This window comes from Prinia subflava, chromosome 3 (genome assembly GCF_021018805.1).
Source record: "Prinia subflava isolate CZ2003 ecotype Zambia chromosome 3, Cam_Psub_1.2, whole genome shotgun sequence".
In the NCBI taxonomy this organism is placed as follows: domain Eukaryota; kingdom Metazoa; phylum Chordata; class Aves; order Passeriformes; family Cisticolidae; genus Prinia; species Prinia subflava.
The window spans coordinates 28,495,307-28,605,090 of record NC_086249.1 but is presented as its reverse complement, the minus strand read 5'-3'; the positions used below and the strand labels follow the sequence as shown (position 1 = coordinate 28,605,090).

General features: G+C 42.5%; 5 protein-coding genes across 10 annotated transcripts; 2 read left to right on the top strand and 3 right to left on the bottom strand.

Moving 5' to 3' along the window:
• Nucleotides 1-470: 470 nt before the first annotated feature.
• Nucleotides 471-2,715, bottom strand: ANKRD49 (ankyrin repeat domain 49). 2 transcript variants are annotated; one of them, XM_063394504.1, is made up of 3 exons: nucleotides 2,635-2,715; nucleotides 1,876-2,146; nucleotides 471-1,427 (listed from the first exon to the last, which is right to left on the bottom strand). In XM_063394504.1, exons 2-3 carry the CDS (start codon nucleotides 2,131-2,133, stop codon nucleotides 969-971), a joined length of 717 nt encoding a protein of 238 aa, XP_063250574.1. In that variant the 5' UTR covers nucleotides 2,134-2,146; nucleotides 2,635-2,715; the 3' UTR covers nucleotides 471-968. The 2 variants fall into 2 exon arrangements, with proteins under 2 accessions (XP_063250574.1, XP_063250575.1); XM_063394505.1 differs by lacking the exon at nucleotides 2,635-2,715 and adding an exon at nucleotides 2,329-2,612.
• A 7-nt stretch (nucleotides 2,716-2,722) lies between these two features.
• Nucleotides 2,723-22,056, top strand: MRE11 (MRE11 homolog, double strand break repair nuclease). Of its 2 annotated transcripts, XM_063394501.1 has the most exons (19): nucleotides 2,723-2,963; nucleotides 3,497-3,629; nucleotides 6,034-6,194; nucleotides 6,799-6,886; nucleotides 7,818-7,959; nucleotides 9,391-9,505; nucleotides 10,536-10,721; nucleotides 11,182-11,353; nucleotides 12,066-12,146; nucleotides 12,696-12,822; nucleotides 14,559-14,659; nucleotides 15,006-15,179; nucleotides 16,322-16,384; nucleotides 17,368-17,578; nucleotides 18,490-18,573; nucleotides 19,539-19,594; nucleotides 20,066-20,136; nucleotides 20,504-20,582; nucleotides 21,700-22,056. In XM_063394501.1, the coding sequence occupies exons 1-19, from the start codon at nucleotides 2,944-2,946 to the stop codon at nucleotides 21,742-21,744; spliced, it is 2,109 nt and encodes a 702-aa protein (XP_063250571.1). In that variant the 5' UTR covers nucleotides 2,723-2,943; the 3' UTR covers nucleotides 21,745-22,056. The 2 variants fall into 2 exon arrangements, with proteins under 2 accessions (XP_063250571.1, XP_063250572.1); XM_063394502.1 differs by lacking the exon at nucleotides 2,723-2,963 and having other exon boundaries at nucleotides 3,496-3,629; nucleotides 6,053-6,194.
• Nucleotides 22,057-24,915: 2,859 nt separating this feature from the next.
• On the top strand, nucleotides 24,916-30,913 carry GPR83 (G protein-coupled receptor 83). Its single transcript, XM_063393506.1, has 4 exons — nucleotides 24,916-25,757; nucleotides 26,557-26,682; nucleotides 27,707-27,840; nucleotides 28,658-30,913. Exons 1-4 carry the CDS (start codon nucleotides 25,371-25,373, stop codon nucleotides 29,280-29,282), a joined length of 1,272 nt encoding a protein of 423 aa, XP_063249576.1. The 5' UTR covers nucleotides 24,916-25,370; the 3' UTR covers nucleotides 29,283-30,913.
• A 6,454-nt stretch (nucleotides 30,914-37,367) lies between these two features.
• Nucleotides 37,368-62,543, bottom strand: PANX1 (pannexin 1). Its single transcript, XM_063394489.1, has 5 exons — nucleotides 61,889-62,543; nucleotides 52,799-52,938; nucleotides 43,469-43,692; nucleotides 41,345-42,015; nucleotides 37,368-39,698 (listed from the first exon to the last, which is right to left on the bottom strand). Exons 1-5 carry the CDS (start codon nucleotides 62,067-62,069, stop codon nucleotides 39,613-39,615), a joined length of 1,302 nt encoding a protein of 433 aa, XP_063250559.1. The 5' UTR covers nucleotides 62,070-62,543; the 3' UTR covers nucleotides 37,368-39,612.
• A 3,890-nt stretch (nucleotides 62,544-66,433) lies between these two features.
• On the bottom strand, nucleotides 66,434-107,908 carry HEPHL1 (hephaestin like 1). 4 transcript variants are annotated; one of them, XM_063394486.1, is made up of 21 exons: nucleotides 107,867-107,908; nucleotides 106,435-106,468; nucleotides 91,987-92,231; nucleotides 90,996-91,208; nucleotides 88,999-89,178; nucleotides 87,743-87,997; nucleotides 86,543-86,711; nucleotides 85,730-85,866; nucleotides 85,443-85,574; nucleotides 82,790-83,001; nucleotides 82,228-82,378; nucleotides 80,849-81,061; nucleotides 78,123-78,336; nucleotides 76,404-76,543; nucleotides 75,235-75,375; nucleotides 72,087-72,193; nucleotides 71,339-71,561; nucleotides 70,466-70,605; nucleotides 69,695-69,854; nucleotides 68,309-68,401; nucleotides 66,434-68,220 (listed from the first exon to the last, which is right to left on the bottom strand). In XM_063394486.1, the coding sequence occupies exons 5-21, from the start codon at nucleotides 89,120-89,122 to the stop codon at nucleotides 68,018-68,020; spliced, it is 2,814 nt and encodes a 937-aa protein (XP_063250556.1). In that variant the 5' UTR covers nucleotides 89,123-89,178; nucleotides 90,996-91,208; nucleotides 91,987-92,231; nucleotides 106,435-106,468; nucleotides 107,867-107,908; the 3' UTR covers nucleotides 66,434-68,017. The 4 variants fall into 4 exon arrangements, with proteins under 4 accessions (XP_063250556.1, XP_063250555.1, XP_063250553.1 ...); XM_063394485.1 differs by lacking the exons at nucleotides 91,987-92,231; nucleotides 106,435-106,468; nucleotides 107,867-107,908 and adding an exon at nucleotides 90,834-90,920 and having other exon boundaries at nucleotides 90,996-91,126; XM_063394483.1 differs by lacking the exons at nucleotides 91,987-92,231; nucleotides 106,435-106,468; nucleotides 107,867-107,908 and having other exon boundaries at nucleotides 91,123-91,208.
• Nucleotides 107,909-109,784: the final 1,876 nt, after the last annotated feature.

Sequence of the window (109,784 nt, the reverse complement as noted above, 5' to 3'; positions counted from 1 at the left end):
TGAAGTGGTTACTACAGCTCTCACAGTGACAGTACCTCAGCACTTACATTCAATTTTCATTTAACAGAGAAGTGACTTTCTCCACTTCTAAATTACAGCTAGTAAAGTTGAAGCTGAAAATCATACTGCATGCCCTTATCGTGGGAAATTTTAGTGTATTAACTCAAAAGTGCAAGAAAAATACTAAACTACCTGCAACTAAATCAGACACATCAGTATGCTGGCTGTTTATCCTCACATGGTTGTGGCTCATTTTTTCCAACTAATGCCACATTCTTGACATTAAGTCTTTGTGCAACTTAATTGCAAGGGAAAAGTAAACAGGATCTTGATAGAAAGTCACTTCCTTGAAAAGCACCGGGAAAAAAATAAACTAAAACTACTTTCTTATCCTATGAATACTGTGTTTGATTTATGAACAGTTAATTGCATTGATAAATGGGCTTTCAATTCAAAATATGACAAAATACTTTGGGTTAGATATTTTATTTTATAATAAGCCTTACATTAGGTTCATTAAACATTTTGTGTATCACCCAAATAAGTTACATTCATTCTGAGCTTTCATGCAGTTTTAAAAAAGTTAAAATTTCTCAAAAAATAATTTTCAAGTGAGCTATAATAAACTCTGCATAACCAAGCCAGAATTTTTTCACATCAAGTAAATATTCCAGTTTTCCCTCCTGCTTTGACACTACAGACAACTTACAAAGGCCTCTCCAAATCTGCACTAATTAAACAGAAACTCACAGAAATTACTGAGACTTTCTGACTACCTTGACTAACAGCAGTAGCGCTTCAAAGAACAAGCGTGACCACCGAGTTGCACTGCAGGAAGTGACATTTTTGCCTGAGGAGAATACTGAAGTATCTTATATTAAAACCTCATTGCAAAGACACAGACCACCACCGATGGGCATGCAGAACATGAACAAGAAAGAGGCAGAAAACCTCACATTCACAAGCTCTTATGGGGACACAGCATTTATGCAGTCTTCTACTATCTCAAAAAGGTAGTGATATATATCAGTCCTCCTTGCAATGTCAAGGGCAGTTTCATCCAAGTTGTTCTTCAAGTCTGCCTTCACGTAGCGATTCATCAGCAGGAGCTCAAGGGTTTCCCTGCTGTTTTTGTTCCCTGCAGCGATGTGCAGGGGTGTCAGCAGGCCATTGGTCTGCGCGTTGATGTCAGCGCCCTGCTGAAGCAGGAACGCAGCCACCTGGGTGTTGTTCCACTTGCAGGCGCTGTGCAGGGGTGTCCAGCCGTCCACGGTCTGCGCGTGAACGTCGGCGCCTTGGGCCACCAGCTCGTGTGCAACATCCAAGTGCCCGCTGTAGGCGGCTCGGTGGAGAGGAGTGTACTGATCTTCATCCCGAGCGTTCACTGGAGCCAGCTTTTCCGTCAGGAGCCTCCTCACGGTACTCAGCTGTTTAAAGAAAATGGAACTGCACGTGATTCTATGAAACAAGATGTATGGCTCTGATGGTCCTGAAGTTCAATGGAAAAGCAAGTTCTGTCAGTGTCAAAAGCACTTATAAAATCTCAGATACATCCTCTCCAGCCTAGTTAAAAGGCTTATTTGCCATGAAAAGCCTACCATGCTTTCAGTTTACAGAAGTTAAAGAAAAGCGCCGTTACTTGAACTTTGAACTGGAATGAAAATTTTGGCTTCTAAAAGCCAAGGGATCCAGAGATGTTTTAGTGTGTACGGGCTACAAAGGGGGATGTTTTACTGTGGCATGCAAAACCACATCAAAGCAGCACAGAGAAAGAAAGACAAGTATGGGTAAATTTTTGTTTGTGGATGAGACTACAGATGAGCTCAAAATTAACATTCTTGTAAACTATAAATATGAACAGAGCAAGTGCCTTACCCGATTGTTTTCAGCTGCCCAGAGCAGCAATTTCTCTGGATGTTTTTCCATTTTCTTTTCTTGCATTTCGTACCATTCCTCCGTTCTTTCTTGCTCATCATCGTCATCATCAGACTGTCCTGACCAACAGCTCTGAGTTCCTACAGGAATCAAATGCCTGTGCGTCTCTAGCAGTTCAAGTTGGTTAAAATGCTCTGTGAAGTCTTCGAACAGCTCGTTGTCATCATCATCTTCATCAGCTTGCTTGTCTTTACTCATTTTCAGTCAGCATCTGTGAGCAGCAGATGTACAACAATATTTATACTGACTGTAACTGTTATCAGTGCACCGTCAATAGAACTCTCTGACGGATGATGCGGATGTCTACAAACAGCAAAGCTCAAGGGAAAACTCGGTGACCCTCCGCTAACCCGGGCTTTGCCAGCTCTGCCAGAACTCACAGATAATACTCACGCTAGAAAAGCTCCGCGTCACCCCGATCCCCGACCGGCACCACCTTCACACTGCAGCAGGACACTGCGCGGGGCTTTGCCGAGTGCACTCGAAACGCTGCTCACTTCACTAACAAAGGGTCTGGAGAGCAACCCCGACTTTGGGGCAGAGTCTCTGCTCCGCCCCACCGGCCCGGCCCGGCCCGCAGCACCGGCCCCGCTCCCCTCGGCGGGGCGCACATCACCCCGGGCAGGCCCCACCGCCCCGCAAGACACCGACCGATCCCCGCCCCGCGGGTCTCCCATCCGCCCCGCCTGGCCCCGGTACCTGCGGCCGCAGCGCCGCCGGCGGCTCCGGGCGGGGCCCGGCGAGCGCTTCCGGGCCGCGCGGCGCGGACGTGACGGAGCGGGCCGGGCCGGGCCGGGGGCGGTGCTCGGCCCGAGCAGCGGCGGGAGCGGGAGATGGAGCGGGTCAGCGATCGCTCGGCGTGATCGCCCCTCGCTGTGCCCCCGGCCCTGGCCCAGCGCCTGGCTCGGTCTCTTGCGCTTCGCGCACGCTCTGTGAAGAGAGAAGCTGACACTCCCTGAGCTGGCTGCGCTGTGCCAGAGCCTTCCCGTGAGGAACCTCGGCACAAGGATGAGCGCCATCAACTCACAGTAAGCTCCGGGTGTCTGCAGCTCCCCGCAGTCCTGACACATCGGGCAGCGAGTGTTTTGTATGTCTGGGACGAGTTAAGAAGAGCTGGGATCATCAGTTGTGCTTTCCCTCTGGTCCTTATGATCACCATGCTTGCCTTCATTCACGGGTAGATTACCAGTGTAAAAAAGGAGAATTAGGCTGTTTAACAAGTATTTTTAACAACAAAAAACATACAAAGGGTTCTTTAGTTTTTAATTAGATACTTCAGAGGGGTTCTTGCAGCCCTTTACTGGATGAGAATGACTGGGATAAACAAATCTGCCAACTGGATGGTTTGGGGATGTGCTGTTTGCAATACAAGCAGTGAAGTATTTTGATACTTCAATCAATTTTGATACTATATCAGTCTTACAGGACCGATATTTGGCAGAGTTCTATGGCAAATCTCTGTGTTTCGTGACTTTGGACAGATCACCTTACCTTAGTAAAGACTCTGTAGAAATTCCCTATGTGTATTGCTCTCTGACACAAATTTTCCTGTCTTATCCAGGGATGGTGAGGATACCTTTAAAATACTCGTTGCTACTGATATTCATCTTGGCTATTTGGAGAAGGATCCAGTGCGTGGAAATGATACATTTGTAACTTTTAATGAAATTCTGGACCATGCTCAAAAAAATGAAGTAAGTGCTGCTTTTTTGGAGAGGGAAGGACTAAGACTGTTGAAAATATGGTTCAGTCTGCCAGAAGCTGTAAATCTTAGTCCTGGTACAGTCTCTAGTAATACCAAACCAAGTGGCTGAACTGTTTGTTGCATTCAGTTTCATTTCTGATTTAGTGAAGAGAATGCCTGTCTCTTTCTGAGAGCGTTCTTCCTGAGTCATGACTTTGGTTGCATTAGCAGTGTTTTTGGATTGCCTGCACCAGTTTCGGCGGTATCCTGAGAGGGTTTGTCACTGAAAGGAGGAGAAACAGTTGAGGAGAGTGAGAGTAGTGATATACGGTCATCTGACAAATCAGTAGAGATGTGTTAGAAGCTTTTGGGGTGCTGTGCAGTGCTGAGTTGCTGAAGTGAGCAGTTCTGGTGCCGAGCAGCTCCGGTGCCTGCACAACCGGCAGCAGAATGTGGCATGGACAGAGGGGCTTCCTCAGCTGGGGCAACATCGGGGCAGCCGAGAGCTGCCATGAGCCCACAGTGGCTGATGAGACCTGGGTGGGGTCAGGAGCAGTGACAGCCAAGAACCCTCCCACACCTGTAAAAGAAGCTCACGGAGAGTGGCAGCAAGCAGGAGCACCTCCAACACAGCAAACAGACGTGCCATGGCATGGCTTTTTGTGCAGGAACAGCACTTGAGCCCTGCCGGCCCCACCAGGGAGCGGTGGTATCTATCTGGCAGAAAGCCATGGCCTTTCTCTGCATCCACCACGGCTGACAAAGCTGCCCAGACAGAACTCCCTGTCCAGACACAGTGTGTATGAGAGACTACTGGAATCATACCCTACTTTCCTTGGGGCAAGCCTGACAGGCATACAGAGCACATGATCCAGGGGATTCCCTATGCACACTCCCTCTGGATGAACTCACGGAATTAAGGGACAGGAGGCAATGACAACAAGTTCCTGCCTAGAACAACAGGTTCATCTCCTCCGTGACTGCCCCACATCCCCACGTGCCCTGGCAGAGCAGGTGTGAGGCTCTGCAAGTGGAACTGAACAAGGACAGTGGTTCATCTAGCACAGAGGTGTTGCTGAGGTTGTTGCCTGTGCCCAGTATCAAAACTCCTTCCATGAAGAAAAAAAGATGGATTGTTATAGGAGATCCCCTTCTGATGGGAACAGAAGGCCCAATATGCAGACTGGCTCCACTTCTTAGGAAAGCCTGCTGCATCCCCAGAGCCTGGGTTGGTTTGACAGCAGCTGAACATGATCCATGCTGTGCCCAGGTGGCCAAGAAGGCCAATGGCATCCTGGCCTGGCTCAGCCATGGTGTGGCCAGCAGGAGCAGGGCAGTGACCGCCCCCTGTGCTGGGCACTGCTGAGGCCACTCCTCCAATGCTGTGCTCAGTTCTGGCCCTCACTGCAAGAAAGACCTTGAGGGGCTGGAGCGTGTCCAGAGAAGGGCAGCGGGGCTGGGGAAGGGTCTGGAGCACAAGGGCTGTGAGGAGCAGCTGAGGGAGCTGGGGGGGTTTAGCCTGGAGAAAAGAAGGATCAGGGAAGACCTTATTGATCTCTACAACTGCCTGAGAGTGAAGCCAGGTGGGAGTTGATCTCTTCTCTCAAGCAATGAGCAATTGGACTAGAGCAAATGGCCTGAGGTTGCATCTTAGAAGAGATTTGGGCTGGATATTAGGAAGGATTTTTCCCTGAAAAGGTTGTCAAACACTGGAACAGGCTGCCCAGAAGAGTGGTGGAGTCACCATCCCTGGAGGTATTTAAAAGATGTATGGATGTGGCACTTAGGGGCATGGTTTCATGTTGGACTCGGCAGTGCTGGCTTAATGCCTGGGCTTGATGATCTTAGAGCTCCAACCTAAACAATTCTGTGATTCCATGTTTAAGGACTGGATGTTCATCAGTCAGATTCTTTGTTATTTTGATGAGGTTTTTTCCTAATGTTTTACCAAAAGCTAAATATATGCAATGTATGCAGAAACTGCAGCTAGTACCTTCTCAAAGTAATGTGGTGATAGCTACTGATTTCTTTGCAGTAGGTAGCGCAGCAGTGAGAAAACTGTAGCTTTTCATGCCTGTCAAAACATGTTCAGTAGCCAATTTGGAGACTCTTATTACAATAGTACACTAAGCCTTTTTTTACCACTGTCAGTTGTTGCCTCCTATGACTCTTCATAAATGGGTCTTTTTGAGTTTGATTTTGTTTTAATTAATAATTTAATTACTTTTTTTAAATGAAGAAGTTAAATATTGTTTCTGTTACTACTAACTTCTTTTACCTGGAAGTATACTTTCTCATATTTGAGGAAGTATGCGGAAGTCCCTAGAAGAAATAACTTAAACAATTTGCTTAGAAGTCTTTCAAGGTAATATGAAGTGTTGTATTAAAATAATAAAGCTTTTTGTTACATACAGGTGGACTTTGTTTTATTAGGTGGAGACCTTTTTCACGACAACAAACCCTCCAGAAAAACAATACACTCTTGTTTGGAGTCACTGAGAAAATACTGCATGGGTGATCGTCCTGTTCAGTTTGAAATTTTGAGTGATCAGGCGGTTAATTTTCATTACAGCAAGTAAGTATGTTACTATAAATTATCATGTAAGGCTTGGTTTGTGTATTGGGTGAGTGTGTTGTGATTTTTATTTTATATCCTCCTTGACTGGAACCTAGAATTTTTAGGCCTATCTGTGTGGGGCAGATTACAGGATAAGTTCACCTGTCATCTAAGTCTAAAGGAATGCATACAATATTTTGAGAAGCTTCTGAATGTGCTGTGACTCTTGATATATTTATATAATGTATAGTTTCCATTTTGCAGGTACAATTCAAGTAAACCAATTCACGTGAGTCATTTTGGTTAAACCAGCAGAGTTCCTTGTGTGTAAGCAAAGGTTGCACAGCCTAATTCACTACCACTACCCTTTTTTTTTTTGGTACAGTTCTTTTCACCTCTTGTTCTAAAAAAATATGTTTCTTCTGCTACCCTATTCCCCATGGAAAGTGCCATTCCAGACCATGAGTAAGAGTCTTCTTATGCTTAAGCTTAGGCTTATTCATAATCACTTCATTCTGATTTGTACCACATCTATTTGTGATGTAGTTAATTTGAAGAGAATATTGAAAATCATACACAAATTTGCAGATATTGTTTAATTTCTTTTCCCTTTTTTGTTCAGGTTTCCTTGGGTGAATTATCAGGATGAAAATCTCAACATTTCTATCCCAGTTTTTAGCATTCATGGCAATCATGATGATCCCACAGGGGTAATTACTATCATAATTGTACTGTTGCATGACAAAGATATAGAAATAGAACCTTGTATAAAAATACAGTTCTGGGAGATCACACTAGTTTTAGTCAGTTGCTCCACTCTCTTTGTAAATATTTTCTGTATCTTTAGAAATTCTCTTAATAAGTGACAACAAGTTAGCTGTGTGACATTAAAAAGTACATGGAAATGAGTCGAGTTCCATATGAACTGTGTTTAATTTCTTAATTTATGTAGGTTTTTGTCATTGAGAATAGAATCACTTCTCATGCCATGAAGTGGCAGTCTTTCAGAAAGTTTCTAAAACATTTCATCTGCAGAGAATGAAAGCTTTTTTCTTAAAGAAGCAGAATTTTGATATTTTGATTTGTGCTTATGTAATTGATATGCATCATGCATTTCCAGCAAGGATAATCTAATAGTAGTGAAAGGGTAACTTATAAACAAGGTACTAAAAGTAAGCAGGAAAAAGATGTTTAGAAACCATTTAAATGTATGTGTTGAATTAATATTTTTGCATTTTATATCAAATAGCAGTGTATCAGGGAGATGAGTGTTTTAGCAGCAGTTTAACTTTGAACTTACTATAAGGTAGTTACCTTAACCAGAGAATTTTCGTAGTAGTTTAGAGACTGACTGGTTTTTGTGGTTTTTTGGGGTTTTGTTTTTCCGAATGATTTAAAATTTAGTTTCATATTGTTCAAATGAAGAACTTGTTCAAATGAAGAAATGACTTCTAAGGAAAAGGGATTTGCTTCTGTACTCTAGAGTACTAGAAAAACCCCTAATATATATTATGGGGCTTTTCCACTGCAGAAGTTACTTAAGGAGAGATATTCTTTCTTACTTTTGAGACTTTCATTTACACATGAAACACTTAATGTTCTATTCAAAGTTTTGTATTTGTTTCTTAATATTTGTTGCAGGCAGATTCACTGTGTGCATTGGATATTTTAAGCTGTGCAGGACTGCTGAATCACTTTGGACGTTCAACTTCCGTGGAGAAAATAGATATTAGTCCCGTTTTATTGCGTAAAGGCAGAACAAAAATTGCTCTGTATGGCTTGGGTAAGTATTTGTCTGCCAGACTGTGACTAGACTGTTCATGCATTACTGAAGTTTAATAGGTCTAAATAAAATTGGAACAAACATATAAGGCTGCAACAAACATGAAAGTCTACGTGATTCTAAATTAAAGCATATCAATTCTGTGACAGTGTCAGATTTTTCCTCCTGCTTTGTGTCCCTGGCTGACGGGTTTTTTTGCTCATTTAGATGAATCTTGCTAAATTTGTTTTTTGTACATTTATTGATGTTAAATGAACCCTGCTTAAGTCAACCATCATGCCAGTGTATCAAGTCAGAGCAATCACACTCATAAATTCTCTCTGTTGTGTATTAAGCTTATTTCATCCTACTTAGGCAAAACACCCTATGTTCATGTGCCATTTTGGTTATATTTAAAAACATAAGCTGTCTGAGCAGAAGTGTAATGTCTTATGTGTCTGTCTGAAGTGGTTCATAAGTAACATTGGCCATAGGTAATCTCAGCTTCTTTAAAGAAACTTAAGAGTTTCATATTTTAAATTGGTTCTGTGATAAGTTTTCAGATTCAGGTTTGTTCCTTTCTATTTTCTCCCTTGAATTCCCTTCTACCCTCGCTTCTTACTTAAAATGGCTATTTTTGACTGCTTTCTATCTAGAAAAGCTAACTATTAAGATCTTATTTTTTCACCCTTATTTTTTTTGTCCAGTCATGAGACAAAAACACTTAAACACTTGAACACTTAATTCCAAGCAACTTTTATGGCTCTAAATTAAGTCCTAGTTGGCCATGATTTTGTGTTTTCAATGAGATACTTTGAAAGCTTGCTAGATGTTTGAAAGGTTAGTAGTAGATGGAATGTTCTAATATCAAAATATAAAAGTTTTCATGCCAAAGGTGTTACTGGGGAATGCAACAACTTTCTAAACTACCAGTGTTGCTGCATGAAGATGTTCATGACCTGTTTCTTTGTGTTTATACGAGAATGATATCTTCTGACTTTCTCTGATTCAGAGAGCATTTGTTTTTATACAAAATATGGGCACTCCATATGGGATTTGTTGATATCTCTCATGAGCCTGGCTAAGTATAGTTTGGGTTTGGTTTTTTTCATAGTTAAAAACATCAAGGGAATAATCAATGACTTCTAGGGATGGGATGTGCACAATTTTCTTGGGCAAGCTGTTCCAGTACCCTTACAGTAAAGAACTTCATTGTAATATCCAACCTAAATCTCTCCTGTTTCAGTTTAAAGCTATTCCCCTGTCCTGTCACTGCTTTCCCTTCTGAAAAGTTCTTCTCCAGCTTTCTTGTAAGCCCACTTTGGATACTGGAAGGCTGCTATGTTTTTGTTCCTCATGCTTCTTTTTTTAGTAGAGTTGCTAGTAAAAAATGCTATGAAATACAGACTTATTTACCACACTTGTTCTTTTTTTTTCATTTCTCCACTTCAGGAGCTATTCCAGATGAGAGGTTGTATCGTATGTTTGTCAATAAGCAAGTAACCATGCTGAGACCAAAGGAAGATGAAGATAGTTGGTTTAACTTGTTTGTGATTCATCAAAATAGGTAATAGTGCTGAATGAATTACAGCAAATTACTGTGTTACTTCATTAAACTGCTTGGAAAAGGATAGGTGAACAAGCCAGCTGTTTTAGTTCATGCTTATTGTGAGTGGCTGGTTTCTTAAGATTTTTACAAGTGAAAACATTGTTTTACAGCTCTTTTTTGAGAGGAATTGTAAAGAAAAAGGTTTGAAATAAATGAGTTAGGGGAGTTGGGAGATCTCTTCCCAAACTTTTATAGTCAGAGGCAGTGGAGGGTTTGTAGTGTAATATGCATATAATTAAGTCATTTCTGCTTGTTAGAGCTGGGAGAACACCAACCTTCTTATTGTATTTTCTATCCTTGTTTGAACCATAGTTCAACAAGTACCCTGTGTTCCCTTGCACTGCTGTGCTTTACAGACAGGTAACATGTTCGGTCTGCCTACAGACTTCTCCCAGCAGTGGTAGGAGGAACAGGCAGAGTTCTTTTCCAAATACTTTCTTCTGATTTTTCCTGAAGAAAAGGGCACTCCTCATACTCAAATGATGGTGAGGCAGATGTAAATAAATATAGCTCATATTACCCTATATACTGATTTCTGTCCTGTAGACTGAAGGAACTCACTCCCCCATCTCCCTTGTCTTCAGAAAGGGATTGGGGTGGTGTGTCCCATGTCTGTTTAATTCAGTGGGTTTTACCTCACCATTTAAAAACAAAAAACAACCAAACTGATTGCCATGAGATGCTATAATTTTTTCTATATTCATATAAAAAAAAACCAGAAGTCTTACAAGCTAAGTAAGAATAAAAGGGAGATCCAAATAAAAGGGGGGGAGCAGGAAACAGTGAGCTGTGTAAAGTGAGCTATGTAAGGTTCCCTTTTGTTTAAGCAAACACTAAACAACTGTTTAAGGAATAAATGTGAGGAAGACCTGACATGTATGTCTGACATTATTGCTGGAGTTCCTGTATCATTTTAAATCACACTGACATTTTTCTCCTTCTTCACTCTCCCCTTGCCTATCCATTATTCTTCTCTTCTCTTGAACAGGAGCAAACATGGAGCTACCAACTACATCCCAGAGCAGTTTTTAGATGACTTTATTAATCTTGTTGTGTGGGGTCATGAACATGAGTGCAAAATAGCTCCATTCCAAAATGAACAGCAACGTTTCTACATTTCTCAGCCAGGAAGTTCAGTGGTGACATCTCTGTCCCCTGGAGAAGCTGTGAAGAAGTGCGTGAGCTTTTCTTTTGGTTCTTGTTTGTCCCTTGTCTACCATGTCTCAGGTGTTCTGTTGAGAACAGAGAAATACTTGTATCCAGTATGAAAAGACTTGTATTACTGTGTGGATTAGCTTCAGAGTGTGACACAATAAACAAAGTAGATAGAATGAGTGCCTGGTATAACTTTTGCTTTGCTTACAATGTAATCTAACACTTGAAACAAATGGAATTTAGTTAGGAGGAGTTACATCCTGATGAAGTGGAATACAAGGAACTGAGTGCAGGTGCTTGTATATGGAACAAGCACAATCTAAATAGAATAAAATGGATGATTTGCAGGGCCAACTCTGAAGTACAGCTCTTCCTATACATTTTGAAATTTTGTCCCTGAAAAGTAAACATGAATTTGAAAACAAATCTTGATACCATAGTTCTCTTTATCTTCTAGTAAGTTACCTTTCTTGTTCTAGACACATTGGTTTGCTGCATGTTAAAGGGAAAAAAATGAAAATGGAGAAGATTGCCCTAGAGACAGTGCGAACTTTCCATATAGAGGATATTGTTCTAGCTGATCATCCAGATCTTTTTAATCCTGACAATCCTAATGTTACTCAGGCAATACAGGCATTCTGCATGGAAAAGGTAACTTGTGATGCTAACAGTGTATGGATAACAGTGTGTGGACAGGGGATGGGATCTGTGACTGGTTTTGAGACTGGAAGATGAGAAATCTTGTGTCTTGCCCCATATTAAGACAGACAGTGTTTCCATAGGAAGCTAATTCCATGACATTCACTCTGCAGCCTTGGCTCCCAGATTCCTTGATTGAGATGACCTATTAAAGTAGGCTGGAACTGCTTGTTGGGTGTCCATGTCATCCTTGTACAAAAGCTTGCACCTAAGAGTGGGGCAGTGTTGGATGTGCACTCTGGAACCAGTATAGATACATTGACCTAAACACTGAGAGCTCAGCCATGCAGTTTGAAGTGCCAGAAGTAACTAAGCAAGCTTGTTAATTGCTTAGTTCTTAGGTTTATATGGCTCTTTCTGCTTTTCCCTGGAACTAGAAATTTAACAAAGCATAGTGGCTATAAAATATGAGATCAGTGGTGTAGATACTGCTGGACTACTCTGTATCTGAAGGATAAGCCTTTCATTGTCTTGTTTTTCTCAGTCATTCTTAATGGCTTTTGGCTGCATACTGGTACACATGTGTTCAGGAATGAGAGCACATTCTATAATGATTTATTTTGATAGCTCCCTTTGCAACTGGATGTATTTTAAGATACATTTCAAATGTTGAGGCATCTGTAAGAGAACAAAGTGGAACCGGATTTATAATTCTCCTTCACAGGTGGAATTGATGCTGGACACTGCAGAAAGAGAACGCTTGGGAAATCCCCGCCAGCCAGAGAAGCCTATCATAAGATTAAGAGTAAGAAATGGTTCAGCTTGGATTGCTTTGTTTTTAAAGGTCACTGTGAAAAGTTTCAAAGCAAAGTCATGCTTTTTGTGTAAACACATAATGTATACGCTTTTTTGCTGTGTACAGGCCAATATAAATCCCCTACCATATTTCTGTTTACCTGTGTAGCCAGTACTCTAAGGCAAAGGATGAGATTGGTCAAAAATGTACTTCACTGCAGTTCTGAATAAGGGCATCAAAAGTGGCTACTTACTGTGAAGTTTTTTAAAGTCATATTATCCTGTGTGCATTCCTAACCCAATTGGAAACTGTTGTGAAGGCTAGTAAATGAAACAAATTAAGAACAAGTTAGATATATGAGCTATTATTAGCTATTCTGTTAATGTTATTATTAGCTGTTATTATCCATTAAGTATTCTGTATAGTAAGGCATTAATTCTGGGTTGACTTATTTCTTACTAATAATTTTTTCCTTTGAACCATAACAAATTTGTTCTGAATTGTGTGACTTCCCCATTTCTTGTGTTTCATATTTAAATTTGTCCTTTCCTCACTTAGGTTGATTATGCAGGTGGCTTTGAACCGTTCAGCGTTCATCGTTTCAGCCAGAAGTACATGCACAGGGTGGCTAACCCAAAAGACATCATACACTTCTTCAGACATCGTGAACAAAAAGAGAAAAAAGGTGATTGTGAAAGAAGGAATCATTGGCTTGCCTTTGTTTTCCTTCATCTGTCTGTATTTTGTTGCCCAGCACTTGCAAAGCCTTGGTGTCTACCATCTGTTGTGTTACAGGAGGAGTAAAGATGTGTTGTCTTAAATAAGTGTATCTATTGCACAACTATTTCTTTTCTGTTTCTGGGATTGTCCAAAATTCTGATACTCAGTACAGCATCTTCTGACAGTTATTCATGAACAGTTTCATTTTCCTTTGGCCTTACACCTTATGGAGTTGCTTGTAGTGATACATACAGGCCCATGCAAGACTGGATATGGTTCTGTGATAATTACCACAAAAGGCATTAAATGGCTCACTCCTGAGACTTCTTGGAATAAGACAGTTGAGTTTGAATGGTCTGAAGGAAAAGAGATGGGTATAGTGCTTTTTCCCTTTATATTTTAATTTTATTTTATACTAGTTCATTTGTTCATACCTAAAATAGTAACGAAGGGTATGGGCTTAAGAGATGTTCATATCTTTTTTAAAAAAGGTCCAAATGTAAGATAGCATTTTCTTTGCCCTAATTCATTATGTGTATGAGGTGCTCTTGCCTTGTCTCTTCCAGATATGTTTCTATTAAAATATTTGGGCAAAACCAGTAATACCTGTTACTTATGCAGCATTTATCACTGTTGCCTAAAATTTTTAATAAATGGTTATTAGATGTTTTCCAAACACTGGATTTGTAATAGTTGCTAATCAAGATTCAGCTTGTACAGGAACTTACTGTGCTAAAAAAGTCTTACTGGATTGCATTAGTGCATTGTAGGTGCATTGTCCAGTTCCAGTGACAGTTTTAAGGAACACTGTCAGTTCTATGAAGTTCAGAACATCATTTCATGAATAAAAACTGCTTTTAAAATAGGTGTTTTTAAAATTGCACTGTATTGATCTTGGCTTATTTTGCTTTGGTGTCCTTTTTTATAGTTGTGTAATCTCATTAACATTTTCAGAATACACAGTAGCTACATATCTGCCACCATGTTTCACTAATTTATTTTTCCTACTTAATGTGCATGCCAGCTTCAGGAAGGGAATATAAAAGCATGCTATGGCTTTTGCATTGCTTTATTAGACAGCCTCTAATACAAGGGAAGTGGCTAATGAAGCACTCAATGTTTTCATTCCATGTGCACATTGTGGTTCTGTACAGATGACTTCAGGAATTCAGTCTGTAGTTGAGAGCAGACTAGTCACTTTATGTTATTTGTGTGGGATATGCTAACCCAGGATGATTATCCCTCTCATCCTGCCATCCCTACCGTGCTGCCTGAGAAGGAGGAATAAGCTATGAGCATTTTCTCCCAAAAATCAGTGTGCTGTGGAGGAAAATCTCTTTTCTAGTAAATGGGTTACTTAAAAAATCTTTTGTGCTTTGATGGCTCCTATGATTTTCTTCCATTTGTGATCTTCTAGAGTTCAGTTATATTAACCTTCAGAACACAGTATTCAATTCATAATTCCAGACATATGTTAGTTAAAACACTTTTTATCTGCTAGAGGTGGAGTTGTCTGCACAATTATTATATTTCTCCATGTTTCCAATGAATAAACTCTAGAAAGAATAAAAAGCTTTACATATAAAAGGGACCACAATTCTAAGGAGGCCTACATTAACCTTTTTTCCTGCTACTGTCAGTGGGATGGTAAAAATTCAAAGCTGTAAACGTGGATGATGCCACTGTGCTTTTCTGTTCCAGGCATTGATCTTAATTTTGGAAAATTGGTTAGCAGACCTACTGAAGGAATGACACTGAGGGTGGAAGATCTTGTAAAGCAGTATTTCCAGACAGCAGAGAAGGTATTTTTCTATATTTTATAATTTCCCTTTTTAATGTCATATGATTTTTTTTTTGCTTTCTTTAATGGAAGCCCTGAAAATACTCTGACATTCACCAAAAACACTTTGACTAGATTGAAAAATACTCTGTAAAGTTGGTGTGACATGCTAATAGCAAGAGAGTTGTAACTGGTTTATGACAAGTAACATTTGCTTATTGCTGTGCTTTTCTCTGATTTAAATATCCAATGCACATTACTGTTTATGCAACCAACTTAATGTAACATTTATCTGAAACAGCTGGAATATTGCTTGCTTTCTCTAATGGCAGATGCTTCTTAACAAATTATTTTCCCCAATTCTAAAGAAAGTACAGCTTTCACTTCTAACTGAAAGAGGAATGGGAGAAGCAGTGCAAGAGTTTGTGGACAAAGAGGAAAAAGATGCCATAGAAGAGCTGGTGAAATTTCAGCTAGAAAAAACACAGAGGTTTCTCAAGGAGCGTCGCACCGATGCAGAGGAAGAAAAAATAGATGAGGAGGTAATGTTCTGTGAGAGGTCAAGACAATAGAAAAATCAGTGCTCAAACATGGTTTAATAGATTTGCCTGTGTGTGGAGCATCTGCTACACTTGCCTCTAGTTGTTTTCTGCAATTAATAAATGAATGATCAGTTTATGATGAAGTTTCAAATACAGAATTTCAAAACTTGTACTGAAAATGAGGTTTATGTTGCACACACATTCATAGAAAAAAATCTGTCTAATACATGTAGAACTACATATTTACCACTATTGTGAGAAAGATGGTAGGTATAATCTCTTCATAGCTTTTTCATATTGGCTTAGGAAAGAGTACAAGAACAGGACAAGCATAAAGGAAATTTATCCTTTAGGTGCTCTACTTCTAACTGCCTGCAGCTCAGGGTATCCCAGAGACAGCCCTGGTTTATGTATATTGAGCAACCCTTGAAAGACATTTTTGTCAACTTGTTGAGCTTCCAGATGGGCTCATGTATTCAGCTGTAATACTGAACATTGTAGAAGAAGTTGTTATGCAGCTTATCTGTGCACTGTCTAAAGGATAATTTGATGAGGAAGTAAGGCTGCATCTACCTGTTTTCTTACTGATTGCTTTAGTTCATGAGGAGTTGAAAGGCCATGAACAATTAGTGCCTGCAGGCTTTCTATGACACTTTGGGGTGGTTTTTTTTGTTGTTGTTTGTCTTTAGAACTAATATCTTCTTTCTGTCATGCCTTCTATCTTTTCCCAAATCTGTTGAGTTGAACTTCCTTTGTTGTACATGTATTGCAACGTTGTCTCTTCTCATGATAGTTATTTTCTGTCTTACTTCCTTATCTCTACCTCTTTTTCCAGTTATTCATATTTCAGTGTCCCTTATTGTCAAAATTACTATGTTCTCCTTCTCTTAAATGCAGTGTCTCTGTCATGTCCCAAGCTTTCTTTCCCAGTGATGTAGCTCCTGTTAGTAACAGAAAGTGAGAGTCTTAACTCACAGGACAGCATGAAAGGGCCCTAAACAAACTGTTCAGTTATTCCTGGACTCTTCACTTCTCACATAAGCTTGACATAATGATTCAGTGATTAAAGCTTTGCACTTTCTGTATTTTGATTATTGTGTGACATGAACTGTTATTTTGACAAGAACTGTGGTTTTGTTCAGGTGCGAAAATTCAGGGAGAGTAGAAAAAAGAATACTGAAGAAGAGGATAAGGAAGTCCGTGAGGTAATTACTCTGAATTTTGAACATAGGCTGAAAAATGGAGTTCTGATTTCTGCATATAAATGCAGTCATTTAGCAATGCTTCAGCAATACTTCAGCATTGTCCTTGCCAAAAAGTGCCTGTCAGCCTTTAAAGCTTAGTAAGTCTGTTTTCACTCTTTTTTAGCATAATATGTACCTAAGCTACTGCTCAATTTGGCTTTTGAGGTCTCTTTTCTTGTACAGATTTGTGAACCTGAATGTTCATTATTCTTGCTTTTAACTGAGGTTAGACCAGGCAGGTGACTTTCAATGATCTTTCAGCTTAAGCTTTTTGTGACCTCATCACCAGTGGACATGTGGATGGACTATATTGGGTGGTATTGCTGAAACAAATGGGGAGTATTGGTAAACCCCTAGGTACTGTGTCCTTATCAGCAATTTTAAATCTTATATCTCCCACACATTCGTATTTTGATTGCATATGTATTTCCAAAGAAAATTGCCAGCTACTGATAGCATGGGTGCTCCATTGTCTTTGCAAGTTATGTGGGACTGGAATGAAATTTTGAGATAAAAGGCACCTGGGGTGAGATTCAGTTCTCCTAATCTGGGATATCACCACCTGACATGGTTGTCTTAAGCACCCACTGTCATCAATAAAGTTCAAGTCAGTGAAGCCCATGTGGTGCTTCCTCTGAGCAGGCACGTGTAGCTGACACAGGATGACCTGAGCTGTTCACCAAACATCACTGACAGCGTGTCACACTAACGAGCTCCATTCTGCTATCAGATCTTAGCTAACTACTTTATATGTAGACATCTAATTAAATAAACCAAGTATTTTCACAGATGTCCTCACCTTCCATAACACTGGATAAGCCTCACTGGTTTAGAATGACACATTTTTATTTATAGTTGTATATTTATTGTACACAACTAGGATTTAACAAGGGTGTGTTTCTCGATTTAAGATTCTTTTTCCTGTAATTACTGTTCCACTTCAGGCAATGATCAGGGCCAGAGCCAACCGATCTGAGGGGGAAGTTGCACCCTCCAGTGACGAAGATTCCATGGATATGGAGATTTCAGGCATTAGTAACCCAAGTGATGGCCTTTCTTCAATGCTGAGCCGAGGAAGGGGTCGGGCAAGAGGTAGGGCAAGAGGTGCAAGAGGACAGAATTCAACAGCAAGAGGTTCGTCTCGAAGAGGAAGAGGTAAGAAAAACTTTGCAGTCTTCGTACTGCAGTTCCTGACTCTTTTCTTTAAAAGCCAACTCTCTTTTGATGCTTCCATCAAGTGTACATTTGCTGCTTAAGAACTCCTACTAGGGGAAAATCTCCTCTCAAATACTTGTGGTATCCTATTACATACAATTGACTGCCTTACAAGGCTGAAGTTGTGACTTTTTCCCTGTGATTAAAGAAAAATACCATGCTTCCCAGCTGTGGAAGCATAGGAGATTCCTAAAAGATGCATTATTGGGAAGGTCTGTACAGTGAAGTGCATGGATAGACCTTTGTCACTGCTAAAGGTAATGCATCTGATCATTGCAAAATGGAGATACAGATTGTCTCTCTCCTAATGTAATTTACAAAAGACTTCAATGTTTCTAGTGACTGGAAAAATGGGGAGTGTTTCTTAAGGAAAAAGAGTTAAATAGCTCCTAAACTGAGTGTGATTGTACACTTTACAGTGGTAGTGGTACTTCCATTATAGATGTACTTTCACTGTGTAGATATATATATATGAATAAATAAATCACTCCTTTGAGTTGTCTCAGTAATGTGCCCAAATGTCTGAGAGCAGGTTGAGTTGAAACAAAGGCTGTCATCTTGAGTCTGATTTGGTTAGTGCTTTTAAACTAGTTCTGTGAGCCTGTGCTCCAACACTGCTGTGATCCCATCCGAGTAGAGCCCTGTGTGTTAAGAGGTTGTGTCTGTGGACCTTTGAATACTTGACCCAGAGCAGTTCTTCTGCATGTAAGGAGGGCTTTAATTCAAGGAGAAAGTAAGGAGTAAAGAGAATTGTAGATTTTTTCAAGTGACTTCCCACACAGTAATGATAAACTAAAGAGGAAAAAAAATAACTGCTGAACAGATTTGCTTTTTGTTTGTTATCTCTACAGGAACCACTAGCCAAGAGTCAGCTTCTGGCAGCAGATCCTACAAGCCTGTATCTGTGCCTGGCAAGAATATGTCTATCATGGATGGTAGGCCTGTGATCTGTTACTCTGATCTGCTCTGCTGATAAAGTGCTTTAATTGTCTTTTATTCTATTAGTGCATTTCAGCTGTGAGAGATTCTTTCAGCCCTAATGAAATAGAATAACAGTGATGAGAGAAAGAAAAAAGAAAAGGGAAAAAATATAGTGATATTCTTCTGTCATAGGGCAAAATGGAAAATGTTAGGAACTTCTGACTAGAACTGCAAACAGGAAACATATTACATAATGCAGTTTCTTAAGGAATAAGCATAGAAAGAATGTGACTTAAGATTTTAGACAGAATGTTCCTCAGGGAGTAAAATTTGACTGATGTTTACAATTTGTAAGCTTTCATCCAAATCCATTTAGCCTTACATTGTAGCAAGTTTTGGAAATGCCAGTTTTTACTAGAGAGGAAAACCTTATCTTTAAGATGCCTACATATGTGAGAGTAGCTGTTCCTTGCTCTAGAGGAAAGGCACTGAGGAAACAGCATAGGTAATCTGAGAATTAAAGAAAAAATACTGCTCAGTAATCTACATATAAACCCCCCACACAATACCCCAAGGTAGACTGAATTTTACATCAATCAGAAAATTGCCTTAATTTTAAATTGGTCAGCAAATGACCTGAAATATTGCAAAGAAATTAATTTTAGCAGATGTGTTCATATTTAACCTGTTAGATATACAGGAATTTCAGTGACAGTTTCAGTACGTTTTGTGTCCTCATAACCAATGTTACTGATGGTTTTTCAACCAGACTGGGAAGCACCTGCAGCTGCACAGAGGGTTATATATCCCTGTGTTGACAGACTTAATATATGTTTTGAGTTGGTTGGTTTGTTTGTTTTACAGGGTATTTTGCAGTTTAAATACATGCTAGGCAGATCTTAAATAAAAATAACTATATAATGTTGTTTGCATTTAATTGTGTGCGCATTTTAAAAGTATTACATATGTTTTATTCTAGCCTTTAGGTCTTCAAAAACAGGCCAGTCTTTAAATTCGTTGCAGTCTTACTCTGAGGTAAGTCCTGACTCTTGTTGTATGAGTGAAGTTGTGCTGTCTTTAACTGTTACTTTGAAAAATAAATACACAGTCAAAACATTAGCTTAAATCAGCAGATGTTCCCAAGCTATCAGTTCCTGCATTAAATTTCTACATGTCAATCTAGACCTTTTGTATCCTTTTTTGTTATGGTGTTTGTCTGAGAAAAGCCATGTTTGATTTGTGACCATAGTCTAAGATAGGAGGTATACATACATGAGTGTTTTGGTGGGTTCTGCAGGGTCAAAGATGTGAAGAATAAACTTGTGCTTTATTTGCAAATCTGTGCAGTTCTAGCCCAGAGCCCTCTCAAGTGTATATTATTCTAACTAAATAAGTGTATAGTTGGAAAAAAACCCCAGAGGTTCTGTGCTATAGTACTGACACATTATGCACTCTCTCTGTAGGGATAAATTCTGTGGAAAAACTTTATACTTTTTTTTTTTTCAGGATATTATAGATGTTGATTCTGATGCAGAAGACACTTCTTTTGTTCCTTCTACTTCCAAAGTAAATCAAAGGTCAGTATGTTTGCTTCATGAATGCAATGTGTGCCTTATTTCTGACTGGCAGTCAGCAGAGTCCAAGGATCTGACTGACTACTAGATTTTTAGGAAAATCATAACGCTGCTTAGAGAATTTATATAAATTCTTACTTGTTAATATGGGTTATCTTTCCATAACAGAAAAAATTAGATTACTGATTGAGGTAAACTTGATCAGAACTTTAGTATTAATATATTGTTTTAAGAATTTGTATTGTTCTATTACTGTTATGTCTATTTATTTTTATTTTGTATATTGGTGGTCTAGCTTAAAGGGGAAGTTACTGGAATGTCTGGTGACTGAGAACGTGCTGGCTTTTTTTTTCTTTTTGTATGTTTCAAGGTTGCCAACTGTGTCTTCACTTAGTAAAAGAGGTTCACAAAGCCAAGCATCTAGAGGAGTTGATTTTGAGTCAGATGAGGTATGGCATATAGTACTATTTTTTAGTTTTATTTCAGCTATGTTTCTATAGCTCACTGTTTTACAGCCATTTGAGTAAAGCATTTCTGAGTGAAATTGAATTTATTATTTCTTTCACTAACAGAACTAGATTATTGCAACCACCTTTGATTAGACTACCTGCATAATTATCAAAAATAAGGCTAGAAGGCACCTCAGAAAAATAGCCAATCCTTTTTTCTTTCAATTTTTAATCAGTGAATTGTCATTATTAAAATGTGGACCTGGAATTGCCTGGGAGAAAAAAGTAATTATAATCTCTTCTAGTGCTTAGCTATATTCTTTCATTTAGTTATATATTTTATTCTTGTAAAAAGGAAGTGGTTTTTTGGGGTTTTTTTTGCGTTTCAAAACAGCTCTTTTCAGGGCATTTTATTGCTGCAAATTATCTAAGTACACTTTTTTAAAAAATTAAAACACTGTCTTCAAGTCTAACATGTCTGTTCTTGCAGTATATCTTTGAACTGCTAGGAAATGGTTTCTTCCACAATTAAACAAGTAGAACTTTTTGCACAGTTTTGGACTGTATAGAAGACACTCTATCAAGCACTGTGCAGTTTATTTTCACAGTCTGTCATGCATGCTCAGAATCCATTCCTTAACAGTGTCAGATGATGGCTACTTCAGAGAAAATACTGTGTTCTTGTCCATTCTGCCCACTGTGCTATCTCTTCTTGTACCTGAAATAAAAACCTACATTTGCTTGAATATGCAAAAAGAAACAGTATTTTCGATTCATAAAAATATCAGTAAATTGTGATGTGCAATGTATATATAGACATAATTTTGCTGAGGTGTATGCTGCAAATCTATATTTGCAACTGAAATATAGATTGTTCCTGATTTCAAAGAAGCTGTTCTAATCATACTGACATAAACTTCTGTTCTCTGCACATACGTCACGTGGACTTTTAAGTCAATAAATGACCTCTTTCATATCAAAACCAACAAAAACAGGTCTGTCAGAAACATGGAATTGTATGGCCAGGCCTTCTAGTTTAACCTAAAGGTGACTTTGCTTTTTTATGACTCGGAATGCCCGCCAGTTTTAGTAATGTGTATCTCTTTGCAAATTGCAGGATGATCCATTCATGAGCCCTGCAACGTCAAGAAGAGCTAAGTGATTCTGGCTCACTATGCAAAAGAGACTGGAAGTTTGTGAAGAAAATGGAAAGCAGTTTACAAGACTTTCTCTATGTGATATTTCTCTGTAAATGATGGCTTACCTTTCATTTTCACTTCTGTTGGTTTGGGTTTGTTGGGTTTTTTCAGCAGCACCAAATTTGGTATCGTGTCTGTTACATTGCTTGATGCACTAGGCTAGAAGATCTCGTACTCTAAAGTACTGCCTGAAAGTGCAAGTTCTTTCTAAAACTCTGAAACTGTTTTCTTTTTGGGATGATAATAAAAATGACAGTTATATCTTTTATAGAAAACTCCATCTCTTTGGTTTGAATTTTACAGAGAAGTAAATTTATAGTAGTCTGCAGGTGTGAATATGGACACAGTCTCAGTACAGTGGGACTTGTACTTACTTGCAATTTGCTGTGGATACAGTTGAAAACTGAATTCAGAGTCATAGTTATACAGAATACAGTTTTCAGTATTGAAGCTGTAAAATGTCGTAATGATTTCAACTCTATCAAGAGAACTTAAACCCAGTATTGCAGTGTTATTAAACATCACAGTATGTGGGAATGAATTCAGCTCTGTAATTCAAGATGTACGAAAGAGGACTCTGTATTTTGATGTTACACACACCTTAGGAAAAGATTTTAGCTGAGTGTATATGAATAATAGGAATCATATCAAAGGCTCTTTCTCCCTTTTCATGATTCTTTTTCAGTCAGCTGTCAAAATCACAGTGGCTTTGTGTTTTATCTATGGAAGATAAACATAGCAGCCTTCACTTGAGGGGAAAATGTGTAATTGGTGTGTGGAGAAAGAGTCTACTGCAGAGAGATGTGTGTCCTAAATGTTTATGTGATTGGTTATACGAGGGGGCAGAATGCTCCAAAAATCAACACGATTTCTCAGAGGTCATAATGGATAGTTTTTGAAAAATCACTTCTCACCCATGTAACTTGAATTCCCCTGCCCCAGAAAAGCTCAAAAATTCAGCAAAGCTCAAAAATTCATTAAAGCCATGGTAGTTGAAAGGTTGTTCCCAGGAGCAGGGAGAAAAGCACACTGTGCTGTTTCTTTAAAAAAAAAAAAAGGCATTATCCCTCTTTCTGAATGCTTTCAAACTTTTTTATATTCTTATAATCCTTTATTCCCAGAGGCCTGTTTTCTGATTTGTTATATTCTTGTTAAGAGTACTCATGCACAGGTATTTCTGATGACTTTTTTTAATTACCTGAATTCATGATCTATCCATATAGCTTTATTTCAGACATTATTTTTCACTTCAGAAACTGCATCATTTCACAGGTACCTTTTATAAAAACCACATTCAACCAAATGCCAAATCCTGACATTCCTCTGCAGCTGTTTGTTTTACTGTTGGAGTGATGGGGATTGTTGAACAAGGATGAAGTTGGCAGGAGCAGGTACCAAGCTGCCAAATCTGCTATAGCCTATTCTCTAGTAACAACTAAATGTACATGAGCTGCCTAAACAGCTGATACTGGAGCATGTTTTAAATACAAACTAAATCTGAAAGGTGTTGTGAAGCAGAGAAAGACACACCAGCAGCATGGGAGACACCTGACACTGAGCTTCCACTGGGGTCAGCCATGACCCTTTGTGGGTATTTTGGGTGTGCCTGCCCAGTGTGTGGTTGGACCACCTCCTCTGGATCACAAGACACAGAGTGCAGCTCAGAGGAGGATGGACTGGAGCTGACCAGCAGCTTGGCTTAGGAGGTGAGAAGATATCCTGCTCTCCTGGATGCACCTGGTCTTCAAAGGCAGCAGCAGCTCCAGCTACATGTGCAATGGTACTCTGCTAGAAATTTAAGGAGCATGAATAAACAAAACTGATAATACAGATTATAGTACAGGAGAACAGAATGTAATAGATGTGAAATAATAAGAGCTGGTATTTGAGTGGCAGAAGTGCTCTTATGCACTGGCCAGCAGTTCTGGAAAGGAGGGGGACTTGGGAGACGCTGGAGCAGCATTGCAAGCAGAGGACCATGCCAGTGACCCTTCTGTTCTCATCCCAAACCTATAAGAATCCTGCTCTGTCCTGCTTTCTACTATTTTCTTGGGCCTTTACTTGAGACTGGTTTCATGACAGTGCTCCTGAGTGAGACACGTTTCTTCTCTTTGAATGGTCAGGTGTGACTGCCACCTAAGCAGCTCCAGCAGGTTCACTGGGAGGTTTTCTCTGAGGTGAATTGCCTAAAGAGCTCAAATTGGACAATTTTGTGGAAGAAACACTCTGGCAGCAGTGTTTAGAGTAGCACTGTGGGCTGTCCATTCTGCGTGTCTTACTGTGTCCAACTCCTGAGGAGTGGTGAAAAGAGGCAGCCTGAGCAGCTCACTGAGGCAGTCACAAACATCTTTTGGAAGAGTTATTTTCCCCAGTGAGTGACCAGCTTACAATACAAGCTTTTCAGATAATGGTCGTTTAAGTAATGGTCAAATAAGGCCTTTTAGGTATGAAACCATCTCTGGCTGGGGTTAGTTGACACCACCCAAACAGATCTGTCCTCAGCAGAGGTGCAGCACTGCACATGTGCACTTGGGAAGTAGCACACCTTCCTGTGTAAGATTTGTGGGTCTTGGTCTCCTGGTCCTGATTTTCTCTTTCCTGCTGTGGTTTGTGAGGAAGGCAGAGGGAGCACACATGCTGCCCTCTCATCAGTGCTGGGGACCAGCAGACAGCTGCCTTTTGCTTGGGATACTGGACTCACTGGGCTGAGGCAGTTGCTGTTCTCTGTCCTGTCACAGCTTTGTAACTACCTCTATTTCTATAAACCCTAGAAAGGAGTTTCACATCAGACTTCTATTCCTTTGGCTGAGAGGAAATACCTGCTAAAGGAAAAAATGAGTATTCTGTGTCTCTCTGAGAGAAAAAAAAAGGTCTTTGGACAAATACTCCAAGTACAATAAGGCAGCTTGTTATTTACAGTTCATGTGTTCTATTCTATTCTATTCTATTCTATTCTATTCTATTCTATTCTATTCTATTCTATTCTATTCTATTCTATTCCATTCTATTCCATTCTATTCCATTCCATTCCATTCCATTCCATTCCATTCCATTCCATTCTAATTATACTAAGAAATGGGCTGAAACTTCCCTGCCAGACCTGTAAAACAGCTCGGATTTGACCTGTCCTGGGAGAGAGCAGAGCTGGCACACATGCTGCTGGTGTAAAAACAGCACAGAATTTGCTTGAGCTGGGCTGCTGGTAGACAAAACGGATTCTGACATCTGAAGAGAGTGATTTTGCCTTTCTCACAGATGTACCTACCTCGGAGTAGCTCCCGGGAGCGCAACTGCGTGGAAAAGCAGCGCGTCGGAGTACAAATTATGTCACGCAGCCCAATGACTGCAGACGATCCCGGCTCGGCGCTCGCCTGGAGATATAAAGCTGGCTGAAGGAGCAAAAGTAGCGGCGAGCTGAGCGGGAGAGAAGCACATTGCGGGAGGCAGGAGCATCCTCCCGCTCCTGCGTGTGCCGTGTTTGCAGCCGGGGCCGGGCGAGGCGAGCGCGGCTCTGCCGGCGCACGGGGCGCGCTCTGCTCCGCCAGTGAGCTGCTCCGGAACCGGAGGAGCAGAGAGCGGCGTTCCGGAGATGTTGTCCTGTTTAGTCTGGCTCGCCCTCCCCGACCTGGTTAACGCCTTTGTGACCTCAGGAAAGGTGCCCCTCAATGGGAGCCTGGAGAAGACTTTTGTAGTCCCGAACATGTCGGGTTTCTTTCCCTGGGACAATGACAGCCTGGCCGACTGGCAGCGCTTTGTGGACAGGAGGCGGTCCGGAGCGGAGTCGCAGAGCAGCACGGTGAAAGCCCTGCTCATCGCCGCGTACTCCTTCATCATCGTCTTCTCCCTCTTCGGCAATGTCCTGGTCTGCCACGTTGTCATCAAGACGAAGCGTGTGCATTCTGCCACCAGCCTGTTCATCGTGAACCTGGCCGTAGCCGATATCATGATCACGCTCCTCAACACACCTTTCACGCTGGTAAGAGGGGGCAGAGGCGCCTGGAACGCCCGGGGGAAAGGCAGCACCTCAGCCTTTCTCACACATGGTGCAGCCTGTGTGGGGGGGATGCACCACCACTGACTAAAGTCAATTTCTCTGGACTCTACAGTGCCATAAAGGTGCTTTGGTGGCTTTTCCTGCTTTAGGCAGTGTGTGGATATTCTGCAGATATCTGTCCACTCCAAATTACAGCCACTGGAGTTGCCTTTGGGAAACTCCACACGTATTTTTCTTCTCTGGTTCCTGTTATCTAGTTGAAGATTGAAAATTACCCATTTGTTAAATGTGGCCCTGATAGTACTTGAGCTGTAATCACCTTGCAGTGATTGCTTAGTATTTTGTAGCATCTGATCTTTTTTCCCCTTCCTTTTTCTAAAGTATTTTGAAAGCAATGCTATAAATCTCTTGAAAAAAAATAAAAGCTCAGCTAGTTTAACAAGCTGTTTTGAAAAGCTATAGTTTTTTTGAAGTGAGATAAGATGTACAGGTCAGCCCTATCCCATAAGGAGGGATTAAAGGAAGAGCAAATGCATTGACTCAGTGAGGCTGCAGAAGGACACACTGTAAATAAAACAGACCAAACATCTTTGGTACTGCGCTGCTGTATTGTTCTGGAGGATATTGCCAGGCCACCGAGCAGCAGTAATCTACCTTTTCAGGGTTCAGAAATCAGAAAATGACATAGTTATACAAAGAACGTGCTATCTTATATGTGTCTTTTACACAGCACAAGGAATTGTGTACTGGGGTACACAAAACTAATGGTCTTCTTTTTTAGGCTCGTTTTGTGAACAGTACCTGGATCTTTGGGAAGGGGATGTGCCATGTCAGTAGGTTTGCGCAGTACTGCTCCCTCCATGTCTCTGCCTTGACCCTTACAGCCATTGCTGTGGACAGGCACCAGGTGAGACCTCTCTGAAGCAAAGAGATGGAAAGCTTGGGAGGGCATAAATAAACTGAGAAGGGATGATCCCATGTCCTTTCCCTTTCAGCTCCCAGAGTACCTTAAGATTCATGAGGACCTGACAGAGTAGGGGGGCAGTTCTTGTTGCCAGAACAGTTTCAAACCCACAGCAAGGTAGGAGGTATCCATCCCCTTGCTATCTCTTCCAGCTGAGTAAAGGGAGCTTTAATGCAGTAGATAATCCAGTACCTCTCAAACAAGGAGAAAGATCAAGGTCCTGGTAGGAATTCATGTGGACAGCTCTCCTTTGGGGTGGCTTGTCCAGCACCAGGGTTGTAAGGGACATCTTAGTTAATGGACTTTCGCAGCTCTATCTCCTGATGATCTGGGGTGTCCCACCTCCTGTTACCCTGAACACTGGACATCTGACTGTAGCACACTGGTGTTTGTCACAAGCAGAGCTGTGGCTTGCTGTTGATAATGGGTTTAAAACTGGGGACAGTTGGGTAGTATCAGCTTGAAGTCACCCAACAGTTGGCATTTTCTGCTAGAAAGATTTTTTCCAGAAAATGCACTATCAGAAGCATTCCCATGGAGGTCTGGTTAAACCCTTTGGTTCTTTGGGTCACTGATAAGAGTTTGAGACGTCTCTCTCTCTCTCTCTCTTTCTCTCTCTCTCTCTCTCTCTCTCTCTTTTTTTTTTTTTTTTTTTTAAGCAAATTGAACCTGTAATGAACATGTGTTAACACTTCCTGATTTCCTGGTATACAGTTTTTCCCACCTAGATGGAAGTACTGAAATTTGAGGGTTGGACTAGGATCTGACTTGAACCATATTTCATGGTGTTAAAATTCAGGTTTTCATGTACAGCTTACAGTCATTGGGAGCTGGATGAAGACTGTACTGCTTACATGGTAAATTACCACATTAAGCAATAGATTTAAGGCTGGAAGATTGTATTTTAAAAAAAGTATAATTTTTTCTAGAAGTGTAATAAGCCTAGATTTTGGTTTATTTTGCACAGGTTATAATGCACCCCCTGAAACCTCGCATATCTACTGGAAAAGGAGTTATCTACATCTCTGTAATCTGGATCATGGCAACTTGTTTTTCCCTACCACATGCTATCTACCAAAAGCTCTTTATCTTTGAATACAGGTAAGGATGTGCTTTGCTGTCCTCCACAGACTCCCTGGAGGCCAAACTCTGAGCAGTCACACTTTGGTATATTCTACTGAAAACCTTGAGCATATGTCAAGGTCAGTCAAATATGGATCTAAACTACAATTTTCATCTGATTCCTTTTGCAATGTCTGATATCCTGTCCTTTTTATTTTGAAATATTTTTTCTTTATTCTGTCCCACTAATCACACAAAACAGGGTAAGAAGTTAGAGAATTTGGCTTGACCCTTTACTTCTATACACTGGCATTTTATGCCATATACCAATCTGACCTGTTTGGGCAGACCAGAAATGGGAAACAAAAAACCAACCCAACCAACCAAGCAACCAGTCAAACAAAAAAACCCACTAAAACCCAACAGGTTTTAGCCTTAGGAAAGAGATAAACCTGCCTCAGCTGTCAAGAGTCTTAGTATTTGGAAAGTGCTTTAATGAGGGAAAGGTCCCTAATATGTGCAGAGACTATGTTCGTATTTGCCAAAGGACAGAAAATAAAACCTGCTTATGTGCAGCTGGTAATTTTGTAATTGATGAAATTCATAAAATTATCATAAGGTCATGAATGCCCATAAGAAATTAAAAAGCACCACATTGCTCACTGGCTGCCGCATGGCTCAGATCCTCGAGGAGCAGAGCTCTGTTCAGCTGTGACATTTGTGAGATAAACACAGTGTTTGCTTTCAGGCCCTGTGGCAGGAGCCCTCCCCCAGCTGCCTCCTTGTTTCTGATGTACTTATCCCACCGTGCCTGGCCACATGTGCCTCTCATCCTGTCCCATCTCTCCATTTGCAGTGAGGATGTTACCCGCTGCCTGTGTCTGCCAGATTTCCCCGAGCCTGCTGACCTCTTTTGGAAGTACCTTGATTTAACAACCTTCATTTTGCTCTATGTCCTGCCCCTTCTGATCATCTCTGCTGCCTACGTGACAGTGGCAAAGAAGCTCTGGCTGCGCAATGTCATCGGGGACGTCACCACCGAGCAGTACGTCGTCCTTCGCAGAAAGAACAAGAAGACCATCAAGATGCTGATGCTCGTTGTCGTCCTCTTCGCAGTCTGCTGGTTCCCTTTGAATTGCTACGTCGTCCTCCTCTCCAGCCAGACCATCCACACCAACAATGCCCTGTACTTCGCCTTCCACTGGCTTGCAATGAGCAGCACCTGCTACAACCCCTTCATCTACTGCTGGCTCAATGACAGCTTCCGATCGGAACTAAAGGCTTTGCTCAACATGTGCAGAAAGCCCCCCAGGCCCACAGAACAGAGGCTTCCCTCCACGGTCCCATCCTACCGACTGGCTTGGCCAGAAAATGGCAACTTCAAGAGGTTGCAGGCCTCCCATGTCTTTCCACCACCCTCCACCATCCAGTCAGGAAAGACAGACATCTCTGCAGTTGAGCCAATAGTAGCTGTGAGCTAAACGGTGACCTTGGACTGCACATAGATTTGGCTAGAGCTAAAATCATGGGAAGATGTGGAGCCCTGGCCACACAACAGGTGATAAAACCACGAAGGAGGTTCTGCAGGAGGCAGTGTGAAAGAGCTGCATGTCTGATGCAGGCTGATGACAATGGTGTGGAGACCCTAGAGGGGAGAAAGTAAACTCTTCCCAGGAAAGAACTTCTGTCTTTGTCAAGGTGACTATGGACTGGCTCACAGGATGGGATTCTCTGCATGTGTGTTGCTGTTACCTGCATGACTAAGCCTTTTTAGAACTAGCACGGTGTGTGTGTTTTGCTGGTACTTAAACAACAGTCTCATCATATCAGATCTCCCTTCTCCTTTTCTGAGTCTCCTTGTAGCAGCATGGAAATGGCTGACATGTAGACCTTTAGGTCACTATATGAATAGGAAAGCATCTTTTCTGAACTGAGGTCTGAAAAGTCAAGACCTGTTCAGAAGGAATGAACAGATCTATTCCTTTTTTTCTTTTTTTTTTTTTTTTTGGTGTAAATACACTTAGAGAAGGGGAGGAGATGATAGACATTGATAAACGGGAGTCTGTTACACCACAGGCACTTTTTCTCAGCTAGATTTGAAGAAGAGTGGATGCCTGTTCTTCAAGTAAGTAGATGGCTTTTCTTCAAATAGATAACTAAACCCAAAAAACATACAAAAAGTTGGACATGTCATTCACAGTTAGCCAATGGATAACTAAGTGCTACTGTGGAATTGGACTAGAACCAATTCCATTGTCAAGTTGCAGCTAAAGGATCACACAGCTTGACTTTTAAACTTGCCTTTGGATGTTGCTCTCTTACCCTGTAAAGCACCAGTGTACTTGTCACTTCAGGCATTTGGTACATTTCATCCTAACAAAAAGTTAGTTCTCTGGAATCAGTTCATAAATGAACTGCCTTGAGAGAAGAGATGATATCTCTGATAGCAGATAATAAAAATGGAACATCTGTCTGCAACTTATCCTCTGGTGATTGTACAATTTAAGGATAGCTGAGATGTGTCCTATTTGGAGTGGCTATTTGGAGTGGCTAAGAAAATTCAGTACTGCAAGTGTGTGAAGTAGATTTTAGAACTTAATGTTTTTAGGAGAAGAAAATATGGATTTTAATAACAAAAAAAAAAATGGTGTTCCCAAACCTGCACCTTATATTGCACAGAAAATAATACCTCCTTGTGTTGTGGAAATTAGCTTGAACATCACACTTGAGTGCCCCCATTCCACATTTGACTTGTAGCATTCGGCAGTGAAGTGAGAAAAATCTTATTATAAATGAAAAAAAAAAAAAACGGTGAAGCTGTTTTTCTCAGTGTCCCGTAATAAACTTACAGTTCTGAAATAATTTTAAGCCTTGTGCAGGGTTTTCACACCTCAGTGTTTAAAGAGACTGAAATATCTACCACTCCTTGCAGGTAATCTGCCCTTGCACAAGTGGTTATCAGTCTCCCACTGTGAATCCAGTGCTGTTTTACTGCCCTTTAATTCCTCTGGAGCCAGAATATTTTGTATCACTGCTCAGCAGTCAAATCTTTCTTCCTGCCTTCTTTGACCCCCTACAGCAAATCTCATTTCCTCCCTCAACACTTGCAACAGATCAGCCCTGAACTGTTCTGGGAGTTGAGTTGAATGATCATTGTAGGTCCCTTTCGAATGAAGTCTCCTCTCCTCTCCTCTCCTCTCCTCTCCTCTCCTCTCCTCTCCTCTCCTCTCCTCTCCTCTCCTCTCCTCTCCTCTCCTCTCCTCTCCTCTCCTCTCCTCTCCTCTCCTCTCCTCTCCTCTCCTCTCCTCTCCTCTCCTCTCCTCTCCTCTCCTCTCCTCTCCTCTCCTCTCCTCTCCTCTCCTCTCCTCTCCTCTCCTCTCCTCTCCTCTCCTCTCCTCTCCTCTCCTCTCCTCTCCTCTCCTCTCCTCTCCTCTCCTCTCCTCTCCTCTCCTCTCCTCTCCTCTCCTCTCCTCTCCTCTCCTCTCCCAACTGTGTAGACTTTGTGAACCGTGCTCCCCACTCCAGCAGCAGCAGAATCCAGCACTTTACTAGCAAATAAATCTCTGAGGATGCTGAGTACTTCAGTAAGATGTTCTTTCTGAAGCTGAAGGAATCATCTTAAGAGTCACCATTTTGGGTGCAGCTATCATCTTCTCTATATGAAGAACAGACAAAGTCCTCAAATTTCCATTCAAATGGTGCTGGTGGGTCTGAGCAGGGCTCCTGTAGTTACAGCTCTGGATCCTGCACCCCTGCAGTGGGTGGCAAACCTGTTTCCTCCAGGCTCTGCTCAATCCTGAATCTGGGCACAAGGGGGGGATGCAAGAAGTTGAAGCTCTTTGGTTTAATTCAAAGAAACAGGAGGGATGGACTGGATAAAAGGAAGAGATAGACTGGACAGTGAACTTCAGGAGCCTGTCCAGGAATGAACGGGTGGCTGGTGGCCAGCAGAGGTACAAGTCTCAGAGAGACTTGGACAGCATGGAAGAGGAGGACATGGTTAAAGCCCCAGAAATGGTAGCCTTGGGAACTGTATATCATACACTGTGTGTGCTGCAATGTGCTTAACGTGGTACAGTGTAATTTCTCATCATTAGCTATTTTTCATTTTCCTCATGTCTGATTTGGGATTCTGGACAGACATTTGGCAATCACCAGTGCTGCTGAAATCAGTGCGGAGGTTGTGCTCTGCGCACACAAAGTGCAGTATGATACTAAGTACTCCAAAAATATTATGCTCTGGGCGATTTAACTTGGGCATCCAGGCTTCATGGGCATTTTTTCATTCTACCCCATCTCTCTTGCAGATCAGAGGGTTCTTTAAAAGTTCTAATACAGCCATTGGTGCATAAACTGCATTCAGATGCCATCTTGGTGGGTGAGAAGGGAGGATAATGGTAAAATGAGACACAACGTGTACAGAGTGGAGATTATATTTAATTTTCCATTTGGTGTGTGTTTGCCTGCTGTAGCTGGAGTTTTTTGATATCTTTTAAATTTGGGAGGTGTTTCTGCACAAAGCACTGAACAGCTGTTCATTGCAGGAGATCTGCATAGCCCAAGAACAGGTGTTTTATGGGAAAATGAACTGCATTTAGAGAATGCAATATCTGGCACATGAGTAAAGCAACTCTGTTAGGGTTACAAAGGTAAAGTTAATGCTGGCATCTCCAAAACTTTGAGTGGCTGGCTCTACAACATCTATGGTTTAGTGTGTTTGGGGTTTTTCTACTCAGAAGTGAATTGTTATTTGTATTAAAAATACTGCTTTCTTATTTTTCTATTTCCTAGAAAACGATTGTAACAGGCCCAAGAAAATCAACTTGCATGTTCTAGGAATTCATAAATATTAATTCTCAGTTTCTAAAAACATTCCTAGTGTTTTATTCACATTCTCTGTGTGGAATGATGCAGAGACATCGCAGGGGAGCAAAGACAGTGCTGTGATGTATTTCGCAGCTTGTGCTATTCTGAATAGCACTCAGGGGAAAACAAATGCTTGAAACCACTTCCTCCTTTTACACATAAAAGGAGGACTGTTCTTCGAAGCAGACTGAGATCATGCAAGGAAAAGATGACAAATTTCTCCTGCACAGAAGAAAGGAACCTCAGCTTTGGTCAGTGTTGTTTCTGACTGTAGGGCAGCCCACCCCTTCTCCTGTCAAGTGTGGGATGAATTTCTCTTCTCAGCTGATGGAGATAAAAAGGTAACTTCGGGAATAGTAATTCCATGGTTTCTCTGGCATTTTCAAAGGATATCAGACACCATCTCCAAGCTATCTTTATTTACTTCCACCCTTCTTATAGAAGAAGTACTGGGAGATTCCAGAAACTTCAAAATCGGAGTTTTCTGAGAAGCATAAACCTCTAATTTCTTTAATGAATGTATTAACTAGCCACCACTAGCTGTTACAAACATGGTTTTATCTCTGTCAGGCACTGATCTCATCTCTCTGGTCACCAGTGTCAGGACATGAGGGAATAGCCTGAAGCTGAGTCTGGGGTAGTTTAGGCTGGATATCAGGAAAAGGTTCTTCACCCAGAGGGTGGTTGGGCTCTGGAACAGGCTCCCCAGGGAAGTGGTCACAGCACCAGCCTGACAGAGTTCAAGGAGCATTTGGAGAATGCTCTCAGGCACAGGGTGTGATTCTTGGAGTGTCCTGTCCAGAATGATCCTGATGGGTCCCTTCCAACTCAGGATATTTTATTATGGGGAGTCTTAAATTATGCATATCGCATGTGAAATTTCAAGATGCATTTTCATGCAGTTTGGGTAGATCACAAATAAGACGGTCTCGCTATGAACTACATAGAAGTCATTAATAGATCACTCTACAAGACCATGACATCATTGCCAGCTACAGACTTGTCTGCTTGTTCCAAATTTCAGGCTACAATTGTGCACTGAAGCTACTGAGTAGGGAGCCTATGCTGGGCTTAGCAACATGTGGATGAAGCTGTACAATTGTTGGATGTGAACAGATACATCTGCACAGCACCGAACTGTGACCTGTGTGTGCACTCGGTTGTTTCAAGAGCTCCAGGGATGTCTTAGACATCTTAGACTGACCTAGAAACTGCACATGGACACACAGAGAGCGCTTTAGAATAGCAGTTTCCCAGGAGACTAACTATTATTCACATCTGCCTTATTCATAAAGCCCTTGAGTGCTGGTGGGAGCGCAGCCAGGTCCGTGCTGACGCAGTCTGCCAGCCCTGTGTCAAAACCACCGGGCTGTCAACACTCTGCAGCTGCCAAGGTTCCTGCACAAGCTCTCAGAGGCTTGGCTGGGAGTGCTGTGCCTCTCTCAGCCTCGGTGTCCAGTGCTGGTGGCTGGTGGCTTGCTCTCTTTTTCCTGACCTTCCTTGTGCCACCAAAGGGGAATGAGGATGGGCTCCTCCTCTGCTCTCCCCATCCTGCACAGCCCAACAGAAGGGCAGCCCCTGCTCCTTCCTGGGGATGGCACAGTGGCCTCAGGAGAAGGTTTGGACTGGCATTAAGGAAACAGGGAAATTCTTTGGCCTATCTTTTTTCCTTCTGGGTACAGTGCCCTCCATAGCCTGTCCTCTGGCATGTAAGTTTGAAGGGATTTCTGAGTCATGGTGCGATGAAACTTCCCACCTCTCGCCTTAGGCTCAAAGCCATTTAATGATAGAGAGGCAGAGGTGAATCCAGTCATCATCACAATGTCCTGACCAGGAAACAAATTGCCTTTATCTACAAAACAAATCAGGACCTCCTGGCCATCTGCCACAGTTTTAAACTGAGCACGGATTATCCCTTTGGCCACTTTGGGTTAGCTGCTCAGGCCATGTCTCCTGCCAGCTTCTTGTACACCTGCTTTTTGGTAGAGCTTGGGAAACTGAAAAGTCCTTGGCTGAGGGCAAGCACTGATCAGCAACAACCAAAACATCCGTGTGTTATCAATATTATTTTCATACTGAGTCCAAAACACAGCATTGTGCCAGCTACTAAGAAAAAAGTAACTGTATCCCATATGAAACCAAGACACCAATAAAATAACTGAAGGTCTAACAAATGGTTCCTGGTGGCTCTACGGTGTCAGCTCACTTATTTCCACAACATGTAGAGCTAGGTCCATCTAGAGCAGACCAGATATGTAGTGGTACACAGTGCTTGACTCTTAGCGCCTAAGGTCACAGGAATATGAGGATTTTAAGACATAATTACATTTTCTTGTAGGCTTTTTTTTTCAGTTAAAAACACTGTGATGTAACAGCTTTGTCAGAGGTCATGAAATTTTAATAATATGAAGCTAAGGGTATGTGTCAGATGTTCTAAAAGCACATCATCAGCCTCTGAAGCTACAAAATTTAGTGGCATATGTTAGAGGGACATGTAGGGTGGTGATAATCAAACTGTTATGGTCTCATCCCTAGTGATTTTTGGAAGATGCTCTAGAAATGAGCTATTTGCCCAGAATTTGTCTTGAAGAAGTCCTGAGACAGGGCTCAGGAATGATCTGACACTTGAACAAGGAGTACAACAAGAACCAAACCCTCGAGCTTCATCCCTGGCATTCCTGTTGGGCAGTGCAAGCCCTATCCAAGACAAGCAGACAGTAGCCCTAGGCTGTGTTTCTCACCTTGCAGCTCAGGTTCCCAGCAGAGAGGCCTTGTTCTGAGCTGGGCAGCAGCACATATTTCTCTCATCCCAACTGAGCTCAGATAAGAGGGAAAAAGCAAACAAAGCCCCAATTCTTTTGTTGCTGATGGAGAGGTATCACTGCTGTTGGTTTAGGTACATGAAGTTTGTAAGTGTGCAAGAGCTAAAGCAATTCAAAGTAGCACAAGGAGAGTGAGCCTAGGCTGTTTTCATCCCTGGACTGCTTACCTATTCAAATGCCTTCAAAGGCACCTAGCACTTTCCCTGGACTCTGTGGGAAGTGAGAATCTGATTTAAGGGGACTAACTCAGCAGCCTCTGGGTCGGGTGGGAATTAATTAGTAGGCCAGGAATGTTTCTTGCATGAAGGTGTTTGGTCAGTCTTAATGATTATAAAAAGTTTGAGATTACTCACATCAAAGAATGTGGAGAAACAAAAGAGAAGATGCAAATTTTACTACCTAAAAAGATTAAATAATGTTATAGTGCAAGTTCTTTGTTGCAGTCCTTCAGATAAGGGTTGATAACATGGCATGAATCAAATAGATGTTTGAATATTAATGATGTAACACCATAATATTTTCATTACATTGTGTCACTTCAGAAATATACTTTTTAAATGTTTAATAGGAGTGATTACTTTTTAGCATTACTCTAGTAATTTAGTATATCAAGTCAAATATTCCATTATGAAGAAAGCACTCTTCTGGAGCTTCTGGCCACGCAGCCTGCATGACAGAAACACACAAACTGCCCCTTACCTACAGCCAGGTTTTCATTTGTGCCATTCTCATGTGGTCTGTGCAAAGTGGTGCTCCAAAAAAAGATTCCTAGAAAAGTTTATTCCAATGACACAGCTTTGATTCTTCCCCCTTTTTGTGACAGACTCACCTGTGCCTGTACTAGGGGTTAAATCCCTCTTACAACCTCACCTTCAGAAAACCACTCATGACCCAATTTCCGTCTTTCTGTTCACAGCGTGCAGTCAGGACATCCTTGGTTAACAGGGTTCTAGGCTTAGGCACTAAACTAGTCACCAAAGCTGCTCCTAAAATATCCACTGTTCCCAGTAAGGAAAAAAAAAATGGACATAAAATATATCTTTACTCTGAAAGTGACTGGCGACATCCAGAGGCAGAAAAGCAGCGGGGTACAGCTGCTTTTAGAGGCGTACCATCTGCTAATGGAATAAACATTTTTACTTGCTCTCTGCAGTTTAAATCACAAGTTTTATATCTCACAAGAGCCTCTGTAAGGCAAAGAGTGTGCAGAGGAATAGCTGCTCTGCATTAGTAACTCTCCTGCATTTAGAGGATTATTAATACCCAAGTGGGGGAGAGGGAAGGGGCAAGAAGGAATGGCATGGACCAAGCCTGAATCTTGACATCATCATTTTACTTTCTGGATTATTCAAAAGAGGACAGATGGATGTAGCTCTTTCTAGAAAGAGTGGAGTGATGAAGAGGCTGAAGATGGACTCTTTTCCATAAGGCCTAAACTGCAATTCAGCCCATCTTCTGAAAATGGCAAAACACAGCAGGAGCAGTGCCACTAAAACACAAGTAGAACTGAGCTGGGCCATTCAGAAACACATTTTAAAACAGGAAGAGAGAGCTGAAAAGTACGTGCTGAAACTGTGACCAATTTGTAGATGGTAAATTACATAATGGATATGCTATTTGTCATGTGCTGACATTTTTTGAACAGTTTTTCAAGGTTAAACAGATTTTTGAACCAATTCATGTTGCTCTGACAATTTTGTGAGGAAAAAAATATTAAAAGAGCAGAATTATAACCACTGTCCAAAATGTTTTCTCAGCATTAGACCACATGTATTTGCACTATGGCAACGTGTGACTGTGTCTGGAACCTTCAGATGCTTATGCTGTTGTAGTTCACAAACAGTTATTTTAGTTATTGTAGTTATTTTAACAACCAAGGAGAATTGATAGGCATTTTATTAAACACTTTAGAGGACAATAACAGAATCACTGCAGCAAGTCATATTTCTAAATACAAAAGAGGAATTAGTAAAAAGTTAGGTACATATCCAACACGAAACATGAACACGTGGCTTTCAGGAGCTTTGAATTTTAAAGACTGAGAACTCTACTTACATCAAACAGTTCAAACACATCCACATCACAAAATCTCAGTATTGCACTACAGCTCCTTGTCCAAGACATACAATGCACAATGTGCATCTGCACTGCCTACGTATAAAGGACCATCAGCAACACATCAGCACAGCCAGACAGAATCTAGTAAAGGTCAAAGGGATCATAGGCTCGGTGGCAGAAGTATGGCAGTAAAATTCAGCAGTGTGGACCACCAGTGTCCAACATAAGCCCTGTTTCATGCTGGTGATGCAAGAGACATTAGGATTGCAGCTGTACTGCTGTCCTGTGCAGAGGTAGCATAAACTATGGCTTTAAAGACTTCGTTTAAAATAAGGTTTGTCTTAGTTGAAAGCCGTAAGAAAACTGAAAAGTTCTTGTAATAGTAGCCCTAAGTGTAGCACAGCACCACTTTCAGATCCACTTGTTCAACAGCGGCTGCTGGATTCAAGTATGGGCTCAGTCTCTGAAATCTGCTGCAGTACAGAGAGTTCTGTGCAAAAATGGAAACACCAATTACTCCTGTTTGTCCCTCGTCCTCAACCATATGGAGAATGCTAACAGATGAGAACACAAAAGTGAGTGACACTAAGGAACTAGAAACTGGAAGTCCTACCTAGCTATAAAAGAAGTCCTCCTTTGTTTAAAAAGACAGCTTGGAAGATGTGACAGGTAAGTCATTTCACTTACAATGACAACACAGAAAATAAGTCAATATATCACATTTGTGAAAGATACACACTGCCACTATGGTGCTTCAGCCCCCACCCACCTCACCTTGCATCTAATATTTCAAGACAAAGGTCATTTTAATACTCAGTGAAGGTTGAGGTCTTGGGCAGAGGGGCCAACATTAAAGCTGAATTCTACTCTCCCCAAACGGTCCAATAACAAACCAACTTACAAACACTTGCCCTAATTTTGTCTGTTCCAGTACACTTAAGCATCTTTAATTAAAATATAGTCACAATGTGTGTGGGGGAGAACAACCTTTCATAGTATTTACATCTACCTCACCTTGGCTGTTGGGTGCTTGGCTCTGCCGAGGCATTTGGATGCTACTTTAATACATGTTAGTTTGTCTTCTCACATGTGGTTTGGAAAACAGCACAACTAATACTGCATTTGATACTACAAATATGTTTAGAAAAATTCTACACATGAAAACACTACAAAACAACTTCAAGAAACCATTACAAAAATAGAACCTACTTCACTGATCTTCAGTCCAAAACTCCAAGGCAGATTTGTTTGATACTAAGATCAAAACAACTGAGGGATAAAAATTAAAACAACACTTAGCTTACACATCATTACATTTTGTAAAAAAAAGTGTTAAGACATTATTAATTTATTAATACATAGAAAAATCAAAATCCCTAAAATTTACAGTACCTTCTTAACACCAAAACTGTTTGTAGTTTCTTTTCCACCAGTGTCAAGTACTTAATCCCAGACATAAATGTTGGGATGACTAACTGAGACATCTCAGGCTGAACAGGGTAACCTCTGTTTTTCCCGTGAAGACACAGCCAGTATCAGAGGCAGCCACCATCCGGGACAGATTAACCAGATTCGTTACAAAGCCCCACTCCCAGCCCCCTTCTCCAGGTCAGAGAGACCAAAGTTACGTCACCTAACCCCCAGAATTGAGATGGCCACTGCTGCAGAGCAACACTTCAGAATGCAAAGTGGCCATATCTTTTTGCTACCTGCAGGGTTATGTTTCCCATCCCTATCCAGCATGGAGCAAGCTCTGCCCAGCTGCCAGCTTCAACTGCACTCAATGCACATCACTTGTTACTCATGACAGAATTGTTTTGTTCCTGTTCCTCCTTGTGTGTGGTTTGATTTTTTAATAAATAATGGAAGCGTACAGCATGCTTGTTCAGGCATGTGACTCCTGATTATTACATCACAAATAGTCTGTAAACCAGTCTGGCCTCTGGGGAGCTGTCAGGCGATTGAGAACGTTGCATCCAAGGAGCAGCACCTTGCGCTGGGCGCAGCGGAGGCACAGGAGGAGCCTTGCCACAGAAGGGGCTCCTGGCTCCTGCAGCTGGGAAGGTCAGCATGAAGAATCTACCAGTCTTTGGCGAAGTCTCTTGTCCTCTCTCGTATTCACACTGCCACCTGCATCACGGTCTGTCAGAACTGAAGAGAAGGTCAAGGTTTAGACGAGAAAGGGCCATCCAACCACTCGACACCTTCTGGTGCACAAAGGAACCGCCACCATGCCCGTGCTGACTCCACTGCCCACGCCAGCACCAGGGTGCCCTGCACATCGCTCTCCCACAGCCAGCATGCACCACTGGTTCGTCAACACAGCTCCCATTAAAACACTCTGACACCCCAAGGGACAGAGGAAAAGATGATGAGCTGTGGGTGAAGCTTTGCTGATGGGTGGCAGAGTCTGCAGCTGTCCCCAGGCAGAAGCAGAGGGGCTGCGCCAGCCCGAGCTGGTCACAAACACAGCAGCTTCTTTCTGCACTGCATTTTAACAGAGCTTCAAGCATGAGTTTGTTCTGATCTGGACAAAAATAAACCTTTGAAGTATTTTCATGAGATAAAAACAATCTCAAAAATCCTGCTTTCAGATAGAAATGAGTCAGATTTTCTATTAACTTTTTCAGCTCCTTGAGCCCAGATCTCCACCTTAGGCTCTTACATTTTACTTCCAAAGCCACCTGTCATTTCAAAAACAGGCAGATTTGAGAGGAAAACAATATGCTGTCAGAATTACTCCAAGCTGCTGCACAAGAGCTGGCTGCCAGAAGGGCTTCTTCTGGTTCAAAAATAATTCTGCTTGTGTGTTCTGAATTCTCTTGTTGTATAAGTTGGCTTCTCCAAATCTCAGCCTACCACAACTGCTTGACCCAAGTACAGAGGAACAGATAAGCCCTGGGTATCACTGCTTCTTTTTTATTAATTACAGGCCATAGCTTTCTGAAGAGAAAATAGATTTATTCCTTTCCTGCCTTTGAAACAGCTCTTTAACGTTCCCTTGGCATTGTGCTCACATACTCAGGTAAGCTTCTAAATGTTTTAAAGCATCATCACTTTTGGTTTATACCTCTCCCTGGATATTTGGCTTCTCTAATTCTGCAGTTGAGGAAGGAACTGGTTTCACAATTAAGGTATGTCACATTCTTTAGGACAGAATCCTAGACTGTATCTTACATGAGTGCCTGCTCAAAGCTGACCATGTCTGCAGACTGATGGGATACACAGAGAATTCACACCAATCCAGACTGACTGGGACCATTTTGATAAAAATCTCTTTGCAGTCAGTCTTCCTTGCTCTCTATGAAAGCAGGAACAGGAGCATGTTTAATGACCCCAGTCCCACTTCCCTTCTTTTGTCATTTTCTGTTCCTTTGCAGCATTTCTGAGTATCAGACTTATTTTTTTATTCACCCAAGACTTCTGCCAAAGCCTGAATAAAAGCAGAAGCAGCAGTTACTACAGTTTGTAGCTTATTTCTGAAAAAAAGTCCTGAAACCACCAGCTTTCTCACTGGAGCTGCTTCAAGCACAACTTAGCCTAGAGCCCTCCTACTGTGCAGAGGGTCTCAAGCAGTTGAAGTTCAAACAGCTTAGTGCCAGAGCAGAGATGTCAGCAAGGAGCACCAGGCTGACAAACACTTCAGGGTTTAGCTGTGCCATAGACCTACACCACCACAATCTTCTGAGGCTATAGCACCTACACAGCAGGCAGCAGAGCAGGGAATGAGCAGGTCCATTATTCCACAGAATACGTGAATAAGCTTTTGGTAGGAACACACATCTAGATCAGCTCACCTTGTAATTCTGTTGCCTCCTTTCCCTCCTCTTCTGAAGTTGTTTCTTCAGGCTTCTCCAACTCAGCAGTCCCCGGCTTCCCATCTATGGTATCAGTCTTAATAGTACCAAGGTTTACCAAAAGCTGCATGACATCAAACTTCTCAGAAACTGCAATGTTCTCCAGCACTTTAAGGCATTTAAATGATTTAAGTTCACTCACGTTCTCCTCAAGAAAGAGGAGGTAAAGGCTTAAGTCATCAAAATGCTTCGACTTAAGTTTCAGAACATCGAAAGTTGGCAAGATTTCATACACTTTGAGAATACCTGAATTCCACCTCCATGGAACAAACATTGCATACACCACCAGGGGCATCACCAGCAGATAGACTATCAGGTTAATATAGCTGAGCACCTTGAAGACACCAACAGCAATAAGCTTGCACTGAACCACTTCTGGAACAGTTGTGTCATTCTTCAGGATCCCAGTTTTGATAGTGCAGAGAAACTCATCACTCAGAGAGGAGAGACTAATGTAGTAGCCCAGATAGAGGCATGCAATGAAAGTAATTACTAGTGTGAGCAAACGGCATGTAATGTATTTAATTATTAAGCACTTGGAATTCTTTTTTGTCTTCAGGTACTGCTCCACAATTGGGTATTTAAAGTAGCTTTCAGATATTTCCCACAAACTGAAAAAGAGAGAAAAAGTCAAATCAAATCATATAGATCAGATGCTGCAGTACTCACCTCAAATATCAACAAAACCTAGTATTCTAAAAGAGGTAAAGAATTGGAAACTTTCTTAGAATCATAGAATCACAATAGAAGGGTTCTTGAAACATCATCTATTTCCAACTAATCCCCGTGCTCTGCCATGGACAGGGACACCTTCCAGTAGAAGACGTTGCTCAAAGCCTCGCCTAACCTGGCCCTGACACTTTGAGAGATGGGGCATCCACAACTTCCCTGGGCAACCTGTGCCAGCCTCACCATCCTCACAGGGAAGAATTTTTTTTCCCGATGCATAATCTAAATCTACTTTCTTTCAGTTTAAAGCCATTCCTCCTTATCCTGTCACTACATGCCCCTCTAAAAAAACCCTCTCCAGTACTTTTGTATATCTCTTTTAGGTACTGGAAGGTGCTTTAAGGTCTCCCTGGACCCTTCTCTTCTTCAGGCTGAACAACCCCAGCTTTCCCAGCCTGTATCTGTAGGAGAGGTGTTCCATCCCTCCAATCATCTTGATAATCTTCCTCCAGACCTACTCCAACATGTTCACATGCTCTTATTGAGGTAGATCAAGGGTAGTTTTATTGAAACCACTAGGATACCAGATAAATGAAAAATATCAACACTCTAATACAGAAAAGTCACTTAAGAAACAAAGAGTTCAAACACTGGAAAATGGAAAATAAAGGATGGCTCTCATGGCAGCAAAATATTTTTGTTCAAGCAGAGAACATGTGCAGTAAACAAGTCCACATGGAAAAGCAGACTCTGCAAGCACTTGTTCAATAATAGAACACTAGAAGGCTTTTTACTTGTCAAGACCTAACTCCACACTTCAAAGAAGAGACCCCAGTCCCCACTGCACTACTTGTGCCCCCAGAGACAAACAGGTACCCTGACCTAGAAGGAAGCAGGAACTGGATCTGGTTGGAACAGTGCACCAACCTGAGCAGAAGCAGAGGGGGTCGCTTTTGTGGGTTTTGATGTTTGGATTTTTTAATCATTTTTTTGATCAGAAGCTTTGCAGACCTCTATCTTAAAGAACAGGACATGACAAGTAACTTGACAGTGTGCAAGCAACTGTCAGGAATATTGAGAACTGAGGACTGAAGTATCTCTTTTCTTACACTGTGATGGGCAAAACTACTTAATACCTACTGCAACTAAAGAAATCAGAACATCTCAGGTAATAAGTAATCTGAAGAGCTCATTTTCTTGGAAAAAACAAATGGCAAGTTCCAGCTCCAAGTGGCAAAGTAATAATTTCAGAGATATTCTTTCTTTTTAATCAAACTTAAAATTGTGTCAGGTCACCATTCAAACCTTTGCAATAAATTTGTAAGTGACTGCAGATGTCACATCTGTTACAAACCTGAAGAAAAGGGCAGAGAAAGCCAAGCCCCAGCATCTTACCTCTGTGTCAAGTTGTCATTAGCAGCTGGAATCAAGTCAGTAGGGTCCCTGGGGTCTCCACTTCGAATGCTGTTAGCAGCTTTGATTGCCCTGTTATAGGCTTTGTCAAGTTCTTCCATGATAAATTTCAGGTCTGAGGAAAGGTGAGGTGCTGCAGTGAAGCGCCAGAACAAACATGGTAGATACAGCAGGATAGCAACAAGCAGAAGGATGTATGGGAAGAACTGCAGGGAGAAAAAAAACCAACCTGATTAGGCTTCACCTGCATAAGCAGTAATTCAGCCAATCACCATCATTCCCCACAAGCATTAGGTTTCCTAGAGGTCTACTAAATCCCTATAATTTTATTTAAATCCTTCTACTAAAACCCAATTTTGTGATTATTTGGGATATGCAGAGAAGCAAAATCTCTTTTCAGACAGCTCCAGTAACTTTGCTGCTGCGTAGAGCTTCCCCCCACCGAAGGAAAAAAAAAGTGTGCAAATAAAGATGCCATGATCCTGATGACATTTTCAATCCTCTGCATATTCAGAACTGCTGGAGCTGACATTGAGAAAGACAGCATTAACCTGGGGAAAAACAAATAGCAAAGCAAAGCAGCTATCAGAGGGGCTGAGTGAAAGAAGAAGATAATGTCATCTAACTCTCCATCCCCAACGTGTCACCACTGTTTATAGCAACTAAAACACTCCAAACACCAGCATAGTCTCTCCTGCTTTCCATTAGCTGTCAGATTAATGAATAGAGCTGCTGGAGCTCTGCCTCTGCCTGCAAACACACATCTGTTCAGAGTGCATGACATCCAGTGAATGTAAAGGATGTAAGTGTGGCTGTAATACTTCAGGGTGTTAAAATGTTTTCAGATAACACCTAAATGGAAACCAACACACAGCATCAGAATGGTCTGGTGTTAATGCAGCACTGAAAAGTCAGCCCTTACACGGTCACAACTGCTTAGGGAAAGGGCTGAAGCAGGTATAAAATACAAGTTAAGTTTTTCCATCTTTCTTCTATTCATCCACAAGTAGTTTCTCTCATGCAATTTTTATTCTCATTCCTTCCAGCTGCAGGAAAGGTGCTGTTTTCTGTGTACTCTGACATTATATTCGAAGTATAAAATCATACATAACATTACCCTTGCAGAGACATGATGTAAGCCCTCATTAGACAAGCAGTTTGTTAATGAACTGTACTGCAAATTCGGCCAACCTCCAATTCATTCCATTCAGCTTTTGACAGCAAGCACACTTAACTCAAATCCAGCATCATTTCATAAGGAACTCTGAATTAGTTGAACAAATATGAACCAGATGTAAGACATCACAAGTGTTACAGCCATGTGCCCATGCACATTCATTGGCAAAGCCAGTGGAGATTGTTAGAGGAAGCTTGAACTGAGTCATTAATCACTGCAAGTGGAAAAGCTACACGAACATTTGCAGGTATTTAACGAGATGGAAATCTGGACTAATATAACTATGTTAACTTGTGTTTGCATTAATCAAGAGAGACTAAAGTTTTGCATGCACAAAGTAAGTAATTTGATGCTATGGAACATTTTATTCAGGAAAATTACTTCTAATATCATCTACCATTAAAACAAAATCCTGTGTTACTCCTACTTGCAGCAAGAATGCATATGATGTACTAGACCTTGCATGACTGACTTCCCCTACCCATTGTGCAGAGCTCTGCCCTCACTACTGCCTCTCCTTCCTCTTTGCATACAACAGATAACATCAGATCATCTTCCTTCTCCCAGGTGCAGACTTTCCAATTGAGATATAAAGCTCTGGCATGTCCAATGTGTTTTGGACATCTCATCAACAGCACAAGAAATTGGTCTTCTTGTTTATCACTGTGGACAATGCCACCAGGTCTGAGTCCTGATGCCTTGGTTTACCCAAAACTTCATGGTTTCATGTCCAGGCTCTGAATTCTGTATTGTGTAGAAATAGAAACAATCTGTCTTAGAACCCATCTTATACTTATCTAAGCTGCTGCAACACATTTTCCATCGGTCTTAACAAAGGCTTAAGATTGCCTGTATAGCTGTAAACCCTATATGACTTCACTTACACCTGTGTCATACACCTCTGAGCCACCTTCCACTGGTGCCAGGTGGGGAAAGAAACAACAAAGACACATCTGATTTAGTAAGGAGCAACCAAAACACCTTACATTGGTTTACATTGCTTGGCTTTAGTACTCACTCATTTCAAATTTTACAGGCATAGGAAGATTTATTAATTCCCTTTCTGACCCTCAAAATTGGAAATACTATCAGCAGTATCCCATAAAATCCTAGAAATCTCCTTACCCTGAGTATTACAGGACGCGGTAAGAGGCAAGACAGTTTTCACACTGAAGTTACAGCCCCAAACCTCCATTGTTGCAGTCTCCCCTTCTTCCTTGATAACTTAAAAGAAGTTGTCCACTTGTGTAGTACACAAGCATCAGTCCTCTTGCTCTGTCCCAGATGTCCTCAAATGTCTCCCTCTAGCCTGCCCTCGATAGGCTGTTGCCTTAAAAAAAACAGCCTCTACCATCTTGCCTTGCACCTCCTCCTCTCCCCAGCTCCTTCACCACTGCCTCCTCACCTAGAAGCACCACACTGCTGGGGAAAAGGCACATTTGCTATGCATTTGCTGGGCTTCCTCTTTCCAGGCTCTCATCACTCCCAAAGCTGCAGCTTATGGCAGCGTAAGTAAACTCTATGCAACTCTTTTCTGAACAGTCTCAAAACCAGAGCAGCAACACGATTATTAGCACAGCTTCTTGTTTGCAAACAAAAGTCTGTATTTGTCATCTTTTCCACAGCACTTGATGCACAACTCCGTCATTCACAGATCCTGGCTTTTTAAAAAATGAAAGATACACTTGTTCTATTTGTTAAAAGTAGGCTTAGATAACCAGCAAACTGTTTTGAATCATTAAAATTTGAGGTCTTGAATGACAGGCAGAAATGAAAATGCAAAGTCATCTGGTATGAGTCCTAGGTTTCAGAGCAACAGACTTGGGTTGTCCAGTTCATCTGATTACATCTGACAGTCAAACATCATCATCATTCCCATTTTAAGAGGACTCTGTGGTATTTGTGCACAGACAACCACATGCCATCCACCTTTCTTTTATGGTTTATGGTTTTATGGTTTATTTGCTCCCAAGGCGCCGAACACACAAGGAGGAAATGCCACTTCAATCTTGGGTAGTTTGTAGCATTGAAGTAGAAGGAAGTGTCACCAATCCTAACAACTGTATGGTCAAAGGTACGCCAGAGAAAGATGCTGGCCCAAAAGTAAAACTCAGCTTTTCCTTTGCTGTGTAGTTATCAAGCTGCTTTTCAGCATATTCAGTATGAGACTTGAGAAAACGAGCGGTGCGTGCAGCAGGGACTCAAACTGCAGTGCCCTGTATGTTTTCTGCTATGTATTGCTGAGCTCCTGAAAGCTAAGGGTGCTGGAAGCAGGTTCTCCTGCCTTGCTTGGCCCTTAGTCTGATGGCACACTGGGGGGACAGCAGGTTCCCAAGGAAGCAGAGCACTTGGAAGCCAAGAGGCTGCCCCTGTACTGCTGCAGGTCATGACACTTGACAAGCCTGTCAGCCCTGAGCACATTCCAGGCTGTTTAAGTAAATTTGTTAGTACTCAGCTACTGTTCAGCAAGAACATGTGCACGGGTATAGAAGAAAAGGCATTTGAGCAGTCCATTTGCAGAAGCACGTAAGGTGCTGGAATCATAAAACTGTCTTTTCAAGATGCATAAGCACCACACTCTTTCAAAGGTGAAAGATAAAATCAGAATAAAGCACAAAATAGTCTGTCATCACCAGCTTCAACTGTGCTAAGATGAAGTAAATACACAGTAAGTTAAAAGGGCATTTAAAATAATTGCTTTATAACTTCAAATATGCTTTGATCATGCAAAAAAATAGAGCTGGAATTGGTGGAGTGACACAAAAGGCGTTTTCAAGGACCTAATCTACAGAAAGCTTGCCAGGGTCGGGATAAAAAAGGCTGGAAGAAGATGAAAATAACTTTAAAGGTATTTGGAAAATAACAGCTTTCTAATTTTACTGCAACTTCAGTCCCTATTTCCTCTGGGCAAACACTATATGAGTGACTGAATTCTGACTTCCACCTACCTGACCGTGATCAAAGAGTAGCTTTAAGTACAATAGCACAAAACTTCAGCTGCACAGGTCTGGGTAACAGCTTTGAGAAAATTAATTGGCAGACAATTAAAAGAATGAAGCACTGAAGTGCCTTCACTCACTTGACATTAAAAATACATGAATATGGTGAGACATCTCCCTCTTCAGTTCCAATTTTGGAAGGAGCCCAAGCAAAGGCACTAGTCCCCAGACAGGCTAATGGCAGTAATTACATGTTTCCAGAAGCAAAGGCATTGAACTCTCTCTAGATATCACCCTATTCCTGTTTGCAGCAATGAGAGGTGTCTCACTGGTGTTCAGCAGAAACAGCTATAAATGACTGACCATTCTCAATGAGATCCTAGCCTGTCTCCAAACCTACAAGTGAATCTCAAACCCTACATGACCTTTACCCCACCTGTTACATACTTTCTGTTTTGATACAGCTTCACAACTGTACTTCCCATTTCAATCAGTTCTAGTCACCACCACCAGTGGAGGCTGTGATGGCTGCATCCAGTTTATTCTGGCCTTTGGGATGGCAACGTGGTAGCCAAGGGCTGCCTGAACAGTGACCCAGAGCTCTTGCTGGTACACAAGTCAATCATCACACTCCATAAGCGGTAGGCAGCCCTTTAAACTGGGCCTGTTAAACTTTCCTGCATGGCTGCAGACTGCATGCCAGGTTGTCCCCTGAGCAGGGATACCTCTCGAGGTTACTCCTCAAGGCTGAGAAATTCCTTGCGGTAAAACACCATCTGTAGGTGATTAATAACATGCTTGAAATCCTAGCTAAGTGATATAAAGGATTGACAGTGCACATATAATCCTTTAGACCATAAAATGTTCAGAAGTCTGGGACTAAGTTTGAACCCAGCCCCAACTGAACTCCACTCTGAGAAGTTTAGAACACAAAGGAATCTTTTCTGAATCTCATGACTCAACAGGAAGGTCTCCTAACAATTCTCATTCCATCCTCCATGCATTAAATACTGAAGTGTATCCTTCCACTGAATCTCAATAAACCACTGTCACATCTACCATTGAACTATATTAACTCACTGTTTTAAATCAACATATTGTTGCTTCTCTCTTATGAGTGAAGTGGATGACTCCATCAGCAACAGACTGAAGTAGCTCTAGCACAACACTTCAAACAATTATTTATTAATGCACCTGCATATGGGTTTCCTTGCTCTGACAGTCCTTAATCTCTCTGAGAAGGATTTGCAGGTGAAACATGAGGAGCCCTCAGTCAATTAAGAAATTCTACAAACAATGAGTAACTAGAACCAGGTAAAAGTCATGATTATAACTATTCCATCAATAAAATGAATAACCCCAAGGTTTGTTTTGGTTTATTTACAGACAAGTGACTCAAAGAACAACTCAAGAGTCCATGGTAAATCTTACTTCTTTTATAAAAAATGAGGGTTTTCACATAATTTTACTTCATGCATACAAAGACTGCACACCCACTCTCTGTATGCAATGCTTTCAGCAGGTCCCAACGCACTTGTCCTGAACTTTGAAAGATCTGAGTCAGACAACTGACCTCTCCTGGCTGTGCCACATGTGCAGACCTCTTCTTTCAAGCAGATGAATTGTTTGCCTGCATTTTTTCTGAGCACAAATCCTCTTCTTCTCAACAACCCTTCATCTCTTCTTTGCTTACCTTTATCTTCTTTGCTTCTCCCCAGTTAATAGCAGACTAGAAAATACAGTAATTAAAAAAAATCCCTAGAAGACTCTTGATCATAGGCAGCTCCACCCCAGCAATCCAAATTTCAGGGCTATGAAGTGCTCATCACTCAGTGTTCAACCACCCCTCAACTTGCCCGGTTGCTATCAAGAGCCAGTAAGACAATGCTCACTGTTCTCCTGATTGAGTTTTTGTAAGTTTCTCTGTGCACTATGGATTAAAAGGGCTTCACAGTGCAATCTCCTCCCCCACACACAATGGCCAAAAGCTTCTCTTCTCCTTCCAGTTAAGGATCAAGACAAGTCTTACCAAAGTAACTTGTCAGCTGGAGCATTCATCTTTGTCTGCACAGGGCAGGCAAATACAAAACTCCTCCACCCCCCATCACCACTGACTGTCTGTCTTTACCACTCACCTCTAGAAATCGACATCTCTGCTCTGGCACTTCAGACAGACACAAGAAACCTCTTAAGGGAGTTAAACCCAAATGGAAAATCCCATAATAAAACAACAGAGGCAATAAAACAACAGAGGCAATGAAACATCTAGTTTCAGTGAAGCCTGACCAGTGAAGCCTGACCAGAGTAAGTTTCATCAATGATAAACCTGAAGAGGATTCTTGTCAGAGGACTCAACCATATAACCATTTTGACAGCTCTTTCACTGACAAAGAGGAGGAAATCTTAGCATTAAAGTAACAGTGTAGGCAGGACCAACTCAGACTCTTCTTTACATTTATCTATCTGCAGGTATTTAATCCAGTGTGAAGAGTTTCCAGTATCACTGGAAATTTCAGAACTCCCATTCTCCATAGAGAGAGGTCCTGGGCTCCCTCTAGGAGCACACTGACCACTAGAGAGTCAAGGACCAGCATGCTCCTTTTCAGTTTCCAAACTGATGAACTCAACCCCTGGGAGAGATATCCTAGAGCAGAAAGGACAACCAGTAAAGGTGTCAAGCTTTGGGGAGTGCCCAAACCTGAAACTTTACTGTTCAAAAAACCAAAAATCCCAGAGCAAACTTAAACTCTGAAATAGGAGGGAGATGGTAAGGTTTCAGTTTTCTGTAATGCAGCCTGGGTTTGACAATCCTCCAGAGCAACCAGATGCTGAGAAGAAAAGCAGTGCAGGTTACTACAAGCTGGCTTCTTCACCAGAGAGCTACCTGCTCCCACTTCCTCCCTGTACCACAGTGAGCCCTGCCCCAGGAGGCAGCACTTCTTACAGAGCACAGAGAGCATGCCAGAAGGAAACCCATCCATTTTAATCAGTAATGGGGCTTACAGTCTCATTCCCCTAAAACCTTCACATAATGCCTCCTTAACTGTTTTTTATGGAGCCTTCCAGCATGCCAATACAGTGAGATACTAAGTGAGTCAGAATTTTGGAAAGAACCTGAGATGCCCTGCAAATAAAAGCTCTGCTTCCCAGAAAGCAGGAAAAAAGTTTTAAGTGTTGTTCTAAGAAGAACTGGGCCTAATGACCCCTGCTGTCCCCCTGTGTGCATCCCTGTCCTTACACTGCAGAGTCAGGTCTCCACTAACCTGAGCATAGGAAGTCTCCCTTTTCTCCTTAACACCACTGTGCTCCCAAAAGGCTCTGCTCCAGCCATTTTTAAAATTATTATCTACTATTATTAACATACTATCTAATTATTAACATACTTTGCAGTGCAAGGTTGGGGGGAGAACCCAAGTCCTCCTGCAGAAGCGATCCCAAGCCACTCAGCAGCTGTTGGCCCTGGATGCAGAGAGCAGCCCTCAGACACCACAGTGGGAAGCAAAGTTCACTGTTAAACTGCTGTAACGCCACTCCCTCCCTGTAAACTGGTAAAGCTTGGAGGCTGATGAACAACCAGAAGTATATTAGTTAATACTGACCTCCAAAGAGTACCTGCAGCTCCCAATGTCTGGATCAAAAGGGTGGGTGGCTAATCATGGATCTAGGAAGATGAGTCACCAGCCTCTGTTACAGGCCCTGGCTCAGCTGTGCAAATGCACATCCTACAGACAGTCTGCAGGATATTTACAAGGAAACATCACACACATACATGTCATGGAGGAACTGCAGCAATTTCTGACACAGCACTAGTCAGCAAATTAACAGGGGTTGCATCATAAAAGTATATGAGTGCCTAAGCTATTCGTGGCTGGCAAACAAGCAGACCTTGTGTTATCAGCAGGTGACTATCACATGAAATTCAGCATAAAGAATTTGGGTAACAAGAGCTTATTCCCTCAAGAGAAAGAGGCAACAAAATATCCAGGTTTGCAGGTGGAGTTTGCAGTGCTGTGAGATGTTCCAGCAGCTTTGACTGGCCTCTGCAAAAGGTCTGGCTGAAGTGAAGCCCTAACTGCGCAAAGAAGAGTTCAGGCTAGAAACCAACAAGTCTGGCATTAATATTCACGAAACACATGCCTGTTGGGTCAAGGTTATCTGTGGAGCTCACTGGGGAAGCCAACAGTGAATCCTCAATTAATGATTTGAGTTAGCAAACAAATCAGAGACAGCCTTGGATAGTCTCTCAGAGATTTTACCACCAGATGACTGCATAATAAAATCTGAGGCTCAGGATATAGAAGCAAAAGCCAGAAACACAGGTGCTGCAGGTCTCATACCTGAGCTCCCTCTAGCACCAGGTTCTCCTCTGCTTCCAGGTGCCAGGAATCTATCTGCTGGGGCAAGTAATAAAAGGGCTGAGGAAGGCAGAACACAAATTTGCAGAGCCCAACAAGCATTTCTGTCTTTGGCATCAGCACTGCCCAAGCAGGCTGAAGCTGCCTCTCGAGTTGAGTCAGCTCCAGGCATTGGCATGGCATTAACTCAGTGTGTGACTCCTGCCAAACCTCAGCTGCTTTGAGCCAGCTCAAGTATCTGAAAACCCACTGCACTTTTAACCCACAAAATAAATCTCTTTCTGTGCTTTACAGGATGCTGCTTTACCTCGAGCAATGAAAGCCAGCTCATGGTTTGCCTGTGGACATGCAGAAGAGCACGCTGAAGACAGCGGTTAAACCTGTTGGTACCAGTGATTAATTTCATCTCTCCCAAAATGTCTATCTGCCACAAGTCTCTCTCCATGCACAACTGGCCAAGAGTAACACAGTAAAAATACAAAATGTTTTTATTACCCAGTTTTCCTAAAATAAGCTTTTGATACAAGCATTAAGGCATTTGTTGTGTCTTGTATTCCAGTTTTAAAACAGTTCCTGGCTAAAGCCAGGTGAAGCATTCACTCCAGGGCAACCCAGCAACATTAACACTACTCTTGTGTCAGATAACTGGTGACCCTTCATTTAAAAGCAGAAAATACCTTGTCTAGTACTACCCTCTTTGGAAGTAAGGGGAAGAAAACATTGTAAAAATAGAGAATCAAGTCAAAGGCTAGGACTACAGCAGAGCAGAGAAACAAGAAAAGTGAGGCAAAGTTATTCTACGTGGGAATAACTTTGCCAGGAGATGGAGACTTATACCTACTTTATGCAGCCACAGGGGTATGTTCTCTAAGTTGTTGTGGGATGGTTGCTTCTGCTGCACAGCTGCCCAGCAGTAGGAGTCCACATAAGCAGCTTGTCTCCAGGAGAAAGAGCTGGGTGCAAAACAGCTTATCTGAGCACCTGGGAAAACAAAGTAAAAGTTATTGCATCCTCAAAAGATTAAAAAAAAGAGAAGAAAACAAGTTTAGGAAGAAAAGCCCACATTTAAGATGTTATGGTATCCAAAGTTCTCAGGTTAAACGATCAGACAAAGCACAGCAGTTCTGCAGGGAGGAAGATCCTGAGTTCCCATTGCACCCAAAGGCTGTAACTCCCACAGAGACCCATCTAAGGATGTCTCCTTAGGGTTGAGACAGCATATTAGAACACCTATCTTTCAGGCCTATTTCTGTAACTTCTGCAGGAAATAGGGCCTTAAAGACCTTTCTCACTAGCACTTAACTCAGGTTGGCCAAAGGGGAACTAACAAAGTTTGACCAGATCAGGCCTGAGGTAACAGATGCCATTAGACACCATTGTGTCACAGCTTCCCAAAAGCACAAGCTGCAGCTCACATGTCTACTGTAACAAGCCCTCAAACACCATTCTTGCAGCCCAGCAGTCCTTGCAATGACGGAAGGGCAGGTTTTCCCAGGGTGCTGCCACTTCTGCCTCTGAGACTGCAAATTATTTGGAGGGGTCCAAGTTATATCTGTGAAAATAAGGATTTCCTCTTGTAATTTTTGGCAGAGAAACTGTGGCCCCAGACACCTGCCAAGGGTGCCAGGCCCCTCCTCATCAGTGCAGTGACGTGCTGTGTCCAAAATTATGCATAATAACACTGTCATTCCCATTTCCTCCCAGGACCTCTCCAGCTCTCAGGAGCTTCAAATGAAGATCAAGGCCCTAAGTGACAGCAAGAGCAGCTATTGCCAGCCTTAGGGTCAAATTCTGCTCAGTCACAGGCGCCAGGTGATTCCTCCCACAGCATACCTCAGCCAGGAGGAGTGGTTATGGGACATGCAGTATCAGTGGCTCCTCAGGAAACACCAGTAAAACAGGATGAAGGGGTCAACTTTCTTTCTGAAGCTTTGATAGTGAAAATAATCCCCCCAACAGACGCACATTTCCACCAGACTTTCATAAATGTGGCAACAGGACAGTCATTTCACCAAATAATTACACATGGCTCTTCCACAAACATTTCTTCTAAGAATGACACTTCCAACATTTTTGCCAATGTCAAAAGACCAACAGGGGAAAACATTGTTATTTAGTTTTCCCCTTACATAATCATCTAAGTTGTACTAATGGCATTGCTGTGTGCTTCATGGGAGTAAGTATGTAATATAAGGCTGTATCATTGGTCCTGCCTTTTTGCTAGTTTAGTTTTCAGAGAATAAAAACTTCTTTCGCAAAAGGAGCCAGCTGCACTCGCCTGGTAACTTGTACATCCTCTTTACAATGTAGCATAGTCAAGGAGCTTTATGAATAGAAGCCTTTCCATATGAGTCACTACTGCAATTATTTCTAGGGTTATAGTATCATAAGGACATGGTTTGATCATCATGGTTCGACCTGTCACAAGTCTCCCTTATGGAAAACAAGTTACTGTTTATCAGAGCAGAGCTCATGTGATTTAGCAAAGTTGGCACCAGGCAAGCCCTTGCACTCCCCCAAAGCCTTGGGAGTTTTTGTCTTCCAGATGATTTCCATCAGTTGTGCAAACATAAGAAAAATATATTGCAGGGGAAAAAAAAAAGAAAAAGAGGGGAAAGAAAGCAAAGAAAAAAAGCAGGCATTTAATGTCTGCTCTCCACTGGATGGGGACCATTCATGCCTTGCTCTCATCATTTAACCAATCTCTGTGCTGGTGGCTGTGCCCAGTGTGTCGCAGCAAACAAGTGATCCCTTCAAAAGAAGAGCAATGGAGTGTTCAGAAAGATGCTTTGTCTTATTCATGTTTGTGTATCCACATAAAGAAACACATTCCTGAATAATGTGTTCATTCTCATTAACGAGTAGAACACCACTTAAACTGATGGAGTGTTTAAAAGGCAGGAGTGAGGAAAAAGGCAGGCAGGTCCCTTCTCCAAAACTAGTGATGAAAAAGGCAGCCAGGCTCCTTCTCCAAAATGTCATGTGCACAACTTCATGCCAGAATAGCTACAGCGATGGCAGGGCTGCAGCAGAGCAGTGACCATCACTCACAATCCCCCGTGTCTCAGGAGGGACACTGAACCTGACTTGGGAGCCGAGCAGAGATCAGCCTCAAGCAGGGGGACACTCCACTTGTTGTCCTGGTTTTTAACTAACTGATTGCAGTCTTGTTCGTGAACACTCATTAATTCAAATGACAACTTTGCAGTAAGGGTAGTAATGTCAGGACTTAAGCAGGGAAGATGTTTTTGTGCATCTTCCACACTAAACACAGACCATTACATGCCTCAGAAAATGGTCACCATTTTTAATCTTCTTGTCCTTCCTTCCTTCTCTCCTCCAAAGGAGTAACAGCAGTATATATAGAGAGATAATTTACTTTATGTTGGGCTATTCTGGAGGAAGTTTAAAAGCAAATCTGTAGTTTCTATTAGAGAAATTTGGCACAGGGCTACACGCCTTCCAGAGACCCGCTGTGCACAGGGCTAGTTCAGGAGAGGCTAACAGTCCTCTGCTATCAGAGGAACAGCCTCCTGCCTTGGTGACATGAAGCCATTCCTGTCCTTTGCTCCCACAAGTAATAGCTTGGGAAACAGAAAAGCAGCAAACAAGCCCATAACAACAGGGAGATAAAATATACAGCATGAAGGATGAGGAATAACAAATAGCAGCATTTGTTAAGCGGTTGTCACAACAGTCTTTGGCCAATTTATCATTACACTTGGCAATGCTCTGTTTTTGTAATCATTTCACGATACAAAATTGTCTTTGCAGAGGGAGCAATAGGGATTTGGCTTTTACTTTTGCAAACAAATGACGATTAAAAAAAATGCTGTTTATGATGGCTGTCCTAAAGACAGACCACCCAAAAGAGCTGCAGAAAACTAAGGCATCAGCAGGTGCACAGCCACATATGATAAAATGACACTTTTCCAAGAGTGCTAAGATTACAGATGGAGCTGGTTGTTGGCAGCAGGAATTACTTTCAGGCATGGAAAGGAGTGCAGAGTACAAGCCTGAGTCACTGCAGCCAGTGCACAGCAAGGACAGGCTGTCACCCCACCCTGCTGTGGCACGTCTTCATGGGTGCTTTGCCAACAAACTCCCAGCTATTGCCTCCATGTCTGTACCAGGAATGCCCCTTTTTTTCCCGTGCAACTGGCTCTTCTGCAGCTCCTGCATAGGAAATCTGTGTATGAGAAGAAACTCCCAGAACCACAAGGAATCTCAAACTGAAAGGAGAATCCCTGTTCAATACTGGGCTGCTTTGCTGCATCCAAGGCAGAATGAGCTGAGGGATCAGCATCCTCTGGCTGCATCCTTTACAAAAGAGAGGGTAAAGCCAGCAAGCCAGACTGGTTCCCTCTTCAGTGGCTCAAAACCTCTCTGCTGACTTACACATCGAATTAAGAAACTGCAACTAGCAAACAGGACTTTCAAGAATCAATGCTAATCATAGGCTTAACTATTTTTCTTGAACCAGGATCAAATGATTGCAGTTGTCAGGATTAAACCTTCAGCAAGTAATTATTTGGATTCTAATACACTGCAGTCACTGGAAAAAAATTTGCATATGCTTGGAGGAAAACCTGGCCATTAATTATTATTAAAATTTTCCACAAGGCAAAATGAACTTGCCATGATACCCAAATATCTGATTTGATCTAGCAAGAATTATGCTCTTTAGTAGCCACTAAAGGAAAACCTAAACAAGAAAATCAAGGTACACATAGACAATGTACAGACTGCCAGGCACCATCCACCGCACATCCTCCACAACAACATTAAAAAATATTTTGAAGAATGGAAAAAGGGATCCCAATGCATACCAAAGAAGAAACAAATGTACATGTGGGTGTACAGGTGTACACACACGCATTAGGAGCCGACCCAAGGCATGACCAAAGTGGAAGGCTGAGTGAAACAGAATCTGTTGAAGAAGGAAGCATGGAGCAAATGGGTGCACTGGGGAAAAGAATCTCTTCCCAGAGGTACTTTGGCAATGAAGTACCAGCAGAATGTAAAGCTCAGCTGGTACACTGTTTAAGTGAAGTGGGTCAGAGGAATTAGCAGGTGTATTTCTCTCTCTACAGGGCTGCATGTTACCCCCCAGAGAAGACTCAAAATCATGCAGTGGGAAAAGAGCTGGGTATTTATCAAGGATAGCCTTCAGAGTGATAAGTTTTGTGATTCATGGAGAAAAAGAATTGTGAATTAAATTTCCACCAGTGAGATGTAAGGAAAACGAAGCAAAAGAAGTTTCACTTCATCTGAAGGAGGAGCATTGCAAACACAGCAGCAATGATCTCTAGCTTTGCTGCTGGCATGGGTGGCACCCCATATCTCAGGCAGCACCAGAGGTCCAGGATTCTTTTTACATTTACTCTGGCAGCTAAAGCAGCTTGCCATCATTTGCACAGGAAATGTCAAACTGGCTCTATAGGAATTAAACAGAAAAAATCTTACCAACAGATGAAAATGCTCACCCAATGACAGTTTAGAACTTGACATTAAAGCAAATGTTTTCCGAGTTTGTCCTGGCTGCCTAGGCAGGCCTGTGCCTGATGCTGGAACTTTTGCTCTTTCCTGAGCACTTCTTACATGCCAAAGAGCAGCACAGTGTATCCTGCTGGGATCTGCACCTCTGCTGTCAGAAGTTTTCAGCCTGTCTACTCTGAGTTGAGGCTACTCACACACTTGTTCTCTCAGCTCTTCATTAATGCCCTGGGTTTCACAGCATCCTGCTGAGTTAAATGTGCAAATATCAACTACCAGCATACAGCCTGCTCCAGCAGCACTGGGAGGGGTTTTTCCAGCTCTCAGCCAGCAGCTGCCAGTAATAGTCTTTGGCTTAATTACACCCAAACCAACTTTAGCCCCCAGCTCTTATGAAGTCACAAGATAGGATTGTTTCCTAAAAGCCTCCCCAAGAACTTGTGAACATGAAGGGAGAGGGACATCAGCAGGGAGGACCAGAGAGGGGTAGCAAGAGAGGAAAGGAGCCCAATTCAAGAGTTAAGACTGGTTTCTTCAGTATATTTGTTGGGATTTAGTCTCACAATTGGTTTTGTTTTCCATTTTCTATACATTTTATTCTTATGACTGCTTCAGACACATGATTAACTCATACAGAGAGACAGAGGACATGCAGTAAGGGGAATTGGTGCCATCATATCTCCCACTAAAGCTTCTGGGATGCAGCACCCAGAGTTCCTTTCACAAATACCTTTCACTCTGTGTTTTCTGCCAGCCAAAGCACCTCAAATCCCACAGGCAGCCAACTGCAAGGATGGAAACTAAAAAAAACAAACCAGGTGGGAAAAGTGCCCATAAATTAGATGGAAAATGAGCAGGGCAAGTAAGGATTGTCACCACTGGGCAAGTCCAAAGTGGTCAATGGGGACATTAACCCTGCAATGTGCAGAGCATAACGCAAGGCTCCACCTTCCCACCACTGAGCACCCTCCAGCATGGTAAGATGCAGCAGAGAGCACCAGTGGGAAATAAGGTTTTAGTGCAGCAAATCTCCATTTTGACAGATTCATGCAGATGCTGTGGGTTGGCTCACAGTCAGCTACTTCCTAGCCCAGCATCCTGCCACAGCTGATAAGCCAGCATCACTACCCAAGCCTTCATTATGATTATAACCAAGTTTCTCAGCTGTCTTTACTCAAGATGTGACAGTTTCTGTGTCCTGGAGAGGTTTACAAGTTGTTTTCTTGTATGATAAAGATAGAGATGCTAAAACATGTGGGTTTATTTTATCCCAGCTACGTGTGAGCCATGCACAACCAATACCCAAACCAAACATGTAGTAAGGGCTGCTGTAGCCAACACAAAATTCCGTTCCTCTCCACTCTCTCCCTCCTTTGTGTCCCTTCCCAGCCATCAGCTCCCACACGAGGCTGCAGTGAATGCAGCAGTGCAGGCTGCCCATTGCACAGCTGTGCCTGGAAGCTGCTGAATGCAGGAGCTCAGACATCATTTGGTGACAAGCATGGAGGAGCACTTCACTGTTGCCTTCCTACAGAAAAAGGTGAAAATGTTTGATGTTGAGTGGACAGCTCTCACATTTACATTCTTTTTCAGCTGCTGAGACAGACATTGATAGTTTTTCCAGAGCTAAGCTGAATTTTGGCAGAGGCCAAAATGAAGCAGCTTGTTTTCAATTTCCTCTCTGCTCATCTGACTGTACCTGCTTAGGGCTGCAGCATCCAGCTCCAAGCAGCACCTTGGGAATAAATATCTGTGTTTTCAGCCAAGATGTTTACAGTAAGAAAGCACATCTTGCAATACACACAATCTGAGTTCATTAACTGGAATCTCAATCCTGACTCAGAGTTGGTCTTACTAATAATGGCACAGATAAAATTCTGTGCATGTCTGGCTCATACACTGCTGAGGGTGTCCCATTTTTCAGGTGGTTTTTTTTTCCCTTTATAAGAAGAATTGGTGACTTAGCTGTATTTAGATGGTTTCTGTTACCACACTACCTGACCACCTCTAGTACAATTTACCCAAGAACTGCCAAATAATATAAGGAAAAATATCAAGCCACAATATAAGGAATATACATGTCGAACACAATCCTCACAATCCTATTGTTATTTCCATTTCCCGTTCCCAGTATATACAAAACTGCATAAAATTATGTAAAACTGTATAAAACAAGGTCTAGCTGCAAAGAGGTAACAACTGCAGGACTTCAAGCAGCAAAGATTCCCAGGGATCGCAGACAACAGCTCGATCACTGCTTAACTACTACCAGAACCAGCTTAAAATCCTCACAAAATTACAACTGACCATGGGTTTCTCAAATATAGCCAAAAGTAAACTCAGGTTAGTTCTCCTCCTGGCCCTGAAGCGTGCCAAAGTGGGGTGCAGGCACTAACCCCAGAGTTTCAGCACTGTTCACTGGCTGGGTGCTGCAGCTGGGTTTTCCACACCTCCAGCAGAGAAATCCTCTGTGACTCAGCTGGAATCTCATTTGTTTCCTGAAACTCCCATCCAAACTAAATGTTACTTGGTGGCTTCAGAAAATTTCCATAGCCTTTGTAAACATTATCATAATTTCACACAATTAAGAGCAACCACGTGTAGGAGGGAAATTGCAGGTGTCTGAGAGCACACTGCAACGAAACAGGAAAGCAGAGCAGCAAGGGGAGGTGACAGGATGAGGTGCCAAGAGAACCCAAGGTGGGAAGAGTGCAATTATCCCAATAGAAATAGGAGCTGGGCATTCATTTTTGGAAAGGGTGTTCAGTTTTGGTACTCTAAGGCAGGTATTTCCACCAAACACTTTCACATCCACCTCTGAGTTGCTCTTCTTCAGACCTAAAAACAGACCCTGACATTTTCCCTCAGTTTAGCACTCCTGACCTTTTTTAAAAGGTGATTATATCACAAAGTGTTTAAAAACAAACCTTGCTGCCTATTTTATCGCTGGCTGAACACCACAGCACAGCCCACCAGGCATTTCCAGCCCCTACAATCCTCAGTGTTCCCCGAAATGCCTGGATGGAAGCAGTTTTGGGCTGTCCCATAGGCAGCCAGCCCGTTGAGCCGCAAGGGCTGTGTGGGAAAGAGGTGACAGCTGCCACAGCAGCATGGCAGATTTACTATCACTTTCTGTACGGACAGCACGTGGTGCAGCTTCACCCATGCCCGGAAATAGCAAAAACAACTACTCCTCATACTTATTTGCCTATTTCTTTTTCAACCAAAAATGCTCAGTTTCCAACCCAATGTTTTCTTTTAACAGGTTCTCAGGATTATAAACAAAAAGAAACACTAGCAAGATGCAGCCCACGTTTTCATTCCTGCTTTATGAATCTGCTGCAATACAGCAATCTGGGGCATCTTATCTCTCAAGCAGGGTGGTATCACACTAATGCTATTCGTGATGGCTGTGCACAGATACAGCACACATTCAAAGTCCCATTCCAGTTTCCACTTTCCTGACGTTCACTTGACTCAATCCTGTAGATGATGGAGATCAGGTATACAACACTGAATGCCAAGAAACAAGTACATGAAGTGACTCGAACTATCTCTTTGAAAGGCTGGAAATCCTGTGATTCACTTAAAGATCATTTAATTCCATTCCTCACGCCAAGGGCTGCTACATGATCCCGTCTGCAACTTAGGAAGGTGGGTAAATAAAAAGATAGTAAAATAATTAGGAAACTTGGCCCTTTACCTGTAAAGTATAATTTCATCTACCGAGCAGAAATTGAAAACTGAACTGGAAGAGCTGCAGGAGGGCAGAGGAGCAGCGGAAAACTTTAGACAGCTCTCCCACTGCCCGCCCTGCGGGTGACCCCTCCGAGCCGCCTGCAGCACAAAGGCAGAGCTCTGACAGCCCCTCTCGGTGGCACCTGTCCCCGACAGCTGCGGGGCGACACCGCGATCCTACTGCCAAACACGCCGAGCGCCGGCAGCGGCAGCACCCGGGCACATCCCGGGGCACATCCCGGGGCACATCCCGGGGCACATCCCGCTGGCTGCTCCAGTCCGAACCGCGCTGGGAAACAAAGGGCGGCACGGCTTCAGCGCTCCCCCATCACCCCCGTCACGGGAGAAGATGTGCCGCCCGGGCTGACAGGGCTCCTGCTCGGGAGGCGCCGGGAGAACGGCAGCGGCCAGGGAATGCCCCGGCGAGGAGAGGGCACAGCGGGTAAGCGCGGGGAGGGCCGGCCGGGATGCCCGGCACACCTGGATGAGCCTGCTGCAGGGATGCTCCCCGGGCCGGCCGTATTCCGGGAAGGCAGCTTCCCTCCCGCGGCCCAAAGGCGCCCTCTGCCCTGCCCCGAGCGGGAGCCCTCCCGCAGCCGAGCCCCGCCGCGTTCCCGCCCGGGCTCCGCGCCGCCCCCGAGCCCTTTGTCCGCCGCGGCAGGCGCCGGGAACCGGGAAAGGGAACTGCCGGAGTTACCGATGGAGACCTCCTGGGCGAAGGCGAGGGAGATGAGGAGCAGCGGCAGCCCCACGGCGATGCAGGTGACGATCTTGTCGAGGGCCAGCTCCAGCCGCAGCCCCTTGTAGCGCGTCTCCGGCGGCTCCTTCAGCAGGAAGTCGGAGAAGACGTACTCGGTGGCGATGTGCGCGATGGCCATGGCGGGCACGGCTCGGCACGGCTGGCCCGGCCTGTGCTGGGCTCGGCTGGGCCGGGCCCTGCTCGGGACCGCCCCCGTAGCCCGGCCCGGCCCCGCCCGGCGAGGGGCGGGGGGCGCGGAGCGGCGGCGGCGGACCGGAGCGGGGCTCGGGCAGTGCCAGGCGGCCTGGGGCTCGGCTTGGAAGGCAATCTAAAGATCACCTAGTTCCAGCTCCCTGCTGAGGGCAGGAACACCTTCTGCTAAACCAGATTCAGCCTGGCCTTAAACGTCTCCAGGGATGGGGCATCCTCAGCTTCTCTGGGCAACCTGTGCCGCCTGTGTCACCATCCTCACCATAAAGAATTTCTTCATAAAATCTATTCTAACCCCACCCTCGTTCAATTTAAAGCCGTTCCCCTTTCTCCTATCACTGCATATCCTTGTAAAGCGTCATTCTCCCTCTTTTTTATAAGCCCCCTTAGACGCTAGGAGGCCACAGTGAGGTCTCTGTAGATAGAGCCGTGTCTTCTCCGGGCTGAACAATCACAATCCCTCAGTCTGTCTCCTAGGAGAGCTGCTCCAGCCCCTGCACGGAGCATCTCTGTGGCCTCCTTTGGATGTGCTGGATCAAGTCCATGTCCTTCTTGTGCTGGGGGCCCCAGGGCTGGACACAGCACTCCAGGTGGAGTGTCAATGGAGCAAAGTAGAGGGGCAGAATCACTTCCCTTGGCCTGCTGGCCACACTCTTTCTGATGCAGCCCATGATGAGTTTAGTTTTCTGCACTCTGAGCACAGTTTGTTCGTGTCCAGGTTTTCATCCACGAGAACCCCAACGAGGAGGGTTCTTAATGGTTCTCCCTGCCTGTACTCATGTCTGTGGTTGCCTCAGCCCGGGCACAGTGTTTGAATGGAGACCTGTATCAAGTTTATGCCCATCAGTTCAGATCATCTCACCAGGCACTGCCGAGAACAGCCTGACTCTGTCCATGCTGCTGTTCCATCAGCTGTTTGCACACACTATGGAGAGCCCCTGAGGCACTTTCTCCAGGCTGATGAGCCCCAGCTGTCTCAGCACTCATCTGAGTCCCACCACAGTCTGACAGATACTCCAAGCCCCTAACCTGCCTAGCATCATGTACTGTGGCATTTTCCACACCCAAAATGTTTGATCACTGCTTTTCAGGTCAGTTTTTTGGGGGAGTCAGTGGGGTGCCTCCACCTTCAATAAGCCTTAATTTATTTGCCCCTCTGTAGTTTTCCTGTTGGTTTCTGGACCTCTGTGAGCTTGGAGTATCCTCAGCCCAGGAGTCCCAGAAGAAGCCATGCTTGCCCCATGAAGAATCTATTGCATATAAAGTGGCTAAGATTCTGCAGAGTATATCTAGTTAACCTTTATTTTGAGTGGGAAAAAATCTGTGATTGATCTGTCAACATAAAGTGACTTCTGGAAAGCATGCCTCCCTTTCCTGTGGTTTTTAGAAAAGAACATGGTTGCATAAGCAGTCACTATTCACAGTAAAAAAAACATTCCCTGTAGCATTTTTGCAAAAAAAAAAAATCTTTGCCTAAAACCCTACTGCCAGAAATCACTCTTTGTTCATACTAGCTGAACACTGAAAAATGAAGCATAGTGATCTACATTGAATTTACAAGACTGATAACCATGAGGTTGGGGGGAGAGTAGCTACTGCACAACCAGTACTCTATCTAGGGAATTTAATTATAGATGGTTATACTTGACTGTAATTCATTAATGTGTGCTCCTTGAAAAGGGAGAATAATTCTCACATTGACAATTTTATATGTTTTTACCAGGATACTGTCAGAGGAGCAACAGGATGCTGTTGAATTTCATAATATATAGTCACCCAGGGGAAGAATATCAATGAAGTGGCTAGCAGGGTGGGGTTTTGACGCGGCTTGAGGGTGTGTGGCCGAAGCCCACTGACCGCCCGAGGTCAGCTCTGTGGAGTCTTCGGCGGGCCGCGTCCTTCTGTGGCAAGTTGTCTTTAAAAAGACACTCTCAGCCTCAGAGGCACAGGCTCGCTGCAGTGATTTAGCTCTTTTGTGAGAGGGTCGCCTAGGCAACCCCAGCAGCTCTGTGCCAGCAGAGGGAGAGGGAGCTGGTGAGCTGGCAAGCAGCTTCGCCCACAGATCCAGAGCCCAGGCGGCGCAGAAAGGAGAGGCGGGAGCCAGGAGATCTCCGGAGCTTCTTTATTCGGAGGCAGGAACCGGCGACATCCGAAGCCCGAAGACCCCGAGAGTCTAAAACCCTGGGTTTTTATGGGGTTGGAAAGGGGTGTGGTTTTCCCTTAGGGCCAATCACAGGGCGGATTGAGAAGTCCTCCAATCAGGGAGAGGATTGAAAAGTTCACCAATCAGGGGGTGAGGTTGGGGAACTCTCCAATCACGGAGGGGATTGTGAACGGCCCAATCAGGGGAAGGATCAAGAATGAACCAATCTCTGTCCGAGAACAGGGTGAAGAAACTTTTGAACCAATGACTGGGGGATAGAAACTTTGGACCAATGGGGGAACACTGCCTAACTTTTGGCCAATGGGAGAGGGGAGAACAACTAACTTTTGAACTAACTGGGAAAACTTGCTTTGTGGGATTATTACAACACACTCTCCCTCCAAGGGAGAGTGTCACTCTCCTGTTGGGCTTCCCCACCTCCCACAGGGTTTTTTGGTTTTTTTTGTGGTGCTGGATTCTATATGTAAGGAGACGAGGGAAAGAAATCTTCTTTATGAATTTGAATATCTAAAATACGAATGTTTTCTGTTACTGTGCAATAGTTAGGACATAATTTTTTATAAGACATGGTTGTAATATCTTGGTCTTTCAGACCATAATGACAAATATTCGTTTTAGCAGTCACCTTTTTGAGAAACGGTAATAATCAAAGTTTAGATTAATCTTCATTCAAAAATTGGGTCCTTGAAAATCACACCACCTCCTGTGCTGTGCTTTCATGTAATCATCTCCCAGCTCATTGCTTTCTACAAAAAGGACAAACTATTCCCTTCTCCACTCAAATTCCCCTTTATAAAACTGCTATCCTATTTGCTTTCAGTTGTCCTTCTTTTTTCCAAGCCATAAGCCAAAGGAATCATTCCTCATATGGAAATTGTTCTACAATGCTGATTCCCTTTCTTGTTCTTTTTGTGCTGGTCTTGTGCTGCTTTGCTGGATGAGGCCAGTAGATTTGACTCATGCTGTATACAAGATGCAGGTGCCCCAGACATTTATATAATGGGACCAAGTGGTTTTCTGTTTTGTTCTATTCTTAATTTGTACTGATATTAATTGCCTTTCTGCCCACTAAACAACACTGGAGCTAATGTTGTCATGAAAGTATTACAAATAAGATCCCATTTTGGAGACGCTTAGACAGTATGATACATATAAGGTTAGGATTTCTTTTTTCGACGTGTAGTATTCTAAACGTATCAGTACTAAATGTTGTCCTTTTCCCCCCCGATTTTTTATGCTACATTTGCTTAAGATTGTCACTCAACTTGTCTGCTCTTTCTCACACCACTTAGATAAAATAGTGAAGAGCAAGGACAAGCATGTACTACAAGTCATGTAGCACCCCATGAGTGAGTTGCAACGTGAAATCTGACCACTTTTCACTATCCTTTAACCAGTTATTTAACCTCCATGGACTCCTCATCCCATGGTGATTTCATTTCCTCAATAAGCTTTCAATGAAGACCTTCTCAAAGATCTTATGGAAATGTAAGCAGTTTATATTCATCCACAATTCTTACCTATGCACTGAGTCCTTCCTAAGGCACAATTTTCTTGGGGGAAAAAAAAAAAAAAAGGTATAAATTCTCCCATGTTCTCTTCTGTTCCTTTGGACACTTTCCTGGTTTTGTTTTTAGAACAGTTTCAGCCAGCTCCTGTTGTGTGGCTGACAGAGGTGTTTTGTCCTCTGGAAAGTTTTTAAAGGTTGACCTTGTATTTGTCACCTTTCAAGCTTTTGGATTTAGAACAGTTCCCAACTGCTACTCCAGGTTATAATCCAGATTTTTCATACTTTGAGGGCCTGTACCACTCCATGGAGAACATCCCTGCCTTGTTGACTTGATCTTCTGTTCATTTTGTTGCTTAACTCTGTTTCTGCTGGTGCTTCAGCCCAACACAGATGCTGTCCTTCAACACGGGAGTCAGGGCACAGCTGGCACAGGGCTGCCTGCACCAGGCAGGCAATGGTAAACTCATTGCTTTTTGTGACGTCTCCTGATCCCTGTGGCAGGCTGTGTCACCTGGTCCGGCAGCAGTGATGTCCTGGGGCCCTTTGGAGCCTTTGTCCTGGTTCCACAGCCACTGTCCAGCTGAGGTGCAGGATAGAGGAAATGAACTGTGCCAGAAGGTTCATACAAATAGCTGGATTTTTTTATTATCAATGTAATCACTTTGGCAAACTAGTTTCTACAGTCAAAAGATACTTATGACTCTGTTTCTAAAACATTAGGTGCATTAGCTACCCTAGAAGTGAAGTACCAAATAATTTCCTTTCTTAATAGTGCATTTTAAGTGAAAGGCTTTAATTTTATATGTACACAGAGAACAAAAGTTCTGCACAGACAGTATTTTTGCACAGAACAGGAGACCCCAATTTTAATGTTTACAGGACAGGAAGATGAAAGAGTTTAGAGTATCTGTTTTTGCCAGCTCAAATGGAAGATTTTGAGAAGGAGATTTTGTTGATATGATGTAAATTCTATAAGAGCTCAGTTCTGCATTTCTACTTCATATGTGTGCTTTCAAATGACTGAGGAAAACAAAGAAATTACTGAGAAACATCCAAGAACCCTCAACATATTGTTTGACTAGACATAAATGCAGGACACATTTAAGCTACAGTAATGTTGATGCACAGTAAAATTTCCTACCTTTGAACATACTTTAAAGTACAGAAGTGGAAAAAATAAAATTTAAAAAAACCAAAACAGCAACTTAAATTTACATTCAAAACCAAATTTGTGTAAACAGTTTTACAAAGGTCTTTGCTCTGGAATTTCTCAGCAAGAGCTATAGCAGGCATGAGCAGGCAAGAATGAACACAACCTAACGAAAAATGAGCTATAAACATTCAAGTATCACTAAACATGTCCTGATTCTGTCTGTCTGCCTCACAGAGCACAAAGATCATCCTCGTGATGGTTTCATTACAGGTAGGGAGAGAGGTGCTGCTCAGTGCAAAGAAGAGGTACAGAATCAGGACTGTAACAAGCAGCATTTACAAAGTCAATTAATCTCTTGGAGGTTGTTCAGGCCTAGATTTTTTGAGATAAATAAAAGCTGTTGGAAACTAACAACAGGGGCACTGCTGAACCCATCAGGTGCTAAAATTTATTTGTAGGTCTTTGGAAATCTGTCCCTGGTCCACAGTTTCCTCATTTAACAGGGAAAAATAAAAAAGGGACAATCACTTGAATGGTGATGAACTCATTGAGCCAGACTTTGGGAAACTGCAAGGACCTGGAGATTAGCACTTGCTCCTTCAGAAGCTGACAACTTAAGCCAGTCCCTGGTGGTGTTTATTTCCTAGGGTGAACCCCATGTTTCTGCACAGAGCACATGGATGCCATTCTGCCTGCTCCTTATTCCTGTGAAAACCCTGTGGCTTCCAAGAGGTGTGCTGCTCTGCTCAGCTGCCATATTGGATCTTGGACAATGCTCATCTGAACTCCAGAGGAGTGGTAATGGTGATGGGTGGTACATGGCTCTTGGAGCTGAGCCCTTCAGCTCATGTTCACTCTTGTGAGCACTGGCCATGGGGTAGGACTGTCAGCATATGCCCTGCTCCAGTTTTATTTTCATCATGTTGCCTGGCAGTATTAGGTTAATGGTTGGACTCAATGATCTTAGAGGTATTTTCCAACCTTATTGGTTCTATGGTTTTATGTCGTGAAATCCAGTGAGTCCCTGTGAACGATATTAAAAGTGGGGATTTACAAGGAATCTGCCAGAAATGCGCTTTTATCATGCAGAGCTGTGTAATGGATTCTATTTCCTTGGTGGGTGATGAAGCAGAAGAAGATTAATGCTGTTGACAGTAGAACAAGTCCAATGCAAAAAAAAGCTGCAAGTATCAGGCTGGCTTCTCCAGGACTTAAAGTTTTGCCGAAAAAACTGCTCACTTTGTTGTCATAATCTGGTAAAAGAGAGTCATTATTGAGAAATCTGCTACATGAATCTGAAGAGTTTTTAATGGCATTTAAATTTTTTAAAAAATTCCTTACCTTCTGTAGTGGTTCCATTTGTTGCAGAAGTTGTATTGTATGCTCCAGTTGTATGTCCTCCTTCTGAAGGAACTTCCCACTCTTGTCTCTCTTCTCAGGGAGAAAAAAAAAGCATAGTTAAGTTGAAAGCCTTAATAAATATTTCTTCTCTTTTGAAAAAGTAGAGTTGACTTTATTTCATTATTTCTACCTCGTTGATCTGAACAGAAATTGTGATTAGATCATCACAGCTGTTCCTCTGGGCAGTTCCATGGGCAACATTCCCCTTCTCTGTAGGCATCTTTGTAACTCCACTACTTACTGTAGTGATGGGACAAGGAGTAACTTTTAAACTGAAAGAAGGTAGATTTAGATGGGATATAAGGAACACATTTTTTATGATGAGGGTGGTGAGGCACTGGCACAGAGAAGCTGTGGGTGCCCCATCCCTGGCAGTGTTCAAGGCCAGGCTGGATGGGGCCTTGAACAACCTGCTCTAGTGGAAGGTGTCCCTGTCCATGGCAAGGGGGTTGGAATTAGATGGTCTTTAAGGTCCCTTCCAACCGAAACTTTCATGATTCAGTTCTGCATTTGCTTGTCCATTTGAGATCTCACAACCCACATGAATATGTGGAATCAAATAAATTCATCATATCCAAGGAAGGAGCGTTTTGGCTACATTTGGCATCTACATTTGGCATCGTGCTACTACAGGGTTATAGGTACAAGGTGTGCCTACTGGCATTGTTTCAACTCTTTTAGAGGAGTGTAGCCAGCACAGTGGAGACCTAGGTGGGAGATGCTGGATACAGATGTCAGGTGAAGTTATGTGATGTGGAGAGGCTCACAAAACACTTTTGGATTCACTCACATGTCTTGGAAGAGACAAGCACCACTCAAAAAGTTTGCCATCTTCTTTTAGTCAACAGATCACCTATTTCTTGGACAAGATGAACAACCATTTTCTGAAGCTCCTTTTATCCCAGCTGGTGTCTGCCTGTGCAGGGAGGAGCCCAAATAGCTCTGCAAGTCATCAGGGGTCACAGGAAGGAACCAGCACCATGCCAGATTGTGGGCCTTCCCTCACAGAGTGGTAATAAGGCTGAAAAACAGCTTTTTCTACACCACCTTTAAATGACAAATTGTCCCTAGGCTGCCACTGTCTCAGAAGGGCACTTGTGAATCACCAACTGTTTCCAAGTTGCAGAAAAGTGCACTAAAGATTGCTGTCTTTGCCATGTCATTAGGAATGTTTGTCCTGTCTCTTATCACTGCTAACTGTCCATGGCAGTGCAGGTGCTTCCCACCAGTGCACAGGTGGGAAGCACCTCTTCTTTTCATCCCTGCCTTCCATCCAATTGTGCTGCAATACCACCTCTGAGTCCTAGGATGTTTCTGGTACTTCACCTGATTTATTGATGGTGTAGGTTGTCTCCATGCCAGCATGGATGTGATCGGCCACGTGACAGTGCAGAAGCCACGTTCCAGGGTTTTCTGCTACGAGTTCAACTGTCTGGAAGGTCCCAGGGAAAAGGTCATATACATCTCCTCTGTGGTCCTTATCTGTCTGTGGCAAAGCAAACCAGAATTGTTAGAGTAGTGCCTCAAATACTCCCCCATGGGCGAGTCTAACTGAAAGTCTAACTGAAATATTCCAGTTAGACTTTCAGCTCCTTAAGGCAGATCAAAGGCTTCTTGTACGTTTCTAGTGAGAATCATCCAGAGAAACTGAGATCTGTGGACACCTCTTATTTAATCCATTATACAACAACAGCAGACCCCTCCTGATGACTCCAGCTGTTGGTTGAGCAAAGGTGTTTCTTTGAAAATTTCAGGTAGTCCTGCCAGTGGCAAATTGTCACAGCATAAAACCATATTCTAACCCAGCACAACTCCACAACTTCCAGCATAACATAATTTTCTCCCTGTATCTTTCCTTACTTCTATGGGTAATCACATATTTTAACCCATCTAAGCATGTCCTCTACTAGAGTAATAGAAGCTTTGCAAGGATCTCATTCATTTCATATTTCCTACAAATGCAAAACAACCTCAGCATCAGCCCAGGGCTCTGTGCTTAAGTGACAAAACCAGGCTAGAAATATGGATATTTTGTTTGTTTTTCTCATAATTTTCCCATCACACTATAAAAGTTTTACTTTGATTTATTTTACCAACCTTGAAGATGAAGGTCTGTGCATGGAAGTGAACTGTGTGAACATCCACTTCATTGCCCATTCCTATCAAATACCAGTTTGTCCTATCACCTTCATTCATTGTTAGACCCAAGAGACTGTTGTAAATCTTCCCATTGATTGCTGGAAGAAAGACAAAATAGGAATTATTAATAATTGTCCATGGTTTGGGTAATTATAACCTCCACTACAGGCACCCTTTGCATATTCAGGGGAGAAGGAATGCTCGGGCAGAGAGGAGACAGGCATGTGTTGTCAGGACAAATGCTGTCCATAGTGACCACTGGCACTGCAGGGAGACAGTCATACTTTTGTTTCAGTTTCCAAATTATTGAAGTATACATCAGCAAATATTTTTCTTACAGAGCATCAAACTGTTTCCTGGTTGAGATTGAACTCCTGAGCAAACTGGGTTTATGTTGAGAAGCTACATGGAAAAAGAGGGAATAGAAATGTTTCCTAAAATGGATACCAGCTGTAGAAAGAAGAGTTTGCTTTGCCAGGGCTGTGTGGGTCCCCATCCAGTCTATTCTGCCTGGCTCCAGGACTGGCTGCAAACACAGCCACAGTTTTAAAATATCATCCCTACGTTCCTAAAAAACAAGACTTGGAGGAACACAGCACCCAATGACAAGGGAATTCTGGCAGGGCAACCTCTTCCCAAGAGTGTAAGAGTAAACGATCTTGTTAGAAATATGTCTTGGTTGGGCCTCGTGAAATCTTTTTGTGTCCAGCATCGCACTTTATGAAGTTGTCACGTGGTTTGGTAACTGAAGGTTAAGTCCAATGTCTTCCTAAAAGGGCTGTGAAAAATAAACCTCTTTCCTCTTGGCTGCTGCTGCCAAGTCCTACATACCATGCAGGCTGTTGCCTTCCACAAAGTTCTCAGTGGAATTAAAATCATCAGGATTCTTATGAAGGTATGTTTCAATATTTTCTTTCAAATACCAGGATTCATTTTCATCGAAGACCATAAACAGAAGAGTAAATTCACGATCGATGTCTTTCCTTAGACCTCTTTCATCCAAAGTTCCTTTTCGGCAAACTACAAGAGGCCCAATCAGACCACTGTATGTGTCCTAAATAATATAAATAAATAAATGAAATAAAATAAATAAAGAAATAAAATAAATATATATGCATTACAGATTTTCAGTTCATCCAGTTATGAAATACATACAGATTAACTGAAGATTAAATTGCTTTTTCCTAGCAGATGAGAAAAAGTCAGTCTGATTAAAAACCTCTTTCTCTGGGTGCCTCTCGGGTAATTTACTGAAGCAATGACCTCTAGTGGTCCCTTTCAACCTTACTCATTCTGTGATTCTGGGATTTTGTGTAATGTGTTGTCTTTACCCCAAATCCCTTCAACTATCCTTTAAGGAGGAAATCACATTACTGTGATGTATGTCTTCGGATTTCTGTAGATTAAATTACCCAAGCATATGCAAAGGTGTTAGTAAAGAGGGCGTCTAGCTCTGTTAATGGTGTCTCTAGCCTGTGGTCCTCTCCCAGCTGAGAAGCAGGATCCTTTCAGAAACATTACTCAAGGTACGATGTGTTAGCCAAAGCAATGCAAGCTTTAATGGCCATTTCTTGGTTACCTTAACAAAATTTGCTGTTGAATAATAAACCCAAGTGATACAATTTGGATCTGTTTTGCCAGGACCGGATCGTTCTGGAACGTTCCACCTGTAGGTGTTTATTTCCCCTGAAACAGAGAGAGAACAATTTTACCTTGAGCAGCTAAGTATTAGAGGTTTGAATAGCATCTAATAGCATCCTACCATCTTCATCAAACAATTGTCTGCATCAAAACTACCTGTGGAAGCATGCAGCAATGGGATAGAGATATGATTCTTCCTTCCAGGAGGTCAGTAAGGTTCCAGTGGTGTAAATGAAGGCAGACTACTCTGGAAAATATCTGCAAATTATACTGACAAAAGTGGCATCCCACAGAAGGAAGATTACAGACAGGACTCTTCATCTTTCCCCTTGGCAAAACTTGTAGTAATTCAGTGATCTTGGCTTAAGGTCAGTTGAGCTGGGAGCCAAGCCCAGAAAAGGTTTCTTGGATCTTCTCAATTGAAAAAGACAAAAAGAAGTGGCGGTTGGTACCAGGATTTTGCAGAGGGTGCTGCAGAAAAGTGTCAGCTGGGGGCCCAGATAGGAGAGCTGAATATGTACCAACCTGCTGTCTGGGAGCAGCAGGGGGTTTCTTTCCTCTTCCAGATAAGCCCCTGCTCCACAGTAATTACTGTGTCACCATCCCAAATGTCACCATCTCTGCCACATCCTCCCTGAGCAGTAATTCCCTGACCTTTGATTTTTAAAACATGGTAACAAACGGACCAGGAAATTATCTATTTGGGTGAGGATCATTTCTCTACAGTGAACACAAATGCCTGTGTTCAGATGGACTGCCTATGCTGTGTTTCCCTGCTTTGTTTTTCTGCTGGTACTGCAAGAAAGGGTAGGAGACCAAGAGGTGGTCAACACCTTGCCCTTTTAAGTGGTGGAGAAATGTTGAACCAAGCAATCTCTGTCACAAAAGTCTTTCAGGGTGACAATAGCCAAGAGCATCATGGGACATGCTATGAGTCAGGTGAAAACCAGGAAATCACAGAACCATGGTTTTAGTACAGCTAGAACCCAAAAGCTGCCAGTAGCTGTAGGCATCTAGGCAAGGAGAGTTTTCAAGCTTAAAGGGTTGGGAAGTGACTGAGCCCAGTTTTGTGTCACTGAGCCACTACACTGTTCATACATCATGCAACAGTGGGTTTTATTGTACAGCAGTAACTACAAAAACAACAAAAAAGGGTGACTCTCAACTCTCACACAATATGAGACAGGTCTCATGTAGGCATTGCAATATCATTTACTCTTACAGGATAAGCACCATGTCATGGAGACAAGAAGTCCATGTCATGAAGACATAGGCTAGGGAAGTGTTTGTCATCCTCCTGTATCTAATTACATATCATCACCTCTTTTTAGAGAGCATGATCTGAGAAGGGAGGCTGGTCACGGTCCTCCACCCCTTCCTTGCTTTTTCTTCCTAACCTCAGGATGTTTGGAGGCTGTAGATGGAAAAAATCTCCACCCTACTTAAAAGCTGACACACTTCAGAAGGCATTGAAGACCCATCTTTGAAGTGTAAATAAGGCATAATCCCTGAAAAGAGTGGTAAACATGAGGAAAACTGATGTTTTCTCCCTTTTTCCTTCTGGGTAAATGGAAGAATGGACAGGGAGAGAACAAAGCTGAGGAAGATGAGAGCTGATTTAGCATAGGCTGCTATGGACATGCTCTCTGCATCTATTTACCATGCCCCCCACAGTTTCTTTAGGAGCTGGCAGTGCTCTCAGGAGTACAGTTTGTCAGGATGCAAATCTATCTGATGATTGATTTAAGATTTTAGTAGAATTGGACAGTCTTTGGCAAGTTTGGGGTGAGTAATCCAGCCTGGCCTAGGAAGACACACAGTGAGGATTTCTAGATGGTGGTGGGCACTGAGGTGCCCAGAAATTTTTCTTGTTCTCAGCGATTTATTTTCTATGTTAACTGCTTTTTCCAAACTCTCTAAGGAAAAGTCTGTCCTTAGGTCTTGGAGGAAATTTTGGCTTTCTCTCAAACACAGACACCTTTCCTCATCTAACTCATCCCAAGCCTGCTCCCATGTGGACATAGCAGACATGACAGCAATGTTCCCATTGTTACATCTCAACCACCAGCCTAACAGCATCAACAATGTCATGGAGCAAATAACAAGACAAGAGAATTGTATCTAAATCAGCTCCTTTTTTTTCCCCCTCCCCCATGTATTAACCTCAGGTATACATTCATCAAATTCCAGCAAGGGAGATGTTGGGTCATATCTGGACATGAATTTCTGTGTGTTTGTACTGTACTGTACTGTACAGTACTGTATTGTACTGTACAGCTGTGCAAAGGAAAGAAATTTCAGCTTGCAAAGAGCTTTATTACATCAAAATTTCTTTTCATTTAGTTTCACACTGACGTTCACAAATACCGTAAAAAAATTGCATGAGTGTTAGAAAAGCAAAGGTGTGTACACACTGGATTCCCTACAATGCCTGGGTTTGACTTCCTACTAGAACATAAATCCAACCAAAAAATTGAAGTTCAAAAAGTTTAACTCGAATTTTTCTATATGAAAAGCTATTTTCCACTGTTTTCCTCACAAGAAACTGAGGCATATTTGGTACACTTTTCCAAAGACTGTTAATTCTTGTGACAGGTACATTTTGCATTTTATGCGTGACTCAGAATGCAAATGCCAATTCTGTATAGCTTGGGAGAGGCAGAGTTAACATTAACATCTGCAATTCTTACCTCTGAATTTGAAAGTTTTTACAACATTGTTAAAGTGTTGGTCTGGAGACAAATGCAGCACTGGCTCACATTTCTCTTGCTATGATTATGGGCCTGCTTCTCTCTCTTTTGGAGGTTGTCCAGTGATATTGCATTCCTGTTTCTACCCCTGATAGGAATGAAGGCTCATTCTCTGCCCAAACATGCACACTTGGTCGAGAACCTACATGCATAAACCCTCAGAACTGTAGCTGAATAAACATTGAACATATTATGCCTGGGAGAACATATTGATATGGGCAAGTTTGGAAGAGGGATTATCATTCTTGTGCTAAAATGCTTTTATATACAGCCTTTGTAGCTCAAAGAAAAGAAGGGAAAAAAAAAAAAAAAAAAAAAAGGTGGGGGGAGCCTTACCAGGGAGGGTAATTGGTGTCTCAGGCTGTTCTTCACAACCCACTTCTTCTATCCCATGTGCACTTATCGAGTAAGGCCTGCTGGCTTTGTTCTTAAATACGATCAGTACGGAGTCACCGACCTCGGCATGGAGTAACGGCCCTAAATTCAAACAGAAGATGCCATGATGATTAATGCTGCTTTTCTGAATTCAACAAACTTTCAAACTTGGCTGAGGAGTAGAGCCAAGGTCTCTGTCAAAACCACTGGGCTTTTCTATTCTTCCAGGAAAGCCATCAAAATTGGTTTATCTCAGCTGATGGAAAGCTCAATATGTATAAATAATCTCTTTTCAGTCAATGAAGAGAACTGTTCTCTCTGAAGACAGGTCTTTGGACAGCTGTTTTTCAAGGAAAATTCCTGAGGATATTTTGAATCTTTCAGAATTTTATTTCTCAAGCTGGTAGTTGCTGTGTTTTTAACTTTTTTTTTTTACTCTTGTCCTTCAAAAAAGCAAATGATAAATATATTCCTAGAGAAGCTTATCCCGAGGGAACAGCATGAAACTGTATCAAGGGAGGTTTAGTTTTGATATTAGGAAAAGGTGGTTGGGCACTGGAACAGGCCACTCAGGGAAGTGGTCACAGCACCAAGCCTGATAGAGTTCAGGAAGTGTCTACTCTCAGGAACACGGAGTGATCTTGTGCAGGACCAGGAGCTGGACTTCAATGATCTTCCAACTCAAAATACTCTATGATTCTGTGACTCTTTCAGGACCAAGTGTTGCCCACTTTTCACCCCATGAAAATCATGGGCTGATGGTTATTTTATGATGGGTAAAATTATGTCTTCCCCAATTGCAAATACAAATCCATCTCCTTAATATCGTCTTAATCTGTTTACAAGAGTCTCCCTCTTGTTATAAGCTCTGAAGTTAAGGTGAATCCTGGAACTGCCATTATAGCACTCCTTAGGATATTCCTTATTCATGTTCAAGAATGAATTTTTAATTTGGAAAGGATCTTTACACTCAGCAATTACATAAATAGTGTGTAAAATCACTGGTAACTGGAATAGGCATCAGTGTTCCTTATTTTCCTTCTTTAAAAAGCTGTAAGACATCTGAGCTTTTGGAAAGCAATCCTCTTGCTGACCACAGGCTTGGTCTGTGAGACGTGAGAGTTACTTGCCCAGGATTTCCAAGTGTTCCTCCTCTGCTGTCCTCACTTTGCGCTGTGTGAAGCTGCCACTTGTGTACTCCCTGTAAACCACCTTCTTGTATTTTGAACCAATCAAGTCCTCTGCTTGGCTCAGAAAAACATGCCCATAGCTGCAAAATAAAAGGCAATAAAAGCACTAAAGTGTACATATCTGAAAGCTAGTAACTGTTGTATTAGTCACAATAGATTTAATGAGAATATACATCTTGATCCAATGTATTGATGGTTTTGAAGGCTCTGGGAGATGCAAGAAGTTTTAAATAGCAAATAGCAAGAGTGATAATCCTCACTGAATGCACACCCTCTTCACACAGGTAAACCTGAGGATAAGTTGCACTCTCCAAGAATTTTGGGAACACAAATCCTTCCCTAGAGCTGTCAGAGCAGAGGTAAAGTGGAGATGAGAGTGGTCTCAGCTGCCCTCTCCAGCTGCATCATTTGCTCTGATAAAAGATACTGCCTGTCTCTGGAAACCTGAATCCTCTTTTCATGATGGCTGCTTTTGCTATCTTGGCTATTAGTCAGCCACAGGAAGATGATAAACAAAGCTTGACCTTCTAAAATAAATGCCCTCATCTGAGATAAGAGGGAGCTACTTTACCCTTCCCTCTCGCTGCTGTGTACTGCACAGGAAAGCTGGATGCTTTCCCAGCATGACGATAAAGGGAGAAATCTATTTTCCCTTCTGCACCTGGAAGAGGACGCTTTCCAGGCTTACTCTCAGTTTGTTGCTGCTCCCATGGGATCTCAGAGGACTGACTTGCCGGCAGAGGACACTCACAACCCGCTGTGCGGCTGAGCATTCACCCTCTTCTGGGAGCTGCTGTCTCCTGGCAGCTCATCTCCAACGTGCCTCTGGCAGGGGAGTTGCAGGGTTGGCTCACAATATACTAAATAAAACCAAAAACTGCCCCAGGGATACTGCTTACTGTGTATTGAGCTATGTGTGCAACAGCAGCTTTTCACAGTACTGGAGTTTATGTTTTCTTTAAACTCACATCATCACCTGTGACCCTTCAGGTGTATTTTTTACAGACTCCTCTTCCTCTGTATAAGGAGCACTTTCCCAGATGCTTGTCTAAGGTTTATTTTTGACCTATGTTCCTTTTTGCTTTCACCAAAGTGTCTTCAGAGACCAGTCTATGCAATATGATCTGGAATGTGTATTTTTTTACAAGTTTTTTATTCCTTAACACAGTACAGTGATTCACTTGCAGGGTTACTTATGTTCTGATCTTTTCGGGGGATCTAGGGGCTACCATGCCGCAGGAAGGCAGGCTCAGCACCCCCTTCATGCATCTGCATTGCCTACAGGGGCTCACATCTGGAACAGGTGCTTGACTTTATCCTCTGTGAAAACCAGAACTCTGGGATGAAAAGGCTGGGGAGAGTAAGGGAGAGGAGAGAGTTGAGGGGCATCATTGTAAGGTTGAGCCAGGGCTGGAACACAAACTTGGGAGCCTTCTTGAATTCAACAGCATTACAAGACACTCTGAAATGAAGCATTTGAAACTAGTGCCTATGAATTAGTCTAGTCTGAAAGGCTGTGACTTTGTAAACACGTTTTCTCATATTTGGCAAAGAGTTCCTCCTAAAAATACAAGGCTGGCATCATTGTAAGGCTCTTCAAAGTTTCCCCTCCACTATAAGTGTGTCCTGTGCCCACAGCTGTTTTTTGGGTTGGTGTACCTTTCCTCATAGCTGCTGATGTTGTAAATCTTTGGTGCTGAGCTCTTATTTGAGGCATAGTCCCACTCAACTTCCTCTGCAGCAATGTAGAAGAGCCTCATGGCTTCGCGCTGCTGCTGCGCTTGGGTGGTGTTGCGGCAGCTGCTGACCTCGTAGAGATGTTTCATCCCACCAACAAAGTGATCAAACGTCCTGCAAACCACTTTGAATGTGCCTGGAAAGAAAAGCACATGGCATTTAAGCAATTAAAAATCCTAACAAGCAGCTTGGCAAATCAGGTTGTGTACATCTCTGATCTGTCCTCAGACAATCCTAATCTATGGTGCTGTATGGAAAGTCAAGCAAGGATGTTTAAGTAGAATGATAGAATATTCTAGGCTGGAAAAGACCTCCAAGATTATCAAGCCAGCCATTAACCCTGCACTGCCTAGGCTACCACTAAACCATGTCCCTAAATGCCGTATCTACAATCTTTTAAATACATCCAGGGATGGTGACTCCACCACTTCCTGCTCCAATGAACTAAAACTCCCTGATGCAACCTGAAGTTATTTCCTCTTTTGCTGTCACTTTTTACTACTTGGGAGAGGAGATTGACACTCTGGCAGTTATAGAGAATGTTATCCCCTCTGAGCCTCCTTTTCTCCAGGCTAAACACTCCCTCAGCTGCTCTTCACAGCACTTGTGCTCCAGACCCTTCCCCAGCTCCGCTGCCCTTCTCTGGACACGCTCCAGCCCCTCAATGTCTTTCTTGCAGTGAGGGCCCAGAACTGAACACAGCATTGGAGGAGTGGCCTCAGCAGTGCCCAGCACAGGGGCACAATCCCTGCCCTGCTCCTGCTGCCCCACACCAGTGCTGATACAGACCAGGATGCCATCGGCCTTCTTGGCTGCCTGGGCAACCATGGATCATGTTCAGCTGCTGTTGCCCAGCGCCTCCAGGTTCTCTTCTGCTGAGAAGTTTTCCAGACACTGCCCATAGCCTTTGGCATTGCATGGGGTTATTGTGAACCAAGTGCAGGACCAGAGGACTTGACCTTGTTTTGCTCCACAGGAAAAATTAGGCTGCTCCATCTTTGCTCAAAAATCACCATAAATTACTTCTAACTACTTGAGTTAGATTAGCTTGGCCAAGGAAACTCTGAAAAGCACTTAGATGTCTGGCAGCAGGAATAAGCTTGCCAGAGAGCCTTTGCTGCCAGCGAGCCCATGCTGCAGACATGCCCATGAGGAACACAAGGAGACGTAGGAGGAAGCATTCATTGCAAAACTCAGTAAAGGCACGGAGAAACAAGAGGTGTGTTTCAGAGGTGCTGGTTCCTTGTCCCTGATCACAGAGTCACTGTACCAGCCTTCAGTGCAAGAGACTCTCCACTGAGCCCCTGAAGTTTGTCTGATGTAATCAGGCTAATTATGCAGACACAGACCCACTTCAAAGGAATGCCTGCTTATAACCATTTATCTACATGCACAATTGAGGTAAACTGTAACTTTCTGACCCTTTGCCTTCCTTCCATGAAAGGCCAAGCCACCATGGATCTTTTTTTTTGGTAGCTCTGGTGGTCAAAGATGGTAGTGATTATGGGAGCACATTTTGGTATGTCCATGGGCAGATTTTAATATTTATAATCTCCTTCTCTTCTCCCCATATACTCAAGCAGAAGCTGACCATAATGTCCTGTACAGCTCCATCTGTTAGCACTGTGTGAAGGAGGAAAGCACTTTCGCAACTGCTTTGTATGTGAGTCAGTGACAGAACCAAAATTAGAAGCATAGCTCTGTCCAGATCAGATCTCAGTCCATTTCCCATGCTTCATTGGCAAAAGTGATGAAAAAGATAAAATAACATGTAATTTTAAAAAATCACATGCATTGGTGATTGTAAAGACCTGGTAATCCATTCACTCTTCCTTATTGCCATAGAAGGTTAGCCAAAAATTAATAATCTCTTAGAATAATTGTTTTGTGTGAGTCCAGCAGTGCAGTTTCATGACAGATGGTGGAAATTTTGGGGATTTGTGTAAGAAAAAATTCAGTTTTCTTACAGGTATCTGCAACAGAGGTCTAACCTGGCACATACACAACACCAATGTACATTTCTCTCAGGTGTTCTGAGCATGGATGGCCCTTGGCATAGCCTTGTACAACCCTGATGACTCTGTTAATTTAAACAGAGTTGCACCAATGCAAAGCAAAGTAACATTGTACTTTATATTATGAAGATTATTTGATGTCTCCAGCAAACAACTCATACTGTCCTAGTTTGAAGTGTGAATCACTGGATTATCCATGAAATTTAAAAGTATCTTTAATGTATAAGCTTCTGAAGAAACTCCTAAAGACAGACTATTATTGAAAAGCTTTTGTTGAAGTCCTAAAATACCTTAAGTGATGCTGACTGTCCACATGGCAGGGAATTTGCTTTTCTAAAAAAGTCTGTTTGGAGAATTATAAAATTCTGTGAGAATCCTGTTAGCTATCTCTCTGCCTGCTGCTCTGCCCATCCCCAGGTCATTAAAGCCTCTGGTCTTTGGTGCACATGCATGTTTGATTTATACACCTTCCCTGAAAAGTATTCCAGCCTGAATTCTCAGCTATGCCGGGTCCCCAGGATCTCTCTCCACGCTTTCAGCCTCCTTGTGCAGAGCAGAGCATCTCGCTGCCTGTTACTTTGGCTGACTGCTATCTGCAAGTGCCACACAACCAAAATCAGTTCATGAACGTACCCACACGGTCTGGCTGCATTAGTGCTGTCCCTGATAAATGAGGAAACAAGGCCAGCCCATCCCTTGTCGTCCCTCTCAAGTCGATGGTGTTTCCTTGAAATTGAACGCCGTGCATGTCGTAGTGACTGCCCAGCCCAATGAGGTGCCAGGAGACCTTGTCATTCTTGCACATGGTCAGGCCTGGCAGATTGCCATACAAGTAGCCGTTCACAGCTGGAGGAGAAGGAAAAATCCTGGTTAGCAGCAGTCCACAGAAATGCATCACAGAGCCTCCTACCACCTACCTGGCCAGAGACTCACAACTCAGCAAGTCACCAAAGGGGCATTTTGTGAAGCAGAGGTAGCATTGGATGACACCAAATTAACATCTAAATGCTAATCCTATAAACTCAGAACTTCTACCTCTTGGTTTTAGCCTGTCAAATCTTGTAATAGCCCTTTGCAGTGATGTAGCACTCCTCCTCCAAGCTTTTCAGTGTACCTCCCAGACACCAGCCAAGTGTACAAATTTGGGACCTCCTTTCAGCCTGGAGAATGTATAACCAGGTCATTAAGGCTATGGAGAGGGCCATAAAGAGTCTGAGTTACAAATGCAGTTCTAGTGGAACCTTTTTATGTGATTTTGACCTTTAATTTCCACCTTTACTTCCTAAATGTACATCTTTCTTTTACAAGGGTGTTTTTAGGCTAAACTCCCTAATCCTCAAATGTTCTCTGTGATTAATGTGTGAAAGATGCTATAAAATAACAAAACTTCAGTATGAGATCCACCTCACAGCAGAAGAATAAAATAGGTCCAGAAAGCCCCAGAGTTCTCTAACAATATATATCTAAGGCAAAGATAGGTTATGTGATTTGCTCAAGTCTGTCATCCCAGGGATACCTTGGAGGACATCCATGCTGAAGTCAGATACTTGCATCCAGAAATGATGCTGTAAAATATTTTTGACCATTCCCCTAGTCTTTGCATCTCCTCTTCCAGAGGTGGTCATGGCCCAAATGGGAAATGGCAGAGCAGGGCATGTGTCAGTGCCAAGGCCAGCAGTGAAATTTAAAACACTAATGAACATTGTCTTCCTCTGCAGCTGATGCCTGTCTCTGGCACTGTGCCTTTTTATAGCACTACATATTGTGTCTAAAACCAATGCTCTGTTCCCTTTTTCCAGATGTAGTTGGTAGATGGGTGCCTTCATTGCCATTGTGACTGGGGTTTCAACGTGCACTCCAAGGGCATCAGGAGCTGGCCATATGCTGACTGACAGCTTTCCAGCTCACTTTCCACTGCAGTGCAGAGAGCTATGAATGCTGATAAACCCTGCCAACTCTTCCTAATATGATTGAATTAAAGGTATCACTAACAGATATTAGGTATTTTGTACCATGCATTTTGTTGGATTCCATGAAATCAGCATCATTTTCATCCACTTTTGAAGGGTCTCCAGTAAATGCTTCAATATTCTTCTTCAGATACCAGCTGTCATTCTCATCAAAGATTGAAAAGAGGAGGTAAAATTCTCTGTCTATTCCTTTCTGTGGACAAGAAGGAAGACAAGATATTAAAAAAGTCTATTCAATAAAAATGAATAGGTTTTTATAACAAAGCATTCTTTTCCCTGAAGCCACCTTCATACTAAGTCTGCATAGAGACAGGAATTGGCACCTTTTCATAAGCCAGAAGGATAAATAGAATGTCCATTATGTGGTGTGAAAAAAGTTATTGTTTGCCTGGAAATAGAAAAGACAGAAAAGACAGAAAAAGCTAGGGAAGAGCCAGGATATTAGGGAATGACAATTTTGTCTTCTTAACCATCCCCTTAGATCAGCTTTTACCCCGAGGAGTGACATTTATTAAATCTCTGTAAACTGAGCTGGGAACTGGCAGACTGCTTGTACGGGAACCCCCAGTGCTGTTAGGGACAAGCAGATATTCCCACTGGGCACCTGTGTCCCGTCGTGATTCAAGGTGTTCTTCCGGCAGACCAGCAAAGGTCCCACGAGGCCAGAGTTGGTGTCCTTGACAGCATCGGTGGCTGAATAGTACAGGTAGGTCAGGCACGGGGGGTCACTCTCTGTTGGACCTCCGTTTTCAGGCACCCTCCATTTGTACGTGAAGCTTTCACCTGGCTTGACGTGGGCTCCTGGCTTCAGGTAGCCTGTAGGGAGAAAGTTGGGATGCACCAAGGTTACAGGAAGGCTTTGTCTTCCTGACTATGACAGTTAGATGGAAGTCAGGAATAGCTACTGATTTCTTTGGAGAAGCTCCACCTTGTCACCAGAGCTGGAGCACCATCCATAGTTTGGGCAGTTGTGCCATGGGAACACCTCACCCAAGCCCTGTGCCATGGGGACAACCAAGCCCGTTCCCCACAGAACAAGTTTAGCTGCTCCACTCAGACACCTTCTGACGCTACGCTGGATTATCTGGATTCAGTCAGACAAGCAGAGCTCATCCCGGTGCTTAAACGGCTTCCTCTAATGTTTGTATCTTACCTGTCCTATCATGGAATTTATCTGTGGCACAAACTCAGACTCTGCTTTTCATTAAGCACCAACAAATCAATTATATTTTTGAGTGTAGCTGAAGCTGTGGCTCTTTAGAAATTCAGAACAAATCTGATCCTGGTAATTGTTTCTTTTTGATTTTGTAGCAATGCACAGGAGCCTTTGTCAGCATCTCCAGAGAGTGGATGATATTGTTCTTTGTTGGAGGCTACTTTTAAAGGATTTGGGCCTTTGTCTGCTACCATGTAAAGAGTGGATTTAGATTTTCTTTGACACTTAAGCCATCCATTGTCTATATTTTCTCAGCAGTCAGTCTCTAGTACTCACATAAAATCTTAGAAACTTAGACACAAGTGAAAATAGCACTATTACATCTGAGCACAGCTGCAAACTGCAACAGAAAGCAGAGTATAGCTTCCACAGTGTCTGATACTACTGGATTCATCCTGCAACAATCCTCAATGAGACAAACATTGACTTGGAGTCCAAAGCCCTCTGAGGCTGACAAGTGTCAAATGCAACATACAAGGGCATTTCCTGAGAGCACTGAAAAAACCCTCTATATTTGCAGGCGTCTAGATGTAAGTATTTTTATTTACATGAGTAAGCTGTGCATTTAGACAATGCACAATCTCTGAAAAATTATTTACCCTCAGCATAAACCTACAGCCTCTGCATGTATACCTGCAGGACTCCTGTATGTATACCCTTGCAGATAGAGGTAATGGAAATCCACAGCACAAGAGTTAAAAGGGGAGAAGAAGGGGCAGAAAGATTATTGATGAATCTGGAGTCAGGTTTCTCTCCAAAGATCCAGAGGTGTGCCAGCTCACCCACAGCTGAACTGTAGGTTTGGGGTTGATTCTGCTACACACTGAAGTGTGCAGTGGTGAAGGGCACTATGACCAGGGGCTGTTAAATGAAAGCACAACAGCTCTGCAAGCAGAAAGCTGCACTTCCATTGGAGAACTATCTCAGATATGAGTGGCATTAGGATCTGTGCAGATAACTTCAAGGCTGAACTCAAGCCAGTTGTTTTTTTGTGTTTTGCCTCCTGGCAAATTTGTTGAGTTGTAAGGTCAGCAACAAGAGACAATAATTTAATAAAGCCTTTTTGCATTGATTTTATTGTATGATGAGTGTTACATGTTGACCTAGTTCTCTCTCAGCACAATTTTCAAAAGAGGGATTATGTCCTATGTGTTATTTTTGATGCATTGTAGTGGAAACAAAGAAATTTAGGCAACCAGAAAACTACATTTCTTTTCAGTGTTGAAAATGCAGCAACAATATTTTCAGAGACCACGGCATTATCTCTGTAGATGCTATGATTGGGATGCATCTCTCCTTAATTGGACCATCTCAAGCTTAGTCCCTAACTCAAACTCTAGACTTCTGTGGTTGGTGGAGACAGAATCACATCTCCAGAGCGTCTTCTTGTCACTGACTGTAAGAGGTGGCTACCAATTAAACATGATATTTAACATTCAATAGTTAAACTTAGACGATAAGACCTTGTTCTTGCACAAAATGAGAGGAAGAATATCATAAATGTTCCATTTCAGCATTTATGTATTTATGAGAATTAATAAGGATTATTACTGCTTCATGTTCCAGGGCAATCAGATAAAAGCTGCCTTTGAAACTGACTATCCTGAGAGTAAAGCAAGGGCAATGCTCAGCTTGGATTAGAGAATTGGGAGTGATGCAGCTTAGACCATGATCATAGCTATAGCCGAAGACTCAGCTGGGCCATCATTCCAGATCCTAAGAACCATAATTCTGGAGTGTGCCCAGAGGAGATCCACTCCTTGCAATGGAGTAATATTAAATTAGAACTAATAGAAATTGGATTGTTCAACGTAGACCTTGGCTCGTTTTAGATATCTTGTCTGGCACATATCCAAAGAACCATCACATTTGCAGACTGTGGAGTTGCCTTCATTGTAACATGAAGGGTAGAAACAAACTTATCAAATCATCCTTTCTGTCCCCTAGCATCCACAAAAGGGCAAACCTAGAGAGCTCAGCAGCAGATTTTTGGACTCAAGTATTGTGGATGTGACAATACAGTAGTGCAGCCAAAACTTACCATCTAAGTAGGGAGCACCTTCCGACAGCTTGCTGAAGCTTACACCATGGGCCATAATGCTATAGCTTCTTCTGGCTTTGTTGGCAAAAGTAACCAGCACCGTATCTCCCACTTCAGCTTTTATAACAGGACCTTAAAAAACAGAGTGAGGGAAGGTATTAGGACTGCTCTCCAGCATATTTCCACCAAATGGAGAGAGAGCTGCATACACTAAATCTCCCTCTCAGTCCAGATGATTCTACATTCAAACCTGATGTATTTACAGGAGAGGAAAATATTCACTGTACCAAGTATTCCCAGGTGCTTCATGTCCTCTGACCAAGTCTTCTTACTGAACGTTGCGTCAGTATATCCCACATAGCGAACTTTCCAGTATTGCCCTCCTATTCTGTCAGTCCCTTGTGTGAAATATGTTGCAGATTCACTGTAGAATTAGCAAATCAGACTGGTTAAACAACTGAAGGTTCAAGCAGAACCCTTCATTTCAGATAAAGTTATTAATCCAGACACAGGAGAAATGACCCCCCAAGTTACTAATCTGCATACACTTTTCTAGCACACTAAGAAAGATATTACTCATTTGAATTAGCCAACAAATGAGCATTCATTGTACATTAGACTTTTATGTTTAACCCTGATTTACTGAGAGAGGTATCTATATCAACTTACCTTAGGGCAAGAACTGTGCACAATGTGTGTCTAATCCTTGTTTGCTTTTCTGAGAAACACTATAATGCAATTTTTCTCCATCTGTAATATGAGGGGGGGAAATTCTGCCACTGTGGCACCTCTGAACTGCACTGATAGCAATTGTGACAGCTGCCTGAAGAGTCTCGAAGAAGAGTCATTAAATGTGTTGAACTTGGCGTGCCTCACTTTCCCCATGGATTTAATGGAGTAAGATAAGTGCTTCCAGAAGGCACCTTGAAGCGACGCAGTTATTCATCTAGCTTCCTGACAAGACTGTTTAAATCCATTCCTCCCCGCCCCTTTCAATTAAAATTAATTACAGTGCAGGACCTAGCCCATGTGAATCACTGGGGCAGTGTCACACAGACTCCTGAAATTAAAGCACAATGGGAGTTGACAAGAAACTTTACCTGCCAGTGGCGTTCAAACCCTGCCCGGTGAATTTATCATAACCGTCAGGTCCATAATTCCAGAGCACTTCTTCAGCAGCGATGTAATATCTTCTCTTATGACTGATTGGTGAAGAGTGAGACAGGTTTTTTTGGCAGATCTGAACATCGTATAGTGCCTCCATGCCACCTGGGAGGAGAAAGAGTCTGGAGACAGCCCCTGACCAGCTGCAGAGTCAGCAATCTCATGGATACAAATGGACATTCAAAACTCTCTGGGAGCTACATGGATGGGAAACAATTACTACAGTAAATTTCTATTTCAAAATACATTCTCTGCCTACAATGGGCCAGATACCAACACCCTTTCTTTGGAAGGTGGTACACTTTATGCAATAGGTGAAACACATGGACATCCATGACACTCTTTAGTGGACTGACTTACTCAACTTCCTAATCTGCATAAGGATGGTCGAATGATTTTGGGGGTCAGAGTACTCCAGAAATCTGCAAAATAGCATCATCTCCCCCTGACTTCCATTCAAATACAGACTGGTTATTTCTGCTGAAGGTATTTGTTGCTTGCCAGAATTGAGTCTGTTTTGCCTGATGCTAATCCCACTGGAATCAATGTGTAAAAACTCTCCCAACTCATCTCTGCTATGATAATTATACATTCATTGCCTGCTGCCATGACACTTAGTTTATGATACATGCTTTTGGGGTCTTGGACTGCACAAATATCACGTCACCATCAAATGCCTTCACATAATTGGTTTCTGAAAACACTGCCAAGTTTTGCCTGATTTCCATAAAGCAAAAAGCTATTAAGTGTTCAGCTGGCCATGATTATTTTTCTATGTGTAAGTACTTATCTACAACAACAACAAAAAAAAAGTGTTGAAAAATTGGTGTTGAAAGCTCCTCTCATTGCTCATCAAAGTCTTGGGTTCACCTAGGAAGCATGGTGATAGTGCTGGGTCTAGCAAGTCTTCCTCACATGAGTTACATGGCCAAGTCATTCATACCAGCTGAAGATTTGGCCCAACATGTATCATTTCTGGTGACTAAACTCATAATCATGATCTTTATCTGGTGAACAGCTGCAAATTGTTCCAAAGTCACAAAAACAGTGTCAAATCCCGCTTTGCCTGGAAACATCTCCCAGTTTTCTCTTCCAAACATAACAGAGGCTGATGAGGGAGATCTATAGCAGCGTACCTCGTAGGTGCTCATTGACCTGGCATGTTATCAGCCACCTCCCGGGGCTGCCAGGAGTCATCTCGGCCGTGATGAACGTCGCCGGGAAGAGGCCGACGACATCTGCCCTCTGGTCTCTGCTCGTGAATGTGTGGCCATAGAAGTAGGCAGCGTGGATGTCTATCTCGCTCCCCATGCCAAACAAGTGCCACGACATGGAAGTGTCAGCGCACATCTCCAGGCCGGGGAGATTGCCATATATGTAACCATTAATAGCTAAAAACAAAAGTATGAGACTTTATGAGAGGTGAAAGAAAAGTGCCTCTGATCCCAGTTCTAAGGAAGATCCTTTCCTGGTCCAGAAAAGCAATTACATGAATGTTCACACTGAATAAGGCCCTCACATGCTGCTTGATGAAGAGTAGCATTTTGAACATATGTCTTACTGCTCTGGATGATCAAATGCCCCAAATTGTCTGTCTGTGTCTGTGAAAAACATCCTGGGTAATATCAAGATGTTGCAAAGGCCAAGTCATCACCAAAAAGGCCTGATAATGAAGTTAACTTGTTCTGCAGCTATTTAGCATGGCTGAAATCTATTTCCTCTTGTCCTAAGTCATAAATATACCATTATATGCCAGGCTCAAGCAATTTAGATTTCAAAATTATATCAGCCAAATCAGTGAAGTCAGCTCTGTCTTCCTCAGCTTCAACATCTGATAATGTATCAGGACTCTAGGAGAATGAGACTCATATTTTGCAAAATATTTTATTTCCTAGGCTCTCTGGAACAAACAAAATATACAGAAATATCCAGAATTAACTTTCTACACCAAATGTCTAAATAACACAAAGTACTATTGGCCAATATGTCTCTGAAGGGCAGGAGTGGTTATACCAGCCAGCCCACCATCCACAAGCCTTTTGAGAATTCTTTTAACATACACATCTCAAATTGCTCTGCAGCCTTCTTTGCTCTTTTCACAGCTGGGAAAAACAAAACAAAACAAAAACAAACAAAAAACCAGCTTAAATCTGTTGCCTAAGATAAAATGCTAAACAAATGTCAGAGCTGGGCAAGAAAGCCAAATCTCCTTTCTGCAAGTGTCATGCTGTTTTTAGGGAGAGGTTTTTATCAACACAGTACTTCAGCATTCTGACCCTTTCCTTGCTGACACAGATAAAGGAGAGGCATCACAGGGGACAGAAAGTCCTACTGAATTGAAAAGAGCCTGGTCACTGCTGTAGGTCACCATTTACTCAAAAGTCCTTCTCACCATGCATTCGGTTGCTGGTCTGGAAACCTTCATCCTCTTTGTCAACTGTGTCTGGTTCTAAGCAGAAGGTGTTTATATTCTCATCGAGGTACCAGCTGAAGTTTTCATCTACAATGCTAAACATCAGGGCAAAAGCATTAGCAGCACCAGTCCCTTCTATTGTGGTCTCATCTGCAGTTCCTAAATTGCAAACAAAAAGGAAAGTGATAAAAAAAGCCTAGGATGGGATTGAATTTAAAAATGATAGTAATCTTGGTGCCCTCAAGGAAATACAGTTCTTTGACCACAGTCTGCAGGGCAGGATGAATTTCACCTAATTTTGTTCTTCTAAGGCATTTTGACATCCTTCCAACAGACTTTGAACCGATGAGTGCCTCCAGAAGGCAAGGCTAAGCTAAGTCAAGCTAATATTTCAGTATCTCTTTTGTCTGACATGCACAAAATCACTTGCCAATATCTGTTGTCCCATTTCCCCACTCTTTGTTCCATTTTCCCACTCTTTGTCCCATTGCACCCAGCCCTGTCCCTTAGTCAGTGTTAGTTAGCATCTGTGTTCCTGCACAGTGAGCCAGGTCATGAGCTGGATCTATCCAGAAACCAGTGACTCATGTTTTTTTGACAAGGAATTAAGGAGTGATGAGTGGTAGCCTGCATGTCTGTTGCACTGACGTGAAGGCTGAACCATACCCCCAGAGTGGACCTCTAAATGTGGCTCGTTCTCCACAGACTGACAAGGAATCCATAAGAGTTATCTAGGGCTAGGTACTTAAATTTAAAAAGGCTGAAGACAGGATGAACAGAATTTATTCCAGATAAGTTCAATATCTTTATCCCAGTATCTGTTCAAGGAGCAATCTGAAACTACAGGCCTGCTGATACTGAGTTGTCTGTTTTTATCCACTGGAGGGTGTAGACTTCATTCCAATCAGTCTATCTCTGATCCCATGAAAACTTTCACTTCCTCTGCCTTCTGCGGGAGGAAGCTCAGTGTCTTGCTCTCAGTCTTGTGTCCATCGCCACCGGCTGGAGGACTAGAGCAGTAATATCATGTACATATTCACCTTCATGAATTCAAGGCCAAACATGCAGACAATCTGGCCTTTCAGGCTAGGATTTTTTGGAATATGCAGTCTCCTAGCTTCATGTGTTGTCTCGTAGTTATCAGCTCAGTGTCACATATTCAGTTCTGTGGATTTCTCCACAGGAGAGACTCTTGAGGAGAATGTAAATCTGAGACATCTTAGTTGTGTGAGTTAAGCTGGAAATCAGGCCTGTCTTTTCCACATTAAAGTCTTTCTCTTTTTCATATACAGAACCTACTTCAGTTAGAAGTGCTGTATATGAAATCAGGGCTGATCTTGTACTCTGGCAGTTACTGAAAAGAGGTGGCAGAGTTACATGTGCCCAAGGGGAGAGGTGGCAATGGTTCAGCTGATGAAGAGGAGTGGGCTGGTTCTTGATGGCTCAAGCACAATATTAGCAGGCTATAAAATATGCAGGACAGGCTGTTCAGTGCACATCTCCATATGGTTGTGAGATATAACTTGTAAACAAAAATAAATACACACTCTATGTGGAAAAAAATTACAAAGACTGGGCTTTCAAATATGTAAACACTAATGTCAAATTCACCCACCCAGCTCTAATTTGATCTCCTGAGCAATAAGTCCTTTGTTCATGCTGAAACTTCCCCAGTTTGGGAACACTTATTTTTTGGTCTTGGCCATGAAGGGATGGTCACAGAGCATGCTGCAGTCCCTCCACCAGCCGAGGCAAATCTATCATGAAGCCAAAGGGGAGCAGGAAGGGGGTTGTCCCAGAGCTACAATACCTACCCTGGGATGCTCCTGGAATGGCCCATCTATTCCTTGCCCCTTTTTATGGGCTATGTAGGGATAGACTCTAGACCATCATGTTTAAACCTGTAAGCAAAAATGACTGTTAAGATGCCAAGCTAGGCAGAGGGGCTTGCTCTATCAGTGCTTCTAGCTCAGTACCTTTTTTACACACCAGCAGAGGCCCAATTAAACCAGATGCAATATCTCTTGGTGTGTCAATGTGAGAATGGTAAATCCAAGTCAAGCAGTTTGAGTCTGCCAAAGTTGGGGAATAATCTTTCCTTACTGGCCATGTGTATGTGTAATTTCCACCGGGAACAACAAAGTCGTCCTCTTTGCTTTTACCACCAGTTCCATCAGGGTAAAGAGCTCCTAATACATAAAAAGGAAAAAGGAAGACTTTAGCCATCCCTTAGTTGTTTTTGTTAAATAAATGTGCAATTTATTCTATTTTAACTTGTATTTATAAAATAATAACAGCATTCACAAATACAGAATCACTGAGAAATTACGAAAAACTCAGAATTTCTGTCAATCTCACCACAAATATATTGTGAGTTAAAATTAATTTTTTATTGGTAGATAAAGCTTTAAAATTGCATTAACAGGCTCTATTTTTTCCTAGTCCCTTCACTCTTATCAGTCATCTAGAATTTTGTCATCTAACAGTGTGTATTTTTTCACAGAAAACTGATTAGAATACTGAATGTAGGCACAGCCACACAATCCTCTAACAAAAATACACATGCATAGGTCTGGAATTCTGAAAATTAGATCATGTCTGTTATAGGCCAAAAGACAGGAAAACATTTGGTGGCAAGAACTCCATCTATTCAAATAGACTAGAGGTAGAAGGAAGGAGGGAAGATGTTTTGGTGACTTATGATTCAGAAAAATAATTCAGTCAAAAAGACCCATCTAACCTGTTTCAGTACTGGATTTATCCCAGGTGTCAAAAGTTAGTGGCAAAAAGTTTTGAGATGAGGCTGTTCCTGGTTTTAGTCATCAGCTGCAATTACTGATGAGTTTGTGAGAGGGTGACAAAGTCCTCCAATGTCAATGTCAATAACCACAAATACTTGGACAGACTTGGAGCCATGATATTAGTTACCCCAGGGAAAAAGAGAGGAAAAGGCAAGCCAAATTTTACCTTCAGAGTCCTTGTCATAGAAGACTCCATGTGGGTGCACAGAGTATGGGCGGGAAGCAAAGTTTTTCAGGTGGATGATAAAGACATCCTCTTCTTCTGCCTTCAGGACCGGACCAAGGAACCCCAGCCATGCTGCTTTGGGGATCTCCTGGGAGTAAGTGTCATCCGTGAATTGCCTAAAAATAGCCTTTTTGTACACACGTCCTATCCGGTTGGCTCCTCTTGTTGCATACACCCTTGCAAACCTAGTGTTGGGAAGGGAAAATTTGAGAGACAGTAAACCTATATCAAGAACTGATAAAATGACTGGTGCCTGCAGTGCAGATAAATAGTTCCCTGGGAAACATCTCGTGGCTGGTGGAATTAAAGTTCCCAAGTACATCAGGACCACTCAAGCATCAAGGTGCTTAATTTTAATGACTTGTCCCTCTTTTGAAGATTTGAAACCTCACCTCTGAAAGTATGACTGTTCAGAAGGAAAATAAAACCAAATAAAGATTTTTGCAAAAGTTAATAAGAGAGATTCTAATCAACCAGCTTGACTCCCTGGAAGAATAGCATTAAATGTGTTTTGCATGAAATGTATAACTTCCACATTCCAGAGTCAACTTCAAGTGATGGAAAACCCACCATATAGTCAGTGGTTAACATATTATACCTTTTAAATACCTGCTTCCTTCAAGGCCTAAATTGCATTTGCAGTCTAATATCACCCAGCTCCACACTCCAACCACTGGTTCCAGCCAAGTTCTCTCTCAGATCAAAGGAGCCACCTACCATCAGAAAATTCTTTTCTATGCAGACACTTGCGTAAGTTTTAATTAATTGACTAAATAGCCTCCTACCCTTCGTCTGGACAAACCAAGAACACAGACATTCTTTATGCCACAAATCTTACGCAAAGCTCTGTTTTGAAAGCAAATATTTCTCTATCTCTGTTGAAGTCTGAACACAAGAACTCACACAATACGTAAGTAATATTCCAGCTAGGGCCAGAGACGCTCCCAGTCAATATTTCTTACATAACTGGGAATCAGTTTTGTCCTTTTAACTGTAACATCACACTGATGACCCATGTTCATCCTATCTCTGATGATATAAAATCCGTTTTTAATTCTCTCCATGTTACCGCTGGTAAATATGATATACAATCTTCACCCCTAATTATAACACTTGAGGAAGGCAGAAATTAAACCCTTTGCTACACAGCAAGCAGGGGATTATATGACCAATTTCACCATAATTGACCATGAGCTTTTTCACCCCCTGAAGACTGTCTGAACTTTCATGCTTCCTAAAAAATTCATTAAAAAGTTGAACCAAATTTTCCTGAAGTATCACTGGCAGAAACAAAGCAATTTCATATTTATTGTGAAGTTTTTGACTGATCAGTTCACTTGCTTAACCAATTCTGTTTAGATTCTTTTGAGAAGTGCAAGCAACCAAAGTGGTAGATGTCACATAAGTTGAAAGGCGTGATTTGCTTTAAGTTCTTCACGACCACATCCACTTCTCCCTCTAGTGAAACCTTTCTGTGATTCTGTGACTTCTATGACACCATAACACACAACAACCCCCACCCGTGCTCATTGTACCTCCACAATCACTGTCTAAAACAGACCACTGAAATGATCCAGGTATAAAAGCCTCCGAAAAGTACACTTTTTCATTTGAAATGTGTGCTTTATAAGAAGCCACAGATTTTGGCAGCAATTAAAACATTGCCAAAGATATTGCTGGGGCAGAAACAGTGGGATAGGATGGGGGAGAAGGGACAGAATCATCTCATTCTGCTTCTTCACAGAATAATGTATGCTGGATAAATACACTCCAAAAACAGGGTTAAGGAGCGAATTGTCAAGAAATCTGGATTTTCAGTGAATTAGCAGGTCTGTAGTCTGTGCACATAGCAAGACCTGGCAAGTCACACCACATTCACAGGAGAAGATACCTTCTATTGCCTGGGGGAAGAGCTGCTACCAGAGTGTTTACCACAGAGTAGGAGGTGGTGTCAGTAGGAGTGCAGTGTAAATGTACATGCTTCCTTACCTCATGGCAATGTATTCACATGGCTATGCCCTAATTCAAATTATGAATTGATTTTTTAAAATGTTTTATAAGAAATTTTCTCTAGAAAAATATCAAATAGACTTTTTTTCAGAAAGTTCCTATTTTCAGGAGATATTTTTCGTCAGATTTTTTCCAATTTCACCAGCCACCAAAGATTGTAATGCAGTGGCACCATGCTTTTGCCATGATGACAATGTCTTTACATCTAGACAGCATTGCACACTCTCATAGCACCCCTGGGATACACTCTCTTCTGAAGAAGGAGAAATGTACCCTGCAAAAATGCACTTCTTAGTCAGGCTTTGTTAATGCTTCACATGAGCCTAGCTTCTTTAAATGCATAGAAGGTGATCCTAAAATCCAGTTAGTTATTGAAGTTCAAGAAATTACCATGAGAAAACCCTCTATCTAGGCTTAGGCAGTGAGCAAGTCTCAGTGCCTAAAGCTATGCTGTAATATCTGGATCTGTGCTTGCCTCCTACTTAAAGCCTCCACAAGTCAGGAAAAGAAGTCTTTTCCACTTTCCAATAGAGTGGCAGCTTTCTGAAAGGAAGACTATTCAAATGGCTGCAATGGGTATCAGCTGCAGCCAGTCACAGTGCAGTGATGCTCTGTGTGTACAGAGATATATTTTCAGCACATCCTCTCAGTTGCCCTCAGTGCCTGAAAACTCAGCACTCAGGTTCTTGTGAGTCCTATTCTAGGCGCCCAGGCTGCCCCATTTCATCCAGGAGGATTTGAGGGGCCCACCTCAGCCTTCCCAAGTAGCTGGTAGCTCCATGCCTCTTTACAAGTGTTGCTGTGCTTCACATTACAGTGCTTTAAGTCCTTTTGCAGAAGGAATATCGACACTGGACCTCATGCCAAAATGTTTCCTATCTGTCATTCCTCTCTTGTCACAAGAAGACAAAGCTTCTCCCTGCCTCTTCATACTCTCCTTCTCACTTCAAACTGCTTCATCCTCCTGCTGGCTTTGTGATGATGCTCTCTGAATCTCTTCCGTCTTTCTGATCTTCTGCAGATGTAAGAGCTGCTCCTCTAAATTTTAACTATTTCCCTCCAACTCAGTTGTCAGCCTGCACTTCATGAGCATGAAGTCATGATGCTCAGACAGACTTTCTCCTTACAGCAAAGGGGAATACTCCATCCTCTGGGGCAGTACCTGCAAATTTCCTAAATTCCTTCCTCGATCTCCTGCAGCAAGGCTAGTCTTGAAGCTACATGTAGAGATAAGCAGGTTTGCAAATCAGCATAAAAGGTCTTGTTCTGACTAAGAATACCATGCAAATCCTGCCTTCATTTCTGTGTCTAATTTCATTTTGGTGTTTGATCTCTCTCAGCACTTCCAATGCTCCAAGAGAAGTTGGAAATGCACCTGAGTGGTACAGGGAATTATTAACAAGGAATTAACTCTAGTTCTTTAAAATAAGTGTAAGCATAATTATAGGCATCCTGTTTCCTGCAATGACAAGCAATACAACTCTTCTACAGAAAGAAAGAGTAAAACAAATGCATCATGTAGATTCTACTTCAAATCAAGGCTAGACATGCAGACAATCTGCCATTTCAAGGTAAATCCATGTGTGAAGTGTAATTTCTACACCCATTTCTTTTATCATACAGAACAAATGTTTTGCCATAATTTTACTGTGTTTATGTTACCTTTGATCTCAAGGCTACAGCCAAACAGAGGTTATGTTTTCCAAGAGGTGCTTACATGAGCACTGTGTTACAGTGAACAGTAAGAAATGGGAAGACACCTTGTGCATGACCAGGAAAACAGCTACTGAAGAGCTGATCCTCACAGATAAATTTCAAAGCCTCCTGAGTTTGTTTGCTCCTGTTATCACCACTGAGTGAAAAAAACAGCACTCAGAATAACTACTAGATGTGGAGTCCCAAATTCTCTCGTGTGGTTACCATTCCCAATAGATACTGTACACTCCTGGGTGCAAATGTATACAAATGCAAAATTTCTTTCTAGTGTCATTGTCCCATTAAAGTCCCATAGACTTTAGATTCATAACCATTTAAACAACTAACTTTATAGGTTTATTCCCTAAAATCTGTAGATTCTGAAACCTTCCTTATTCTCCACCCTCTTTACGTACTCTGTTCGGGTTTATAACCATTTTATTTCCTCAAAGTTCCTGATTTTTCCTGTGGCTGAAGTAAGCCAGGACAGTGCCAGGACAGGGCTCCAGACTGCCACAATTGTTTTAACCCCTGGGACATGTAATCTGTTCAAGATAAGCCTCCAAGAAACCATGACTCCCATGCCCAGGCTGGTGCAATATCTGTGCTTGAGGGATGGCCAGGGAAGGGGGACCATGGCACCAACTCACCTTTCTAGATGGAGCCCTGACCACAAAGCATCCAACAACAAAGTCGAGTGTCCTCAAAAGACAGAGACACAAAGCCCTCAAAGGGGGTTTTTAGGCCTTTTCTGACCCACAAGAGCCACAGAGGTCAATAAAATCCATAAAATCTCAGGTGAGGCTCTGAGGTGTCACTGGTGTGGTATGACAGCTTCCCTCCTGCAATAAACTTGCCCCTGAAGTCAGTAACAAAGCTCCTCTGAGGTTTCATTAGAGCCAGGATTTCACCTCAAATACCCTTTTGATGTTGACCCTTCCCAGAATGATCATTTCTGCTGTTGCAATTGGGTTATTTGGCCTCATAATGACTCAACCATTAGTGTAGCATCTGTGACGACAGTTTCACCGTCATTTCTCTGGGTGGGATCTCCTCATAGGCAAATTGCACAAACTGTGTTTGATGCTGTGGTAACAAAAAACACCCGTTAGTGTTGGTGGGTACAAGACTTGGCCCAGATAAATGTAGGATTGGTGGCCTAAAGAGAGGGGATGAGCTGCTACATCAGCAAAGCTTACTAACATCTACCACCAGCAGAGCAAGATTTAACCACCCATCATATAAACTAGTATCAAGTTGATTTCAAGGGATTATCAACCAAACTTTAATCTTGACAGCTGAGCTACAGTGGGGAAAGAATGACTGGTGGATTTCAAGCCACAACACCTAGGTATATTTTCCTCTTGAAAGGCCATTTTCCATGTGACCATTAAAGAAAGCAGAAAACATCCAAGCTCACTCTCCTGTAGCAGCAATACCCATGCCCTAACTCACAAAAATCTTGCTGGGATCTGCAGCACATCCAGCAGCACTGACAGCATCTTGCTGCCTGTGAGTCTAGTCCATCATGGTTTAATGATGTCAGGTCTTCTGCCAATTATGTCAGGTGGGAAGGGATGCTGACCACCTTCACAGCTCACCTATGCTCAGTGGCCATAATCTGAACCTGTGATTTCCAAAGCCCTGTGTGCACCAGAAAATGTAAGTTTAATTTCTGAAGGGAGAACAGAGAGTGAAATGTCTTGGTTTTACTCACAACACTCCAAATTATGAGAATTAGTAGAACAGCTTGAGGCCTCAAGCTTAGACAAGACAAAGGGCAGAGGTGAACAGCCTCATTAGTCTTTTTACTTTAAAAGTACTGACGTCCAGCAAGATACTTATTCTGTGCAAGCAGCAGGCTGGTTCTGGAGCACTGCAGCAAGACAAGGCATAATAAAGATTATCATCCAAGCAGAATAGTTCTGCTAAGACAGAGCTCATTTGGGCTAATCAGCTCTGATGAGAGGCAGTCTTTTCAGCTCACACCCAGGCAGGTTCTGATGCAGCACTGGGATTCCTGGCTCCAGAGGCAACTCACTCAGCACCAGCACAGCGGGAACTGAGCAGCATAGTCATGTCTGGTGCCAGAATTGGCTCACCTGGTTTCTAGCCCCACACTTCAGCTACCAAAGCCTCCTTTATCCTATTTACTACTGATAACTAAAGGTTGAGGAAGATATTATTGACTTTGGCAAGTAACACTGAAAATCATCTCCTAAATCACTATCTGATCACTATCTGATCCAGGTAATGTAACACTTTCCATTGCACACTTGCTAATTCAGGATTTTCATTAACTACTGAAGAGTAAGTGGTTTTGATTATATCTCTGTGGGCTAGCTGGAATCAAAGGTAACATTCCTTTTGGTGTATGCACTAATTCTTTTAAAGATAATCAGCTTGTCTGCAACCTCTTTATCTTCACTTTGGTCTCAATAAAACTGGGATAGTGCCCCATCAGCTGGGTGCTGTGAGGATGTCTCACAAGGTGAGAAGTGCTTAGCTCAGCCAGCTGGCTCAAAAGACATTCATATCTCTGCCTGGAAACTGATCCCTAAACTTTGCTTATGGAATGACTTTTTTTATAATATCCATAGGAACCAACTGATTAGCTGAAAAGTAGCCCATTATTATACTGCTTTAAATTTACATTAGAGATTATCCTAAAGAGCTGAATAGTCAAAATACCTATTTCTGGTTCACTATTTAACCTACATGCTTATGCAGACACACTATTATTCAAGAACACAGCTCTTCATCCTGGCTCAACTCAATATGGCTTAAAAATTGAATAAAATAACAAAAATTACTTAATTATTCTGCATGTTGGAAGTTCATGGCAAACATCTCCCCAGCTTTGAATGTGTAGTCTAGATTAAAATCCTCTGTGGGTAAACCTTTTGTAATTAGCACTCTGTAATTATTACATTGCATGATGACTGAAGACATAAGGGATCTTCTGTCCCTGTGTTGCCATTTAGTAAAAAAAATTGCATTTATGTCACAGACTTAAGAGAAAATGTGCCACTTGATGTTCAGGGAGCACAAACTGCAGACAGCCTCAAAAGTACAATTTACAGAACAGATTCCAATCTCTCTATGGTATCTCTATTGAATACCTCTCCACTGAAGTGGATTTATAAGTAGCTGCTCTTCAGTTAAAGCTAAACTACTTCATATTTAGAGATCTTCTAGCTTAGTGAGTGTAGAAAGCTATCCTCTGCTAAAAAGACTAGGAAAATGAGACATTCAGGTATTTAGTATAAATGGAGAAAATTTTTGCCAGTAAAGCTTGTTTCCATGGGCTGGGAACAAACTGTTACCTTTAATTCTACCTATAAATGTAACACCTATTGACTTGCATGCTGTCTGGGATCTCTAGCTATTAAAAGCTTAAGCATAAATTTGTGTTGAAAAATAAAACTCCTTTTCATCTCCTTCTTGTGACACAATAGTTTCTTTTATGGAATTCATCTGCAAGTGATTCTGAAATTACTGACCACATGTCCAGTCTCGCTTGGGATTTCCTGAAAAGTCAGAAAGTACATTTCCATTTCTAGCTTCTGGGACACAACATCTAGCTCCCAGTGAGCCTCCGAACCTGGTAGCACCTCCTTACCTACTCACAGCTCCCACTCCAATCCCAAGCCTAGATACTGAGGAAGGATCCCCAAAATACCTCTAGTATGTCAAAAATATCAATGAAATGTTAAAAATATTCCCACACATTTGAATCCCATGATGTAAGAAGCAGTGGTTTTAAACTAAAAGAGAGCCAATTCAAATATAAAAGTTTTTAACAATGAAGGTGGTAAAACACCAGCACACATTGTCCAGAGAGGTAGTGGATGCCCCATCCTATGAAACATTCAAATTCAGCTTGGACATACCTCTGAGCAACATGATCTAGATGAAGATGACCCTGCACATGGCAGGGGAGGTGAACAAGAGGACCTTTAAAGGTCCCTTCCAACCCAAATCATTCTCTAGACAGGCACCAGGGACTGAAGCCATCTCCATCCAACATCCAGGCCAGCCCTCCTGCTGTGGGAGGAACACACAGCCAGCCCCAGCCGTGTGGACATGAGAACAGACACCTGTTTTCACCAGCCAAGGCACGACTCATCATAGTGCTCCCCTACACTCCTCAGTTTCAGACATCACCCAGAATTCTGTCTGACCATTTACTGTTGTATAGCTAAGCACTTATCTAAACACATTTCCAAAATGGAAGCCCCCACAGTTGTATAGATTGCATGGATATAGGGACTCGTATCTCAGTCGTAGGTAATATACACATCTGAATTTCAGAATACTTTACCAAGTTCCCCAAATTTTATCAGAGAAAATACTTAAAATTACATAATATGCCAGTAAACAGTTTTGTGTTTTACTGTGAAGTGTGCTTGTTTATAGCAAAGTTGCAGTTTGCTTTTTGATACCAAGTCCCAGAGATACCTGCATCTCTATGAAATACAGATGGGGAATTTTGAGCCTGTAGCTGATGATATTTTGACAAAAATTAGTTCATTAACATCCTCTTCAAATACATGCCATCACCTTGCTTAATCAACTACATTGGAAGAGGAAGCAATCAAAGTCTACTCTTTCCTTGAAGCTGAATTCCCACCTGTGACAACATCATCAGAATAAAAACAAGGACAATGTCGTCTTAAGACATTTCCAGCAAAATTACCACATTAACCAATTTTGTTTCGGAGTTGCTGGTACATCCCCAGCTTTTCAAAGCCCCCAGTCACTTACTTGTCCTCTAGGAGGCTTTGCCCTGTGATGAGATTTTTCCCAGATGGTGCATAGTCCCAGTTCTCTTCCACAATCCCAAGGTAGTAAGTTCTGGTCTTTGCTTCCACCAGTGCCCACAGCCAGAGGAACCCCAGGGCGCGGAGGCGGCCACTGCGCCGTGTGAGAGGCATTTGTGGTGCTGACTGCGAGGCTGGCACGGGCAGGCAGCAGCAGGGTGCACCACACGGAGCTCACCCCTCCCTCCCAGCTCTCAACAAGTCATAAATAAGGATGGGACAGAGCAAAGCTCCTCCTTTCCAGCAGGTTAGGACTGGGATAGGTAGAGAGCCAGGCTATGCAGAGCAGGGAGAAGGTTGCTGTCATGGCAGGACCTTTGCCAATCCTTTGGTTAGTGACTAAATTACTCACTTACCTGTCCAGGCTAGAGCCAGTTGGTGGGTTTTAGAAGTTTGCATGCTTTTCAGTCCTCCTTTTTCCAGACTAGGTGATATGGCATACTGGAGCAGAGGAGAGGTCAGTGGTTTTGACACCCCTGTAAAAACCCTTTTTTACAATTTTTGTTTTAATTTCTTTATGATGTCTGAGATTTCTAAAAAAAGCATCTTGTTGCCTTCAATTTTTTTTTTTTAATGACATAACACTAAGGTATAAGCCAGTATTATCAGAGAGAGCAAAAGAATTGACCAGTACCTCTCAGCATTTTCTCATCTATTTATTAAGGCTGCAATTGATTTGAATATATGCAGTTTTAGAGTGCCCAAAATGAGGTACTTTTTTACAAGCATCCCTGGAAATTAAAGCCCTTATAAAAGTCTTCCCATTTGGACACCTAAGAATTGAGGCACACAAAGATCACCCTTTTATTAACCTTGGTAATTAACATGCCCACGTAGCTCTCTAGAAAATCACTCCCTTGCTTTACAGCTTAACATCTTCTAAGAGGATATCTATGTTACCAACTTGTCAAAGCCCAGTGTAAACATATACTTGATAGGCTAGGATAGAAAAGAATATTTTAAACCACTTAGGATATGATCCCAAAAACATCATCTAGGTGACAAGACATTTTGTAAAATCATACTGCTATGTTCTTTATTTTTAAGTGACTATAGGTATAAAAACCATTGCAGTTCTAGAATGCAGTTCTTGAGACTCATTGCAAGCTTTAACAGTTGTGAAATTCCCCTTTCAGGTCCAGGACCATCTGACCTCTTCCTGTGGAAGCTAATGGTTATCCATGACTACAGGTGCAGGAGGCTTCAGAAATGGATTTGGAAGTCACAGGTTGAATGCTATCCACCGAGATGTAGCTCAGTGATGTGAATGAGGTTTTATGTGGCAGCCAGGTGAGGTTCACCCTCTGGCACGTGGCAGTGATGGTTACATCTGTGGCCAGCTGTGCTGAGCTCCCTTCTCCTCACTGCTACGCAAGTGTCTCTGAAGTCACAGAAAATAACTCAAAAAATTAGGTGCTGCTCACAGCAGCCCAGCTCCAGCCACCTGGACCTTGATAGGTCTCACCTAAATTAAGAGACAAGGCACACAGACACATGCAGTATCATGCTAAAGAAGCTTTTGGTGGCTTTAGGCTATGCTTTCCATCTCTTTAGCTATGAGGACTGAAAGCCCAGTATATGTGGATTAAGGATACAGTCAGATAAACCGCAAATGACCAGCTTGACACAGTCATAAAAGCAGGAGTCCCTTGGCCCCCAAAATTCTCTGATACAGGTTGATGTTCTCAAGTCAGTGATGTGAATTTCTCAAGTCAGTTAATTGATGAACAAAGCAAAAGAGGAGAGGTGGCAGGACAACACAGGTGTTGTGCAACAGGGCAACACAGGTGTGTACAGAGATCCTGATCCTCAGAGGCAGCACCTACAGACTTCCTGATATCCTTGGACACCTTGCTGATCTCTTCACTCTTCTGCTGCAAACCCCTCTTGTCTTCTCACATCAATCTGTAGCCTCTCTTCCAAAACACTGATACTTAAAAGTCATCTTCCTTTTCCACTGCTTCATTGTGTCACTTTGTTGCATTACTCAATTGATGATGACTAAAAGCACTGATTTTAACAGGTGGAATTAGAAAGCCAAAGAAAACACAAGGACAGAGGGACAGAGCTTTGCCAGCCCGTGGCACAGCCATCGAACATTCCCCGTGGGTGGGACAGACAGGCCAGCTGCTGGGCTACAAACCTGTGAAAAGGCCAAGGTGACACTTGGAGTTAACAGGATCCCACTGTCATCTTTTCACAGGGCCTAGGAATATTTCCACTGCCCAGAGGAGCTCTCCTGAGCCATGGGGAGTTACAAACTTCATCACCTGTCACTCAAACACCTGCATTTACGAGAACTCGTGCCTGTTATGCAAATATTCATTGTCATAATGAAGCAAGCATTTGCATTCGAGTAGGAAATATGTTTATTTATAGGGCATTGTGCACTTTGAATGAGATTGTGTGAAGTTTAATTGCTTAAATCAGCCATTTGAGATATTGAAGGACTGGGTACAGGCCAATTTAATCTAGACAGTGTTGTTGTGACTTCCTGTCTGTCTGCTTTTTTGTAACTCAAGAATTCTGCCATATGTTTAAATCTCGGGAAATGTGGACTAATATAATACAAATACATCAAGCTAATAGGGAATAGGAACAGCTAATAGGAAGGGGGAGTGTCCAGTTCTGAGCTGGCATCTGACTGCATTATAGTAATTTAAATAATAATGGTGCTATGTCCTAGTTTTTCTATTGCTTCTCATGCATCTAGGATTGGGTCCTGGCTGCTTTCTTATTAGAATAACTCTTTAAAATTCAAATATGAAATTAATTTATTTGTCTATTACTGTAAAATTTACTTGTGTAACAGGAATTATGTGTAGACATTAGCAACCCATATCATCAATGTGTTGTTAAGTCTGGTAAACGCCTCAGCTTGGCTTCAGCTCTTAGTAGATCTGGCAACTTGTGTACCCTTTGCATCCACACATTAACACTTAATTACTTTGTCATAGTCACTAAACCCAGGCACATTTGCATTCCGGAGAGGTGCTGTGGGTGTGACTCAGAAAAAGATGAAAGAACAGCTGTTTTGCCCTTGCATCAGGAAAACTTCTGGGAAGCTCCCTTCCAGCAGTGAGCTCATGGGATTAAATTTGTCACTTTGTCCAGGATCCTTTCAGCAAAGGGGTTGGCTGTTGGTTACTGTGAGACTTTCTGTCCCTCTTAAAGGCTAAAATTAGAGTACGGCTGGGTTTCAGAGTTTTGCAATGAGAAGCAATGTTCAGAGGACTGAATAGTGAACATCTTGAATACCAGTTTGTGAATGGGCCTCAAAACATCAGCAATAGAGCTTTCTTTTCAAGTAAATCAGGAATTATTGCAAGAATTATCTTAAATTAGTGCACTAAAGCCCAGACTTGTGCCAACTAATATTAGTGATTAAAATAAAATACTTAAATTGTGATGGCTGTAAGATCAATGAAGAGAGATGATGGATGTGCTGACCTTTGTCAGTTCCTTGAAATTAGATCATAGACAAGCACTTTATCCAGTACTGCCTGACTGAAGCCCAGCTTTTTCTCCATTGAGCAGATGATGAGCTGATGTTCATGCAGATTGTCTACTCTGTGATTGTCTACTCTGTTTTCTCTGCTTCTTCCTCATAGTAGTAGTTCCCATTAATAGCTGAGCCTTCCTGATGCCTCTGCTGTGTTGGTTTGTGTCTCCACTGCAACTTAGGTTGGAGAATTAGTCTCTTGTTTCCAGCATAAGATTACCCTCAGCTAGTATTGCCACCAGCTCTGGAGCTGTGCCTGTAGTGACCATCCCAAGGTGGCTAAGATTGTCTGTGATATATTCGGGAACTGAACCCTCCTAAGTTTTGCATCAGCCTTTCAATCAAGTCATCCTCTCCCTTCATCAGTTGTCCCATACTCTCCAGAGACAAACACACATTAAATATATGTCTCTTTGTACATCACTTAAAACCAGTTTCTCTTGCACTTTCTATTTAATTTCTGAGTTGCAGCAGTAGTGAACAGAATATGAATCTGATGTTATCTTGGGTAGTCACACAAGGTGTATGTGAATTACTTGAATCTTTTGAGTTCACATTGCTAGGTTGTAAATCTCAAAAGGCATTCAGAATTTCTGTTTGGAGTTCTGGATAGGACTTTGGTGAGAAAGGCTACCTTGGCACACACAGCATTTCCCTGGAGCATTCCAAGTCTGAGTACTGAAACAGTTGGAGGCAGAAGGACAAAAAAGCTGCTGGAACTCCAAGATCTACAAGGATCTACAATCAGTGAAGAAATTTGAAGTGCAGCTATATCCCGTATCACACGTGACACGGTGAACCTGACTCATGTCTGCCCAGAAGCCTTTGTGGCAGGATGGAAACTGAACCCAACCCTCCAGATTCCCATGTCAGAGCCCACACGGCTCCCTGGCATTGCCTTCCAGCCATTTGGGCTCAGTCCATGCCCCCAGCTCAGGGTCACAACTGGGCATTTACTGCAATGGTTGTCTGGAGATCATTAGTGCAGAATAATTTTCTCTGTACATCTCTGTGTGGACAGTCTCCTTGCAGAACAGCTACTTTGCTACATTACCAGTTGTAGACAAATCTTGAGGCAAGGTGTGAAATGGAAAGTAGGGCCTGTGCTGTATCAGAAGCAGCACACAGATCCTTTCTTTTCTGTTAAGGTTTTGAGCCAAACCCAGAATCTCTCACACCACCAACGAAGTACAATAACATAAATTAATTTAGATTTCAGAGAAAACAATTCTACCTTTGTAAAAAATCCCTAAAGAAATTTCAGTTTGAAGAATGTAAAGGAATGCAATGATGAGAAGAAAGACATTTAACTGTGTACTGAAAGGAACTGCAAGCTTGAAGAGATTACAATAAATTGCCTAATAGGCTGGGCAAGTAAAAATTGTTCATCCTTAAAAGCCATTAAAACAAAGCTAAAAAAAGTAAGTTTTGATCCTAATTAAGAGAAGCTTCTTGTGTGTGGTAACTCATGTAAATCTGCACTGTTGAAACAAGGTTAATACCTCGACAGAACTTCAAGGTACATTATTTATGAGTTTCTATGGTGCTGCCTATTGTAGCACTTAACAAACATGAAAGGGCTTAATGTTACGTCAGCACTGTGGGACAGAACATGTTCATTAACCCTATTACACAAATGAGGAAGGAGGAAGGGCATGCAATGTCCAGATGCTCACAAAGCAAGGCTGCCTGGTCTCTGGACTTGCTAGCCAGAGCTGGGAGCAAGAGAACAGCCCTCCTGGCCCACAGACTTCCCCCTGAGCACGAGGCTGGTGGAGATCAGGGTCTTGTTGGACCTCCAGTGTTAGTGGAGGTGATGCTGTGATTGGTTGCATGGTGAAACTCTTTCACACACACCTTGGCTGCCTGCCAGCAGGAGGGCCAGTGCCAAGGTCCACCTGAGGTCTCCTCCAGGCACCTCTGCTGCCTGTCCAGCCTCCTCTAGTCGCCTGTGGGCATCAGGGGATCCTCTTCCATCACATCTTGTGGCACTGACCTACTTACTTACTCTAGAGGAAATGTGACCCTTTTGTTTTCCTTCTATGAGATCATTGCCTCATTTTCTCTCTGGGCAAATAGGGGAGTTGTGGTAATAAACTCCAGCACTGGAAACCTAACCAGGACTATTTAGAGCAGGTAGCAGAGAGGAAAGTAACAAGCATTGGAAGCAGAAAAGAAAGAATTTATGCGATTGCATCTGCACAAGTGGCTTCCAAACTGTTGGAAACTCAGTTCTGCCAGGCAACCCATTCCCAAGAGTGATATTAAGATGCTTACTCCCAGCAGGATTATGACACCTTGCTTAGGGTCTGCTGATTAAATGGGAGGGTGTTGTGTGGAGGAGCTGACAGGAGTTACCTGATGTCCAGACAACTTCTGGCCAATTTCTCAGCTGGAAAGGAGAAAATGTAGAAAATGTCACAACCTTGTGGAAACCTGGATGATTGCCCACAGTGAAATCATGTGACTTATGGGATATACTGCCAACACTATTACTGTCTTTCATCTGAGTCTACAAAGTTTTGCAATAAGGAGCAGCCCTACTGTTCTTCAGTGACTCTGGTACTTCCTATTTGAAGAAGCCTACATTACAGCCAGAGCACCATTCCTGTAATGGAAGCCTTTCAGGTCTGATATTAAAAAGGAAAATAATTTCAGCAGCATTAGAAATTCTATAGTCTATGGGAAAAAAACTCTCTTGTCCACCAGCCCAGCTACCACTTTGAAGAGCTTGCTGTGGTCTTTCAAAATATCATTTATAATTTCATGTCAGTAGCAGATCTTACACAGTTGATACTGAAAATTTCTTCCTTTCCCCTTCTGAGTACAGTCCTGGGAGCTGCAGAGCACCCTTGTTTTAACAGCTATCTATTTAAGACTTCAGATTTGGGTCAGGACTCGAAGCATCTTTCTTTGCAAGGGCTGTGAACACCGTGGCAGGGCCTGGTAAGCCCACACTATATATATAAGGCTGATCAAATTTGCCAATTCTGGTACAGATTCCTCTCCAAAAGGGTTATGCAGTGAAAGGCAGCATGATGCAAACCTGGCTGCACTACCCCTGGATTCAAGCTGAAGCGTTTCTGTTTCTGAAGCGGCCAGGGGCCGCTTGCATTTCTGAAATCAGGACTAACTCAGAGTCACCCTGGCTTTGCCAACATGGTGTCAGCAGAACTTTGTTCTTTCCTAGGCCAGGTTAGTAGTTCAAATGCTAAACTTGACGAATGACAGTGCCTGACATGCATCCTCCAGCTCCTGCAGGACAGATCACACAGCTCCACAGGCTGTATGTTTTGGAAGTAAAAAGTGGACATCAAACCCCACTTTTGAACACCTCAAAAAGCAGCCTGAGCCTCCCAAGTGCTGAGCAAGCTCCCCCAATGGAGGAAACATGGTTTCAGCTGACTAACTGTAAGCACTCAGTCAGCTTAGCTTCTCGTCCTGTATGCTCATCTAAAAGTGGGGATGATTACATCTGACTCCCTCTCCAGGTATTTGGAAGCTAATTTAGTTAATGCTTGTCAAGCACTTTCAGGTCTTCAGATGAAAGGGGCCGCAGATAGGCAAAGCACTGCTATTACTATTAATTATTTCTATTGTGCAAGGAGACATGAAAGCAGCAAGAGTGATGATTACTCGCTTCCTTTACAAGTGTCAAGGCACAGCGCAAATACACAGACAGGGATCCTCCCTGCCCTGCAGTGCTCCTAATCTCACCGGCCAGATCAACCAGACAAAGAGCAGGGAAGGGAGCACAAACCCAGAAAAACCAATGCATGTAGTGACTTACCGCACACGGGTTGAGTTTTGCAACAGCTGCTTTTTACAAGTGTCCTGTTAGCCAAAAAAAGCACAATATTACTGTTCTGAGATATTTAAAAATCTCAAGTCAGCATCTCAAAAAGGAAGTCTTTTACAAAAGGTAGTAAATGCAAACTCTCCTTGTTTGCCCTCTAGTTTTTGAGCAAATCAAGCTTTGAAGTTTTTCTTTGCAGTCATGAGTACTGAAAATATTTCATTAATAAAGAAGAAGTCAAAAATATCCCTGAACAATTTGAAATATTTGGATAGGTAGAGCAAATTCCTGGTGGTAACAGGTTGCTGTCCATCAGCTGCTCAGCAGGAAGGAAGTGAGCACGGGCTTGGTGACAGCTCATCCCTCTTCCCTCCCATGTACCCAGTGAGTCTCTCACAATTAGTTTTCATTCTCCCCAAAGTGCCAGGGGGCTGAGTGTTAGGAGGAGCTTACATGCAGTGATGAGGTGCTCCATAGTAATTTGTTCCTTTATCTAATGCCTGACTAGACAGGCAGACAGAAGTAAAAAACCTAAGCAGGTCCCAACCAGATGCTGAAAACCCCTACACAGGACTGTGAAAGGGCTGGTGCTGGCTCAGTGGAGAGAGTAGGAAACATGACCAAGGCCAGCAGCACAGCTGGAGTGGGATGCTCTGGGATGAGATGTGCCGATCTGAGCCACCACACCTTTACTTCAGAGTGTGAAGGGTTGCAGAGGCAGATCCTGGGTCAGGGAGTACCGGGCTAGCCCAAGAGTCAGGCATTTGCATCCCTCACCTGCTTCAGGGTCTGTTTCAGCCCGTCAGTAGAATGAGGTTGTAGCTGGAATTGCAATGTCCTGGGTGAATCCAGCAATTGCTGAACCTCCCTCTGACTGCTGTATGAACACAAATAGTATTCTTGTTAGCTTTTTCCCAAGTAAAAGCAACCAGCCCATTTAATAACAGCTAGTGAACATGCTTGGAATAACATCAGCTGCATTTTTTTAAATTTATCATGGGACGAGGATGCCTGATAGAAGACACCTCCAGACACATGCTTTAATTTAACTATTGAACTATCCTTAAAAGAATCCCAGCCTCTTTCAAAAAGCAATTCTTCCAAGGAAGAGGCAGCTCTATTTCTTCGAGATCATAGGGAAATGCCTCCTTATCTCATTAAGCATCTCAAGGATATTAAAAATAAGTTTAAAATGCTGAACCAGCTCTCTTACATACACTGCTTCTCCTTTCCAGGGCTGCATTTCCTCCCTCGACTGCTCTAAGCTCCCTCTAATGGCCATCGACATCGTGGGTCATTGCCCTCTGTGCCATTGCTGGGGAACCACACAGGCAGGAAGCCCTGGCATTGTACGGGGTGAAATGTGGCCCCTGGAGGAGGCCCTCCAGGTTTTTATTTTGGTAACATGTGGAGCTCCATCTCTCACCTAGCTCTTTATGATCCTGTCTCCACCCAGGATCTTCCCTCCTATCACTTCCCGGTGTTCTTGCCTTTCTCCCAGCCTCTGGAGTTTTGCCATCATCACAGGGTTAATGCAGGTCTTGCCCTTAGCTCAGTTCAGGCCTACACCTAATATAAAAAATGGGTTACACCACCAAGGAATGATAAGAGCATACTCCAGATGGTTTGGTTTTCATTTTTTTAAGTCTAGTTTTCAGATGTCTTCCTCATGCTGGCTCAGGCAGACCTACCTGGAGCTGGCTACCCTGGGCCATGCCCAGATGGCTTTTGAATATTTCCAGGACTGGAGATTATGTATCTCCAAGGCTGGAGACAGACAGTTCACCGCTTTTCAGAAAGGACTTTTAATTATGTCTGCCTAATTTTGCACACTAAAACAGTGCCTGCAGCCCTCTTTCCTCAACATCCCCTCACCCTCAAAAAAGCTTTGAATCTGCCTTTCAGTGGACAT

Bases quoted from the DNA above. Each gene is read 5' to 3' on its own strand.
- ANKRD49 (XM_063394504.1), bottom strand. From the start codon at position 2,133: ATGAGTAAAGACAAGCAAGCTGATGAAGATGATGATGACAACGAGCTG. The intron at 1,428-1,875 runs GTAAGGCACTTG...TTCTTTAAACAG, and splicing joins GGGCAGCTGAAAACAATCGG to CTGAGTACCGTGAGGAGGCT.
- GPR83 (XM_063393506.1), top strand. From the start codon at position 25,371: ATGTTGTCCTGTTTAGTCTGGCTCGCCCTCCCCGACCTGGTTAACGCC. The intron at 25,758-26,556 runs GTAAGAGGGGGC...CTTCTTTTTTAG, and splicing joins TCAACACACCTTTCACGCTG to GCTCGTTTTGTGAACAGTAC. The intron at 27,841-28,657 runs GTAAGGATGTGC...CTCCATTTGCAG, and splicing joins CTCTTTATCTTTGAATACAG to TGAGGATGTTACCCGCTGCC.
- HEPHL1 (XM_063394483.1), bottom strand. The intron at 86,712-87,742 runs GTACGCTGCTAT...TTCTCCTCCCAG, and splicing joins GGTCAATGAGCACCTACGAG to GTGGCATGGAGGCACTATAC. The intron at 85,575-85,729 runs GTACAGTGAATA...CTGTTTTTTAAG, and splicing joins GAAGCACCTGGGAATACTTG to GTCCTGTTATAAAAGCTGAA.
- PANX1 (XM_063394489.1), bottom strand. From the start codon at position 62,069: ATGGCCATCGCGCACATCGCCACCGAGTACGTCTTCTCCGACTTCCTG. The intron at 43,693-52,798 runs GTAGGTATAAGT...TTCTCCCTGCAG, and splicing joins TACCCCTGTGGCTGCATAAA to TTCTTCCCATACATCCTTCT. The intron at 42,016-43,468 runs GTAAGATGCTGG...TCTCTTTTTCAG, and splicing joins AATGACAACTTGACACAGAG to TTTGTGGGAAATATCTGAAA.
- MRE11 (XM_063394501.1), top strand. From the start codon at position 2,944: ATGAGCGCCATCAACTCACA. The intron at 9,506-10,535 runs GTAATAGTGCTG...TCTCTTGAACAG, and splicing joins TTTGTGATTCATCAAAATAG to GAGCAAACATGGAGCTACCA. The intron at 12,147-12,695 runs GTAAGAAATGGT...TTCCTCACTTAG, and splicing joins AGCCTATCATAAGATTAAGA to GTTGATTATGCAGGTGGCTT.